This window comes from Mesoplodon densirostris, chromosome 14 (assembly GCF_025265405.1).
Source record: "Mesoplodon densirostris isolate mMesDen1 chromosome 14, mMesDen1 primary haplotype, whole genome shotgun sequence".
Lineage (NCBI taxonomy): Eukaryota > Metazoa > Chordata > Mammalia > Artiodactyla > Ziphiidae > Mesoplodon > Mesoplodon densirostris.
In genome coordinates, this window is record NC_082674.1 from 25,477,417 (window position 1) to 25,612,616 (window position 135,200).

At 39.6% G+C, this 135,200-nt stretch overlaps 1 protein-coding gene across 1 annotated transcript; it reads right to left on the reverse strand.

Moving 5' to 3' along the window:
- Nucleotides 1–46,628: 46,628 nt before the first annotated feature.
- Nucleotides 46,629–100,296, reverse strand: SRD5A2 (steroid 5 alpha-reductase 2). Its single transcript, XM_060117846.1, has 5 exons — nucleotides 100,016–100,296; nucleotides 56,527–56,690; nucleotides 52,209–52,310; nucleotides 49,677–49,827; nucleotides 46,629–46,695 (listed from the first exon to the last, which is right to left on the reverse strand). Exons 1-5 carry the CDS (start codon nucleotides 100,294–100,296, stop codon nucleotides 46,629–46,631), a joined length of 765 nt encoding a protein of 254 aa, XP_059973829.1.
- Nucleotides 100,297–135,200: the final 34,904 nt, after the last annotated feature.

The following is a 135,200-nucleotide window of genomic DNA, read 5'->3' on the forward strand; positions in this document are numbered from 1 at the left end:
GCAATTAGTCCAATTAATGAAAGCTGCTTGGCCACTTGGGCCTGGTAACCCAGAAGATCCTGCGATGATCATAGTGTCTGCAGCAGGTAAGGATACTGAATGGAATTTCTGTCCAGCTCCAGTAGAGGTACAGAAGCCTAAGGTTTTGAAGCAAAGCCATGTCCTCCTCTTCAAATGTCTATTCTCCTTTGAGAAACAGCTTCTGGCTTACTACTGAGCCCTAGTTGAGACTGAATGCCTGACCATGGAGCTCAAGGTACAATTCCATCATGGCTATTCATTATGATCTGGGTATTATCTTTTTTTTTTAACATCTTTATTGGAATATAATTGCTTTACAATGGTGTGTTTGTTTCTGCTGTATAACAAAGTGAATCAGCTATACATATACATACATCCCCATATCTCCTCCTTCTTTCGTCTCCCTCCCACCCTCCCTATCTAACCCCTCTAGGTGGACACAAAGCAACAAGCTGATCTCCCTGTGCTATATGGCTGCTTCCCACTAGCTATTTTACATTAGTAGTGTATATATGTCTATGCCACTCTCTCACTTCGTCCCAGCTTACCCTTCCCCCTCTCTGTGTCCTCAAGTCCATTCTCTATGTCTGCATCTTTATTCCTGTCCTGCCCCCAGGTTCTTCAAACCATTTTTTTTTAGATTCCGTGTGTGTGTGTGTGTGTGTGTGTGTGTGTGTGTGTGTGTGAGCATACAGTATTGGTTTTTCTCTTTCTGACTTACTTCACTCTGTATGACAGACTCTAGGTCCATCCACCTCACTACAAATAACTCAATTTTGTTTCTTCTAATGGCTGAGTAATATTCGATTGTATATATGTGCCACATCTTCTTTATCCATTCATCTGTTAATGGACACTTAGGTTGCTTCCATATCCTGGCTAGTGTAAATAGAGCTGCAATGAACATTGGGGTGCATGTGTCTTTTTGAATTATGGTTTTCTCAGGGTATACACCCAGAAGTCAGATTGCTAGGTCATATGGTAGTTCTATTTTTACTTTTTTTAGGAACCTCCATAGTGGCTGTATCAGTTTACATTCCCACCGCCAGTACAAGAGGGTTCCCTTTTCTCCACACCCGCTCCAGCATTTGTTGTTTGTAGATTTTATGATGAAGCCAATTCTGACTGGTGTGAGGTGATATCTCATTGTAGTTTTGATTTGCATTTCTCTAATGATTAGTGATGTTGAGCAGCTTTTCACGTGCTTCTTGGCCATTGGTAGGTCTTCTTTGGAGAAATGTCTATTTAGGTCTTCTGCCCATTTTTGGATTGGGTTGTTTGTTTTTTTAATATTGAGCTTCATGAGCTGTTTATATATTTTGGAGATTAATCCTTTGTCTGTTGATTAGTTTGCAAATATTTTCTCCCATTCTGTGGGTTGTCTTTTCATCTTCTTTATGGTTTCCTTTGCTGTTCAAAAGCTTTTAAGTTTCATTAGGTCGCATTTGTTTATTTTTGTTTTTATTTCCATTACTCTAGGAGGTGGATCAAAAAAGATCTTGCTGTGATTTATGTCAAAGAGAGCTCTTCCTATGTTTTCCTCCAAGAGTTTTATAGTGTCCAGTCTTACATTTAGGTCTCTAATCCATTTTGAGTTTATTTTTGTGTATGGTGTTAGGGAGTGTTCTAATTTCACTCTTTTACTTTAGCTGTTCAGTTTTCCCAGCACCACTTATTGAAGAGACTGTCTTTTCTCCATTGTATATTCTTGCCTCCTTTGTCATAGATTAGTTGACCATAGGTGCATGGGTTTATCTCTGGGCTTTCTATGTTGTTCCATTGATCTATGTTTCTGTTTTTGTGCCAGTACCATATTGTCTTGATTACTGTAGCTTTGTAGTATAGTCTGAAGTCAGGGAGCCTGATTCCTCCAGCTTCGTTTTTTCCCCTCAGGACTGCTTTGGCTATTCGGGGTCTTTTGTGTCTCCATACAAATTTTAAGATTGTTCTAATTCTGAAAAAAATGCCATTGGTATTTTGATAGGGGTTGCATTGAATCTGTAGATTGCTTTGGGTAGTAGAGTCATTTTCACAATATTGATTCTTCCAATCCAAGAACATGGTATATCTCTCTATCTGTTGGTATTATATTTAATTACTTTCATCAGTGTCTTACAAGTTTTCTGCATACAGGTCTTTTGTCTCCTTAGGTAGGTTTATTCCTAGGTGTTTTATTCTCTTTGTTGCAATGGCAAATGGGGGTGTTTCCTTAATTTCTCTTTCAGATATTTCATCATTAGTGTATAGGAATGGAAGAGACTTCTGTGCATTAATTTTCTATTCTGCTACTTTACCAGATTCATTGATTAGCTCTAGTAGTTTTCTGGTGGCATCTTTAGGACTCTCTGTGTATAGTATCATGTCATCTGCAAACAATGACAGTTTTACTTCTTCTTTTCCAATTTGGATTCCTTTTATTTCTTTTTCTTCTCTTATTGCATGGCTACGACTTCCAAAACTATGTTGAACAATAGCGGTGAGAGTGGACATCCTTGTCTTGTTCCTGATCTTAGAGGAAATGCTTTCAGTTTTTCACCATTGAGAATGATGTTGCCTGTGGGTTTGTCATATATGATCTTTATTACATTGAGGTAGGTTCCCTCTATGCCCACTTTCTGGAGAGTTTTTATCATAAATGCGTGTTGAATTTTGTCAAAAGCTTTTTCTGCATCTATTGAGATGGTCATATGGGTTTTCTTCAATTTTTTAATATGGTGTATCACATTGATTGATTTGTTTATATTGAAGAATCCTTGCATCCCTGGGATAAATCCCACTTGATCATGGTGTATGATCCTTTTAATGTGTTGTTGGATTCTGTTTGCTAGTATTTTGTTGAGGATTTTTGCATCCATATTCATCAGCGATATTGGTCTGTAATTTTCTTTTTTTATAGTATCTTTGTCTGGTTTTGGTGTCAGGGTGATGGTGGCCTCATAGAATGAGTTTGGGAGTATTCCTTCCTCCACAATTTTTTTAAAAGTTTGAGAAGGATGGGTGTTAGCTCTTCTCTAAATGTTTGATAGAATTCACCTGTGAAGCCATCTGGCCCTGGACTTTTGTTTGTTAGAAGATTTTTAATCACAGTTTCAATTTCATTACTTGTGATTGGTCTGTTCATATTTTATATTTCTTCCTGGTTCAGTCTTGGAAGGTTATACCTTTCTAAGAATTTCTCCATTTCTTTTTTTTTTTTTTTTGCGGTATGCAGGCCTCTCACTGTTGTGGCCTCTCCCATTGTGGAGCACAAGCTCCGGACGCGCAGGCTCAGCAGCCATGGCTCAGGGGCCCAGCTGCTCCACGGCATGTGAGATCTTCCCGGACCGGGGCACAAACCCATGTCACCTGCATCAGCAGGCGGACTCTCAACCACTGTGCCACCAGGGAAGCCCAGAATTTCTCCATTTCTTTCAGGTTGTCCATTGTACTGGCATAAACTTGTTTGTAGTAGTCTCTTAGGATGCTTTGTATTTCTGTGGTGTCTGTTGTAACTTCTCCTTTTCATTTCTAATTTTATTGATTTGCGTCCTCTCCCTCTTTTTCTTGATGAGTCTGGCTAATTGTTTATCAATTTTGCTTATTTTCTCAAAGAACCCTTTTAGTTTTATTGATCTTTGCTATTGTTTTCTTTGTTTCTATTTCATTTATTTCTGCTCTGATCTTTATGATTTCTTTCCTTCTGCTAACTTTGGTTTTTGTTTGTTCTTCTTTCTCCAGTTCCTTTAGGTGTGAGGTTAGATTATTTATTTGAGATTTTTCTTGTTTCTTGAGGTAGGCTTGTAGAGCTATGAACTTCCCTTTAGAAGTGCTTTTGCTGCATCCCACAGGTTTTGGACTGTCATGTTTTCATTGTCGTTTGTCTCTAGGTATTTTTTGATTTCCTCTTTGATTTCTGTAGTGATCTCTTGGTTATTTAGTAACGTAGTGTTTACCCTCCATGTGTTTGTGTTTTTTACGTTTTTTCCCCTGTAATTCATTCCTAATCTCATAGTGTTGTGGTCAGAAAAGATGCTTGATATGATTTCAATTTTCTTAAATTTACTGAGGTTTGATTTGTGACCCAAGATGTGATCTATCCTGGAGAATGTTCCATGTGCACTTAGAAGAAAGTGTAATCTGCTGTTTTTGGATAGAATGTCCTATAAATATCAATTAAATCTATCTGGTCTATTGTGTCATTTAAAGCTTCTGTTTCCTTATTTATTTTCATTTTGGATGATCTGTCCATTGGTGTAAGTGAGGTGTTAAAGTCCCCCACTATTATTGTGTTACTGTAGATTTCCTCTTTTACAGCTGTTAGCAGTTGCCTTATGTATTGAGTTGCTCCTATGTTGGGTGCATCTATAATTGTTATATCTTCTCCTTGGATTGATCCCTTGATCATTATGTTGTGTCCTTCCTTGTCTCTTGTAACATTGTTTATTTTAAAGTCTATTTTATCTGATATGAGTATTGCTACCCCAGCTTTCTTTTGATTTGCATTTGCATGGAATATCTTTTTCCATCTCCTCACTTTCAATCTATACATGTTCCTAGGTCTGAAGTGGGTCTTTTGTAGACAGCATATATATGGGTCTTGTTTTTGTATCTATTCAGCAAGCCTATGTCATTTGGTTGGAGCACTATTCCATTCACGTTTAAGGTAATTATCGATATGTATGTTCCTATGACCATTTTCTTAATTGTTTTGGGTTTGTTTTTGTAGGTCCTTTTCTTCTCTTGTGTTTCCCACTTACAGAAGTTCCTTTAGCATTTGTTGTAGAGCAGGTGTGGTGGTGGTGAATTCTCTTAGCTTTTGCTTGTCTGTAAAGCTTTTGATTTCTCCATCGAATCTGAATGAGATCCTTGCCGGGTAGAGTAATCTTGGTTGTAGGTTCTTCCTTTTCATCACTTTAAGTATATCATGCCACTCCCTCTGGCTTGTAGAGTTTCTGCTGAGAAATCAGCTATTAACCTTATGGAAGTTCCCTTGTATGTTAGTTGTCATTTTTCCCTTGCTGCTTTCAATAGTTTTTCTTTGTCTTTACTTTTTGCCAATTTGATTACTATGTGTCTCGGCATGTTTCTTCTTGGGTTTACCCTGTATGGGGCTCGCTGTGCTTCCTGGACTTGGGTGGCTATTTCCTTTCCCATGTTAGGGAAGTTTTCAACTATAATCTCCTCAAATATTTCCTCTGGTCCTTTCTCTCTCTCTTCTCCTTCTGGGACCCTTTAATGTAAATGTTTTTGCATTTAATGTTGTCCCAGCGGTCTCTTAGGCTGTCTTCATTTCTTTTCATTCTTTTTTCGTTATTCTGTTCTGCAGCAGTGAATGCCACCATTCTGTCTTCCAGGTCACTTATCTGTTCTTCTGCCTCAGTTATTCTGCTATTGATTCCTTCTAGTGTAGTTTTCATTTCAGTTATTGTATTGTTCATCTCTGTTTGTTTGTTTTTTAATTCTTCTAGGTCTTTGTTAAACATTTCTTGCATCTTCTCCATCTTTGCTTCTATTGTTTCTCCGAGGTCTTGGATCATCTTCACTATCATTATTCTGATTTCTTTTTCTGAAATGTTGCCTATCTCTGCTTCATTTTGTTGTTTTTCTGAGGTTTTATCTTGTTCCTTCATCTGGTATGTAGCCCTCTGCCTTTTCATCTTGTCTGTCTGTGGATGCTGTTTTTGTTCCACAGGCTGCAGGATTGTAGTTCTTCTTGCTTCTGCTGTCTGTCCTCTGGTGGATGAGGCTATCTAAGAGGCTTGTGCAGGTTTCCTGATGGGAGGGACTGGTGGTGAGTAGAGCTGGGTGTTGCTCTGGTGGGCAGAGCTCAGTAAAACTTTAATTCGCTTGACTGCTGATGGGTTGGGCTGGGTTCCCTCCCTGTTGGTTGTTTGGCCTGAGGCAACCCAACACTGGAGCCTACCTGCTCTCTTTGGTGGGGCTAATGGCAGACTCTGGGAGGGCTCATGCCAAGAGTACTTCCCAGAACTTCTGCTGCCAGTGTCCTTGTCCCCATGGTGAGCCACAGCCACCCCCCTGCCTCTGCAGGAGACCCTCCAACACTAGCAGGTAGGTCTGGTTCAGTCTCCCCTGGGGTCACTGCTCCTTCCATTGGGTCCCGATGTGCACACTACTTTGTTGTGCCCTCCAAGAGTGGAGTCTCTGTTTCCCCCAGTCTTGTCAAAGTCCTCCAATCAAATCTCAGTAGTCTTAAAAGTCTGATTCTCTAGGAATTCCTTCTCCTGTTGCCAGACCCCCAGGTTGGGAAGCCTGACGTGGGGCACAGAACCTTCACTCTAGTGGGTGGACTAGTATAGTATAGTCTGTAGTATAAATGTTCTCCAGTCTGTGAGTCACCCACCCAGCAGTTACGGGATTTGATTTTGCTGTGATTGAACCCCTCCTACCATCTCATTGTGGCTTCTCCTTTGTCTTTGGATGTGGGGTATCTTTTTTGGTGAGTTCCAGTGTCTTTCCGTCAATGACTGTCCAGCAGCTAGTTGTGACTCTGGTGTTCTCACAGAGGGAGTGAAATCACATCCTTCTACTCCACCATCTTGGTTCAACCTCTCAAGAATTGTCTTTTCATCTTGTTTATGATTTCCTTTCATGTGCAAAAGCTTTTAAGTCTCATTAGGTCCCATTTGTTTATTTTTTGCTCTTATTTCCATTTCTCTAGGAGGTGGGTCAAAAAGGATCTTGCTGTTATTTATGTCAAAGAGCGTTCTGCCTATGTTTTCCTCTAAGAGTTTTATAGTTTCTGGCCTTACATTTAGGTCTTTAATCCATTTTGAGTTTATTTTTGTGTATGGTTTTAGGGAGTGTTCTAATTTCATTCTTTTACATGTGAGCTGGGTATTATCTGAATCCCAGTTTATAGCATTGGGCATGCATGACACCAAGCTGTAACTGAGTAGAAATGGTTCTAAAACATAAGCAAGTTTGATGATGGGTGGCTCAGTCTTCCATGGCACCTACTCCAGCTATATCGCTGCTACAACTGGAATTACATCTGATTAACTTTCCAAAAATGTATATTCATTCTCCAAGAAGCATCTGCCTTATGGCCAGACCAACATGCAAATTAAGTAAGCATATGGAAGGAATCACCATTTCTGCATCTTTCCAGCCTTTAATGGTAGTACCAACAATTGCAGTTCACCCAGGGATTAGTAGGGAGAGGAAGCCCCAGCATCTTCTGCTTGGATCTCCCTACTTTAATAACCCTCAGCCCATCAGTGAAGGAACGAACTTGGTGATTCTGCCAGTTACCAGTGTGTCTATTCCAATCATGCATTTGGGAACTTAGGAAATAACCTGAGGTAAATTCAGACTTTCTAGGCCCACTGTGAGGTCAATTTAGACTAAAACTCTGCTTATCACCCAACCTCCACAGGCCCCCACTCTGGAAGACTACGGATGCATTTCAGGTCCCCAGGGATTAACATTCATTCCAACTTATTGTCTACAATTCCTAAAGATATTGTTATTTTTCTTTCCTCAATTCACTATCATCATGCTATATGGATGCAGGTCCTTTGGGGGAAATTTTGGAGGAATATTTACACTCTATAACTCTGGTCATGTCACGGGCTCCTTCCTCAAGGAGACTCAGTCCCTTCTTCATTTAAGAGGCTACAAGTCACTGAACTGGCTTGAGTCTGGGATCAGGGTGAGAGCACACAGTTCTACAAGATCTGTGTCCAGGTCTCAAATGTTTTTGATTAAATTTATTACTTTCGTTGAATGCCCATCTATCAGTCCTAAGGACACAGATCAAATTGTCACAATGGGTCACAATATTCACATTGCTGTCCCATCCTTATTGACCATTTCAGGACCTGGGCCCATGTTGTCTCAGACAGTTAAGTGCTGGCACTTGGTCTCAGCCACTCTGGGGGTGTATTGTAAAGTGGCATCTATCACTTTCATGCCCAGGTAGCAAGAGACAGACAGTAGAGAGCTTTACAAAATTATGGTGTTTCCCTCAACAGTGCGTTTCTCAATGCTTTGGGTCTTCCTCGAGACACAGTGGAATATAGGAGGGTCACACCTGAAAAATGTATTCCAACTTTCTTCTCCCTAAGCTTTAGGATTTCTTCCTTTCTGTTTCACCAAAGAAGTTATAGCACCTCAGATTCATTGAATTAGGCCACTGTTGAGTCCAGGTTTCAGTCAACTAAACAAGCAAGCTGATAGCAATCACTCCAGCTGCTCATGATAACACAGAGTTTTCAAAATCGCTGGCAATTGTGCCTATAACACTAGATGCAGTTTGATCCAATATGAATGCCATCATCCTTGGTAGCAAATACTGTGTCCATCATGATTTATTCAGAAAAAATGGAAATCACCTTAGGTATTTTCAGCTCAAAGTGATTTAAGGCAGGAGATGTTGCTTAAAAGTGTTTAAAAGGACTAGAGAACCAAAGTGGGGAGAGGTGGGGAGAGGTACTGTCACCCAGAGATCAGGCACTACAAAAGTCACTACCATCTGTATTAGTCTGCTCTGGCTGCCATAATAAAGTTAGAAAGCTACTGTAATCATCAAGGGGAGTGATCATGGCAGCTGTGATTGGGGTGATAGCTGTGGCAGTGGTTAGAACATGGATTTGTTGATGAATTGGATGTGGAGTGTATAAGAGAGAAAAGTTCTCGATAGATCCAAGATGGCTCAGTGGCAATTTTTACAACAAAAGCCAGAGTGCCCTTGATCCACAGACCTCTTCTCTGACCCCTCTACACTCACGTCCATAGTGATCACACCCAATCTCATGGATTTAAATGCCATATATTTCTGTATATACCTCCAGCCCTGATATCCAACTCATATACAGTATCTTCAGACGTGTGCATCCAACTGTCTTCCCAATAATTTCACTTGAATAACTACTAGATATATCAAAGTTATTCTACCCTAAACTGGACTCAATTCCTCTTCTACCTTTTTAAAAATGTTTCTCCTCAGATAGTCCCCCATCACGGTTTCAATCAATTGCTCAGGTCAAAAAACCCAAAAATCTTAGCATTATCCTTAACTTCTCTATTTGTCTCACACATTACATCCAACCCATCAGCCATGATATTGGCTCTACCTTTAAAATATAATGTAAATCCAAGCACTCCTCACTCTCTCCATCACTACCACTCTGGTTCTTGCCACCACCCTATCTCACCTAGACAACTGCCCTAACCCCTGGCTGGTTTGCTTTGCTTTATATTTGAGTCCTTATTGTCTATTCTCCAAAAAGCAATCAGAGTCATTCTTTTAACACTTAAGTTTGCTCATGTCTGGCACCTGTCCACTTGAGTGCCTTAATGGATAGAACATACTGTGTTCTCCATTGCTCACCATTCACCTAAGGCTAAGTCAAGGAACCACAAAATTCTTCCAAACACTCCCAGACCATCAAAATGTAAGCCTAGGCATCAGGAGGTTTGCCAAATCTCCCTGTATTTGATTCTCAGCCTTTTAAATAAAATGATACTTCTTAGTCTTTCATCTTCACATTAGCCTTTTGAGCTCCACACCTCTCTTGCACCATCTTCTCAACAAATCCCTTAAGATTTGTTGAGAAGGGTCATAATCCTTCTCACCTTTTATTATTCTCCAGGTAGTAACAGAAAGAATACAGGTTTGGTAGTTAGCCAGTCTTTCAAACCTCATAGCTTTCATCAATATTATGGACATAATACCTACTTATCAGGGTTTTATGACATTAAATAGGATAAAATATACAAAATGCCTGGCTATAGTCAGTTCTCAATAAAGGTTTCCTTTCCCACTCCCTTCCCCCAATATCTACTTACTCTCCCTTTCTTCTTTTTTTATCCTGCTTTCTTCTTGAATCGAGTCAACTTTGTATACACTCAGCCAAAGGAGATCTGCCAAGATAAAAAGGAAATTGAAGCAGATGGCCAAGTTGCTTTGACATTCTCAAACCCTACTTTTAATGATGGGAAGTAAGACTCCCAGGTTAAAGCAGCAAATGGTGCCATTTGAGACTAACTTAATTCTTTAGCTTCACTTGATTTGAGGAGACCAGGTTTTACTCCCCAACCTGTTCAACCTGAATTACTGTAAAAATAACCAGCTTCTTCTGTTGCCAAAAGTAGTAAGGTCTCAGAAATATGGTGGCTCAGAGAGGGGAAGTCAATGTGGAGTTGATTTCATTTGATAGGATACTTAAATCTCAATGCCTGCCGAGAAACTCTATTTTGTTGAAATATGAGTGTATTTGGCTCACACCATATTTTTATTTATATAATATAGCTTAGTATAGTGAAAAAGAGAAAAAGCTATTATATGCACACCCTCTCAAAGAAACCTATTCTTAAAATGTTTCCCCCGTTTTATGACAGGAAATGGGGGAGCAGTATATATACTGCTGCAGGGCCCTGAAAAAATTAGGTTCCTGAAGATCTTTATATGTGGAAAAAATATGATTGTAAATACAACCAGCAAACTGAAGGCAGACAAGATGATTTGTGGCTCAGTTTAGCAGAGCAGAACCCTGATTACACCTGCAAAATGTTATCAGGGGACTGAAACAGATTAAACAGACCATCTATCACTTAGTAGCAGTTTTCTTTGTTTATAATCTATTCCTATATGTTATTTATCCCTGATTTAATAATATAATAAATTATTGTTTGGAGTTTTCAAAAGCATCATTTTCTGTTTCATTTATAAAAAAACAGTTGTTTGGGCTCAAGTGTGGGCCCTGGAAAACCCTGTTACATGGAGCTGAGGTACTAACCCATAACCCAGTGTTTCCAAAGCCTGGCACAAGCTCTTACCTGAAAGCACAGCTCAGGAAGGAGCTAAATCTCCAAAAAGTGTGAGCGACTGCCCCACTTCCTGGGCACTTGACTCCACACCCACTGGAATAAATCTGTGGTGTAAAAAAATGACACAGCTCCTATCAAAACAGATAACCTGGAGAGCTGTATTCAGCAACAACCCAAGCAACTCAAATAAGTGGGTCCAACTAAGACAGCAGAAATCACTGAGCAAACTTGAGTGGCTCATTCATTGAGCTCAGGTGGGATCTTAACTACAGTCTTTGGACTAAGTATGCTCTATCACACAGCTTATTTGCCATGTTTAATGAACAACATAATTAAAAACAGCAGGGGCAGAGAGCAGCTACCACAGATACTAAAAGGAACAAGTCTTCACTCATAGGAAACCTGGATTCATTTTCCGTCATTTAGAGGTTGAGCTGGAGCAATGGTAAATCCCACATTTCCTATACTAGTGCAATAGTATCTATATTCTTTGCACATGCAGTGAATAATTCTGCAAAAGCACCATCATGTTTCCACACAAATCTATGACACAACTTACTACAAGTTCTGTGCCAGTAATAATAATTTTTAAAAAGCAAAACATGTCAGGTATCTTGCTGGAGATCAATAGGCAGTAGTGGGGACCATGACAAACTGTACAGCATATTGGACGGTGTGTACTTAGAATAAAGGGGGTAGCTGCCAATCAGCTCCCACTTATTGTTGTCATGTGGAAATTCAGGTTTAAAGGGTAAATGAAAATCTGGATTTTTGTGATTTTTCATTTATTGTAAACACTATTTAGTTTAAACAAACAAAATATTCCTGAGGCTCCATAATTTGCAACCTCTGATTCAGCCAATCACTCTGACTTTGCAGAGACCCCTGATGTTGGGGAGCAGTTGAGGTCCCAGACCAGTCACTGATGGTGACCACAGGAAGACAAGGTATGAAAGGAAGATTAGGAGTTCAGCTTGGGGCCAGCGAGTTTGGGAGAGGAAATCAGGGACCTGAGGGCATTTTCCTGGGAGCCCACCAAGACTTGGGAAGCAGGAGGAGGAGGCATGGAGACTGAGAATTAACCACCCAAGAAGTGGAAAGAAAACCAAGGCAGGGGACAAACATCAAGAGAGAAGAGGGGGTTAAGGAGGGAATGGTCAGATGAGAGAAATCATACATGGGGTAGAATCCCTTATTTGGTATCTTACTCAGTTTGAGCTTCTGTAACAAAAATGTCATAGTCTTGGTGGCTTAAACAACAGAAATGTATTTCTCACAGTTCTGGAGACTAGGAAGTCCAAGATTAAAATGCCAACCAATTTAGTTCCTTGTGAGAACACTCTTCCTGGTTATGTCCTCATACGGCAGAGAGAGAGGAAGCAAGCTCTCTCTCGTCTCTTCTTATGAGGGCACTAATTCCATCATGAGGGCTCCATCCTCACGATATATTTACCTCCCAAAGGTCCCACCTCCTAATATTATCACAATGGGGATTAGGGCTTCAACATATGAATTTTGGAAGGACGCAAACATGCAGTCCATAGTACTTGAAAAGGACAGTTAAATGTCTGCTGTTTTGGGCCAGTAAGAGGTCCTTAGTGGTGACCTTAGTGAGGGTGGTGAACAGACTGAAAGATGGACCCACTGATTCCACCTGCTGGTATTCACACCCTGTGTGGTCCCTCTCACATTGTGTCAGGTTGGTCTGTGCATCAGATGGAAGGATGAATTTCTGAGTAGATAAATGTATGTTTGGACTGACTGACAGAAAGGAACTCTGGCAATTTTGTCTAACCTTGGAGCACCCCCATAAGCAGAATGTATTCCTTAGGATTATCTTCATTTTTGCATACCTGTGGGGAACACATGAGACAATGGCATTAAAGATCATTTTCAGTTCTGACAGCTAGCTGTCACTCATTGGGAATTAGGTGAAGGTCATCCTGATAATAAGCATCTAATATCTCTGCAGTTCCAGTTCTTGGTTTCAGAGGCCCCCATGGCTGTGTGTTTTCCACTTCAAACCTGCCAAAATGAGAACAAGTCCCACAAATCAACTGCTGCAGAAGAGGCAAGAATCTGTCAGCATTCAGAGGCTTTCCTAGTCATCACAATTCGTTTTCATAGCTACTGTGTGAGATCAGTTAGGCAAGTGTTAATCCCATTACACAACAAAGCTTTGACTAAATTCCTTTCTGCCAAAAATACAGTAAGTCCTCTACATATGAACCTTCAAGTTGCCAGCTTTCAAAGATGCGAACATGCCCTTGTATGCTAGCTGTTGTACTGTACCACTGTACTTTTCAAGGTACTGTACTGTAAGATTAAAAATGTTTTGTTTTTGTTTGTTTTTTATGTATTATTTGTGTGAAAAGTATTATAAATATATTACAGTACAGTACTATATAGCCGATTGTGTTAGTTGGGTACCTAGGCTAACTTTGTTGGACTTAAGAACAAATTGGACTTACGAACATGCTCTCCAAATGGAACTCGTCCGTATGCATGGGACTTACTGTAGGTATATTCATTATGTTAGTAGCCTTTCACTTTTTTCAGGGACACAGTCACATGTGCTTATGGTGTTATTCTTATTTGAGCAGAGTTCCACTTCTCCCTGCTTTAAGGTTGCGGGGGGGGGAAAGCAGGAGGTACATGGAAGGTCTCAGACAAAAAGGAAGGGAATGAAAATCTGCACTAATGTACATGAGCCTACAGTTTATAGAATGTCTACCATGCCAGACACTTGATGCGTATGTCACTTGGACCCTCATAACAACCCTGAAGGGCAAATATTGTGATCCTTGCTTTACAAACATGAAAATTTAACCACATTGCTCAAGGTTACATAGTTTAAAAGCAGCCCAGTTAGGATTTGAACCGGGTGGTCTTTCTCCAAAGGTTTACCATTTGCCACTACATCAAGCTACTGTATTTCCAGTTCATGGGTGTAAATAGAACCCCATTCCCTGTACTTTTATTACTTTGCAATATCTTCACCAAGTCTTTGAAATTTAGTCTTTTCAAAAACTGTCTCACACAATATAGTTTTCTCATTTACTTTTTATGATTAGCGATTTTTAACACAGAGAAAACCATAGAGAATAACGCACAAGATTAATCTATGTACCCAGTGACAACTTTAACAAATTCTAACAATTTGCCACTTTTCCTCCCAATCTGTTTAAGAAAATAAAACGTTAATAATACAGTTGAAGTCTCTAATATAACTCTTCCTAAGCTCATTTTCCTCCTTCCATTCCCAGAGGCAATAATTATTCTGAAATTGGTTTGTATCATTCCTGTGTTTTTATACTTTCACTGTATATGTATATTCATAAACAGCATTTGTTATTTTTCTGTGGAGTTCTTAAAACATTAAATGAATGGTATCACACTTTATATAATATTCTATAACCTGTATTTTTTGCTTAATGTACTCTGCATAATATTCCATAACCCATGTTTCTGAGTTTTCTCCTTGCTTACATATGTAACTCTAATTTATTTATTTTAATTTTGTATAGAATTTCATTTCATGGGGACAAATTATTCATAGCCCTATTGATTAACATAGAGGTTGTTTCTAAATTTGTGACTGCAAACGATGCTGCTATAACCGTTCTTGTACGTGTCTTCTTGAGTAGATGTGTGAGAGTTTCCCTATACCAGTGCTGTCTAGTAGAAATATAATGCAAGACACACATGTAATTTAAAATATTCCAGTAGCCACATTTTAAAAATTAAAACTGGGCCTCCCTGGTGGCGCAGTGGTTGAGAGTCCGCCTGCCGATGCAGGGGATACGGGTTCGTGCCCCGGTCTGGGAGGATCCCATATGCCGCGGAGCGGCTGGGCCCGTGAGCCATGGCCGCTGGGCCTGCGCATCCGGAGCCTGTGCTCCGCAACGGGAGAGGCCACAACAGTGAGAGGCCCACATAACGCAAAAAGGAAAAAAAAAAAAAAAAATTAAAACTAATAGTTTGAATTTTAATTCTAATACTATATTTTATTTAACCAATATATCCAAAGTATTATCATTCCAATAAATAATCAATATAAAATTATGAATCAGATACTACACATTCTTTTTCTTATACTAAGTCTTTTCAGTCTGATGCTTATTTTACACTTATATTACATCTTAATTTTTCAAGTGCTCAAATAGCTACATGTGGCTAGAGATTACTGTAACAGAGAGTGCAGCTATAGGGCACATGCCTAAAAGTAGAATTGTCGAATTGTAATGTAAGCAAAGTGACCTTACCAAGTATTGCAAATTGCTCTTCAAAGCGATTGTCCCAGTTTCACTCTCAACAGGAATGTACGGAAGTTTCCGTTTCTCCACATCCCTGCCAACAATTTAGTATTGAAAGATTTTTTAATTTTGGGAAATCTGATGGGTGCAAAATATCTCATTTCTGTTTGTTTTTCCCTGATCAGTCATGAAGTTGAACTTCTAATCATATGTTAATTGTTAATTCAGAGTTCTTCCTCCATGAATTGCCTATTCAAGTTCTTTGCCATTGGAGGATTATTAATTTGTGAAAGTTTTGTATACATTCTTGATTACTGTTCCTTATTGGATATATTTATTGCTAATATGTTTTTTCAGGCTATGGCTTATCTTTTTACCTTCTCTATGGTATCTTTATTCCACAGAAGTTGCGGAGTTTTTTAAAAAGTTAAGATGTTATCAATTGTTTTCTTTCTTGCACTTTTTTTTTTGGTGATTTTTTTAAATAATTTTTTTTCTATTTCAAATTCATAAATATATCCTTCTATAATTTTTTAAGAAGTACCTTTCACACATTTAGACCTTTAATCTATCTGTAATTTTTTTTGTATGAAGTGAGTTAGGAATCTAATTATTCTCCCAAATGAACAATTAGTCAATTATCCCAGAAAAGTATATATTTTAAAGAGCTCATCTTTCCCCCATTTATAGGAACTGCCATTTCTGATTTTATTTATATATATAAATATATAAAAACACTCATCACCACCACATTCATCTTCATCATCATCACCATCATCATCATAATCATCATTGTGAATTTATTTGTTTCAAGGTCCATATTCTATTCCAGTAGCCTAGTTGGTTCTCCCCAACTCTATTGCATGCTTACCTTAATACCTGTACCTTCAAAATAAGTTTTATTTCTGCTTAGAAAAGGCTCCTAAACTTGTTCTTCAAAATTGTCTTTGCTCATATTGGCCTTTGTTTCCTATGAATTTTAGAATCATCCCATCAAGTTCCATGAAACACCCCGTGTTTTTTACCAAAAATGAACTGAATTTATGAAGCGATATGTGGACATTTGACATGTTCATACTTTTTAGTCTTCTCATCTAGGAACACAGTATATCTTTCTGTCTATTCAGGTATAATTTGGCCTTCAATATGTTTTTTAATATTCTCTATAAAGGGCTAATACATCTTTCATTTTTTTTTTTTTTTTTTTTTTTTGCTGTATGTGGGCCTCTCACTGTTGTGGCCTCTCCCGTTGTGGAGCACAGGCTCTGGACGCACAGGCTCAGCGGCCATGGCTCACAGGCCCAGCCACTCCATGGCATGTGGGATCTTCCCAGACCGGGGCACGAACCCATGTCCCCTGCATTGGCAGGCGGACTCTCAACCACTGCGCCACCAGGGAAGCCCCCCATCTTTCATTTTTAATGAGAGTTATCCCTAAATGCCTTTTGGGTTTTGTTACTACTATGAATGGCATTTTTTTCTATTAAATATTGATTATTCCTAGTGTAAAGGAAGGCTATAAATTTCTGTATGTAAATCTTTTAACCAACAAATTTGCCTAATTCTCTTTATTTCTACTAACTGTATTTAAATTCTTTTAAATTCTATGTAAACAATAATATATCTGTAAATAAAGATGGTTTTGTGCTTTCCATTTCAATTTATACCTTATTTTTTTCCTATCTTATGTTATTGTCTATAACCTCTAATACTATATTGAATTGTAAAAGTAAGCATACTTCCTGAATTTTAGCTCTTAAATGTGATGTTTTCTGTAGTATTTGAAAGGCATTGTTTGTCAAATTAAGAGAGGGGTTTCTTTTTTTTTTTTTTTTTTTTTCTTTTTGCGGTATGTGGGCCTCTCACTGTTGTGGCCTCTCCCGTTGTGGAGCACAGGCTCCGGACGCGCAGGCCCAGCGGCCATGGCTCACGGGCCCAGCCGCTCCGCGGCACATGGGATCCTCCCAGACCGGGGCACGAACCCGCATCCCCTGCACCGGCAGGCGGACTCTCAACCACTTGCACCACCAGGGAGGCCCAAGAGAGGGGTTTCTTTTATTCTTAGTTTGTTAAGAGTTTCTTTTTAATCATGAATGAGTATTGATTTCTCAAATGCCTTTTATGCACTTATTTGAATCATCATATAGCATTTCCTTTTATCTGTTAATGTGAAGAATTAAACTAATAGATTTTTTGATGGTGAACCATCCTTGTATATGTGGAAAAATCCCTTTTATTGTGATGTACAACATATATAAATATATGATATGCAAATATTTTATTTGAGATTTTTGTATCTATACTTATAGATATGATTTATAATTTTGATAGCAAGGTTACTCCAGCTTCATAAAATGAGCTGTGTAGCTTTCCATTTGATACAATTTGCATAAGATAGAAATCACCTGTCCCTTGAAAGTTCAAAAACCTGACTATAATTCTCTCTGGGTACATTTTGATTATGGCAATTTTCAACTAACAATTCATTTTAATAATGGTCACTGCTAGTGTGTGGACCCTGGCTATTACAAGCAATATACCTTTTTAATCACTGAGTCTCAATTTTACCATCTGTACCTACTCCTAAAGCTAGTTATTATTCATTTATTTAATCTTCCTTCTTCTTAAGACAATTCAAGTTTGTAATATTTTTAGAAAAAATCAATTGTTATACTTACTGGCATATAGATTTTGTTATCATTCGTCATACTGATTTTCTATCTGTAATTATGCCTCTCTTGAATTGTATATGTCTTCTTTTCTTCCCCACAGTCTTGCTTAAGGTTTGTCTAGTTTTTCTCTTCAAAGAACTAATTTTTAGTCTGCTGAGCCTATCTAAATTTTGTTTTCATAATTCATTACTTTTTATCTTTGTAATTTCCTTGCTTCTATGTCCACACAAGGACTCATACACAAATTATAGTATCAGCTTTATCTGTAGTAGCCAAAATCTGGAAATAATCCAATTGTCCATCAACAAGTGAATGCACTATGGTGCATTCATTCAATAAAATATTACTCAATTAAGAAAACACTATTGATATACACAGCAGTATGGCTATAACTCAAGAACATCATGCTGATTGAAAAAGAGTAAATACATGATTCTATTCATATGAAATTTTAGAAAAAACAAACTAATCAATAGTGACAAAAACGCTTCTGTGGTTGTCTGAAGTTGAGGTAAGAGTGGGATCATTATTGACTAGAAAGGCGTACGAGAGTGATGGAAACATACATATACATGTATATGTATATCAATATATACACACACACATATATATATCTTGGTTGTGGTGATAGTTATATAGGTGCATAAATTTTCAAAACTCATTGGCTGTATACTTAAAACTATATATTATTGTGTGTAAATATACTGTCATAAGCTTTTTTTTTTTTTAAATACTAGGAGATACCACTTCTAACCCACTGGAATGGCTACTATTAAAAAGATTTGAGAAAGTAGTGCTAAAAACTCATTGTGTGAGTGTAAAATGGTCCAAACTCTTTGGTAGTTTCTAATAAAGATAAACATACACCCACCTTTCCAAACATTCCACTTCTATGTATATAGCTAGGAGAAATGCAAATATATGTCCACAAAAGGTCTTTTCCTAATAGCAGCTTTTTTCACAATAGCCAAAAATGGAAACAACCCCCATGTCCATCAACAAGTGAAATAAGAAAAATAAATTGCAGTATATTCATACCATAAAATAATAGTCATTAAAAAATAATAAATTAATGATACACATAAAACTATAGGTGAATCTGCATATATAGCTGTATCTTATGCGAATCTGTGTCAGCAGGGTGTAAATGGTAGGTCACATGTTCACCAGCCTTGGATATCATCCCTCTATTTCTACCCATCTCTCTTGGGTTTTACTATTCATTGTCTTGTGAGTGGTTTGGGCTGGTAAGATCACTCTGTTGTATCCTCTTGTTTGGAAACCCCTTACTCTGTCCTCTGACCTGCTGGGAAATTTGGACACTAAGTAAGAAGGCACAAATAAATTGACTTAGGTGACCTCTGAACCAGACCTTAGCAGGAAAACCCCTTCCTCCTTTAGCCTTTAATGGGCTTTTCCTTGACTTTACATGTCTTAAACTTTCCTCACTGGGGAGGCTGAGAATAGGGAATGGCCCAGGACAAGGGATCAAAAGACCCCCTTACCTGCTTTTGATGTCAGTGTTAATCCACTCTGAAGCTGAGTAGTCAGCCAGCTCACCACGTATTTGAGGGAAAAACTGCAATAATACAGTGTTATTGCCTGGAGCTTTTCCTCTGTATAGCTCCCTGCAGAACCTGTGCTGGCCATTGTGGCTAATCTTGGGGGATCCTGGGAGTTGGCAAACGGTCAGCTCAGTTGAACAAACAGCTACATAAGAATTAATTCTCATTCCCCAAACTCATGTTCACTTTTACAACAAAGTCACCATGTGGACAAAAACAGCATGGCAAGCATCCTTCTGCAATCCAATCTTCTTTTCCAAAGCACTTTCTTTCTTTTGCCCATCCCAGGAGACATCAGCTTAGGCAGCCTTTTGCCATTCAAAAGGCCCTGAATTGGCCCTTTTAGAAGAGGATCAATTAGCAAACCAGCATTAGACTATTCTCCTTTATTCCAGGCTGCAGCAGTATAAGGCACTCATTAATAAAAGTCACATTTAATATCCATTAATAAAATGGATAGAGTAAAAGGAAAGACCCATAGAATAAATTAGCTGTCATATTGATTATAATTTTTTTGCACAAACTGTGGACTCTGTTTCTGATAATGAAGACTCACTTAATAGAAAGAAGGTTGAGAGGGATTACATCAGATTTCCTTTTACCAGATCTCTTGGTTCCAGAGCACTTTGCTCTGCGTTTAAGCTTCAGATGTTTGTTTACTAGAGAAAAGCTTCAGTGAGCCATGAAGAGGGCTTTAAACATCAATTCCCTCTTTGTTGCAATGTTCTAAGCAGATGCAGCAGGCAAGTTACTTGGTACAGACATAAGCTTGAGGGGCAGGAGACCCAACAAGATTTTAGGTTCTCCTTGAAGGAGAAATAAAACAACTGATAGTTTAAAATAGAGACAACGTGTTAAGAGAACACACACCACCCTCCCCACTACTCCATCAGGTATATCTTTGGTCAGATACCTAAATTTCCAAGGAAGGAAAAGTTCTACTATTCATGCTGGTGGGAGGAAGATTGGGACTTGCTCTACCGCAGGCATTAGATCTACACCTGGTGAGCTGAGAATTGTTTGCAGGAAAGTGTTCATAAACTTGCAAATCCCTTCAGGAAACTCCTTCAAACTCCAAGAGCACAACACATCTAAAGAATTCCAGGCAACAAATAAATTACCCCTAAAGGGCTTGCACATAGGCTCACTCAACAAAAACCAGTGCAAAAATACCAGATTGAAAAGCACATGAACTATAAGTGAAGGGAACCCACTTACTAATCTTGAAGCATCTGCCAAAAAGGCAGGAACCAGTTAGGACATTTTCCAGGGACTGAGTCTCTCCTGGGAGCCATTTATATGATCTCAGGCTACCTTGATAATACCAGCACTGGTGGACACCATTTTGGAATTCTCTATCTAACCTGTTAGCACCAATGGGTCTGCCCCATCAAGAGCCCCATCTACTCCTGCACATTGGCCAGGCCTCACAGCCAACTGAGTAATAGCCTCACTCACCAACACACCATGGCAGTTGCCACTGGGCCCTGCAGCCATTCCAGGAGCCAGCCCCACCCACCAATGTCCCAGTGGCAGCCATGGACCCACCACAACAGAAGGGCACACACAGCCCACATAGGGGACATGCCTTAAACACTTGGGTTTGGTGACGAGGGAGCCCCAGAGGATATCTGAGCCCCAGAGGACATCTCCAAAATAAGGCCACTCCTTCAAGGCTGGGAGAGAGAGCTGACTTACCTAATGCATAGGAACAAACACAGAGGGAAAAGGTAAATATATAATAAAGGTAGTAGATCCAATCACTTATAAAACAAGCATGAAGGTTAAAAGACAAAAGTAGTAAAAAATAATTAAAATTACAATAATTAGTTAAGGGATGCACAAAGTAAAAAGATATAAATGTGTCATCAAAAGAATAAAAGGTGGGGGTGGCATAAAATGATAAAGCATTGGAATGCATTCAAATTTAAGTGCTTACCAACTTAAAACAGACTGCTACATACATAGGATGTCATAGGTGAACCTCATGGTAATCACAAGGGAAAAAATATAGTAAATACACAAAAGAAAAGCAGAGAGGAATCTAAATATAACAATGAAGAAAACCACCATAACACAAGGAATGAGAGAAAGAGAATAAGAAAGGAACAGAGAGGAACTACATAAAAAAACATATGAAATATGACATATCAAAATCTACAGGATGCAGCAACAGTGGTTCTAAGAGGGCAGTTTATAGCAATACAGGCCTACCTCAAGAAACAAGAAAAATCCCCAATAAACAATCTAACTTTACATCTAAAGGAACTAGAAAAAGAAGAACAAATGAAGCCTAAATTAGTAGAAGGAAGGAAATAATAAAGATCAGAGCAAGAATAAATGAGAGACTGAAAAAACTTTTTAAATCAATGAAACTAAGAGCTGGTTCTTTGAAAAGATAAACATAATCAACAAACCTTTGATTAACCAAGAAAAAAAAGAAAGGACTCAAATAAATAAAATCAGGGATGAAAGAGGAGAAGCAGCAATTGATAACACAGAAATACAAAGGATCATAAGAGACTATTATGAACAATTATACATCAAAAAAATGGACAACCTGGAAGAAATGCATAAATTCCTAGAAACACAATCTTCCAAGACTGAATCATGAAGAAACTGAAAATCTGAACAGACCAATTACTAGTAAGGACATTGAAACAGTTACCAAAATCTCCCAATAAACAAAAGCCCAGGACCAAATGGCTTCACTGGCAAATTCCACAAAACATTCAAAGAAGATTTAATACTTATCCTTCTCAAACTTTCCAAAAAAATTGAAAGGAGGGAATCCTTCCAAACACATTTTACAAAGCCAACATTACCCTGGTACCAAAACCAGACAAGGACACCACAAAAAAAGAAAGTTACAGGCCAATATCCTTGATGAACATGGGTACAAAATCTTTTTTTTTTTAACATCTTTATTGGAGTATAATTGCTTAACAATGGTGTGTTAGTTTCTGCTTTATAACAAAATGAATCAGTTATACATATACATATGTTCCCATATCCCCTCCCTCTTGCGTCTCCCTCCCACCCTCCCTATCCCACCCCTCCAGGTGGTCACAAAGCACCGAGCTGATCTCCCTGTGCTATGCGGCTGCTTTCCACTAGCTATCTACCTTACGTTTGGTAGTGTATATATGTCCATGCCTCTCTTTCACTTTAGGTACAAAATCTTCAACAAAATATTAGGAAACAAATAAAACAATGAATTAAAAGGATTATACATCACAATCACATTGGATTTATTTCAGGGATGTAAGGATTGTTCAACCCCCACAAATAAATCAACACAATACATCACATTAACAAAACGAAGGATAAAAATCATATGATCATCTCAATAGATGCAGAAAAGGCTTTTGACAAAATTCAACATCCATGTATGATAAAACTTCTCAAAAAAGTGGGTCTACAGGTACCTCAACATAATAAAGGCTATATATAACAAATCCACAGCTAACATTATACTCAAAGGTGAAAAGCTGAAAGTTTTTTTTTTTTTTTTTTTTTTTTCTTTTTTTGCGGTATGCGGGCCTCTCACTGTTGTGGCCTCCCCCGTTGCGGAGCACAGGCTCCGGATGCGCAGGCCCAGCGGCCATGGCTCACGGGCCCAGCCGCTCCGCGGCATATGGGATCCTCCCAGACCGGGGCACGAACCCGTATCCCCTGCATCGGCAGGCGGACTCTCAACCACTGCGCCACCAGGGAGGCCCAAAAGCTGAAAGTTTTTCCTTAAGATCAGGAAGAAGGCAAGGAAGCCCTCTCTCACCACTTTCATGCAACATAGTATTGGAAGTCCTAGTTAGAGCAATTAGGCAGGAAAAATAATAAAAGGAATCCAAACTGGAAATGAAGAGGTAAAACTGTCACTATTTGCAGATGAGATGAAACTATATATAGAAAACCCTAAAGATTCCACCAAAAAACTCTCAGAACTAATAAATGAGTTCATTAAATTCCAGGATAAAAAATCAATATACAGAAATCTATGGTGTTTTTATACACTAATAATGAACTATCAGAAAGAGAAAACAATCCCGTTTAAAATCACATCAAAAAGAATAAAATATCTATGGATAAAGTTAACCAAGGTGGTGAAAGACCTGTGTACTGAAAACTATAAGACACTGATGAAAAAAATAGAAGATACAAATAAATGGAAAGATATTCTGTGTTCATCAATTGGAATAATTAATATTATTAAAATATCCGTATTACCCAAAGCAACCTACAGATTCAGTGGAATCCCTATCAAAATTCCAATGGCATATTTCACAGAACTAGAACAAATAATTCTAAAATTTTATGGAATCACAAAAGATCACAAATAGCCAAAACAACCTTGAGAAAGAAGAAAAAATCTGGAGGTATCATTCCCTGATTTCAAACTATACTACAAACCTATAGTAATCAAAACAATATTGTACTGGCACAAAAACAGATACAGAGATCAGTGGAACAGAACTGAGAGCCCATAAATAAACCCATACATATATACAATTCATGTATGACAAAGGAGCAAAGAACATACAATGGGGAAAGGATAATCTCTTCAATAAATGGTGTTGAGAAAACTGGACAGCAACATGCAAAAGAATGAAAGAAGACAACTATATTACACTATACACAAAAATTAATTCAAAATGGATAATGAATCTAAGACCCGAAACTACAAATTCTCAAAAGAAAATATAAGCAGTGACATTGGTCCCAGTGATGCTTTTGTGGATCTGACTTTAAAGGCAAGGAAAACAAAGCACAGATAAACAAATGGGACTACATCCAACTAAAAATTTCTGCACAGAGAAGGAAACCATTGTCAAAAAAAGAAAAAGTAACTTACTGAATGGGAGAAGATATTTGCAAATCATATATCCAATAGGGGTTAATATTCAAAATATATAAAGAACTTAAACGACTCAACAAGATAAAAACAAACAACCAGATTAAAAAATGAGCAGAGGATCTGAATAGACATTTTTGCAACGAAGACATACAGATGGCCAACAGGCACATGAAACTATGTTCAACATCACTAATTATTAGGGAAATACAAATCAAAACCACAATGATATGTGACCTCTCACTTGTCAGAGTAGCTATTATCAAAAACACAAGAAATAACAATGTTGGATAGGATACGGAGAAAAGAGAACCCTCATAAACTGTTGGTTGTACTGTAAATTGGTGTAGCCACTATGGAAAACAGTATGGACGTTCCTCAAAAAATTAAGAATAGAGTTACCAGCTATTCCACTTCCAGGTATTTGTCTGAAGAACATGAAACCAGTAATTTGAAGAGATATATGAACCTCTATGTTCATTGCAGCATTATTTACAGTAGTCAAGATATGGAAACAACCTAAGTGTCCACCAATGAATGAATGGATAAAGAAAATGTGGTATACATATACAATGGACTACCACTCAGCCATAAAAAAGAATGAAATTCTGCCATTTGCAACAACATGAATAGACCTTGAAAGTACAATGCTAAGCAAAATAAATCAGACAAAGACAATACTGTATGACTTCGCTCATATGTGGAATCTAAAACAAACAAGTGAACAAACAAAATAAGATAAAAACAAAGATACAGGGCCTCCCTGGTGGCGCAGTGGTTAAGAGTCCGCCTGCCGATGCAGGGGATACGGGTTCGTGCCCCGGTCTGGGAGGATCCCATATGCCGCGGAGCGGCTGGGCCCGTGAGCCATGGCCGCTGGGCCTGCGCATCCGGAGCCTGTGCTCCGCAACGGGAGAGGCCACAACAGTGAGAGGCCCACATACCGCAAAAAGAAAAAAAAACAAAAAAACAAAAAGAAACAAAGATACAGAGAACAGGTTAGTGGTTACCAGGGGGTGAGGGGATTAGAGGGTGGGCAAAATGAGTGAAGGGGGTCAACTGTATGGTGATAGATGGCAGCTAGGCTTGTGGTGGTGACCACTTTGTAGCATACACAGATGTCAAATTATAATGCTGTAACACCTGAAACTTAGAAAAAGAGAAGATCAAAGAGGCAAGGGAAGAAGAGTGAGTTGAGGGAATTCTGAAGCAACCTATCAAATCAGCAGCAGTTACTGAGCCCTGTATGCCTTCACACAATGCTTTGTGCTAAAAGTATATTGAAGTGTGAGACACGTGCTCTAGAACTCAGAGGGGACTAGACATGGATCCATAAAATGATCGAGAAACCATCCTAGGCAGGATGTAAATCATGACCAAGTTGTGTGGGACCACTGGGAAATTCATGAACTACAAATCAGCAGAGGGAGGGAGTCTGGGGAACTTGAAAGAAGAGAGTGACACTTGAGCAGGATTCTGAAGAAGAATTTGAATTAGCTGAGGAGAAGAAATGCAGTGGGGGAGACATTCCTAGTTTGGGTAGAAAAGGAACAAAAACTTGAAGGGGTAATTGAGTGCAGAATGTTCATGTGACAAGAAGGAAGTAAAGTATAGAAAGAGTGGATAAGGGGTTCATAAGAGTCAAGCCATAGAAGATCTTGTAAGCTGATAGGTTTGTTTGATTTCATGTTTGGGGAAATACAAAGCCTTATTAGTAAATCTATCAATTTAGCTGCTATAAGGGCCAGGACTAGAATGAGGCAAGTGAGGTGAAAGAGGCATTTGCCTCTACTGCAAAATTTAAGAAGGCACAAAAAGCTCAGTAATCAAATAATATTCTAATGCAGCATTTAAAAGACAAATCAGGGCTTCCCTGGTGGCGCAGTGGTTGAGAGTCTGCCTGCCGATGCAGGGGACACAGGTTTGTGCCGCGGTCCGGGAAGATCCCACATGCCACGGAGCGGCTGGGCCCGTGAGCCATGGCCACTGAGCCTGCCAGTCCGGAGCCTGCCAGTCCGGAGCCTGCGCGTCCGGAGCCTGTGCTCCGCAACGGGAGAGGCCACAACGGTGAGAGGCCCGTGTACCGCAAAAAAAAAAAAAAAAAAAAAAAAAAAAGACAAATCAATGTACAAAAAGTCCATGATGAGCAAAATATCAAGGGTTTTTTTGTTTTGTTTTGTTTATTTATTTATTTATTTATGGCTGTGTTGGGTCTTCGTTTCTGTGCGAGGGCTTTCTCTAGTTGTGACAAGCAGGGGCCACTCTTCATCGCGGTGTGCAGGCCTCTCACTATCGCGGCCTCTCTTGTTGAGGAGCACAGGCTCCAGACGCGCAGGCTCAGTAATTGTGGCTCACAGGCCCAGGTGCTCCGCGGCAATGTGGGATCCTCCCAGACCAGGGCTCGAACCCATGTCCCCTGCATTGGCAGGCAGATTCTCAACCACTGCGCCACCAGGGAAGCCCTCAAGGTTTTAAATAAAGGCAGAATCAGTAACAGTGGCACACTGAGCCATATTAAAGCCTGAGACAAAAGCAAAAATAAGTAATATCTTGTCCTCTTTTTGGAAACTCAGAACATGTATTAGCATATTAAAGGCTTTGAAAAATACTGCAGAAAAGAACCCTATTAAACTTTGCTTAATCCTACAGATTCTGAACATATTTAACCACCCAACATTTTTGCAAGCAACATCTCTTATCACTGTAGAATATTTTTCAGGGAAGGCCAGTATAGTCTAACTTTTTAAAAAACTGGTAATGAAACAGAGGCATTGAGAATCGGCAAGATCTTTCTAGTTAACTAGGAGTAAATCAATGAAAAATGTTACAGATGTATAAGTTCTTTTCTTCATTAATAAGTGTGGTATAATGAACAGTTTTTAATTTTTCTTTAATTATTTTTTACAGACTTTAAGTCATTATACCTCTTGATTCATTGAGAACCATCTGTGAAATATGGCCGTATAAATCGTGAGTGGTTGGGTTAAACCCATGCTGACTTCAAGGTAAAATATTACCTTTAGTTTCTGCTTACTGTATTGGGAAATGAACACCTAAAAACCTGATCTTGCTGCAAGTAAGAGTTATAAAATCTGGACAAAATATAAAAACAACTACCCGAGACTCTAGAGATGGAACAAAAGCAGGCAGTTTTTGGAGGAGAGTTGAAATCTGCTGTATGGAAAACAGTAACATCCCCTTCTTGTGGCTTTCTTCTGAAAGCAGTAACTTGAAGATGGATCAATAGAAAGTATACAGTCTAAACAACAGGAAAAAAAGTCAACACAACCTCTTGGATATATGGAACAATTTCAAAAGGTCTAACATATGTGTAAATGTAATTAAAGACAAAGAAGAGAGAGAAAAGGGAGCAGAAAAAATATTTGAAGAAATAATGTGCAAAAACTTCCAAAATTTGGTAAAGGATTTAAATTTACAAATTCTGTAGTTTCATGAACCCCAAACAGGATAAATTTGAAGAGGCACATGAGGTTCAAACAGTTGAAAAACAAAGATAAAGAGAAAATCATGAAGTATGATTTCCGAAAAAAATGACACATAACGTTCAACAATTATTTGAATGATCACAACTTCTCATCGGAAACCAAGGAGGCCAGCATACAGTGAAACATCTTTACAGCACTGACAGGTTAAAAAAAAAACTGTTGACTATGAATTTTGTGTCCCACAAAAAATACTTTTCAAGAATGAAGGTGAAATAAAGATACTTTCAAATAGTGGAAAACTAAGGGTACTACCACACTTGCACTATAAGAAATGTTGCAGTGAGTTCTTTAGGCTGAAGGAAAATAATACCACAAGAAAACTCAGGAAAGAGTAAATATAGAGATGTAGGTACAAGACTATTTCTTCTCTTAAGTCCTTTATAATACAGATGGCTATTTAAAGAAAAAATTTTAACATTGCCTTACAGAGTTTACTATGAATGTAGATGTAATACATATGACAACTACAACATAAAGCATGGTCGGGGCATAAATGAATGGACCTTTACAATTGCAAGGAATATAGATAGATAGATGAAGTGATATAAGGTTAACTCTAAGTTACTAAGTCTAAGATTAATTCTAGGACCATAAAAAGCTAAGGAGGGATATGTAATCCCTAAAACATTAACTAAAAATATAACACAAAGAAATATAGCTAAAAATCCAATATATAACATTAAAATGGATTTCTAAAATGTATATAAACAAGGCAAAAAAAGGATAATAGAGGAACAGTGAACAGAGGGAACAAATCAAATAAATAATAAATTGGTAGACCTAAATCCAATCATAATAATAATTTCATTAAATGCTAATGGACTAAACATACCAAAAATTATCAGACTAGATTTTTTTAAAGGCAAGATTAAACCTATGTTGCCTACAAGAGGCATATATATATATATATATATATATATATATATTTTTTTTTTTTTTTTTTTTTTTTTTTTTTTTTTTTGCGGTACACAGGCCTCTCACTGTTGTGGCCTCTCCCGTTGCGGAGCACAGGCTCCAGACGCGCAGGCTCAGCAGCCATGGCTCACAGGCCCAGCCGCTCCAAAGCACGTGGGATCTTCCCGGACCAGGGCACGAACCCATGTCCCCTGCATTGGCAGGCGGACTCTCAACCACTGCGCAAGAGGCATATTTTAAATATAAAGCCACAGAAAGACTGAAAGCAATACATGGGAAAAGATATAGCATGTAAAAGCCAGCTTAAGAAAGCTGGAATGGATATATTTAAATCAGATAAAACAGACTCTCAGATAAAGAGTAGAGTATTGTCAAATATAAAGAGATGCATTTCATAATGTTAATGTTACCTATTAGCTTTTTAGCTTAATTAATTAAGAAGATATAACAATAAAACATACATATGTATACACACACACACACAGACATACACGTGCCTCAAAATACAAGAAGCAGAAACTGATGGACTTAGAAATAAACAACCTCATAATTATAAAGGGAGAATTTAACAACATTCTCTCAGTAATTTATGGAATAACTAGTCCAAAAAATCATTTTAAAAAGTAGAACCTGATATTGATCATTTTCGTTTAATTTGTACTCGTAAAACACTATAGCCAACAATGGCAGAATACACATTCTTTTCAAGTGTACATGATCATTTACAAGCATAGAACATATGTTAGGTCATAACAACAGTTTTAATAAATTTAAAAGGATTCAATCCATACAAAGTATGTTCTTACCACAATGGAAGCAAATTAGAAATCAATAACTAAATAAAACATTTCTAAGCAGTCCAAGGCCAAAGAAGAAAACATAAAGGAAATAAAATATTTGAACTGAATGATAATGGATATACAACATACCAAAATTTGTGGGGATACAGTAAAGCAGTGCTTACAGGGAAATTTATAGCATTAAATACTTAGAAAATAAGAAATCTAAAATTCTACTTTTTAAAATTAGGAAAAGTAAATTAGAGTTCAAAACAGAATCCAGAAGTTATAAAACAGTGCCATTTATAATAGCATCCAAAAATGGACTACTTTGATATAAATTCTACAAAATATGTACAGGATTTGTATGCAGGAAACTACAAAACACTGATAAAAGAAATCAATTAAGATCTAAATAAATATTTATGGATTGAAAGCCTCAATCTTATTAAGATATCAATTCTCTCCAGATTGAGCTCTAGTTACAGTGAAATACAAATAAAAATATAAAAAAGGGTTTTTTGTAGAGAATAATAAGCTGATGCTAAAATTTATATGGAAAGGCAAGTGATTTACAATAGCCAGAATAATTTTGAAAAAGAAAACAAAGTTGGAGTATCCCACTGCTTGATATTGAAACTTATAAATCTAAAGTTATCAAGACAGTGTGGTATTAGTAAAAAGATAGACACACAGAACAGTGAAACAGAATAGAAAGTGCAGAAATAGAACCCACAAATACAGTCAACAGGTTCTTGGCAAATATACAAAACAAATCAATGGAGAAGAGAGCCTTTTCAACAAATGGTGTCTGAGCGATTTGATATTAATATGTGAAATAGTTCACCTCAACTCATATCTCACATCTTACAAAAAATTAACTCAAAATGGATTATAGACCTACATGAAAAACATAAAACTACTAAATGTCTAGAAAAAAGTAATGATGCAGCCACTCTGGAAAAACAGTTTGGCAGTTTCTTCTTTTTCTAAAAAATAAAACCGTTTAAACTAAAAAAACAAAAACAAAGACCGTTCAGTTTGGCAGTTTCCTGTAAACATATGCATACCATAATCCAACAATCCCTCTCCTATGCAGTTACCCAAGAGAAATTAAATTTGTGTTTGTACAAAAATCTATACATAAATGTTTATAACAGCTTTATTTATAGTCACCAAAAACTAGCAACCGTTCAAATATCCATCAACGTGTGAAAGGATAAATAAAATGTATATATTTTGGCAAACTTAATGCAATATTACTTCGCAGTAATAGGGAATGAACTACTAATCCACACGGTAACACAGATGAGTCTCATGACTGCTGTGTTATGCCCAGTGAAGGAATCAACACATACTAGAGTATACACTGTATGATTCCATTTAGGTAAAATACAAACTAACCTGTAGTGAGAAAAATCACATCAGTGGTTGTCTGTGACTAGTGGTGAAGGGAAGAATGGACTGCAAAGAAGCATAAGGAATCCTTTATGAGGATGAGGAAATATTCTGTATCTTGATTACAGTTGTAGTTTCACTGATGTATATGACTGTCAAACTCATCAGATATACACTTGAAACAGATGCAATTTGTTGTAAATAAATTATTTCTTATCAAGTTGATAAGGAAAAGACATCTTTACTATCATTTTGCTTTCTTATGTTCTTCTTTCTCCTAAAAATGAATGAAAAAGAAAAGAGGTTGTCTAATAAAGTGATTTACATAATCAAGTCACTGATATATCATCTTTCTAGAGCCTCTTCTCCTCTATCACAGTTTCTCCATCTTTTTTCCTTCACTAGTTCCCTTGAATGCAAGTAGTACAGGTGTTTTGGAGCACTAACCCCACTTCTGTAGACAGAAGTTCTGTAGCTGTTGTCCAGAATCTGGTGCTCCAGGAGGTACAACTTTCCCTGGAACTGAGCTAAACTTCTTGAGTCCTGCATTTTTCCATCCACACACATCCAGGTGTTACTGGCTCAGACCCAGAACCCGATGCAACTGAATTACTGATGCCTTGAGAGATCCTAGGCAGGGCTGGATTCATTTCCATAAACCAATTGGAACTGTAGGCCAGGTTGGCCCAGGAAAACTTGTCAACCAGGAATTTTGTCAGTGCCTAGGACTTAGAGTCAGAAGCTTTGAAGGGCTTAGAGAACACGAGTCTAAACCCTGGCTTCCATTCAACCTGACCTTCCCCAAGTCATCTTCCAGCCTCTTCTTTTTCTTTTTTTAATTTTTATTTATTTAACAACTTTATTGGAGTATAATTGCTTTACAATGGTGTGTTAGTTTCTGCTTTATAACAAAGTGAATCAGCGATACATATACATATATCCCCATATCCCCTCCCTCTTGTGTCTCCCTCCCACCTTCCCTATCCTATCCCTCTAGGTGGTCACAAAGCACCGAGCTGATCTCCCTGTGTTATGCAGCTGCTTCCCACTAGTTATCTATTTACATTTGGTAGTGTATATATGTCCATGCTACTCTCTCACTTTCCCAGCTTACCCTTCCCCCTCCCCGTGTCCTCAACTCCATTCTCTACGTCAGCATCTTTATTCCTGTCCTGCCCCTAGGTTCTTCAGAACCATTTTTTTTTAGATTCCATGTATATGTGTTAGCATATGGTATTTATTTTTCTCTTTCTGACTTACTTCACTCTGTATGACAGTCTCTAGGTCCATCCACCTCAGTACAAATAACTCAATTTCGTTTCTTTTTATGGCTGAGTAATATTCCATTGTATATATGTGCCACATCTTCTTTATCCATTCATCTGTCGATGGACACTTAGGTTGCTTCCATGTCCTGGCTATTGTAAATAGAGCTGCAATGAACATTGTGGTACTTGACTCTTTTTGAATTATGGCTTTCTCAGGGTATATGCCCAGTAGTGGGATTGCTGGTCGTATGGTAGTTCTATTTTTAGTTTTCTAAGGAACCTCCATACCATTCTCCATAGTCCAGCCTCTTCTTTAACGTTCCAGTGATGGGTAATTCACAGCCAGGTTCTTTGTCTTCCTTATAGTTAATCAAATCTCTCTCCCTTGAGGTTTACCCCTTGTTTCATTTCTGGCCTCTCTCCCCCAGTCCATGGGGTGCCCATAATTCTCATCCCAACCCCCAGTTGTCCACAATCCCTGCTGCACGTCTAAACAATTCCCACCAGAGGGCACTCCAAGCACTGCCCAGTCTCTCCCCTCTGTCGGCTCCTCCTCTGCTTCCAATTCTTTGCCCTGCTGCAGGCCGACCCTGTGACAAAGGGTCAACCAAAGTAACCCCTGCCAAGAGATATTTAACCGAGTATCATTTCAGGTCACTTGGTGCTTTAACCCAACTAGAAGAAGGTAAATACCTAGACTCGCTGGGTTATAGGGTAACCTAAGTTTAATATTTTCAGGAACATTTCAGGAACTGCCAAACTGTTTTCCAAAGATGCTGCACCATTTTGTATCCCTACCAGCAATGTATAAGGGTTCTGATTTCTTCACATCCTCATCAACCCTCATTATTATCTGTCTTTTTGATTATAGCCATTCTAGTGTGTGCGAAATGGCATCTAATTGTGGTTTTGATCTGCATTTCCCTAATGACTAATAATGTTGAGCATCTTTTTATATCCTTATTGGACATTTGTATATCTTTTTTAAAGAAATGTTTATTCATACCCTTTGTCCATTTTTAATTGGGTTATCTGTCTTTTTATTATTGAGTTGTAAGAGTTCTTTATATATTCTGGATATAGGTCCATTATCAGGTATGATTGGCAAATATTTTATCCCACTCTGTGGGTTGCCTTTTTACTTCCTTGGTGGTGCCCTTTGAGGTACAAAAGGTTTTAATTTGGGGGCTTCCCTGTTGGCGCAGTGGTTTAGAGACTGCCTGCCGATGCAGGGGACACGGGTTCATGCCCCGGTCCAGGAAGATCCCACATGCCGCAGAGCGGCTGGGCCCGTGAGCCATGGCTTCTGAGCCTGCGTGTCTGGAGCCTATGCTCCGCAACGGGAGAGGCCACAACAGTGAGAGGCCTGCGTACCGCAAAAAAAAAAAAAAAAAAAGGTTTTAATTTTGATAAAGTTCAACTTGCCAATCTTCTCTTCTATTGCTTGTGCTTTTGGCATCATGTCTAAGAAATCATTGCCTAATCCAACATCATAAAGATTTATTCCTATGTTTGCTTCATTGGGTTTTATAATTTAAGCTCTTACATTTAGCTTTATGACTCACTGTGAGTTAATTTTTGTTCATTGTGTAAGATAGGGACTCAAATCCATTCTCCTGCATGTGGATATCCAATTATCTCAATATAAATTAGCTTAATGAATGAAAAATTTGATATGACATTTCTTCAGCAATCACCAGACATCTGGGTTTTTCTTACAGTTCTTATAGGCTAAAGGAAAATGATGAATCTATCAAACTAGTACAGGGCAGAACAAATCTGCTTTTACCTAACATATTTCTATGGCTTTTAGGGTGGGGGAGAGTGCATTAGAACTGTTGATAAAGTGTGGTGGTGTTTCAGCTACATGAGGCTCTGCTTATAATTCTGCTAGTGGCCAAGTGGGGGATGGAGAGGGTTAGAGCATTCCTAGCACCTATAAATTTGGGAAGAGTAATGCCTCATATGTCAGGGAAGAGTAGACTTCAGTTGCATTGAGAAGACCAGATAAGGATTAGATAGAGCCCCCAGAGTCCAAATGACTACTGTATAGAAGGCTACAGGGCTCATTTTCATCCCTTAAATTTTTCTATCTCAAATTTTCAATAAAATATATTGAGAGTTTTGTCCATATTTAAAATTCATCTCTAGTTTCATAATGGACATAATGAGGGCCCAGTTTATGTGGCTGCCCCTGTGAACCCTTCCCAGACTCCTCACAAATACCATCTCACTATTTTCTATTCTCCCCTTCTGGGTTTTTGGCTTTTTTTTTTTTTAATTTCTTCTGCTTTTACTGCACTATTTTGGGATTGAGTAGTTTTTTGTGATTGTTTTTCTTTTCCACTATTAGTTAATTATTTATATCTCTTTTTAAAATTGTTGCCCTAGAGTTTGTACAATATATATCTTTACCTTAACACGATTTACATTTATATTTATACCTCTCTCTGTATAGTGTAAGAATCTTACATTATTGAAAATGAATTAATGCATTAATGAATTGATTAACAAAATTTAATGGATTTTTATGGTATTTGCTTTCTAGTCAGTGCTGAAAAATGCACCCCAAAAGGATCCTCTTCTCTGAGGCCTCTGGAGTAACGGAAAACAAAGACCATGACAAGGGAAAACCCTGATGGATGCTGACTCCTCCGGCTGCTCTCCCTCCCCACTGGCCTCACGGAACTTGGATGCTGCCATACGCTTCTCAGAACAATTCCTTCACCTCTTTTTCACAAGTGTCACTTCTGCACAGACTTAAAACCATCTTTATGAGGTGAGTCGACAGAAATACAATTAAATTATTTATCGTGAGACACAGCCATATGGCTTGTGTTTAAAGAAACTCAGCTTCTTCCCTTATAAAAAAGGAGCTCCAAGAAGAGCTTATTTTCTCTCTCAGAGGGATTTTTTTTCCCTGCGAGGATAAGGAAAGGATCTGGCTTATGCAGACCTGGACACAAGGGAAAGAGAAGAAACCACTCTGTCACGAGAGGCCACCCTCTCCCAAGGCCCTTTGCCTCACTTCACTGCAGACCTTCCGCCACCGCAGCCCATTCCTCCCACGTAAGTCCCCACCTTCCTCCACTTTCTCTCTCTGTTCCCCTCCTCCTCCCAGCCAGGCTGCCACGTGGGAGAGGATACCGTATATCCTTCACTTAGACTCTGACTACAGTGAGCAAAGCCAAGCCCTGCACCCACAAAGGTTAGAACAAAAGGAACTAACACAGCTTAGTACATACTTTAACCTTCCCCAAAAACATATTTCACTCATCCAAATCCCAAGCTATGGTTAGTGGGAAGAAATAAGACACAAGTAACACAGAACCTCTTAAGATCAAGCCTCAGTGGACTTATAGAGAGAAAAAGCAAATCTCTTACTTAGAAATTAAATCCATTCAATGGCTATTAAATCATCCAAGCACCCACATTACCAGGTGGCACCATGCCTCTTTCTTTTATCATGAGATAGTATAGATGCTATAAAACAATCAGCAGCCTTCTCTAGAAGGTTTTGCCTTACATTTATTGTTACCCTGCTTATTTGCCATGCCTGGACCTCAGCCCACAGCCTATTAGAGAATCAAAAAGGCAGGCAAGAACGGAAACGACTCTTCACAAGTCCATTCTTTCACATGCCAAGAGCTTTCTCTTGGTGAGATTGCCATGAGGTTACCACAAGAAGTCAAGATGGCTATTGCAAAACTATAGGACAGTAAAATCATAGGTTTATTTACTGGCTTTTGAAAGAGTTTAAAGCACCTAAGTCACTATTTAATTGCAAATTTCTCATTAGCAGTCTTTCCTCCTTCTGAACATGATAGAACCAACGTTGCTCTGTATGAAGATAAGTGTTTGGGATGAGGGGAAGTCGTGACTTAACATCTTTTCCATGCTGAACAAAAATGTCGTCTCTACTACACCTTCATTTTATCAAATAGGCTCAAGATAAGGGTATCAGCCAGATCCTCCCCCACAGAGTGAAAAAAAAGTTTCCACCCAATGCCCAGGATAATCAGTGTGCATCTGAATTGTGACACAGCACTTAAGCTCTGGCTATTTTTCTCCTGCATGAGTTCTTCAGAAACCCAAATGGCAGCCCCTAAATGGCAAAAGTCATGTCTAATTCAACAATATCCTCCCACCCCTTACCAGTTTTCATATCATAAATACTCAAAAATGATTGCTGAGTGAATGATCATGTGCAGGCCTTAAATTCACACCTATCTGGGTAGGCTCTGCTGGGTCTCTCTTGTAAAAGTCTGCTGTGTGAGACAGGGGGAAGATGGCGGAAGAGTACGACGTGGAGATCACCTTCCTCCCCACAGATACATCAGAAATACATCTACACGTGGAACAACTCCTACAGAACACCCACTGAACGCTGGCAAAAGACCTCAGACCTCCCAAAAGGCAAGAAACTCCCCACGTACCTGGGTAGGACAAAAGAAACAAGAATAAACAGAGACAAAAGAATAGGGACAGTACCTGCACCAGTGGGAGGGAGCCGCGAAGGAGGAAAGGTTTCCACACACTAGAAGCTCCTTCGCGGGCGGAGACTGCGGGTGGCGGAGGAGGGGAGCTTCGGAGCCGCGGAGGAGAGCGCAGCAACAGGAGTGTGGAGGGCAAAGCAGAGAGATTCCCGCACAGAGGACCCGTGCCGACCAGCACTCACCAGCCCGAGAGGCTTCTCTGCTCACCCCCCGGGGCGGGCAGGGGCTGGGAGCTGAGGCTTGGGCTTCGGTTGGAGCGCAGGGAGAGGACTGGCGTCGTGAACACAGCCTGAAGGGGCTAGTGCGCCAGGGCTAGCCAGGAGGGAGTCCGGGAAAACATCTGGAGCTGCCGAAGAGGCAAGAGACTTTTTCTTCCCTCTTTGTTTCCCGGTGCACGAGGAGAGGGGATGAAGAGCGCTGCTTAAAGGAGCTCCAGAGACGGGCGCGAGGCTAACAGCGCAGACACCAGAGACGGGCATGAGACGCTAAGGCTGCTGCTGCCGCCACCAAGAAGCCTGTGTGCGAGCACAAGTCACTCTCCACACCTCCCTTCCAGGGAGCCTGCGCAGCCCGCCACTGCCAGGGTCCCGAGATCCAGAGACAACTTCTCCGGGAGAACGCACGGCGCGTCTCAGGCTCGTGCAACGTCACGCCGGCCTCTGCCGCCGCAAGCTCGCCCCGCCTCCGTGCCCCTCCCTCCCCCCGGGCTGAGTGAGCCACAGCCCCTGAATCAGCGGCTCCTTTAACCCCGTCCTGTCTGAGTGGGGAACAGATGCCCTCCAGCGACCTACACGCAGAGGCGGGGCCAAACCCAAAGCTGAACCCCGGGAGTTGTGAGGACAAAGGAGAGAAAGGGAAATCTCTCCCAGCAGCCTCAGGAGCAGCGAAGTAAATCTCCACAATCAACTTGATGTACCCTGCATCTGTGGAATAACTGAATAGACAACGAATCATCCCAAATTGAGGAGGTGGACTTTGAGAGCAAGATAATATTATTTTTTCCCCTTTTCCTCTTTTTGTGAGTGTGTATGTGTATGCTTCTGTGGGAGATTTTGTCTGTATAGCTTTGCTTTCACCATTTGTCCTAGCGTTCTATCCATCCTTTTTTTTTTAACTTAAAAAAATTTTTTTAATAATTATTTTTTTATTTTAATAACTTTATTTTATTTTACCTTACTTTATTTTATTTTATTTTGTCCTCTTTCTTTCTTTCTTTCTACTTTTTCTCCCTTTTATTCTGAGCCGTGTGGATGAAAGGCTCTTGGTGCTGCAGCCAGGAGTCAGTGCTGTGCCTCTGAGGTGGGAGAGCCAACTTCAGGACACTGGTCCACAAGGGACCTCCCAGCTCCATGTAATATCAAACAGCGAAAATTTCCCAGAGATCTCCATCTCAACACCAACACCCAGCTTCATTCAACGACCAGCAAGCTACAGTGCTGGACACCCTATGCCAAACAACTAGCAAGACAGGAACACAAACCCATCCATTAGCAGAGAGGCTGCCTAAAATCATAATAAGTCCACAGACACACCAAAACACACCACCACACGTGGACCTACCCACCAGAAAGACAAGATCCAGCCTCATCCACCAGAACACAGGCACTAGTCCCCTCCACCAGGAAGCTTACACAACCCACTGAACTAACTTTAGCCACTGGGGACAGACACCAAAAACAACGGGAAGCTGCAGCTTGCAAAAAGGAGACCCCAAACACAGTAAGATAAGCAAAATGAGAAGACAAAAAAACACCCAGCAGATGAAGGAGCAAGATAAAAACCCACCAGACCTAACAAATGAAGAGGAAATAGGGAGTCTACCTGAAAAAGAATTCAGAATAATGATAGTAAAGATGATCCAAAATCTTGGAAATAGAATAGAGAAAATGCAAAAAACATTTAACAAGGACCTAGAAGAACTAAAGATAAAACAAGCAATGATGAACAACACAATAAATGAAATGAAAAATACTCTAGAAGGGATCAATAGCAGAATAACTGAGGCAGAAGAACGGATAAGTTACCTGGAAGATAAAGTGGTGGAAATAACTACTGCAGAGCAGAATAAAGACAAAAGAATGAAAAGAACTGAGGACAGACTCAGAGACCTCTGGGACAACATTAAATGCACCAACATTCGAACTATAGGGGTCCCAGAAGAAGAAGAGAAAAAGAAAGGGACTGAGAAAATATCTGAAGAGATTATAGTTGAAAACTTACCTAATATGGGAAAGGAAATAGTTAATCAAGTCCAGGAAGCACAGAGAGTACGATACAGGATAAATCCAAGGAGAAACACGCCAAGACACATATTAATCAACCTGTCAAAAATTAAATACAAAGAAAATATATTAAAAGCAGCAAGGGAAAAACAACAAATAACACACAAGGGAATCCCCATCAGGTTAACAGCTGATCTTTCAGCAGAAACTCTACAAGCCAGGAAGGAGTGGCAGGACATATTTACAGTGATGAAGGAGAAAAACCTACAACCTAGATTACCCAGCAAGGATCTCATTCAGATTTCATGGAGAAATTAAAACCTTTACAGACAAGGAAAAGCTGAGAGAGTTCAGCACCACCAAACCAGCTTTACAACAAATGATAAAGGATCTTCTCTAGGCAAGAAACACAAGAGAAGGAAAAGAACTATAATAACAAACCCAAAACAATTAAGAAAATGGGAATAGGAGCATACATATGGATAATTACCTTAAATGTAAATGGATTAAATGCTCCCACCAAAAGATACACACTGGCTGAATGGATACAAAAACAAGACCCATATATATGCTGTCTACAAGAGACCCACTTCAGACCTAGAGACACATACAGACTAAAAGTGGGGGGATGGAAAAAGATATTCCATGCAAATGGAAATCAAAACAAAGCTGGAGTAGCAATTCTCATACCACACAAAATAGACTTTAAAATAAAGACTATTAGAAGAGACAAAGAAGGACACTACATAATGATCAAGGGATCGATCCAAGAAGAAGATATAACAATTGTAAATATTTATGCACCCAACATAGGAGCACCTCAATACATAAGGCAAATACTAACAGCCATAAAAGGGGAAATCGACAGCAACACATTCATAGTAGGGGACTTTAACACCCCACTTTCACCAATGGACAGATTATCCAAAATGAAAATAAATTAGGAAACACAAGCTTTGATACATTAAACAATATGGACTTAATTGATATTTATAGGACATTCCATCCAAAAACAACAGAATACACATTTTTCTCAAGTGCTCATGGAACATTCTCCAGGATAGATCATATCTTGGGTCACAAATCAAGCCTTGGTATATTTAAGAAAATTCAAATTGTATCAAGTATCTTTTCCGACAACAATGCTATGAGACTAGATATCAATTACAGGAAAAGATCTTTAAAAAATACAAGCACATGGAGGCTAAATAATACACTACCGAAGAATGAAGTGATCACTGTAGAAATCAAGAGGAAATCAAAAAATACCTAGGAACAAATGACAATGGAGACACGATGACCCAAAACCTATGGGATGCAGCAAAAGCAGTTCTAAGAGGGATGTTTATAGCAATACAATTCCACCTTAAGAAACAGGAACCATCTCGAATAAACAACTTAACCTTGCACCTAAAGCAATTAAAGAAAGAAGAACAAAAAAAACCTCAAAGTTAGCAGAAGGAAAGAAATCATAAAGATCAGAACAGAAATAAATGAAAAAGAAATGAAGGAATCGATAGAAAAGATCAATAAAACTAAAAGCTGGTTCTTTGAGAAGATAAACAAAGTTGATAAACCATTAGCTAGACTCATCAAGAAAAAAAGGGAGAAGACTGAAATCAATAGAATTAGAAATGAAAAAGGAGAAGTAACAACTGGTACTGCAGAAATACAAAGTATCATGAGAGATTACTACAAGCAACTATATGCCAAAAAAATGGAAAACCTGGAAGAAATGGACAAATTCTTAGAAATGCACAACCTTCCGAGACTGAAGCAGGAAGAAATAGAAAATATGAACAGACCAATCACAAGCACTGAAATTGAAACTGATTAAAAATCTTCCAACAAACAAAAGCCCAGGACCAGATGGCTTCACAGGCGAATTCTATCAAACATTTAGAGAAGAGCTAACACCTATCCTTCTCAAACTCTGCCAAAATATAGCAGAGGGAGGAACACTCCCAAACTCATTCTACGAGGCCACCATCACCCTGATACCAAAACCAGACAAGGATGTCACAAAGAAACAAAACTACAGGCCAATATCACTGATGAACATAGATGCAAAAATCCTCAACAAAATATAGCAAACAGAATCCAATAGCACATTAAAAGGATCATACACCATCATCAAGTGGGGTTTATCTCAGGAATACAAGGATTCTTCAATATATGCAAATCAATCAATGTGATACACCATATTAACAAATTGAAGGAGAAAAACCATATGGTCATCTCAATAGATGCAGAGAAAGCTTTCGATAAAATTCAACACCCATTTATGATAAAAACCCTCCAGTAAGTAGGCATAGAGGGAACTTTCCTCAACATAATAAAGGCCATATATGACAAACCCACAGCCAACATCTTCCTCAATGGTGAAAAACTGAAACCATTTCCACTAAGATCAGGAACAAGACAAGGTTGCCCACTCTCATCACTCTTATTCAACATAGTTTTGGAAGCTTTAGCCACAGCAATCAGAGAAGAAAAGGGAAAAAAAGGAATCCAAATCAGAAAAGAAGAAGTAAAGCTGTCATTGTTTGCAGATGACATGATACTATAAATAGAGAATCCTAAAGATGCTACCAGAAAACTACTAGAGCTAATAAATGAATTTGGTAATGTAGCAGGATACAAAATTAATGCACAGAAATCTCTGGCATTCCTATACACTAATGATAAAAATCTGAAAGCGAAATCAAGAAAACACTCCCATTTACCATTGCAACAAAAAGAATAAAATATCTAGGAATAAGCCTACCTAAGGAGACAAAAGACATGTATGCAGAAAATTATGACACTGATGAAATAAATTGAGGATGATACAGATACATGGAGAGATATACCATGTTCTTGGATTGGAAGAATCAACATTGTGAAAATGACTCTACTACCCAAAGCAATCTACAGATTCACTGCAATCCCTATCAAACTACCACTGGCATTTTTCACAGAACTAGAACAAAAAATTTCACAATTTGTATGGAAACACAAAAGACCCCGAATAGCCAAAGCAAGCTTGAGAACGAAAAACGGAGCTCCCTGACTTCAGACTATACTACAAAGCTACAGTAATGAAGACAGTATGGTACTGGCACAAAAACAGAAATATAGATCAATGTAACAGGATAGAAAGCCCAGAGATAACCCACGCACATATGGTCCCCTTATCTTTGATAAAAGAGGCAGGAATGTACAGTGGAGAAAGGACAGTCTCTTCAATAAGTGGTGCTGGGAAAACTGGACAGGTACATGTAAAAGTATGAGATTAGATCACTCCCTAACACCATACACAAAAATAAGCTCAAAATGGATTAAAGACCTAAATATAAGGCCAGAAACTATCAAACTCTTAGAGGAAAACATAGGCAGAACACTCCATGACATAAATCACAGCAAGATCCTTTTTGACCCACCTCCTAGAGAAATGGAAATAAAAACAAAAATAAACAAATGCAACCTAATGAAACTTCAAAGCTTTTGCACAGCAAAGGAAACCAAAAAACAAGACCAAAAGACAACACTCAGAATGGGAGAAAATTTTGCAAATGAAGCAACTGACAAAGGATTAATCTCCAAAATTTACAAGCAGCTCATGCAGCTCAATAACAAAAAAACAAACAACCCAATCCAAAAATGGGCAGAAGACCTAAATAGACATTCCTCCAAAGAAGATATACAGACTGCCAACAAACACATGAAAGAATGCTCAACATCATTAATCATTAGAGAAATGCAAATCAAAACTACAATGAGATATCATCTCACACCTGTCAGAATGGCCATCATCAAAAAATCTAGAAACAATAAATGCTGGAGAGGGTGTGGAGAAAAGGGAACACTCTTGCACTGCTGGTGGGAATGTGAATTGGTACAGCCACTATGGAGAACAGTATGGAGGTTCCTTAAAAAACTACAAATAGAACTACCATAGGACCCAGCAATCCCACTACTGGGCATATACCCTGAGAAAACCATAATTCAAAAAGAGTCATGTACCACAATGTTCATTGCAGCTCTATTTACAATAGCCAGGAGATGGAAACAACCTAAGTGCCCATCATCGGATGAATGGATAAACAAGATGTGGCACATATATACAGTGGAATATTACTCAGCCATAAAAAGAAACGAAATTGAGCTATTTGTAATGAGGTGGATGGACCTAGAGTCTGTCATACAGAGTGAAGTAAGTCAGAAAGAGAAAGACAAATACCATATACTAACACATATATATGGAATTTATGTAAAAAATGTCAAGAAGAACCTACGGGTTAAACAGGAATAAAGACACAGACCTACTAGAGAATGGACTTGAGGATATGGGGAAGGGGAAGGGGAAGTTGTGACAAAGTGAGAGTGGCATGGACATATATACACTACCAAACGTAAGGTAGATAGCTAGTGGGAAGCAGCTGCATAGCACAGGGAGATCAGCTCGGTGCTTTGTGACCACCTAGAGGGGTGGGATAGGGAGGGTGGGAGGGAGGGAGATGCAAGAGGGAAGAGATATGGGAACATATGTATATGTATAACTGATTCAGTTTGTTATAAAGCAGAAACTAACACACCATTGTAAAGCAATTATACTCCAATAAAGATGTAAAAAAAAAAAAGTCTGCTGTGCTTTACAAAGAAAAAAGGACTTCTGATCCTGAAAGGGACAAGTTAAGACCAGCTATGCAACACCTTGAAAGGCATTTAACACGGGGTCTTAGTGTCTGCATCTGTGATACAAAGGGGTGGACCTACCTGATGTCTTTTTGTTTAACTATTTTGTTTTGTTTAGATTGTTTTATTTTACATTTTTTGCTTGTTTTCATCTTTCATTTTATTTAATTACTTTTTTTAAAATTTTTATTGGAGTATAGTTGATTTACAATGTTGTGTTAGTTTCAGGCGTACAGCAAAGTCAGTCAGTTATACATGTACATATATCCACTCTTTTTTAGATTCTTTTCCCATATAGGCCATTACAGAGTATTGAGTAGAGTTCCCTGTGTTATACAGTAGGTCCTTATTAATTATCTATTTTATATGTAGTAGTGTGTATATGTCAATCCCAATCTTAGCTGATGTCTTAAATGTGCTTTGGCTCTTTAATTCTGAAAACAAAACATTACAGCACCTCCTACAGGCCAGTAGGAAAACATTCCCACCAGGAAAAGCCACTGTCATATTTTAGCCCCTAAATTCAAAACCACACCACAGAAGCCTAAATTAACCATATTTTTGTTGCACTCCAGTTTTAGGAGAAAGGGGAAATACGTTTAGGGATGAGCAAGGCTCCAGACCTTTACTGTATCCCTTCTGCATACATATTCTAGACCTAAACAGAGAAATCGAGTTGAATAGCCCTACAGCAGAGAATACCTCAGTTATCAAGAAAATATTTAAAATTACATAAAAGTTATTCTACCCTATTTTTAAATTAAGGAGGTCCACGATCATGTTAACTTGAAATGACAGTAGAATTTCTTAAATTTCCAGACATGCATTTCCTAAGTACATCAGGGTTGGCCCAAATAAAATTCTAGAGAGCACCCTCTAGTGGCAAAAAAATGCAATTGCTGAATAGCAGTTTCGTCCTGAGATTGCACACACTGGGCAAATAGTAGCTATCATTTGTTGAGCACTTATTACATTTCAAGTACTGGCCTGGATGTTTTACATGGTAATAAGATAAAGGATTTAATAAAGGCAGTTTTCAATGTCATGGAGAGAACAGGGAGTCTTTTATTTCACAGAGGCCAAGCTACACTTTAAGATTTATTTCACTGTGTTTCTCCCACTCCCCCGTGTATGCCTGAACTAGGAGGGGCATCCAGCCTTAGCACATTCTCCTGCGCCTTTATTGCACCTGCTTGGAGTTCTTAGCTGTGTGACAAGCTCTATAAGTCATATTTCTCTTTTATTTTCATCTCAGAGCCCTGAATTTCAAGTTGGCAAAATGAAGAGAGAAGAGAAAAAAAAGGAAGCAACACTTGGAGGAAAAAAAAAAGAATAAAGGGGGAACAAACACAGCTCAACACTTTAGGAAAATCTTCATGAGTCTGGGGATCTTTTAATTCAAAAAAGTTACTTTACATGATTTGAGAGGTATTTAAACAGCAAAACATGTATCTATATGATTACAAGTTATATTTTTCAGTCATCTACATCATCTTCAGATCTTTTAAGTGTCCTGTGTGATTTATCCTAGTGAATTTCTGCACTTAGCACTACATCTGATAAAACTGGTGCTCAAAGGGGTTTGCTAAATATTACCAATGCTGACTACAAACCTAGACCTACATAGACAAATATCATCATACATTCTAATTATGAATGTTCAGCCCCTTCCTTAAAGAGCCCAAAGTCTCAGCACCAATGCAAGGGTGACCTCTCCACCGAGGTTGCAAACTCTGATGTCTACCAGTTGATCAGTCCCAGCTCTTAGCTGGATCCATGGGTCCAGATCCTCCAACTTTTTAAAGGACACTAGAGAATGCAGAAACCTCCTAATTTTTAAAATTTTGGAAACTTTGAATGTAAACAAAAAAAGAAAACCAGACTATGTGAGAAACACTGTCGGAGCCAAACAAAGCAGGTTTTCTGCCTAGAGGCATCCTTCCAGTTGCAATTTTCAGCCTCTGCTCCCAGGACTGTTGAGAACTGATGTTCAAGGCACCCCTAGGGAACGCCTTCTTGATCAGATCCTACTGACTGTGATGCAGAAACTCCAGAAGGGAAGAGTTGTTGGGTGCTTCTGAGATGCTTTACCATCATTGTACATGTCTTGTCCTGGCAAACAACATGTGCTCTTATTCGGTGACTTCCTTATCTGACACTCATTATTTGGATATTCCCACCAGTTTATAAGAATATAAGAATTTGCGGTCTATTGTAAAACACTTTTTTGCTCTTTGTAGTCAACCAGAGTCATCTCTTCTTCTTTGTGGTCATTAACATCTGACCTTCAGTAAAACCCACACCAGTTTTCTGGATTAGTCTATGATATCTCTAACAGGGATTGTGGACTCTTCAGGAAGACCAGAGGCACTAAGACAATGCACAAATTTGAAATGGGGTCAATGCGTTGTTGCATTTTCAGCAATATGAAGGCAGAGCTCCCCTATTAAAAGTCTAATCATTTCACATTTTTCACAGTTAACTAAGTAAAACCCACATTGAGTGGGTTTTCATTTGGAAGAAAAATTGCTCTGGGTCCGTGAAGCTTCAGAATTTAAATTGCTGCGGATCTGTATACGTGTCAAATGTGCACCTTTAATAAATTCTATAAGCACTGCCCTCAACTCAAAATTTTCTCAACTACCGAGCTGTCTTACACTGATACAGAGCAGGTATAAAGCCACCTGTACTTGGGTCTTTCAAAGAAAAAAATACATAGAGAACCTTGCACTTTCTAGGAGGAATAGCTAAGTAGATGTCTTTGCGTTAAAAAAAAAGGGCCTTGGGCCTCCCTGGTGGCGCAAGTGGTTGAGAGTCCGCCTGCCGATGCAGGGGATACGGGTTCGTGCCCCGGTCTGGGAGGATCCCATATGCCGCGGAGCGGCTGGGCCCGTGAGCCATGGCCGCTGGGCCTGCGCGTCCGGAGCCTGAGCGTCCGGAGCCTGTGCTCCGCAACGGGGGAGGCCACAGCAGTGAGAGGCCCGCATACCGCAAAAAAAAAAAAAAAAAAAAAAAAAAAAAGGGCCTTGTTGAAGCTTCAGTAGGAGATCAGGACAGGGAGGATGGGAGGAAACACTAAGGGGGCCCATGCAGAATCCTCAGGCCAGCTGCCAGAACACCAGAGGCCTACTATTACATATACACGATGGGACTTTAAAAAGTTATAGGTTCAGCAGCTTGATGGTTTTCAACAGGATTGTGGGAGCTTTGTTCCCTTTTTATTTGGTTTCTTTAAAAGATGACTGGAATGAGGGCTTTCCGAGACTTGGGGTAGTCCTCAAACATCTTGAGGTAGAATCTAAAAGACAAGAGAGGAATAATTATAAATACAACCAAGCAGTGGTCAACGACTGAGGTTTGATCTGTTTGGAATCCCTGTTACAAATCGACCTGCAGTTGTTCAGGGCCTGACTCTTTCAGATAGCCATCTATCTATCTTCTTCCTCCCTCCTGCATCCTATCTCTTGTAGATGTTGAAGCTTCTCATGTTGAGAAATAAAAAGTAATAGCCAGGGCTTCCCTGGTGGCACAGCGGTTGGGAGTCCGCCTGCCGATGCAGGGGACATGGGTTCGTGCCCCGGTCCGGGAGGATCCCACGTGCCGCGGAGCAGCTGGGCCCGTGAGCCATGGCTGCTGAGCCTGCGCGTCCAGAGCCTGTGCTCCGCAACGGGAGAGGCCACAACAGTGAGAGGCCCGCATACTGCAAAAAAAAAAAAAAAAAAAAGTAATAGCCAGAGGACAGCAGTGGTGGCTGCACAATATGATGAGTGTACCTGATGCCACTGGATTATACACTTAAAATTGTTAAAATGGTAAATTTCATGTTACGTATAGTTTACCCAATAAAAAATACATCATAGCCAGAAAGAAGTACTCAGTAGATTCAACTGAGAAATACAGGGAACCAGAGACCCCAAAGAGCATGGGCAACGTTAACCCTAGAGAACTGGTCATGTTCCCAGGAAAAATATCCCTTCATGAGGCCTGGGAACGCCAAGAAAATGTCACCTTGTATTATGGGTTGAATTGTGTTCCCCCCAAATATATGCTGAAGTTCTAACCCCCAGTTCCTGAGAATGTGACCTTATTTTGGAAATAGAGTCACCGCAAATATAATTTATTAAGATGAGGTCATACTGGAGCAGGGTGGGCCCTTAATTCAATATGACTGGTGTCCTCATGAGAAGGGGAAGAAGAGACACAGAGACACACACACATGGGAGAAGGCCACGTGAAGACAGAGGCAGGGATTAGAGTGACGCCGCTATAAGCCATGAACACCAAAAACTGCCGGCCACTGCCAGAAGCTAGGAAGAGACAAGGAAGGATTCTTCCCTTGAGCCTTCAGAGAGAGCCTGGCCCTGCCCACACCTTGATTTCAGACTTCTGCCTTCAGAACTGTGAGAGAATAAATTTCTGTTCTTTAAGCCACTCGGTTTGTGGTCATCTGTTTCGGCAGCCCAGGGAGACTAATACATCTTGTAAAAAGGCTTTCCCTTTAAGTGACCAGGCTGTTCTCTTACCCAGGTGAAGCTGGCAGCTCTCAAGTTATAATTAAGATGATACACTCTGTGCAAGTCCCATAGTTTGAACTGAGGGACAAATAGTATTAATATGTTACAGGAGGTGGCTCGTTTTCCGTGCTGTGATTTGAGGTCTGCTGAGCTGCCTCCCACAAACCCCAGTGAGCCCTATGAAAAGATGCCCTCCGCCCTTCCCTCTGAAGCAGGCTGACATAATAGGACAGGGCCTCAGTTTGGATTCTGCTGTTGTACTAGCTTGAACCCTCTGGTGGGATTGCTATCCCTCCCCTGACCAAGCCCAGCGCAGGCCACCCTTCTCAGGGCCCCTCCAACTGCTGGCTGATGCCCTGTCCTCTCCCCCACCCCTCTGACTCTGGTGGGCAACAGGCCTACCTGAATGGGGGAGAACTATTACACTGACCCCCTTCCAGGCTGGGGACCCTCTGGCGCCCTTCCCCACCAAGCAAAGGAGGGGGGAAGAATAGGTCATGAGGAGTTGCTGTTTCATTCATTTCTCACAGGTCTCTGCATAAATTCCACTCCAAGGAAAAGAACACATTCTTAATTAAACCTTCAAAACTGTGAAATTAATCATTAGCGGGACTAAAACACCTATGCAGGAGTATAAGGGGTTCCTTCAGGGTCCTGGTTCCAAGTCCATTCTCTCTTTGGGCATCCATCCCCTCTGTTACCAGTAACCACAGGCTTTCTCTTTCCTCCAGCCCCATTTCAGTGAAGGGATCTGACATTTGCCTTTACAGCCTGATAGCAACTTAGTATGTAACCCTTTCCCTTCCAGTGATACTTTTCCTTAACTCTTTTGTCCCTACCCCATCCCAGGCTCAGGGATTGGGAGGGAGGGAGGAGTTAGTAAAGCTTTAGGCTAGACCTACAGGGGAATGGGTCTAAACCCCTGCAATTCCCAGCATTCCCCAACAGATGGCACAGTCCTGAAACTGCACCACACAAGTACATAATTGTTGACCCTATCTTCCCAGGAAGCCAGCAATGACCTTGGTAATGATTTATGGAGGGTGGAGGTAGAGGAAGGAGGAGAGTACCAAAATAAGCCCTGGTATTACACAGATTCCAAGAAAATAATCCTAGAGTTTCCAGGGCTCTGTGATTACCTGAACAGTTAGCACCAAACCCAGAATTAAAAATAGTAGGCACACTAGGTACAGGGCTAGTACTTTTCCCCAGTGGTTATCCATCCTGGCTGTACCTCAGAATTACCTGTGAAGCTTTGGAAAGTGCAACCTGGGCTCCCACCTATGGAACACACTTGAAGAGATGTGGCGGAAGTGAATCGAAGCACGGAAATGGAATCTACGTCTTGTACCTCCTCTTACCTGTTGTCCACTGCCAAACAGCAGCCATTGCCAGATAAGCCTGATAGGAGGGCACAGAGCCTGGGTCAACTAACTCATGTGGACACTGAGTGCTTCTCTCTGGGAAGCCTTCTTCAACAAGGAGGCATGTGGCTTCCCAAGTCACTTTGGTGCTCCTGTCTACCTGGGTTTGTTTTTGCTCATAGGAAGAAAAAAAATTGTTACTGTTACAGTCATCCAGCTAAATTTTAACTTCAGTGAAAATCCAAACAGTCAGAATTTATCCGTCTGGATAATTGTATCAACCTTACCTTGTAAAAAAAAAAAAAATCTCTTCGGTGTCTATATCTGACTCCGTGTGTTAATAAAAGCCTATTTGGAGAAGAAAGCTATGTGGATGCTGCCGCCTTGATTGAAAAGTTTACCTATGGTGGTGAAAAGCTCGCAGCCCAAGGAAACAAAGTGAGAAAAATGCAAATGCAAGTGCTGGGAGGGACCAAGTGGCCAGGGCATAGCCGATCCATTCAATGATCTCGCCAAGGAAATTGGCTCCAGAAACGTACGTGAACAAGCCACCTGCGTGCAGAAGAATCAACAAGTCAACCATCAGTGCTAGATCATTGCCGCATTAAAACCCCTGTGTTTTGTTCCAAAATACATAAGGGAACCTAGGATGAATGTGGGGCTGGAGACTGCCTTCAGAGTAATGGGAGTTTGGTGGAATCCTCCTGGGGAGAAGGGAAAACAGCATCAGCATCCTGTAGCCCTCAGAACATCCTGGAATTGTGAGGAGTGGCCCCAACTGCTGGATGGGCTCCATCTAAATCTCCAACAACTGCTGGACTACTGGCTCTGGACAGGACAAGGATGCAGTGCAGGAGGTTGGGGATGGTTTCGTTCTATTAAGTAACATTTCCAGCTACCACTCACCTTCTCACTCCTTCCCTGGACACCCACACAGCACGTCCACCACATACAAGTTAAAACAACACACCACGTGAAAACAATAAAAACTTGAACTGATGTGAGAATTAGTCAGATTCTCCTTTGGCATTTGCCCTCCCACTTCTGCAAAGCAGTACACTCCGTTCGAGTTTAAAGTACAGAGTGGGAGCTGCAAGGGTTTTGACCTACTGGAGGCTGGTGAAGTCTGTTTCTATTGATTTTAAAGATTTCCTTTTCTACCCAACCTCTATTTCTGACCTCAAAACTGTATCTAGAAATCAACACATTTATAATGTTAGGAAATATATCCACACTCAATATTTCTGCCCCACACTAAACTGGGCAAGTTTCACCCCAAACAATTTTTTCTTTCCATACTTATACAAAGAATATTTTGTTTTTAAGTCATTATCTAACATAACTTAATAGTTGAAGACTAACCTTGGCAATTTCACTTTTAAGAGCTTTCTCTGCTCTTCTCTATTTGTCTAGTTACTGAATGAAGACTTAAAAAATCAAAGCCCCTTAAAGCTATCTTCCTGAAGGATGATATTGCATCAGCAGTTCCTGACCTGTAACTCCCCAGGAGTTAACACTGGCCTACCGCAAAGGGTCTATAAATAGTCTGTGAATAGAGCAAATGGTGTATCTCAACCTACAGTATTATTTTTGTTTGATGTAGGTACTGAAAGGATGTTAGCAACATTCAAATTCATTTAAGTGTTACCGAATTCAAAGTAGCTTTGTCATTATTTTTTTTAATCAGTGGATCTTAGCCTGTGCTAACATCACGTCATAATTCAGTAATTTTTAAATGTAAATAAAGAGTTGTATTTACATCAAAAAGGGTGAGAGCCATTGACCTACACAAATACCCACCTAAAAATGTTGAAGGGTGACTTGGACGAATTCACTCCCACCTGCTTATACTTGTCAACCTCACACCTTGGTTACTTGGGAACAGTTAGGACTTCAAATATTCTGCACCTTTATCTCTGAAAATGCACTTGTACTTGTTAGACTTCCCATCCTAATTTTTGATTAAGTAAATATGGTTCTCTACACCTTTTAGAACATACGAGTGGCAGGAAATAAACAAATACTACCCCCTGACTACTCACTAGGTAAGTCTAGTGAGACTTACTGAAGAGGACACATTTGTTGGTCATGCATGATTAGGCTTCATTTGCTAACCTAGGAAGGATCGACACTCCGTACATATGATTAATTTTTTGTGTCAAGTTGACTGGCCATGGGGTGCCCAGATATTTGGTTGACCGTTAGTTCTGGGTGTGCCCGTGAGGGTGTTTCTGGATAAGATTAACATTTGAATCAACAGACTGAGTAAAGCAGATTGTCCTCCCCAGGGCTGATGGTTATCCAATCCACTGGAGGCCTGAATAGAACAAAAAACAGGGTAAGGGAGAATTCACTCTCTGTTTTTGAGCTGGGACATTGGTCTTCTCCTGCATTCAGACTGGAACTTACACGGAAGCTCTCCCAGTTCTCAGGCCTTGGGACTCAGACTGGAAATTACACTGCCTACTCTCTGCGGGCTCCACCCTGTAGATGGAAGATCATGGGATTTCTCAGCCTCCATAGTCATGTGAGCCAATTCCTCATAATAAATCCCTTTATTTATCAATGTCTAAATCTATATTCTATTGGTTCTATTTCTCTGGAGAACCCCAGTACAGCACATAATAATCTTACCTACTGCAACTAAGAGGAAGCCTACTTTCACCCTACCCCAAACCCCTCCCTCCCCCCACCTGCAGGGTATTGTGATCAGGAACCTTCCTGGGGGCTCTTCTCTTGAACTTCCAGGTTCAGATGAGGACTGCAAATGTGCTGTGGGGTAGGATGGGATGTGGAGGAGAAGTCAGGGACATATTGGGATATATTGTGTCATCTGGGCCCTCTCTGCCCCCGTCCCTTTGTTACTCATAGTGTAATTCCTGAGACAGGCTCTCAAGGAGGAGTGGGAATCTGGAGGGCAGGGGAGACATTACCTTGTGGAATCCTATAGATGATTTCTCCAGGCTTCCTGAGCTGGCGCAATATATAGTCACTGTGAATGTTGATTCCCATTCCCAAAATAAATAAGAAGACACCTTGGCAAAGAAGAGAGGGAGAAGTTAAAAATATATCCTGTTTTTGGTGTTTTTCTCACAATCTAAAGTTTTTGTTGTTGCTGTTGTTTTTCTAAAAATGAAGGGAAGGGCATTTGACTTCGAATTTTAAGAATGAAACTAAGGCAAAAAAGTGGGGGAGGGGGCAACTAACCCTGGTCCTAAACTTGAATGAAGGGGCTGTGCTCTTTCATAAACCAAAGGGCTGAAAATGCACAGTGTCACGTGATAGAGACAAGTGGGAAAGGAGAGAGGGAGGCCCTACCATCATGCAATACTTAAATAAGTAAATAAACAAATAAATGAATGAATAAACAGCAAGCTTTCGGCCCATTCACAGATAATCAAACCATGGTCGGCAAACTCAACAGCCAACTCTAATCCCTTCTCCTTTGCCACCCCCACTACAGAGGCTGAGAGACGTTCTTGTGACCTAATTCTGCCAAGAGGATGTAAAGGGAAGTCTTCTGGAGGTTTCCTTGGAAATCTTTTGCTTTTCTGATAAAGGGGGCTAAATGGGACCAGTGCCTCTATGGCCTCCCTCTTCCTTTGTTGCCAGATGCGATGCCTTGAGCTACAGGAAATGTCTTGCAACCATGAAGTGACTGTGATGAGGACTAGAAGTAAATATTCTCACAACAGTAGAGCAGAAAGTGCCTGGGGTCTTAATGACACCAGCAAGCAGCTGAAGGAATGCAGAAGCCACCTACCTTTGGACAATCTTGTTATGTAAGAAATATAAATTCTTAATTATTTAAGTCACTAAGAGTTGGGTTTCTGTGACTTATTGCTGAGAGCACTACTGATTGATATACCCACGTTCATGGAAGTAATCGGAGAGCTTGGCACCTAGCAAACTGGTTTCCACCATGGCCAGTTCACACACACACTCCCCTTCCCCATTCACAGGTACAGAAAGGGCCCTGGTCTGAGATGAGCTCAGGTCAGGGATGCTATGTATCACATCCCAGTGGGCCCAGAATCACTCACTGCACCACATAGACGCCCAACCCCAGCTCTCAGCCAAGTGTATTTGTGCTGATCAAAATACATCAGGCAGGGGACTTCCCTGGTGGTGCAGTGGTTAAGAATCTGCCTGCTAGTGCAGGGGACATGGGTTCGATCCCTGGTCCGGGAAGATCCAACATGCTGTGGAGCAACTAAGCCCACAAGCCACAACTACTGAGCCCGCTCACCACAACTACTGAAGTCTGTGTGCCCCAGAGCCCATGCGCTGCAACTACTGAGCCCACATGCTGCAACTACTGAAGCCTGCACACCTAGAGCCCGTGCTCTGCAACAAGAGAAGCCACCACAATGAGAAGCCCATGCACCGCAACAAAGAGTAGCCCCCGTTTGCCGCAACTAGAGAAAGCACACACGCAGCAAAAGAGACCCAACGCAGCCAAAACTAAAAATATAATAAAATAAATTTAAAAGAACAAACATCAGGCAAAAAGCAAGAACAGCTGAATTAAAAACAGTCACATCTACTCTCACCTCATTTGCTATGATATGAAACAATGATTGTTAATGTTGTCTTGTCAAAAGATTATTAGCCTGGAAGAAAGGAAACCTGGGAAGGGACACCAGTGGAGGGAGGACAAGGGGGTGGGAAAGGGAGGGGAGATAGCATGCACAACAGTGGAAAAGCAGGCACCTTAGATTCGATGTCTGTGTGTCCTTGGACAAGTCACTTAACCTCTCTCAGCCTCAGTGTTCTTATCTGTAAAATGTAGATTCTAACAGTACCTATCTTACAAGGATGGTATGAGACTCATTCATGTGTTGATTCTTTCATTAATTTATTCAGATAACATGTGTTGAGGTCTTACTATGTACCAAGCACTGTCCTAAACACCAGGGATATAGTAGTGAGAAAAACAGTCAAGGTGTCTGTTCTCATAGAGCTTACATTTCAGTGGAGAAACACAGAAATGAATTAAAATAATGAAAAATTTTAAATCACATAATATCACTACAAAGCAGAAAATCAAAGTAGGATAAGGAGATAAAGAGTGAATTGGGGTGGGGAGGAAGTGTCTCTACTTTAGATGAGGTCAATAGGGAAAGCTTTTCTGAAGATCTGGCATCTGTCTTATGATTTGAATAATGAGAATACAAAGATCTGAGGAAGAGCATTCTGGTAGAGGGACTAACAGATGCAAAGGTCCTGAGGCTAGTATAGGTTTAGCATGTCTAAGAAACAGAAGGAAGGTGCTACAGTTAATGCTTTAAGATAGATGGTGGGGGGCGGGGGGTGGTGGTAATGAGGAGATGAGAAGAGGATGGAACTTTCAAAATCTCATCAAGCTCTACAGGATATGGTGAGGAGTGTGGATTTTTAAATGCAACAGGAAGCCGATGGCAGGTTTTAAGCTGGGGAGAATAGGATCTGATGTCAGTTTATTATCATTATAAAAGAAGTATATATGTTTTGTGGAAGATGAAATGCTAATTAGCAGAAATAAGAAAACCAAGACACTTCGTTCCTACCACCCAGGAACTACCACCATTAAACACTTTGGTGCATGTCCTTCCAGATCTTCATCTTATGTAACATCTAGGCATATTCCAATTTCCTCAAATGTCCCCAGAATACCACTTCTAGCTGGTTCGTGTAAACCAAAGTCCAATATAGGACCACACCTGACATCTGGTCATTACATCCTTTAAGGACATTTTCATCTAGCCCAGACCCCTGTCTTTTTTTTTTTTTCAGGACACTGACTTCTTAAAAAGACCAGACAGTGGTCCCTCAGAAAGCCCCCCTTTCTAGATAAGACTGGCTTACTTCCTCATGGTGGCATCTAACTTATTTTATTCTTTGTATTTCCTGTAAACTGGCATAAATCATTTTCTTGTGTGGTTATGGGATCAGTTTAATAACTATACAGTTAGGTACATTTATTTATCTCTTCTCAGCATTGAGCAACTTTCATTTGGATTTTTAATTAAGTTATGAAGTTTCATGACTCAAAGGACAAAACTGTATTAAAAGAAAATTTCTGCCTGCTATCCCATTCTCTTTTCCCCAAACTCTACAGATAACCTTTTTAAAAAGTTTCTTTTTTATCAATCCAATAGTTCCTCCTTCAATTTTTTACACAAAAAGCAGCACACTATACACATTGTGCACACTTTATTTAAGCACATGTTCTAGAGATGTCGCCAAATGAGCACAGAGACATTTCTTGCTTTTGTTTTGCTTTGTTTGGTTGCTTTTGTGGCTCCAGAATACTCCATTGGGTGCATGTATCAGCATTCGTACAACTAATCCTCTGGCCATTCGTGTGTTCAAATGTTCCCTCTGACCTCTCTGTGGAGAAGGAGCTACTGAAGGTCAGGACTGGAAGTAGGACATTTAGCTTGAAGGTCACCATGGCAGTCCAGGCAAGAGGTCATCCTGGCTCAGACCAGGATGAAGTTAGTGCAGTCATGGAGAGCTGAGCTCAGTCGGCACAAGTTTTAGAACTAGAGGCAGCTGTACTAAGCTGATGGAGAGAACGTGATATGTGATGTAAAGAGAGGGATTAAGGATAACCTCTGCCTTTTTCCTTTGAGCCAAAAGAATGTACAAACAGTTGAACCTTTACTTTAGTAAAGAACTTTAGTTCCTCTTGCAGATAATGAAAAAAATTCAATGATCAGTGTTTTCTACTATTCTGGATAGGTGGTCAGGAAAAGTCTCTCTGAGGAGGTGTGAATTAATAGAGACCTAAATAAAGGGAGGGAGCAAGCTCCCCGAGTATACAGGGACTGAGCATTCTACACAGAGGCTGTAGTCTGTACGACAGCTCTGGAGCAGGACAAACTTGAGTATTCCAGGTCCAGCAGGAAAGCCACTGAGGCTACAGCGCAGTGAGATGGATGGAGATAGGTAATGAAGTCAGGAAATGGGGCAGGACCAAGAACATTTCTGTTTCATAGGCAGTGGTAAGAAATTTGTATTTTATCCTGAGAGTAACAGAAATGCATTGGAGGGTTTTGAGATGGGTAATGACACAATGTTTTTCAAAGATCTCTCACGCTGCTATACAGAGAAAAGACCAGGGTGGAGGTGGTCGTGGGGTGGGGGGTGGGGGGAATGGAATCCTTGGAAGGTTATTGCAGTAGGATAGGGAGAGGTAATGGTGATTTAGCCTGTGGGAAGGGGTGTTAACTGGGGTATGGGTGAGAAGCAGTCAGATTCACTTACCCAAGCTAAACCGTATGTCTGTGTACCACTCAGCAGGGTATTCAGCACAGTAAACCAGATAGTAGCCTTGGAGGAGTCCATTTCCCATGCAGAAGACAAAGCCTCTGAAAAGGAATACAACTGGAAACGGCCTCCCTCTAGTGAGCAGTGAGTAAACAAATGTCCTAGGGTATATGGGGGAGAAAGGTCAGGATCCATTGTTTAAAAAAAAAAAAAATCAATCAATGAGGTGAAGCAACAGGCAATCACATCAAACCCATTTTTAAAAACCATTTCCCTTAAATGTATGCAATGAAAGAACATTATTATCTGGTTCTAGAGCAATCATTTAGGCTATTATTTGTCTTGTTTCATTAAAATAAATAGTAGCCACCATGCATTTCAAGCCACAACAGCCTTGAAAGGTAAATTTCATCCTTATAAATTAAGTTAATAAATTCAATCCTATAAACACAGGACTGGAGATCAGCTTTACATGGATCCAGAAGTGAAATCCAGATTATACTGGAAGAAAGATAAAGCCAGGCTTATCCCACGTAGCAGTGGAATGGAATTGTGATAGGAGTCGTTCAGACATATGTGGCTTTCCATATGTCTCTCTAATATGATTTCATTACTGATATTGTAGCATTCCCTAGAAAGTGGGCTGCAGAACCCCTTGAGAAAAGTGAGAGATTCCTTTAAATGCTAGGAACTATGAATCTAGAGGAATCTAGGAAGACGTTAAAAAATATAAATAATGTCAAAATTAAAATTTGCCCAAGATATAATGCTAAATACTAGACAGCAAACTATGTCCTGTTTTTGATTTTTCTTCTTTTATGGTGCAATATAACCATCATACAGGAAAGTTCATAAACCTATGTGAATAGTTTAATGAATTACTATCAAATAAACACCCATAAAGTCACTAACCCAAGTCAAGAAATGGAATATTGCCATCACCTGGAAGCCTCCTATGGGTCCCTCCTGTTCATAGTACCACCATTACCCCAGAGGTAACCACCATTCTGATTCCTGTAATAATCATTTCCTTTTGCTTCTTTACAATTTTACCTCATTTGTATGCATCCCTAAAAATATAGTTTATTTTGCTCATATTTAATTCCATATGAAAGGAAACTCATCATTATGTTTCTAAGACTTAATCATGTTGTTGTGGATGGCTATAGTTCATTTATTTTCATTGTTGTATATTATTGTCATGTATGAATATACTACATGTGCTTATGTATTTTACTTTGATGAATATTTGAGTTCCTTCCATAGTGTTCTACTTACTCAAAGATAATTTTCCCAACCCACACACATATGGTCGCCTTATTTTTGATAAAGGAGGCAAGAATATACAATGGAGAAAAGACAGTCTCTTCAATAAGTGGTGCTGGGAAAACTGGACAGCTACATGTAAAAGAATGGAATTAGAACACTCTCTAACACCACACACAAAAATAAATTCAAAATGGATTAAAGACCTAAATGTAAGGCCAGACACTATCAAATTCTTAGAGGAAAACATAGGCAGAACATTCTATGACATAAATCACAGAAAGATCCTTTTTGACCCACCTCCTAGAGAAATGGAAATAAAAAATAAATAAACAAATGCGACCTAATGAAACTTCAAAGCTTTTGCACAGCAAAGGAAACCATAAACAAGACCAAAAGACAACACTCAGAATGGAAATGAAGCAACTGACAAAGGATTAATCTCCAAATTTTACAAGCAGCTCATGCAGCTCAATATCAAAAAACAAACAACCCAATCCAAAAATGGGCAGAAGACCTAAACAGACATTTCTCCAAAGAAGATATACAGATTGCCAACAAACACATGAAAGGATGTTCAACATCACTAATCATTAGAGAAATGCAAGTCAAAACTACAATGAGGTATCACCTCACACCAGTTAGAATGGGCATGATCAGAAAATCTATAAACAACAAATGCTGGACTGGGTGTGGACAAAAGGGAACCCTCTTGCACTGTTGGTGGGAATGTAAATTGCTAAAGCCACTATGGAGAACAGTATGGAGGTTCCTTAAAGAACTAAAAATTGAACTACCATACGACCCAGCAATCCCACTACTCGGCATATACCCTGAGAAAACCATAATTCAAAGAGTCATGTACCACAATGTTCATTGCAGCACTATTTACAATAGCCCGGACATGGAATCAACCTAAGTGTCCATCGACAGATAAGTGGATAAAGGAGATGTGGCACATATGTACAATGGAATATTACTCAGCCATAAAAAGAAATGAAACTGAGTTATTTGTAGTGAGGTGGATGGACCTAGAGTCTGCCATACAGAGTGAAGTAGGTCAGAAAGAAAGAAATAAATACCATATGCTAACACACATATATGGAATCTAAAAAAAAAAAAAAAAAAAAAAAAAAGGTCATGGAGAACCTAGGGGCAAGATGGGAATAAAGACACAGACGTACTAGAGAATGGACTTGAGGATATGGGGAGGGGGAAGGGTAAGCTGGGACAAAGTGAACATATATACACTACCAAATGTAAAATAGATAGCTAGTGGGAAGCAGCCACATAGCACAGGGAGATCAGCTCCGTGCTTTGTGAACACCTAGAGGGGTGGGATAGGGAGGTGGGGGGAGGCACAAGAGGGAAGAGATACGGGGACATATGTATATGTATAACTGCTTCACTTTGTTATAAAGCAGAAACTAACACACCATTGTAAAGCAATTATACTACAATAAAGATGTTAAAAAACAAAAGCTAAGGAAGATTATAAACAGCTCATGCAGCTCAGTATTACAAAAACAAACAACCCAATCCAAACATGGTCCGAAGACCTAAATAGACATTTCTCCAAAGAAGACATACAGATGGCAAGAGGCATACGAAAAGCTGCTCAACGTCACTAATTATTAGAGAAATGCAAATCAAAATGACTATGAGGTATCACCTCACACCAGTTAGAATGGGCATCATCAGAAAATCTAAAAACACCCAATTCTAGAGAGGGTGTGGAGAAAAGGGAACCCTCTTGCACTGTTGGTGGGAATGTAAATTGATACAGCCACTATGGAGAACAGTATGAAGGTTCCTTAAAAAACTAAAAATAGGACTAACATATGATCCAGCAATCCCACTACTCGGCATATACCCACAGAAAACCATAATTCAAAAAGACACATGCACCCCAATGTTCATTGCAGCACTCTTTACAATAGCCAGGTCATGGAAACCACCTAAATGCCCATCGACCAACAAACAGATAAAGAAGACGTGGTAAATATATACAATGGAATATTACTCAGCCATAAACAGGAACGAAATTGGGTCATTTGTAGAGACATGGATGGACCTGAGACTGTCATACGGAGTGAAGTAAGTCAGAAAGAGAAAAACAAATACCGTATGCTAACTCATATATGTGTAATCCAGAAAAGTGGAACAGTTGAACTCGTTTGCAAGGCAGAAATAAAGACACAGATGCAGAGAACAAATGTATGGACACCACTGGGGAAAACGGGTGTGTGTGGGGGGTGTGTGGGATGAATTGGAAGTTTGGGATTGATACATATATACTAATATGGATAAAATAGATAACTAATAAGAACCTGCTGTGTAAAAAAAATAAATAAAATAAAATTCAAAAAAAGCTAAGGAGAAAAAAATAGATATATTGGACTTCATCAAAATTAAGAGCTTTTGTTCAGCAAAGAACCTTATTAAGAAAGTAAATTGACAACCTACAGAATGGGAGAAAATGTTTCCAAAGCAATATCTGATTATACTTTTATATCCAGATATATAAAGAACTACAACACAACAACAAAGACAAACAACTCAATTAAAAGGGCAACGGATTTGAATAGACATTACTCCGAAAAAGATAAACAAATGTTCAATAAGCACATGAAAGGATGCTCAACACCTTTAGAGATTAGGAAAATGTCAACCAAAACCATAATGATATACCACTTTAAGGCAACTAGGAGGGCTACAATTTAAACAAAAAAGAAAAGAACAAGTGTTGGTGAGGAGAAATTAGAACTATTATACATTGTTGGTGGGAATGTAAAATGGTGTAGCCACTTCAAAAAAAACAGCCTGACAGTGCCTCAGAAAGTTAAACAGAGTTACCATATGACCTAGAATTTCCACTCCTAGGTATCTACCCTAAATAAATGAAAATGTATGTTAACACATAACTTGTACACAAATGTTCATAGCAGCATTATTCATAGGAGCCAAAAAATAGAAACAATGTCCATCAACTGATGAATAAACAAAAATGTTATAAATCCATACTGATGGCATATTATTAAACTATAAACCACATGGATGAACCTTGAAAACAGTATCTTAGGTGAAAGAAGCTAGCACAAAAGCAACATATTTTATGATTCCATTTATATGAAATATCCAGAATAGGCAAGTCCTTAGAGACAGAAAGTAGATTGAAGGTTGGCAGGAGATGGGGAATTAAGGAACGGGGAGTGACTGTTACCAGGTACAGGACTTCCTTTTGGGGTGATGAAAATATTCTGGAATTAGATAGTGGTAATTATTGCACAATATTTTGGATATACTAAAAACCAGTGAATTGTACATTTAACATGGTGCATTTTATGATACGTGAGTTACATCTCCATTTTTTAGGTTAAGTAAGAGAAAATTCTGGCAGTGGAGCCCAGAGGTTAAATTGTAGGGCCTCTTCCACTTACCAGATGGATGACCCTGTCACTTAACTTCACTATGTCTGTTTCTTCCTCTGCTCATTTCATAGCATTGTAAAGATTAAGTGAATTAATATACTCAAAGTGCTTAGAACAGGATAAATAATAAAAGCTGATTAAATATGTTGTTTTTGTAAACATTATCTTTATTAGGTTGTTGTTGACATTACTCTTCTATTCAGGTACAGGATGTTCCTTTCCACATATTTGGGTCTTTTTTTGTGCATCCCTCAGTAGGTTTTACAGTTTTTTCATATATATTTTGCATATTTTTAATGTTTAAATCCAAGGATTTTTTAAAAGGGTTTTAAAAAGGTTTTATTCTTTTTTAAATTGTGTTACTGTAAATAGGATTTTCCATTTACATCTGTAATTGTTTTACATATACAAGAAGGCCTTTGATTTTTTAACATTAATTTTGTTCCCAGCCACATCCTGAACTCCCTTATTATTTATAATAGTTTTTCAGTATATTTTCCAGGTCTATCAGCATTTGCAAATAATGTTACACTCCTCTCTTTAAAAATAATCTGGAAGCATTTGTTCTTTGACCATGCTCTGGAATGACATAAATAGCACCAGAATTACCCATATTTAAATATTTGGCAGAAGCCCTTTGTGAAATCTACCTTGGACTGTATTATTGGGAGGAGGAGTTGTTAATATTATTGATCACATTTCTATTTCTCTCATGGTAATCGGTTTGTTTAGATTATCTATGCCTTCTGGGGCATCCTAACAAATTCTGGAAAATTTATATTTTCATGGAAAATCATGCATATTATTCAAGTTTTTGAATGCATCTGTAAAAAACTAAGATAGTATTTTATGACACTTTTAAACTTCAGTATATTTGCTTATTACTCCATCACCACAAGGATTCTACATACTGTCTTTTCATCGCCACAGATGTATGCCTACCCTCTTCCAACCCCTGGTAACCACTAATCTGTTATCCCTTTCCATAGTTTTATCATTTCAAGAATATTATGTAAATGGACTCATACACATGTAACCTTTGAAATCAGCTTTCTTCACTCAGGATATCTCTCTCGAGATTCATCCAAGCCCTAAGACATATTTGTTAGTGAAAAAAGAAAGCTGTAAAATAGTATCGAAAATTTGCCACCTTTTCATAATCAAGAAAGGGAAATAAGAATATATATACATATTTGCTTATTTTTATAAAAGCTTTATTGAGATAAAATTAACATACCTAAAATTCACCCTTTTAAAGTGCACAATTCAGTGTTTTTTAGTATATTCACAAAGGTGTGCAGCCATCACCACTATCTAATTCCAGAACATCTTCATTACCACAAAAAGAGACTCCATACCTAGTGGCAGTCAATCCCAATTTCCCCCACTCCCTAGCCCCTGGAAACCAGCAATCTATTGCTAATATCTGTCTGAAAGGATTAGCCTGTTCTGAATATTTCATATAAATGGAATCATATAATATGTGGTCTTTTGTGACTGACTTCTTTCATTTAGCATAATGTTTTCAAGGGTCACCCATGCTGTATCACTACTTAATTTCATTTTTATAGCCAAATAATAGTTAATTGTATGGATATATGACATTTTGTTTACCCATTTGTCAGCTGATAGAAATTTGGGTTGTTTCCACTTTTTTTTTTTAACATCTTTATCGGAGTATAATTGCTTTACAATGTTGTGTTACTTTCTGCTGTATAACAAAGTGAATCAGCTATATGTATACATATACCCCCATATCCCCTCCCTCTTGCATCTCCCTCCTACCCTCCCTATCCCACCCCTCTAGATGGTCACAAAGCACAGAGCTGATCTCCCTGTGCGATGCAGCAGCTTCCCACTAGCTATCTATTTTACATTTGGTAGTGGATATATGTCAGTGCTACTCTCTCACTTCGTCCCAGCTTACCTTTAGCCCTCCCGGTGTCCTCAAGTGCATTCTCTACATCTGCTTCTTTATTCCTGTCCTGCCCCTAAGTTCATCAGAATCTTTTTCTTTTTTTTTTTAGATTCCATATATATATGTGTTAGCATACAGTATTTGTTTTCTCTTTCTGACTTACTTCACTGTGTATGACACACTCTAGGTCCATCCACCTCACTACAAATAACTCAATTTCATTTCTTTTTTTTTTTTCTTTTTTGCGGTATGCGGGCCTCTCACTGTTGTGGCCTCTCCCGTTGCGGAGCACAGGCTCCGGACGCGCAGGCCCAGCGGCCATGGCTCACAGGCCCAGCCGCTCCGCGGCATATGGGATCCTCCCAGACCGGGGCACGAACCCGTATCCCCTGCATTGGCAGGCGGACTCTCAACCACTGCGCCACCAGGGAGGCCCCTCAATTTCATTTCTTTTTATGGTTGAGTAATATTCCATTGTATATATATATGTCACATCTTCTTTATCCATTCACTTGTCAATGGACACTTAGGTTGATTCCATGTCCTGGCTATTGTAAATAGTGCTGCAGTGAACATTGTGGTACATGTCTCTTTTTGAATTATGGTTTTCTCAGGGTATATGCCTAGTAGTGGAAATTTTTGATGATGGCCATTCTGACTGCTGTGAGGTGATACCTCATTGTAGTTGGGCTTATTTATTTTGGGTTTTTTTTTTTTTTTTTGCGGTACAAGGGCCTCTCACTGTTGTGGCCTCTTCCGTTGCATAGCACAGCCTCCGGACGTGCAGGCTCAGTGGCCATGGCTCACGGGCCCAGCCGCTCTGCAGCATGTGGGATCTTCCTGGACCAGGGCACGAACCCGTGTCTGCTGCATCGGCAGGCGGACTCTCAACCAATGCGCCACCAGGGAAGCCCCTCATTGTAGTTTTGATTTGCATTTCTCTAATGATTACTGATGTTGAGCATCCTTTCATGTGTTTCTTGGCAATCTGTATATCTTCTTTGGAGAAATTACTTTTTAGGTCTTCTGCCCATTTTCAGATTGTGTTGTCTGTTTTTTTGATATTAGGCTGCATGAGCTGCTTGTATATTTTGGAGATTAATCCTCTGTCAGTTGCTCCATTTGGAAATATCTTCTCCCATTCTGAGCGTTGTCGTTTCATCTTGTTTATGGTTTTCTTTGCTGTGCAAAAGCTTTGAAGTTTCATTAGGCCCCATTTGTTTATTTTTATTTCCATTTCTCTAGGAGGTGGGTCCAAAAGTATCTTGCTGTGATTTATGTCATAGAGTGTTATGCCTATGTTTACCTCTAAGAGTTTTATAGTGTCTGGCCTTACATTAAAGGTCTTTAATCCATTTTGAGTTTATTTTTGTCTATGGTGTTAGGAAGCGTTCTAATTTCATTCTTTTACATGTAGCTGTCCACTTTTCCCAGCACCACTTATTGAAGAGGCTGTCTTTTCTCCATTGTATATTCTTGCCTCCTTTATCAAAGATAAGGTGACCATATGTGCATGGGTTTATCTCTGGGCTTTCTATCCTGTTCCATTGATCTCTATTTCTATTGTTGTGCCAGGACCATACTGTCATGAATACTGTTGCTTTGTAGTATATTCTGAAGTCAGGGAGCCTGATTCTTCCAGCTCCGTTTTTTTCCCTCAAGACTGCTTTGGCTATTTGGGGACTTTTGTGTTTCCATACGAATTGTGAAATTTTTTGTTCTACTTCTGTGAAAAATGCCAGTGGTAGTTTGATAGGGATTGCATTGTATCTGTAGATTGCTTTGGGTAGTAATTTTCAAAATATTGATTCTTCTTCCAATCCAAGAACATGGTATATATCTCCATCAGTTTGTATCATTTTTAATTTCTTTCATCAGTGTCTTATAGTTTTCTGCATACATGTCTTTTGTCTCCTTAGGTAGGTTTATTCCTAGGTATTTTATTCTTTTGTTGCAATGATAAATGGGAATCTTTCCTTAATTTCTCTTTCAGATTTTTCGTCATTAGTGTATAGGAATGCAAGAGATTTCTGTGCATTAATTTTGTATCCTGCTACTTTACCAAATTCATTGACTAGCTCAAGTAGTTATCTGGTAGCATTTTTAGGATTCTCTATGTATAGTATCATGTCATCTGCAAACAGGGACAGTTTTACTTCTTTTCTGTTTTTTGTTTTTTTGTTTTTTTGTTTTTGCAGTATGTGGGCCTCTCACTGTTGTGGCCTCTCCCATTGTGGAGCACAGGTTCCAGACGCGCAGGCTCAGCAGCCATGGCTCATGGGCCTAGCCGCTCCGTGGCATGCGGGATCCTCCCGGACCGGGGCACGAACCCATGTCCCCTGCATCGACAGGCGGACTCTCAACCACTGCGCCACCAGGAAAGCCCAGTTTTACTTCTTTTCTGATTTGGATTCCTTTGATTTCTTTTTCTTCTCTGATTGCTGTGGCTAAAACTTCCAGAATTATGCTGAATAATAGTAGTGAGAGTGCGCAACCTTGTCTCGTTCCTGTTCTTAGAGGAAATGGTTTCAGTTTTTCACTGCTGAGAATGACATTGGCTGTGAGTTTGTCATATATGGCCTTTATGATGTTGAGGTATGTTCCCCCTATGCCTACTTTCTAGAGAGTTTTTATCATAAATGGGTGTTGAATTTTGTCGAAAACTTTTTCTGCATCTATTGAGATTATCATATGGTTTTTATCCTTCAATATGTCAATATGGTGTATCACATTGATGATTTGTGTATACTGAAGAATCCTTGCATTCCTGGGATAAACCCCACTTGATCATGGTGTATGATCCTTTTAACATGCTGTTGGATTCTGTTTGCTAATATTTTGTTGAGAATTGTTGCATCTATGTTCATCAGTGATATTAGCCTGTACTTTTCCTTTTTGGGACATCTTTGTCTGGTTTTGGTATCAGGGTGATGGTGGCCTCGTAGAATGAGTTTGGGAGTGTTCCTCCGTCTGCTAATTTTGCAAGAGTTTGAGAAGGATAGGTGTTAGCTCTTCTCTAAATGTTTGATAGAATTCTCCCATGAAGTCATCTCGTCCTGGGCTTTTGTTTTTTGAAAGATTTTTAATTACAGTTTCAATTTCAGTGCTTGTGATTGGTCTGTTTATATTTTGTATTTCTTCCTGGTTCAGTCTTGGAAGGTTGTGCTTTTCTAAGAATTTGTCCATTTCTTCCAGGTTGTCCATTTTATTGGCATATAGTTGCTTGTAGTCATCTCTCATGATCCTTTTATTTCTGCAGTGTCAGTTGTTACTCCTCCTTTTTCCTTTCTAATTCTATTGATTTGAGTCTTTTTTTTTTTGATGAGTCTGGCTAATGGTTTATCAATTTTGTTTATCTTCTCAAAGAACCAGCTTTTAGTTTTATTGATCTTTGTTACTGTTTCCTTCATTTCTTTTTCATTTATTTCTGATCTGATGTTTATGATTTCTTTCCTTCTGCTTATTTTGGGGTTTTTTTGTTCTTCTTCTCTAATCTCTTTAGGTGTAAGATTAGGTTGTTTATTTGAGATGTTTCTTGTTCCTTGAGGTAGGATTGTATTGCTATAAAGTTCCCACTTAGAATTCCTTTTGCTACATCCCATTGGTTTTGGGCCATTGTGCTTTCATTGTCATTTGTTTCTAGGTATTTTTTGATTTCCTCTTTGATTTTTTCAGTGATTTCTTAGTTATTTAGTAGTGTATTGTTTAGGCTTCATGTGTGTGTGTGTGGGGGGGGTTTTTTTACAGTTTTTTTCCTGTAATTGATATCTAGTGTCAAAGCGTTGTGGTCGGAAAAGATACTTGATATGATTTCAATTTTCTTAAATTTACCAAGGCTTGATTTGTGACCCTAGACATGACCTATCCTGGAGAATGTTCCATAAGCACCTGAGAAGAAAGTGTATTCTGTTGTTTTGGGGTGGAATGTCCTATAAATAACAATTAAGTCCATCTTGTCTAATGTGTCATTTAAAGCTTGTGTTTCCTTATGTATTTTCACTGTGGATGATCTGTTCATTGGTAAAAGTGGGGTATTAAAGCTCCCTACTATTATTGTGTTACTGTCGATTTGCCTTTTATGGCTGTTAGCGTTTGCCTTATGTATTGAGGTGCTCTATGTTGGGTACATAAATGTTTACAATTGTTATATCTTCTTGGATTGGTCCCTTTATCATTATGTAGTGTCCTTTCTTGTTTCTTGTAACATTCTTTATTTTAAAGTCTATTTTATCTGATATGAGAATTACTACTCCAGCTTTTTTTAATTTCCATTTGCATGGAATATCTTTTTTCCATCCCCTCACTTTCAGTCTGTATGTGTCCCTAAGTCTGAAGTGGGTCTCTTGTAGACAGAGACAGCATACATACAGTCTTGTTTTTGTATCCATTCAGCCAGTCTATGTCTCTTGGCAGGAGCATTTAATCCATTTATATTTAAGGTAACTATCGATCGATATATATGTTCCTATTATCATTTTCTTAATTGTTTTGGGTTCGTTTCTGTATGTCTTCTGTATGTCTCTTGTGTTTCGTGCCTAGAGAAGTTCCTTTAGCATTTGTTGTAAAACAGGTTTGGTGGTGCTGATTTCTCTTAACTTTTGCTTGTCTGTAAAGTTTTTAATTTCTGCATTGAATCTGAATGAGATCCATGCTGGGTAATCTTGGTTGAAGGTTTTTCCCTTTCCTCACTTTAAATACGTCCTGCCACTCCCTTCTGGCTTGCAGAGTTTCTGCTGAAAGATCAGTTGTTAATCTTATGGGGTTCTTTTGTATGTTATTTGTTGCTTTCCCCTTGCTGATTTTATTTTTTTTTCTTTGTATTTAATTTTTGATAGTTTGATTAATATGTGTCTTGGCATGTTTCTCCTTGAATTTATTCTGTACGGGAGTCTCTGAACTTCCTGGACTTGATTGACTATTTCCTTTCCCATGTTAGGGGAGTTTTCAAGTATAATCTCTTCCAATATTTTCTCAGACCCTTTCTTTTCCTCTTCTTCTGGGACCCCTATAATTCGAATGTTGCTGCATTTAATGTTGTCCCAGAAGTCTCTGAGACCTTCCTAAATTACTTTCATTCTTTTTTCTTTATTCTGCTCTATGGTAGTTATTTCCACTCTTTTATCTTCAAGGTCACTTATCCATTCTTCTGCCTCAGTTATTTTGTTATTGATTCCTTTCAGATAATTTTTAATTTCATTTATTTTGTTGTTCATTATTGTTTGTTTGCTCTTTAGTCCTTTTAGGTCCTTGTTAAATGTTTCTTGTATTTTCTCCATTCTGTTTCCGAGATTTTGGATCATCTTTACTATCATTATGCTGAATTGTTTTTCGGGTAGACTGCCTACTTCCTCTTCATTTGTTTGCTCTGGTGGGTTTTTATTTTGCTCCTTCATCTGCTGCATATTTCTCTGTCTTCTCATTTTCTTTAACTTACTGTTTGGGGTCTCCTTTTTGCAGGCTGCAGGTTCATAGTTCCTGTTGTTTTTTTGTGCCTACCCCCAGTGGGTAAGGTTGGTTCAGTGGCTTGTGTAGGCTTCCTGGTGGAAGGGATTGGTGCCTGTGGTCTGGTGGGTGGGGCTGGATCTTGTCTTTCTGTTGGGCAGGGCCACATCCAGTGGTGTGTTTTGGGATGTCTGTGAACTTAGTATGATTTTAGGAAGCCTCTCTGCTAATGGGTGAGGTTGTGTTTCTGTCTTGTTAGTTGTTTGGCATGGGGCATCCAGCACTGGAGCTTGCTGGCTGTTGGGCGAAGCCGGGTCTTAGTGTTTAGGTGGAGATCTCTGGGAGAGCGCTTGCCAACTGATATTACATGGGACTGGGAGGTCTCTGGTCGTCCAATGTCCTGAACTCAGATCTCCCACCTTGGAGGCTCAGGCCTGACACCAGGCCAGAGCACCAAGACTCTGTCAGCCACATGGCTCAGAGGAAAGGGAGAAAAAAAAAAAGGAAAAAAATAAAATTAAAATTAAATAATTATTAAAATAAAAAAATTAAATTAAAAAAAATGGGAACCAAACCAATAAACAAATCCACCAATGATAACAAGTTCTAAAAAGTAAACTAAGAGGGCTTTCCTGGTGGTGCAGTGGTTGAGAGTCTGCCTGCCGATGCAGGGGACACGGGTTCGTGCCCCGGTCTGGGAAGATCCCACATGCCGTGGAGCGGCTGGGCTCGTGAGCCATGGCCACTGAGCCTGTGCGTCCGGAGCCTGTGCTCCACAACGGGAGAGGCCACAACAGAGAGAGGCCTGCGTACAGCAAAAAAAAAAAAAAAAAAAAAAAAAAAGAGTAAACTAAGATAAGCATAAAAATCAGAAACAAATCAGTAGCAGTTGCTCCCAAAGTCCACCACCTCAATTTTGGGGCAATTCTTTGTCTATTCAGGTATTCCACAGATGCAGGGCTCAAGTTGACTGTGGGGATTTAATCCCTGCTCCTGAGGCTGCACGGAGAAATTTCCCTTTCTCTTCTTTGTTCGCACAGCTCCTGGTGTTCAGTTTTGGTTTTGGTCCCACCTCTGCGTGTAGGTCTCCCTCAGGCATCTGTTCCCCACCCAGACAGGAGGGGGTTAAAGCAGCAGCTGATTATGGTGCTCTTGCTCACTCAGGCCATGGAGAGGGAGGGGTATGGTAGTCTTAATTGGAATGTGGGGCAAGCCTGCAGCATCAGAGGCTGGCATGACGTTGCAACCGCCTGAGGCATGCCGTGTGTTCTCCCAGGGTAGTTGTCTCTAGATCGTGGGATCCTGGGAGTGGCGGGCTGCATGGGCTCCAGGGGGGTGTGGATAGTGACCTGTGCTTGCACACAGGATTCTTGGTGGCAGCAGCAGAAGCGTTAGCATTTCATGCCCGTCTCTGGGGTCCAAGCTGATAGCCACGGCTCACGCCCATCTCTGGAGCTTGCTTAGGCAGTGCTCTGCCTTCTGTGGGCACATGGAGAAGGAATCCTCTCTCCTCGTGCACCCCAAAACCATGGTCTCTTGTCTCTTTGGCAGGTCCAGACTCCCTCCTGGCTAGCTGTGGTGCACTAGCCCCCTCAGGCTGTCTTCACACAGCCAACCCCAGTCCTCTCCCTGGAGTCTGATCTCCGAAGCCCAAGCCTCAGCTCCCAGCCTGCACCCATCCCGAAGGGTGAGCAGACAAGCCTCTCGGGCTGGTGAGTGCTGGTTGGCACTGATCCTCTGTGCGGGAATCTCTCCGCTTTGCCCTCTGCATCCCTGTTGTTGTGCTCTCTTCTGTGGCTCCAAAGCTTCTCCCACCCACCCACCCCCCATCTCTGCCCGTGAAGGGGCTTCCTAGTGTGTGGAAACTTTTCCTCCTTCACAGCTCCCTCCCCGAGGTGCAGGTCCCTTCCCTATTCTTTTGTCTCTGTTTTTTCTTTTTTCTTTTGCCCTACCCAGGTACATGGGACGTTTCTTGCCTTTTGGGAAGTCTGAGGTCTTCTGACATTGTTCAGTAGGTGTTCTGTAGGAGTTGTTCCACATGTAAATGTATTTTTGATTTATTTGTGGGGAGGAAGGTGATCTCCATGTCTTACTCCTCCGCTATCTTGAAGGTCCCTCCCTGTTTCCACTTTTTAACTGCTATGAATAATGCTGCTATGAATATTCCATCTAAGTTTTATGTGTATGTATGTTTTCATTTTTCTCAGATAGGTACCTAGGAGTGGAATTTTGGGGTCTTATGGTTAACATTTTGAGGAATTGACAGAATGTTTACCAAAGTGACCATATTTGCTTACTTCCCCCCCCAAAAAAAACCCTAAAAGGATAAATGAGAAAGTAATTTTAAAAGATACTTACCTATAAAGGGCAGAAGGATGGGAGGGGATAAAGAGTGGAAGGGATTGACATGAAGTGAAACATTGCTGAATTTACCTTCTTCATATAGTTTTGAACTTTTGACCATGTAAATGCCTTTAAATACAAAAAAATGATATCAAATATCAAAAAGTGAAGAAAGCAAATTGTAAAACTGAAAACAAACCAAAATATCGATATGAACCCAATTGTATATAAAACCAGTAACACACACACAAAAAAGAATAATCTCAAGTGACATTTGAACATAGTGCTCTGACCATATAGCCTTAGCAGGCTACATTCATTCTAAGCACAGAAAGAATGGCAAATATATAATAAATTTTAATTTATTCTATTTTTACCAATAATAATGGTATTGTAGCTTATAAATTATTTTATGAATATTGTCAGATAGAGAAAAAAAGGAAATATGCTATGTAACTAAGAACTAAGATTTTCAGTGTAGAAGACACAAATATAAAATTAAATGAAAAATTGTAATGTTAAATTTGAATTGAAAATATCAGTATGGATCCATGGCTTTTAAAACTGGCCCACTCAAAGATCTAGGAGAAATGGCACACCAGCAACAAAAACACACTAAGCAACTGGGTCTTCATTTGTAAATACCATTACTTAAAGGAAGCAGGGCACCACGGAGAAGTAGCTCATTCTAGATCAAAGTCAGGAAAAGTACAAGGTTGAGTCAGAAATTTTCTTTGTGTTGGAAAATAAGGAAACAATTGAAGATTAAACGGGAGACAGGAGTTGTCAAAATTACATAGATGCCAACTGGAAAGGAATTCCACTGGCCAAATTTGTGACCAACTGGGTATCAAAAAGAATAATGACCATAGTTGATTATAAACATCTGTAAATGGAGGTTAATCATTATTACCTCACTGGATTCTTATAAAAATTAAATAAGATGGTGTAAGAAAAATTGCCTGACACAGGATAATTGCTAAACAATTTGTTTCTCCTCCTATTTATATAGGTTATGAAGCTTTGAGGGTGTGAGGGTGGCTTAAGTTCCTAGAGGGAAAGGGTTTTAGAAGGCTAAAGAAAGCCTATTAAAAGATAGCTGTTGGCCTCCCAATGTGGCCCTGTCAGTGCCAACAATACCCTCAAAACAAGTCCAAAGGCAAAGTCCTTGCCTTTTGAAAACCCAGGACATAGTGCATGTAGTCATTTTCCAAATTAAATCATGTATTCAGCCAACCTCTACCTTCTGGACCTTATAAGTTGTTTTTGGTTTTTTCTTTTGGTAATTCTTTTTAATTAATTAATTAATTATTTTAATAGAACTTTAGTTGTGGCATGTGGGATCTAGTTCTCTGACCAGGGATCAAACCCTGGCCCCCTGCATTTGTAGCGCAGAGCCTTAGCCACTGGATCACGAGGAAAGTCCCCAGACTGTCTAAGTTTGAATGCAAAGTCAGTACTCAATCACTTCTCATCCAAAGAGTATGTTCATCAAGACAGGCTCGCTACTATAATAAACAACTCCAGAGAGTTTCCATGTAATAAAAGCTCATTTCTTGCTTGTGTCAAGAACAGCACAATGCTGTTCAGGGGTGATGCTCTGCTCTATAATCATTGAGGATCCAGGCTCTTTCAGTGCATCTTCCTTCTCTGGCCAACAGACAAAGACAGCGTGGAGGATTGTGTAAAGGTTTTCTTAAGGGCCAGGCTGCGGACTAGAAGTAGCACATATAACTCCTACTTTCATTCCTTTGGCGCCACCCAACTGCAACAGCGACTGGGAAATGCAGCCTAGCTGCACAGGCAAAAGACTCTGGAAAGCCAGGAGTCCTGGAGAACAAATAAGATTCTTCTGTTCGGAAAAATTTTGCTATTGGAAAACTTGGAGCCATTTAAAATAAGTGTTTCCGTGTAGAAAGTGATAAAAACAATGGAGAGGAAGGGGAGGAGAGTCCACCCAAGAGGCTAATAACCATTAGTGTTGTGGGGTTTTGCAGGTGAGCTTCACCTTCAGATCCCAATATGGCCTGAGACTCAGTTTCCCTGGGGTTTGGGTTTGGAACCACTTCCCTTTAATTCCCTCCTACACGTCTAATGTACATTTTCATTCTTTTGTGTTTGTTCTGATACAGAGCCTGATAAGCACTATGTAAATATAAAGTTTTCTATCACAGCTAAGTAAATATTCATTTGGGGGGATGTTTATTGGAAAGGGTTAACTGAAATTGCAAATCCAAATTAAACTAAAGGAAAAACCTTTAAAATTACACATCTTGTGTAGACTATCTCATATTTAACTAAGTCTTCTTCAAATATAAATGCTATTGCTGAGATTATCAAGCCTATTGAAGACTTCTCACTATATTAAATTTTAGACTTCATTGTCAATCAAAATAAATTCAAGTTCTATATATAAATACAAGGCTTCCATGTATACATTTACTTGTTATGTACAGTAATAACTCCTTCCTCAACCCCATCTCCCCCTTCATCCACTACCTCATTTTTCTGCTTTCCTTTACAGCAGAACTCCTCCAAAGAGTTGTCTATACTTTCCATCTGTGTCTTTTCCTCCTTATTTCCTCCCTCCCCCCCAATAGACACTGATCTTGGCAAGACCACCACAGACCTCCACATTTCCAAATCCAAGAGCCAATTTTCAGCCCTCTTATTTGATAAGTTAATCACTCCATCCTTCTGGAAACACTGTCTTTACTCAGCTTCCAGCACACCACTTTCTCTTGATTCTTCTCCTTCCTCACTGATTTCTCTTCATTTTTGATTGCTGGTTTCTCTTCATCTCCTTGACCTCTAAATATGGGAGTACCCCAGGGCTCAGGATTCTTTCTTTCTTATTTACAGCCATTGTAGATGTGATCACATCTAGTCTCATACCTTTTAATATCATCTGTAGAATGACAACTCCCAAATTTATGCCTCCAGGCATGATGTCTGCTGTCCTTGAACTCAGACTCATGTAGCCAACTTCCTACTAGACATCTAATTGAAAGGACATCTCAGACTTAATACATCCAAACCCAAACCCCTGATTCCCTACTCTTCCCAAAACCTGCACCTCTCTGAGTCTGCCCCATCTCAGTTCATTCTTCTGCTTGCTCAGACTGAGGACTTGAACCCTCACTGACTTCTCCCTCTTCTCTCTTCTTCTTCTTCTCCTTCTCCTTCTCCTTCTTCTCCTTCTCCTTCTCTCTCTCCCTCCCTCCCTCTCTCTCCCTCCCTCCCTCCTTCCCTCCCTCTCTCTCTCTCTCTCTCCCATAATCCACATAGAATCTGTTAGCAAATCCTGTCAGCTCTACCTTCAAAATATTTCCAGAATCTGGCCACTTCTCACTATATCAATCAGACAGAAAGATGATAAGAAAATCTGCAAAACTTGGAAACTTAACATCACACTTCCAAATAATTTACGTTTCAAAGAGGAAGCCTCAAGGGAAATTTTAAAACTATATTGAACTCAATGAAAATGAAAAATACAATATATCAAAATTCGTGGGACACAGCTAAATCAGTGCTCATAGAAAATTTTGTAGCACTAAATACATATACTAGAAAATAGGAAGGGTCTCAAAACCTTTACCTTAAGAACCTAGAAAAAAAAAGAGAATAATAAATCCAAAGGAGGCAATAAAAAAGATAAGAGCAAAAAATCAATAAAATTCAAAATAGTAAAACAATAATAAAACTAATTCTTTGACAAGATGAATAAAATTTACCTTTAATGAGACTAATAAAGAAAAAAGAGAAAACATAATCAGGAAAGAAACAGGGGATAACATTACAGAACCTGCAAATAACAGAAGGATATTAATGAAATACTATGAACAACTATACATGCATAAATTTGACAGTTTAGATGAAATGGACTAATTCCTTGAAAAGCACAAGCAATCATAACTCATCCTAATGAAACAGATCATTTGACTAGCCTTATAACTATTAAGGAAATTTAATTCATAATTTTAAAACTCCTCAAAAATGAAATCTCCAGGTCCAGGTGGTTTCACTGGAGAATTCTACCTAACATTTAAAGAAGAATTAACACTAATTCTGCACAATCTCTTCACTTTATAAAGCTAATATTACTCTGACACAAAAACCAGACAAACACAGTACAAAGAAAAAAAACTACAAGCCACTAACGCCAATGATTATAGACACAAAAATTTTTAACAAACTGTTAACAAATAGAATTCAGCAATATATAAAAAGAATTATACAGCATGACCAAGTGAGGTTTATTCCAGGGCTGCAAGACTGGTTCAATATTCAAAAATCAATCAATGCAACCCAACATTTTAACAGAATAAAAAAAGAAATATTATGATCATATCAATCATTGTAAAAAAAATATGATGACATTCAACCCTATTAATGATAAAAGCTCTGAGAAAACAGGAATAAAGGAAAACTTTCTGAACTTGATAAAGCACATCTACAGCTAACATTATACTTAATGGTCAATGACTGAATGTTTTCCCTCTAAGATCATGAGCAAGACAAGATGTCTTTTCTCACCACTCTCACTTAACAAAGTGCTGGAAATTCTAGTCAGTGCAACAAGGTAAGAAAAAAATTAAAAGCATACAGATAAGAAATAAGAAATAAAACTGTTCCTGTTTGAAAACGACATGATTATCTCTATAGAAAATCCCAAAGAACCATCCATAAAAGGAAAAATTCATAAATTGGACTTAACCAACATTTTTTAAACTTTTGCTTTTTGTCAGACCCTGTTAAGAGAATGAAAAGACAAGCTACACATTGGGGAAAATATCTGGAAACCACATATCTTACAAAGAACTAGAAGTTTAGAATGCATAAAGGTCTCTTTTAACTCTCTCTTAGGTACCATCTTTTCAAGGAAATCATATCAAAAAATATATTTTTTTAACTATCACAATGACCTTGGCAACTTAACTCCTCTGAACCTCAGTTTTCCATTGGTAAAAGGAGGAGAATAATAACCAACCTCAGAAGGTTGTTGAAAGAATTAAATGGCATTATTAATGTAACTGGCACATATTAAAACTTAATGACTAAGTGTTTCTTTCCCCAACCAAGGAAATATATCATTAGAGTTTCTCTGTATAAAGCAGAGGGTCAGCCTAAGACCAATGGTGAAAATGGTCTTTGTGCCCTAGTCTTTGGGTCTGCTCAGATCATATCCCCAGTGGGGCTCTCTCCCACTGCTTCCCTCTTTTTCCTAGGTTCTCAGGATCCCAGACATGCCTGACACAGACATGCATGACCGTTCCCCAAAATGTTTATTTTTCCTGGAAATTTCCCAGTCTTCAAATCTTTTCTTTCCAGTTCCTTTATTGAAACCTACCATTCCTTTGTCCTAATCCCTCAGGATGCTCTACTTCCTATTATCTTCTAAGCAACACCTAAAACCTATGGACAATAATCTCCCAGAAGTGGAGTTAGCACCTGCTATAAGCACATTTGTAAGTGACCTTTGGTGACTAGGAAAGAGACCTAAGTATTCTTCTCAAAAACTCTTACACCAGGGCTTCCCTGGTGGCGCAGTGGTTAAGAATCTGCCTGCCAATGCAGGGGACATGGGTTCGAGCCCTGGTCCGGGAAGATCCCACATGCTGCGGAGCAACTAAGCCCATGCACCACAACTACTGAGCCTGCACTCTAGAGCCTGTGAGCCACAACTCCTGAAGCCCGCGCACCTGGAGCCCATGCTCTGCAACAAGAGAAGCCAGCACAATGAGAAGCTCGCTCGCTGCAACAAAGAGTAGCCCCCGCTCACCGCAACTAGAAAAAGCCCGCGCACAACAACGAAGACCCAACGCAGCCAAAAATAAATAAAATTAATTAATTTTAAAAAACCCTCTTATGCCAAAATAGAAGATTGAAGATATTGTTTATCCCCTGAAAGAAAGTTGAGCCTGTCCCTCATTCATGCTTTGCATAAATACTTTAATCAAATAGTAATCAGATGGCACTCACCCTACCTAACATCAGTTCCAGTGTGAAAATTAGAATTGTGATTATGGAGAAGAGAGTCATTTCACAACTAGAGATACTTGGGGAAAGGAGAACACTAGACAGAGTTTTTCCTTGTGGAGGTTCCCTATGGCTTTGGGTATCGCTAGGGAACATGAAGGCCCTGCCTGAGTGAAAGGAGAAACAGTGAGAGAAGAATCCTAAAATAGATGAGGAAGGAAGAGAAAGCATTTTTCTCCAGGTCTTAATTGTTGCCTTGCATGTGGCGATAAAAATCATCTCACAAGGTGACTTTCTCTGGCTCATCCCCTCCAAGACGGCAGATAAAGAGTAGTCAGTGATGCAAGATTTCCCGTTACCTCTCCTTGCGGTTTTTTTGCATTTTTTACCTGGCTCCCTGGAGACACGTTGCTTTAAACCAAAGAAAACACTTGAGTGGTAGGAATTTCAGACATGTTTCAGGGCCACAGAAAAGAGTTGTAGGGGCAGATGGTTTTTTGGTATTGATCAGATTGTGTTCAGGTAGGCTTATTCTGTTTATGCACCCTGCTGTCCTACTAAGAAGGCATCTATCCTGAGTGTGTGTGTGCGTGTGCGTGTGCGTGTGTGTTACTACTACTGGGCCAGTGAAGAATATGAAACTCACAGAGGTGTGGTAATATTCCTAGGGCCACACAGCTACAAAGGGGCAGCAGAGATGAGATTTAAATGAGGGTCTTCTGCTTCAAAACAACTCACTCATTTCCAGTTGGAAAGGAAAATTCACATCAAAACATACAATTGGAAAAAAAAATCTCACATGCCCTTCAAAAGAATCCATGTTTGGTTTTCAGTCATTTTAGTCTAAGGATCTTGTTGCATCTCTGGTAGTCATTTGTTGTATTTGCTACCCAGCATTCTTTCTTCCTTTTTATGGTAACTACCCTGGTTCTCCACTCCCTTTCCATCTTAGCCCATAAGAGGGTTCATCCTCAGTCAATCAGAACAGTGACAGCCCTATTACACTGGTTGTTTCAGAGATGGGCATATGACCCAACAAACCCCTTATGTTTTTATCTAGAACTGTTTTTTGCCACATGCCTTGGATCTGAGAGTACATATACTCTTAGATGTTACAGCTGTCTTGCCACCACCAAAGGACAGCCTTTCTGAAAACAGAGCCAGTAAAAGAAGTAGGGCCAAGAGCTGGAGAGAGAAACCAGGTCTTATGGTATCTTTGGAACCACTACATCAATCTAGACCTTAAGTTAGAATTTTCCAGTCATGAGAGTTAATAAATTCAGGTTTTACTTAAACCTACTTGAACTTTCTGTCACTTGGAACTGAAAGAGTCCTGATTAATGCACCACCACACTGTTCTCTTTTGAAATACACATCAAACTTTTCCAAGTTTGAAACCAGATTTGGTGAAGGTTTTGAGTTGCATTTAATCATAAAACAGAGTTTCCCCAAAATTATTTTCTTGGAGCAGAGCTCACCAAGAGGTCTTTCCCTGTTGGAGCCTCTATGTATGCCAAAGGGCATTAGGCCAACCCGTCCTCTGAGCCCTTGGCCCACTTCCCCAAGTCCTTCCCAAGAAATAACACACAGTGACAATGAACAGTCATTTGTCTATATACTCAGATGATACCTGTCATTGTAAATAACGGTTTTGGACATATTAGAAAGCGAGAAGTGCAGGCCAAATGCAAAGGTGACTAAATACAGAATGAGTCAGTGGTGCATCCCATCCAAGTTTATGTTTTACTATGGACCTGTGTTGTTGTTTGAATGGTGGCCCCCAGAATATGTTTATGTCCTAATCCCCAGAACTTGTGAATACTACTTCATTATAGCAAAAGAGTGAATATTCTTACATGGCAAAAGATGAGTTTAAATGAAGGATCTTGAGAAGATGGTGCTATCCTGGATAATCTGGATAGACCTTAAATGCAATCACACATATCCTTATACAAGAAAGGAGCAGAAGAAAAGAAAGATACACAGAGAAAAAGGCAATGTGAAGACAGAGCATAGAGATGTAACCACAAGCTAAGGAATGCAGACAGCTACCAGAAGCTGGATGAGGCAAGGAACAGATCTTCCTTTAGAGCTTCCACAGGGAGCCCTGCTGGCACCTTCTGGCCTCCAGAATGATGAGAGAAAAAATTTCAGACTTCTGGTCTCCAGCATGATGAGAGAAAAAATTTCTGTAGTTTTAAGCCACCCCATTTGTGGTAATTTATTATAGCAGCTACAGGGAACTAATACACCTTGTTAGAGTAATATTAGGTCATTGAAATTAATTTCAGTTCAGACATCCGGTAAGGGAACTGCCAGCAAAGGACCACATACAGCTAATATTTACACGTTGCTTACTATGCTCCAGGTAATGTTCTAAGTACTTTGCATGTATTAACTCATTTAATCTTTATAGTAACCCTAGGAGATAGGTAATATCGTTATTATCCCCATTATACAGATAAGGAAACTGAGGCACAGTGAGATTAAATTGGCCCAAGTTGACACAGCTATGAAATGTCACAGCTGGAATCCAAGTCCAGGTGGAGCTGTTTCCAGAGTTTATGCTCTTGAGCACTTTGCTCTATTGCAGTCACTGTGTGAAAAACATCAGTTTCATGAGCATTTGTTTAAATCAGAGGTTCTCACCTCTGGTTCCATATTCAAATCACCTAAGGGGCTTTAGGAACGCTAAAGGGGAAGAGGCACACTGAGGACAAATTAATCAGAATCTTAGGCATAGGATCCTGAGCATCAGTAGCACTTACGAGTCCCCCCAGATGACTCTAATGTGCAGACAGGGTTAAAAACCACTAACAGCATAAACTTCAATGGCAAATTTAACTTTTTCAAATTGGAAGTGACCAGATGTTTTGGTTTCTCCAAAGACTATGTACACACAGAGAAATTAGACTGCCAAATCTAGTTTTTTTATAAGGGACCTAATTCAATAAAACTACATTTCTTTTTCTTGCAATAGAGTGGTTGATCATTTTCTACTAAGGGTGATACCATGGGAAAAATTAAATACAAAGTTATCCCCAAAGCTCCTGAGACATCTTCTTATCTTGCTCTGATGCCCTGGAAGTGAGGACAGACAGGCCCCATTGTCAACCCCTTGCAGATGTCATCCAGTGTGAATTAGCTGGTGGTCATGATCCAGTAGATATATTAAAATTATGAAAAGCATTGAGATGATTAGCACATGAAGACCTAAAATACAGTACACCATTTTTAAGTTTCCTGTTTATATTATTTCTTAATATTTGTGTCCTGGTAGTATTGGGAGACCCTGGGACTGCTCACTCACTCAATTTTCCTCTTTCTTCCCACTTCTACATCAAAGCAGAAGTTCAGTCTGAACATCCAATGAATTACTAAGGTTTTAAGAAATTTTGAGGATCTTCTGAATGATGGAGAGAGTAATCATTGAGGTTACAACCTCCTACAAGAGACAGGCTACAGACCACTGACCCTATTTATTTATTTGTTTGTTTGCTTGCTTCCTTATTTATTTATACCCTAGAAGATAAAAATCTTAGTGTACAAATAGAACCAGATCAATCTCTTGGTCTGAGTAACTAATCAATTAATTTGAATAACTAGTTTACCTTTTCTTTTTCTTTAAGTTGATTGATTTGGTGTGGGTTTTGGCATTGTGTAGACACATCTCCTCAGCCACTCATGCGAACTGGTCATGACCAAGTTAATAAATTATAAATTGTGACATGGGGTGGTCTTCAGCTTGAAGTACAAAGTTCAGCAAGGCTACTAAGGTAAGATAAGGACAAGACACATTCACTGTTGGACACAAATACATCATTTCTCTAAGCTGTAATTTTGTCTCCTTTATTTTTCATTATTTGCAAAAATTATGCTGTGGTTTTCTAATTCTAGTTGTTTGGTTTATACTGCAGCCAAGCTTTATAGGGATTCTGATGTCATTTGGAATGGGCCAGGAATAGAACTCATTCCCACCAGCCGGACTGAAAAACTCACAATACATGGGACATTGGGTAGAGTACTCAGAAAGCTTAGCTCAGAGGAGGGGATTAATTAGCCCTTGCACTAGCACTCTTCTAGAACCACCTAATAAATCACATTAAGACCTGAAAGGGCCAAATTACTTCCAAGTAATTTAACTGCACCCCAGAACAAAGCTCAAGAATATTTATAGGAATACAAAAATATTCAACAGCCAGCAAAGTACAATGTCTGACCATCCAATCAAAGATTACCAGGCATGCAAAGAAGCAAGAAAACATTGCCCATAATGAGAAGAATAATCAATCAAAATAACACAGAAATGACACAGATGTTAGAATTAGCAGACAATAACATTAAAACAGCTATTATAATTGTATTTCGTATATATGTAAACTTAAGTAGAGACACAGAAGATAGCAGAAATACCAAAATCAAACTTCTAGAAATGAAAACTAAAATGTCTGAGATGAAAACACCCCAGATAGCATTAACAATACATTAGACATCACAGAAGAAAAGACTGTAAACTTGAAGACTCAGCAATAGAAACTATCCAAAAGAAACACACTGAATAAAAGAGAATTTTAAAAAATGAAAAAAGCATCAGTGATCTGCAAGACAGTTTCATATATACATGGGCCTCAAAGGTATGTAATTGAAGATCCTGAATAAGGGGGGAGTGAAAGGGGGAAAATTAAGTATAATGTACAAAAGATGCCCAAATTTAATGAAAACCTTAAGCCCACAGATCCAAGAAGTTTAAATAATCTTGGCATAAAAAACATGAAGAAAACTACACCAAGGAATATAATGATGAAATTGCTCAAAACCAGTGACAAGAAGAAAGTATTAAAAGCAGCCAGAGATCAAAGACATATGTACAGAGGAACAAAGGTAAGGAGAACGACAGGTTTCTTTTTGGAAACAATGCAAGCTAGATAACAGTGGAGCGACACCTTTAAAGTACTGAAAGAAAATAACTGTCAATCTGAATGCTATATCTAGAATTATATACCTTCAGAAACAAAGGAGACATAAAGACATTTTCAGATATTCAAAATACGAAAAAACTGTTCTAAAAAAATTAAATTCTTCAGACAAAAGCAAAAATAATATCAGATTGAAGTATAGATCAACCTCCAAAAGTAAAGAGCATCAGAAATGGCAAATACATGGGCAAATACATGTTTTTTATTATTTGAATCTCTTTAAAAGATAATTGTTTAAACAAAAATAACAGCAGTATGTTGAAGCTTCTTATGGCATGTGTATAAGTAAAACAAATAACAACAATAGCATAAAGGTCAAGAGGGAAGAAAGGGAAGTATATTATTCAACATTCTTACACTACACATGAAGTGGTATGATATCACTTGAAAATAAATAGTGATAAATTTAAGATACGTGCTTTAAAGCTTTAATCAAACTAACAAAAGAAAGAATTATAGCTAATAATCCAACAAAAGCTATAAAATGGAATAAAATAACACAATTCCAATGATGGAAGATAAAGGGAAAATGAAAACAAATAACAGAGAGACAAAAAGACACAAACAGCAATGTGATAGATTTAAACCAAACTACATAAATAATCCCATTAGCTATAAACATTCTAAAAGTCCCAATTAAAAAGCAGAGATTGTCAGTATTGAGCAAAAAGCAAGACTTGACCATATACTGCCTTCAAGAAACATACAGTGAATTTAAACACAGAGACAGATTGAAAGTAAAATGTTGAAAAAATACGCCATGCCAACCCTCATAAAAAGAAAGCCATAGTGACTACATTAATATTAGATAAAAGTAGATTTCAGAGCAAAGAATATTATCAGGAATAAGGGTAATGATAATGAAGTAGTGATAATAAAGGAATAATGATAAAAAGGATCAATTCATCAAGGACATAGCAATCCTAAATGCTCATGCATCTAATAACAGAGCTTCAAAATATATGAAAAAAAAAACTGATAGAACTTTGAGGAGAAATAGGGAAGTCCTATTTTAATCAGACATAAATCAATACTCCTCTCTCAGTACTTATTGAAAAAGTAGACAGAAAATCAGCAGGATATAGAAGATCTGAAAAGCACTTTCAATCAAATTAACCTATGGACATTTTTAGAACACTCCTCCTTACAGCAGAATACCTATTCTTTTCAAGTTTAAAGAGCACATTTACCAAGACAGACCAAATTCTGGGCCATAAAACAAGTTTTAATTCAACAAGTAAAAGGCTTTAAGTCATATAAAGTATGTTCTCTGTCCATGATGAAATTATATTAGAAATTGATAACAGAATATATCTGGAAAATCCCTAAACATTTGGAAACTAAATAGTACCGTTCCAAATAACCCATGGATCAGAGAAGAAATCAAAAGAGAAATATCAGTATTTTGAAATGAATTAAACCAAAAACAACATATTAGAATTTATGAGGTGCCATAAGCAGTATTTTGTGATTTTCATAGCAATATATGCCAAATTAGAAAAAGGAGGTCTCAAAGTATAACCTCAGCTTCTGCCTTAAAAAACTAGAAAAAGGAGAGCAAACTAAACCCAGAAGAAGGAAGGAAATAATAAAGATCAAATCAGAAAACAAATAGGAAACATAAAAATCAATAGAGAAACTCAACGAAACCAAAATCTGGTTCCTTGAAAATATCAATAAAGTTGATAAAACTCTAGCTAGACAGAGTAGGGGAAAAAGTGAGAAGACATATATTACCATTATCAAGAATCAGACAGGTGACATCCCCATGTATTCTATACATATTAAAAGGATATTTGTGTATTGATACTTTACCAGGTAACATGACTGCCTTTTAAGGGATCTTCAACATCCTAACTCAAAGGATCAATATGAAAGATGACAATTTCAGAAGTTAGTGATGTCATAGTGGCTTAGTGGGAGAGATCTTACACATTAATGGTGACTTTTCCCTCAAGGCAATGCTTATTTGTAGAAATGTCTTGATCTCTATTGGCATTTAATTGCATGCTCAGTTTGCGAGGTAATTCTTAAAATCTTGTAATGTCAGTATTATTTCTTCTATTAGGTATAGTGAGAGTTATGCCATTAAACACTTTGAAAATATTACATAAAAATCTAGAAACCAGGGATTTCCCTGGTGGCACAGTGGTTAAGAATCCGCCTGCCAATGCAGGGGACACGGGTTCGAGCCCTGGTCCTGGAAGATCCCACATGTTGCAGAGCAACTAAGCCCGTGTGCCACAACTACTGAGCCTGCGCTCTAGAGCCCATGAGCCACACTACTGAGCCCACGAGCCGCAACAGCTGAAGCCCGCATGCCTAGAGCCCGTGCTCTGCAACAAGAGAAGCCACTGCAATGAGAAGCAGCACGTGCACCACAGCGAAGAGTAGTCCCTGCTTGCTGCAATAAGAGAAAGCTCGCTCGCAGCAATGAAGACCCAATGCAGACAAAAAAAATTTTTTTAATTTATTTTAAAAAATCTATAAACCAAAAGTATCAGCTATTCACATCACTTTATATTCTAATAATTATCTATATTAATTCATATGCATTGATGTGGACTTATTTAGAGCATACTCATTGTGTGTTATTTTTTCACTAAATGACTTTATATTCTTATTTCCATCACAGATATAGATCCAAGAAGGTAATATTTTTGAATTATATGTAATATTCAATCATACTGATTACAATGAGCCCTTAATAGTAGAGCATTTAAGTAACTACCAGTGTTCTACAGCTGTGAATAGTAACACTATAACTTTGTGTAAATTGATTTCTTTCTTTTGGACTATTGCCCTTGAGTATTCTCCCTAAGTGAATTCCTGGGGGAAAAAAGTGAACTGCTTTTCAGCTATTGTTAAACATTGCCAGATTAGCTTCACAGAAAGTTTGAACAATTCTCAGTGACACAGGGCCACACATACAACAATTTTTTCAAAGGCCTACCTATAGTTTTTTTTTTTTAAATCTTTACTGAGGTATAATTAACAATCAACTGCATGTATTTAAAGTATGCAATTTGATAAATTTTAAAACCATCATATCAAAATAATGAACATATCCATCTCCACCAAAATTTTGCTCGTACTCTTCATGATCTCATCCTTCTGTCTCTCCCTTTGTCCCCAGGAAACTACTGATGTACTTCATGTACCATAGGTTAGTTTGAATTTCATAGAATTTTATACAAATGGAGTCATAAAGCATGTACTGGGCTTCCCTGGTGGTGCAGTGGTTAAGAATCCACCTGTCAATGCAGGGGACACCTGTTCGAGCCCTGGTCCAGGAAGATCCCAAATGCCGCAGAGCAACTAAGCCCATGTGCCACAACTACTGAGCCTGTGCTCTAGAGCCCACAAGCCACAACAACTGAGGCTGCGTGCCAAAACTACTGAAGCCCACATGCCTAGAGCCTGTGCTCTGCAACAAGAGAAGCCACCACAATGAGAAGACTACACACTGCAACGAAGAGTAGCCCCTGCTTGCTGCAACTAGAGAAAGCCCGTGTGCAGCAATGAAGACGCAATGCAGCCAAAAATAAATAAATTTATTTTTAAAAAATGCATGCACTATTTTTTTTGCTTGGCTTCTTTACCCAGAATAATTATTTTGACTTTCATCTTAGTGTAGTTCACATCAGTAGTTCACTCATTTTTATTGCTGAGTAGTATTCTATTATATGGTTATACCACAATTTGTTTACTCATTCACTTTTTGATGGACATTTGGGTTGTTTCTGGTTTTTGGCTGCTACAAATAAACCTGCTAAAAACATCTGTATAGAAGTCTTTGTGTCGACATGTGCTTTTATTTTGCTTGGAAAAGAGCTAGCAATGGAATGGGTAGCTCACATGGTATGTTTATGTTTAACTTTTTAAGAGACTTCAAAATGTTTTCCAAAGTGGTCATCATTTTACATTCCTATCAACAATGTATAAGAATTCTAGTCTTCCACATCCTCAGTAGCACTTGGTATGTTCAGTCTTTTTATTCTAGCCATTCTAATGGAGGCATAGTAGTATCCCACTGTGGTTTAATTAGCATTTCCCTAATGACTAATGATGTTGAGCATCTTTCCCCGTTTTTATTTGCCATTCATATGTTTTCTTTAGCAAAGTATCTGTTCATATCATGAGGTGCAGGAGCAATTTCATTAGAGAAAGAAAAGTATTTTCAACAAATAGTACTGGAAAAATTGGCTATCTATAAGCAAAAGAAAGAACTTTGATTCATATTTCTAACCCTATATAAGAATTAACTCAAAATAGATCATAGACATAAATGTAAAACCTAAAATAATAAACCTTTTATAAGAAAACATAAGAAAAAAACCCATGTGACTTTAGACTAGGCAAAGATTTCTTAGATTTAATTGCATGAGAACAAATAGAAAAACTGGACTTCATCAAAATTAAAAACCTCTGCTCTTCAAAAGATATGGTTAAAAGAATAAAAAAGACAAGCCATACAGAGTAGGAGAAATCATTTGCAAAGTATATATCTGGTAAAGAATTTGTATCTAGAATATACAAAGAACTTTCAAAACTCAATAATAAGAAAACAAAGGACCCAAAACACTAGTATTTAGATTTGTTTATCAGATAGGTAACTTTGGGTAAGTAAAGAATATTCACCGGGAGACTGAAGTGAGACCAAGTACTGCTGTTGAAAGAGGACAGATAGAGGCAGAAGAGAGAAACAGAGACCGTACACAGAAAGGGAGCTGGGGATTTTTCATGGTCAAATAGGAAAATTATCAAAAGCAAATTGCCTTATTTTCTTCACAGTAACTTTTAGGATCAGCCTTGACAACACAAAGCAAGTAAATGGAAGAATTTTGAAAATGGCCCAGACCTGATTTAAGGCTTGGATAGTAGGATCCGATATTATGGCATAGATACAAAAGATAATTGGTATTGTGGGAAGCAGCTGCCTAGCACAGGGAGATCAGCTCCGTGCTTTGTAACCATCTAGAGGGGTGGGATAGGGAGGGTGAGAGGGAGGAGATATGGGGACATATGTATATGTATAGCTGATTCACTTTGTTATAAAGCAGAAACTAACACACAATTGTAAAGCAATTTTACTCCAATAAAGATGTTAAAAGAAACAAAAGATATTTGGTATTAAAAAGGTATTCTAAGACAGAGTACATATGGCGCACAGGGCAATTTTAAGTCATAGGTCACCAAACAGACCCCTTTTCCTGACTGAACATCTCATTCCCACCCACACAGACCATCTTTCGAGGACCAGCTGAGTGCTTACTCATCACTCCCACCAATCACTGCAATCAGAGTGCAGTTATTTGTGAAATTGCATTAATAACAGCGATTGTCTCAAGGATAAAATGAGATAACTGATGTAAAACACGTAACATAATTCCTGGAACACCCGGAGCTCCATAACCAAATGGAAGGCAAATTGCACTGTTGGCCCTGGTTCAGAGGGTTTTAAAATTTAGAGCTCCTATGATGAGTCTCCTTAAAGGCTGCTGGGTTGAGCACAGCAACTTTTTAAACATCTTGAGTCCAGCCTTTAATGTCTCCATTGCCATATGTGGCAAGGAGTCAAAAAGCAGAAAGGGAAGTGCCCCAGGTTCCAGAACCAAGTTGCCAGGCTCTGGCAAAAATCAACATGTAGACAACTTTCATATTCTATCTTGTAACAGAAAACATTAATGTCCTCCCTCCTGCTGGCCGAGGACCTTTCATTTGAGTATACCTCCTTGCCTTTCCACTCTCCCTCACTCACTGCTCCTCAGGAAAGGAGAAGTAAATTACCCAATTGGTAAATTTGAAAGCAGGACCTCTCAAGGGGTGTGTGCAGCTCAGCCCTTCTTCCGTTCTGCTGTCTTTCCAGAACAGGCACCACTGGGTAAGGCCCGTGGTAGTCAGCCATCATTGTTGCTGAGTTTTTCTGAGGGACAGTGTTAGGATACAAAATGGAAGCCATGTTGCCCCAAACCAGCTTTACCACTAATAAGGGTAGTAATTTGTCTCTAGTTGCCTAATTCCTGGATCTGTCTCTCAGTTGATTATGAACTTGGGTGGGGAAAAAGGGTGCCATTTATTGGGTTCCCTCAAAACCCACCCACCCATCTGCCCACTATTCCATGCACACTCAAACACAGACAGGCACCAGAGACCTCAGCATGTTCAGTGGCATGACCATGGTCCCCCTTGTGGACCATGGTCCACATGTCCCTCAATTTGCATTTTCCCACCTGTCCTGAGCCTCTCACACTGACATTACCACCACCAAACTTTCACACCAGAAAGAGTGTCAGACACACTATGATGCGTTTTCCTGCCTTTCTCCTGGAGGGCAAGCACCAGCTTTGTGTTTCTTTTGTGTGCTCCCCTAGGACCCAGCACAGATCTGAGCATGTGGAACTCGGATAAAGAATTAGGACTCCTAAGTTCAAGCTCCACTCTGCCCCTTCCTCACCATGTAACTTCATACACGTCACTCAACCAGCTTGGATCACTGTTTCCTTATCTTGTTTGTTAAGTGACATTAAATTAGATTTAAAATGAGCAAGAAGTTGGACCTTTCTTCAGTGTGGTAAAAGTGGTCAAGATCTCTAAATCTTGTTTACATTTTTGGCAAACATAGCAGTACATGTTTTAGATGTGCTTATGATGTCATCCCATTTAGAATGTAAACTACAAGAGTCCTACTATTTCCCACAAAGGTTCAAATAAAGGACTTGCAACCCAGGAATTCATAGAAAATGAGATTTACTACCAAATTCCTATTTAAATGTACCAGAAATTTTCTAGACTATGCCCAATACTTTGCTATAGGATTTAGCAAGATTTTATAATAGAATTACCAGGGCACTGAATGTAAAGCTATGCCACACATGGTTTTCTTAAGGAGAGGCTAGCAAACTATGACCCACAGGCCAAATACAGCCCACTACCTGTTTTTGTAAATAAAGTTTTATTGGAACATTACCTCACTCATTTGTCTACATATTGTCTGTGCTGTTTTCATGCTACAAGAGCAGAGTTGAGTAGTTGTGATAGAGATTGTATTACTGCAAAGCCTAAAACAGCTACTATCTGGCTTTTCTACAGAAAAAGTTTGCTGACCCCCATTTTAATTGATCCAAATTATGCCTCATGAATGTCCTTAACACATGAATAAGTGACCACAAGAATTCAGTTTATTCTGCCTGGGACTTCCTTCTCAGTGTGTAAGAGGAGAGATTTTTCTAAGTGGTTTCCAATGTCCGTATTAATCATCACCCTGATTCTCAGCCAATGAGTAATTTCCTTCATGAGGTTTGATTACTTCTGAATATTTGACACATCTGCAGGTCTTATGAGATTGGAGAAACGTTGACAGGGCACATGATGAGACTCAGGTTCCAGTGCCCTCTTTGCCCCTAATTGCCTTAACTTTGTGGTGCTCTGCTTCTATAAAATGAGGAGGCTACACAGATGTGACGTTTCCTTAAAATAGAGAATTATGACCCAGTGTATGAAGTGCCTCATGGAAGGCCACACTGGCTGCTACGAAAACCACACCTTGACTTACAAAAGGAGAAAGGACACAGAGAATCCTTCTTGGAGGAAGTGATGCCCGATCTGAGTCTTGAAGGATGGGGAAGAATTCATGCTGCTGGAGAATGAACTGAGCAATCGAGCAAAAAGGCCTCTTATTGAGAGACGGGTTCAAGATGGCGGAGTAGAAGGACGAACATGCACTCGCTCTTGGAAGAGCACTGGAATCACAACTAACTTCTGAACAATCATCGACAGGAAGACACTGGAAATCACCAAAAAAGATAACCCACATCCAAAGACAAAGGAGAAGCCACAATGAGACGGTAGGAGGGGTGCAATCACAATAAAATCAAATCCCATAACAGCTGAGTGGGTGACTCACAAACTTAAGAACACTTATACCACAGAAGTCCACCCACTGGAGTAAAGGTTCTGAGCCCCACCTCAGGCATCGCAACCTGGGGGTCCAGCAATGGGAGGAGGAATTCCTAGAGAATCAGACTTTGAAGGCTAGTGGGATTTGATTGCAGGACTTTGACAGGACTGGGGGAAACAGAGACTCCACTCATGGAGGACACACACAAAGTAGTGTGTACACCGGGACCCAGGGGAAGGAGCAGTGACCCCATAGGAGACTGAACCAGACCTACCTGCGAGTGTTGGAGGGTCTCCTGCAGAGGTGGGGGGTGGCTGTGGCTCACCGTGGGGACAAGGACACTGGCAGCAGAAGTTCTGGGAAGTACTCCTTGGCATGAGCCCTCCCAGAGTCTGCCATTAGCCCCACCAAAGAGCACAGGTAGGCTCCAGTGTTGGGTTGCCTCAGGCCAAACAACCAAGAGGGAGGGAAGCCAGCCCCACCCATCAGCAGTCAAGAAGATTAAAGTTTTCCTGAGCTCTGCCCACCAGAGCAACACCCAGCTCTACCCACCACCAGTCCCTCCCATCAGGAAACCTGCACAAGCCTCTTAGATAGCCTCATCCACCAGAGGACAGACAGCAGAAGCAAGAAGAACTACAATCCTACAGCCTGTGGAACAAAAACCACATTCACAGAAAGATAGACAAGATGAAAAGGCAGAGGGCTATGCACCACATGAAGGAACAAGATAAAACCCCAGAAAAACAATGAAATGAAGTAGAGATAGGCAACCTTCCAGAAAAAAAATTCAGAATGATAGTGAAGATGATCCAGGACCTCGGAAAAACAATAGAGGCAAAGATGGAGAAGATGCAAGAAATGTTTAACAAAGACCAAGAAGAATTAAAGAACAAACAAACAGAGATGAACAATACAATAACTGAAATGAAAACTACACTAGAAGGAATCAATAGCAGAATAACTGAGGCAGAAGAACGGATAAGTGACCTGGAAGACAGAATGGTGGAATTCACTGCTGCAGAACAGAATAACGAAAAAAGAATGAAAAGAAATGAAGACAGCCTAAGAGACCTCTGGGACAACATTAAATGCAAAAACATTCGCATTATAGGGGTCCCAGAAGGAGAAGAGAGAGAGAAAGGGCCTGAGAAAAAATATGAAGAGATTATAGTCGAAAACTTCCCTAACATGGGAAAGGAAATAGCCACCCAAGCCCAGGAAGCGCAGTGAGTCCCATACAGGATAAACCCAAGGAGAAACAGAGCAAGACACATAGTAACCAAATTGGCAAAAATTAAAGACAAAGAAAAATTATTGAAAGCAGCAAGGGAAAAATGAAAAATAACATACAAGGGAACTCCCATAAGGTTAAAAGCTGATTTCTCAGCAGAAACTCTACAAGCCAGAAGGGAGTGGCATGATACGCTTAAAGTGATAAAGGGAAGAACCTACAACCAAGATTACTCTACCCGGCAAGGATCTCATTCAGATTCGATGGAGAAATCAAAAGCTTTACAGACAAGCAAAAGTTAAGAGAAATCACCACCACCAAACCAGCTCTACAACAAAGGCTAAAGGAACTTCTCTAAGTGGGAAACACAAGGGGAGAAAAGGACCTACAAAAACAAACCCAAAACAATTAAGAAAATGGTCATAGGGGGGCTTCCCTGGTGGCACAGTGGTTGAGAATCTGCCTGCTAATGCAGGGGACACGGGTTCGAGCCCTGGTCTGGGAGGATCCCACATGCCGCGGAGCAACTAGGCCCGTGAGCCACGACTACTGAGCCTGCGTGTCTGGAGCCTGTGCTCCACAACAAGAGGCCGCGATAGTGAGAGGCCCGCGCACCGCGATGAAGAGTGGCCCCCGCTTGCCACAACTAGAGAAAGCCCTCCACAGAAACGAAGATGCAACACAGCAAAAATAAATAAATAAATAAATAAGAAAATGGTCATAGGAACATACATATTGATAATTACCTTAAACATGAATGGAACAATGCTCCAACCCAATGACACAGGCTTGCTGAATGGATACAAAAACAAGACCCATATATATGCTATCTACAAGAGACCCACTTCAGATCTAGGGACACATACAGACTGAAAGTGAGGGGATAGAAAAAGATATTCCATGCAAATGGAAATCAAAAGAAAGCTGGAGTAGCAATACTCATATCAGATAAAATAGACTTTAAAATAAAGAATGTTACAACAGACAAGGAAGGACACTACATAATGATCAAGGGATCAATCCAAGAAGAAGGTATAACAATTGTAAATATATGTGTACCCAACATAGGAGCAACTCAATACATAAGGCAACTGCTAACAGCTGTAAAAGAAGAAACTGACAGTAACACAATAATAGTGGGGGACTTTAACACCTCACTTACACCAATGGACAGATCATCCAAAATGAAAATAAATAAGGAAACAGAAGCTTTAAATGACACAATAGGACAGATAGATTTGATATTTATAGGACATTCCATCCAAAAACAGCAGATTACACTTTCTTCTCAAGTGTGCACAGAACATTCTCCAGGATTGATCACATCTTGGTTCACAAATCAAGCCTCAGTAAATTGAAGAAAATTGAAATCATATCAAGCATCTTTTCTGACCACAATGCTATGAGATTAGAAATGAATGACAGGGGAAAAAATGTAAAAAACACAAACACATGGAGGCTAAACACTACGTTACTAAATAACCAAGAGATCACTACAGAAATCAAAGAGGAAATCAAAAAATACCTAAAGACAAACGACCATGAAAACACAACAATCCAAAATCTATGGGATGCAGCAAAAGCAGTTCTAAAGGGAATTTTATAGCTCTACAAGCCTACCTCAAGAAACAAGAAAAATCTCAAATAAATAATCTAAACTTACACTTAAAGGAACTAGAGAAAGAAGAACAATGAAAACCCAAAGTTAGCAGAAAGAAAGAAATCATAAAGATCAGAGCAGAAATAAATGAAATATAAATGATGAAAACAATAGCAAAGATCAATAAAACTAAAAGCTGGTTCTTTGAGAAGATAAAGAAAATGGATAAACCATTAGCCAGACTCATCAAGAAAAAGAGGGAGAGGACTCAAATCAATAAAATTAGAAATGAGAAAGGAGAAGTTACAACAGACACCGCAGAAATACAAAGCATCCTAAGAGACTACTACCAGCAACTCTATGCCAATAAAATGGCCAACCTGGAAGAAAGGGACAAATTCTTAGAAAGGTATAACCTTCCAAGACTGAACCAGGAAGAAATACAATTTATGAACAGACCAATCACGAGTAATGAAATTCAAACTGTGATTAAGAATCTGCCAAAAAACAAAAGTCCAGGACCAGATGGCTTCACAGGTGAATTCTATCAAACATTTAGAGAAGAGCTAACACCCATCCTTCTCAAACTCTTCCAAAAAATTGCAGAGGAAGGAACACTCCCAAACTCATTCTACGAGACCACCATCACCCTGGTACCAAAACCAGACAAAGATACTACAAAAAAAGAAAATTACAAACCAATATCACTGACTGATGAATATAGATGCAAAAATCCTCAATGAAATACTAGCAAACAGAATCCAACAACACGTTAAAAGGATCATACACCATGATTAAGTGAGATTTATGCTGGGGATGCAAGGATTCTGCAATATACTCAAATCAATCAATGTGATACACCATATTAACAAATTGAAAAATAAAAACCATATGATCACCTCAATAGATGCAGAAAAAGCTTTTGACAAAATTCAACACCCATTTATGATAAAAACTCTCCAGAGAGTGGGCATAGAGGGAAAGTACCTCAACATAATAAAGGCCATATATGACAAATCCACAACAAAAATTATTCTCAATGGTGAAAAACTGAAAGCATTTCCTCTAAGATCAGGAACAAGACAAGGATGTGCACTCTTGCCACTATTATTCAACATAGTTTTGGAAGTCCTAGCCATGGCAATCAGAGAAGAAAAAGAAATAAAAGTAATACAAATTGAAAAAGAAGTAAAACTGTCAATGTTTGCAGATGACATGATACTATACATAGAGAATCCTAATGATGCTATCAGAAAACTACTAGAGCTAATCAATGAATTTGGTAAAGTTGCAGGATACAAAATTAATGCACAGAAATCCCTTGCATTCCTATACACTAATAATGAAAAATCTGAAAGAGATATTAAGGAAACACTCCCATTTACCATTGCAACAAAAAGAATAAAATACCTAGGAACAAACCTACCTAGGGAGACAGAATACCTGTATGCAGAAAACTATAAGACACTGTTGAGGGCTTCCCTGGTGGCGCAGTGGTTGAGAGTCCGCCTGCCGATGCAGGGGACACGGGTTTGTGCCCCGGTCCCGGAGGATCCCACATGCCGCGGAGCGGCTGGGCCCGCGAGCCATGGCCGCGGAGCCTGTGTGTCCGGAGCCTGTGCTCCGCAACGGGAGAGGCCACAGCAGTGAGAGGCCCGCGTACAGCAAAAAAAAAAAGACACTGTTGAAAGAAATTAAAGATAATAGAAACAGATGGAGAGATATACCATGTTCTTGGATTGGAAGAATCAATATTATGAAAATGACTATACTACCCAAAGCAATCTACAGAGTCAATGCAATCCCTATCAAATTACCAATGGCATTTTTTACAGAACCAGAACAAAAAAATCTTAAAATTTGTATGTAGACACAAAAGACCCCGAATAGCCAATGCAGTCTTGAGAGAAAAAAAAAAACGGAGCTGGAGGAATCAGACTCCCTGACTTCTGACTATACTACAAAGCTACAGTAATCAAGACAATATGGTACACAACACAAAAAACAGAAATATAGATCAATGGAACAGGATAGAAAGCCCAGAGATAAACCCACGCACCTATGGTCAACTAATCTATGACAAAGGAGGAAAGGATATACAATGGACAAAAGACAGTCTCTTCAATAAGTGGTGCAGGGAAAACTGGACAGCTACATGTAAAAGAATGAAATTCGAACACTCCCTAACACCATACACAGAAATAAACTCAAAATGGATTAGAGACCTAAATGTAAGACCAGACACTATAAAACTCTTAGAGGAAAATACAGGAAGAACACTCTGACATAAATCACAGCAAGATCTTTTTTGATCCACCTCCTACAGTAATGGAAATAAAAACAAAAATAAACAAATGGGACCTAATGAAACTTAAAAGCTTTTGTAAAGCAAAGGAAACTACAAACAAGACGAAAAGACAACCCTCAGAAAGGGAGAAAATATTTGCCAATGAATCTTCGGACAAAGGATTAATCTCCAAAATATATAAACAGCTCATGCAGCTCAATATTAAGAAAACAAACAACCCAATCAAAAAATGGGCAGAAGACCTAAATAGACATTTCTCCAAAGAAGACATACAGATGGTCAAGAAGCACATGAAACGCTGCTCAATATCACTAATTATTAGAGAAATGCAAATCAAAACTACGAGTTTTCACCTCACACCAGTTAGAATGGGTGTCATCAGAAAGTTTACAAACAACAAATGCTGGAGAGGATGTGGAGAAAAGAGAACCCTCTTGTACTGTTGGCAGGCATGTAAAATTGATACAGCCAGTATGTAGAACAGTATGGATGTTCCTTAAATAACTAAAAATAGAAGTACCATATCACCCAGCAAACCCACTACTGGGCATATACTCAGAGAAAACCATAATTCAAAAAGACACATGCACACCAATATTCACTGCAGCACCATGTACAATAGCGAGGTCATGGAAGCAACCTAAATGTTCATCAACGGACAAATGGATAAAGAAGATGTGGTACATATATACAATGGAATATTACTCAGCCATAAAAAGGAACGAAATTGGCTCATTTGTAGAGATGTGGATGGATCTAGAGACTGTCATACAGAGTGAAGTATGTCAGAAAGAGAAAAACAAATATCGTATATTAACGCATATATGCGGAACCTAGAAAAATGGTACAGGTGAACCTGTTTCCAGGGCAGAAAGAGAGACACATATGTAGAGAACAAACGTATGGACTCAAAGGGGGGAAAGTGGTGGGGGGCAGGTTGTGGTGTGATGAACTGGGAGATTGCGATTGACATATATACACTGATATGTATAAAATGGATAACTAATAATAACCTGCTGTATAAAAAAATAAATAAAATAAAATTCAAAATTCAAAGAAAGAAAAAAAAGGCCGCCCATTTAAGCCATCATTTTATTTGGCTGAATAGAAAATGTCATTGTTTTCAGCATCTAAACCCCAGGAAAGTTCTTTCCAAATTCAAACAGACTCTAATGTGTGCACTGCCCTCTGCTTCTGCATGTGCATCAAGGAAGGTCACACTGCCAGCAACTTTTTACAGAATAGTCACCTTTATTTGAAAACAGTTTTCTTTTCCATCTAAATACCAAGGTCACACCCAAGTCTTGAAAAAACATAAGCTTCCACAGGCATAGGTGTTGTGATGACCATTGCGTGAGACACCAAGGCATCTTGAGAAAATGATGAATCAGAGAGTGGAGGCAAAGGATCATTCCAGGCCGCTGTCAAGGTCAACAAGAGGTGAGATGACTCTGACTTCAAACAACTCTAGATGTGGGATTAGGCAACATGCTTACACAGCAGTCATTTTCATGTAGCTAAACCAACCAAATATCCACAACAATAGATTCTGAAGGGAAGAGAATGATCTGAGTTGACCTAGCCATGCAATCTCAGCAATGATTCCTAAGTAATTGCTAGCCCTCCCACAATTCTGACTGCCTGTACTGATGTCAGAGGTAGAGTTCATTCATGCATTCAACAAATTTTAGTGAGTACCAAATATGTACTGGCACTTTTCTATACACTGAGGACACAGCCATGAACAAATGAGATAAAAATCCTTGCCCTGGGCCTCCCTGGTGGCGCAAGTGGTTGAGAGTCCGCCTGCCGATGCAGGGGATACGGGTTCGTGCCCCGGTCTGGGAGGATCCCATATGCCGCGGAGCGGCTGGGCCCGTGAGCCATGGCCGCTGAGCCTGCGCGTCCGGAGCCTGTGCTCCGCAATGGGGGAGGCCACAACAGTGAGAGGCCCGCATACCGCAAAAAAAAAAAAAAAAAAAAAAAAAAAAAAAAAAATCCTTGCCCTTGTGGGACTCACATTCTAGCATATCACCCTTGTATGGAGAAAAGTGCAAAGAGTTTCACCTTCTATCCAATGGGACATATTGCTTTTCTGAATAGCCCCCAAGGGACATTTTGCAAAAGAGTCTAAACCACAGCTGAACCAGCTTTCTCCTGAATCCCTGTTCCTCCATCGTATTCTCTGTGTCATAGCTACGCACAGCACAGGGTAAAGCCAAGGCAGCCTGGAGCTTTTTCCTTAATGTGCCCTCACTATCAAGCCTAATGACTCCTAAAACCTCAAGGCAAAAATGCTCATAACTTTGAACCACTTCTGGGAATCCTGGCTAAGAGAATAGTGATGACTTCTGAAAAAAATGTAGGTGCAAAAATGTACATCACAACCTTATTTAGCCAAAATAAAAAGACAAATTAAATGTCCAATTTAAATTATATTTTTAAAATATTAGAATTATCAAAAAACTATAGATTAATGGATAAATTATTGTTTTTAGATGAAATAACAAGCAGTCACTAAGATGACATTTACAAAGATTCTATGATAATGTGGGAAAATATTTATTATACACAGTAATCAAGCAGAACTAAAACCTACATATATTCAATATAGCAAGCATGTATAAAAATTGACCAAGAAAAATTAGAATCTTGATGGAAATGTTCCAAAACATTAACAATTAATGTACTTAAGTGTTGAAATTATGGGAATTTTTCTACTTTTGTACTTTTCATTTTTTTCTTTAGTAAACATTCATTATTTTTATAATTAAAAAATAATTTTAAGCCTAAATATAGTTTTTAAAAGGCAAGAACAAGGCAGCAAGAACAAATATAAAACAGTTTATCATGGTAGCTAAGAGCCTGAGATCTGGATTCAGATTCCCTGGGTCTGAACTCTGGCTCCCTGGTTACTTTGTGACCTTGGGCAAGTTATTTAAGCTTTTCTCGCCCCAGTTTCCCACCTGCAAAACGGGGGTGATAACAGTGCTTCCTCAATGGGCTGGTATGAGGATTAGTAGATAACTCACATAGTGTTTAGCACAGTGCGTAACCCCTTGTAAGCACTCAAAATGATAAAAGATTCAACAGTCCAGTGGCCACAAAGAAACAGTTCACACAAAGGGAATGGTGGACAAACATAACATCTTCATTCCTTAGGGACAACCCACTCACCCTGAGTTGTGTTTTCTGTGGGGAATTTTCCCTCAGGCAGAATCAATCCCCAAATCCTCTAAATTTTACATTTTAAATTTTCCCCTGAAGAAGGTGAACAGTGTGTTGATAATCATTTTATGAGTAATAACTTCCTTGGTTTTTTAAATGTACTTGTCATAATTTATTAAGGCAAAGTACCTTTTGGCTTTAAAAACAAGTCTAAAACTTATGTTAATAGGATTGTCAGAAAGCACTAATCAATACTGTAAGATGAAATGAACTCATAAAAATATTGTTTATGGTGCTAACAGACAGTAGTTAATTAGAAGTTAAAAGTAATTGCCTGATAAAATCACATTTTTCTGTCAAATGTCTTTTCCAAAAACAGTGAAATCAGAAGCTGGTCTCTTATCTCCTACATCCAACATCCTTCTTTCTGTGCAAATTAAACCACCTAAATCTAGATAAAATAAAATGGTTAGTAAATATCTCCAGAAAGGACACCCATTTATGAAATGGTTGCTTGGCAATAATTATTAAAAGAGTGAGAATCCAGTTAAAATTGCATAAATATTAAATCTTGACCAATTAAAAAAGATCCAGAGGATAAGAAGGGATTATATGGAAAGAGGTTAAAACTTGTTTCTCTACACTCCTTTTCCCAAAATGAGGCATCACTTTTCCCTTATGATCTTTATGAGAGAGGATCATGCCTTTCAGCTTCCAGAGTAATTCTTTACCCTAATTTCTAATCTAGATTTCCTTGATTTTTTTTACCCCATAATTCTCTACGCAAAATAAGGCTGTGCCTCTGTTCCAGTTCTTGATTTGGTTTGGCAACTTTTCTCTGTCCATGGATTCTGTTTTCTCCCTGCAGAGTATCCGCCTGCTTAACATGGTGAAAAGGTCTTAAACCATGGAGTTTCACAGGCTTAGATTTGAATTTGGCTGGGCACTAGCTGTATCATCTTCATTCAGTCACTTAACCTTACACAGCCTCAGTTCCTTTGTCTATAAAGTGGGCACAGTAAATACATATCTCACAAGGTTACAATGGGGCTACATGGGACGACAGAAGGTAAATGACTAGGCATGGTAGGCAACTGAATCTTGAGCTCTTCTCTTCCCCTATGAGTCTCTTTTGAACATCTATTCTCCGAATCCTGAAAGCCCTTGGTTTCTTTCCTGTCTTTCCTTCTCAGAGCAGAAGGTAAAGTTCTCCTGAATTTGGGATTTTTAATTCAGAAGAACATTTGAGCTCTAAGTTAACTTCAACCCATCCACACTTTAGTGCCAGGGGAACTTGAAACGAGTTGGTGGTGAGCGCAGTCCCTTTTCGGTGGGTCCTGAGAAGTGGGACTCTTGCTCAGGTTAGTGGGTTTCCATCACGTTCTCTTTCTCACCGTTAAGTCCAGGGTCTGGGTCTGCACATCTCCCTGCGGAGATACGTTGATCCAGTCCCTCTGAGCCGAGTTTCCTTCGGGAGATGCCAATACTTAGACTCCCTCAAAATCTCAGAACCAGCCCGCCCCCACCCTGCAAAGGAAAGGTGAAGGAAGAACGAGAAGGGGTGGTGGGCAAGACGCCACAGGTGACGCGGGACGGCGCGGAGTTGGAGAGGTAACTGTCTGAGCCAAGAGCTCTGCCCAGCTTGAGCTTTCCAGCTTGCCTCCCGCCCCGCTCCACCGCTTTCCCCGGAGCAGTGCGGACCCGAGACGCGCGCGGCGCCGTGGAGAGTGAAGGCGGCGTCTGCCCGCGATCGCTCCTCCACTAGCCCGCGTCTGGCCCGCAGCCCCGGCCCAGCCAGGTGCTCCCCTCGCGCCGCACTCCGCGTTCCTTGCAGCGGCTCGCGCCGCGCGCTGCGCTCCTGGACGCCGGGAGCCTGGCAGTGCGCTGCGCTGCACACCCTCAAGGGAAAACGCTACGCTACCTGTGGAAGTAATGTGCGCAGAAGAGGCCCAGAAGCACAGTCGCAGGCTGGCCGAAGAGAGAGCGGGGCTGCCCGGCGAGGATCCCCGCGGGCACCGCGAAGGAGGGCAGCTCCTGCAGGAACCAGGCGGCGCGGGCGGACAGGCAGGTAGCCACGGGCATCCGGCTCTCCGTGTACTTCCCGTAGCCGGCGGGCTCCGCAAGGCACAGAACCAGTGCCCCCAGGACGGCCAAAGTGGCGCTGCCTGCCAGCACCGGACTCTCCTGGCATCGAACGGACATTGCGCCCTGTTCCCCGCTGGTGGCCGCTGCCAGCGCAGAAGAGAGCGCGCCCCCCGCCGCCCCTTTATGGAAAGCTAGACGCCACCCCGTGTCCGCCCCTTCGGCCTTGGCTCCCGCCCCTCCATCCTACCTCCCATCTCAGAGCGGCCAGCCCTGGCTAGGCTCAGCAGCGATGCCCCTTTCGCAGGACTGGCACTTCGGAAAGCAGCCAGGCGGAGAGTGGATGAAGGATTTCGCGGAGCCAACTTCGTGTCCTGCGCCCTTCCTTTAGCCCATATTCGCGCCTTCGCCCGCGCGCCCGCCCTCTCCACATCCTGCCACTGTTCTCTCCTTCTAACTACCCTTCGAAGATTTGTTTTTCACCCATCAACCTCTGATGCTGCAATTTCTGGGACTAGGAAATAGAAAACTACAGGTACGACTTAGCCAGGGTAGTTCTCCCGCCCTAACACACACCCTCTGTGTGGTCGCCACGCGGTCCCCACCCTCTGACCATCCGCAGCCAGAATCTCCCCAACCCCTCCGGTTCCCTGTGCTCCTTCACTCTCCGCCAGCTTCCACTCAACCCTGAATCCTTCCTTCGACTCTGGGCCCAGCCTCCAGCCACTTCCCGCGTCCCCCAGGCCTTCTGCGCTGGGGCGCCGCTCTCCTTGGCCACTTCCGGCATTAGTGGCCCCTCCGCACCACCTCGCCCCCAGGCAGGTACCAGCCTCTCCCCATCCTTATTTCCTCTGCTTTCTCTCTGCTTTGAAGAGACGAGTCGACTGAGCGTGGGCGTGGAAGCACGGATTTCGACCCTGAGTAGTGATCCTGTGTGTCTGCTCTAGCCTCTCCTCTTCCCCGGGACTTCCCGAGCTGGTCCAGATTCAGGCTCATGTCTAGGGCTTCAGCCGCGGGACGCCCTCTCCCATCTCCTGGAGCGGATGAATCGAGTTCCATATGATGTTGCCCTTCGAAGTGCAGCTGGGATCTAGAACACCTAAGACGCGGTTCTTTCTCTCTCCCTTCTATTTGCTGCCCTCCTGTCATTCTTCACCCCCTCGTTCATTATCTGTTTCCTCTTCCCTTCTCTGATTCAGTATCCAGACTTCCTTAACTGCCTCCTTCATATATTTTGTACCCCTTTTTTCCTCTTCTTTCTTTAATCCAGTTTCCTCCTCCCAGGTTGGCCTCCTCTTCCCACCTGCTGTTTGCCTCCTCGTCTTCTTGTCCCACCTCCCTTGATTGCTTCATCCCTGTTAATTTTCTTCTCTTGTCCCTACTTCAGGCTCCACCCATCTTTCCCTTGCTCTCCCTCCCCTTTCTTGGGCGCTTTCTTCATCCTTCGCCCTTTGCTCCCACTAACTGCCGCTCAGGAGCCCCACTCAGTATTACTCCATCCACTCCTGCCCTGTCCTACCTGCTGTTCCAATGAAAGGTACATAGTGTTTCATCTGCCCAGTTTGAGGTTGTTTCCTGATTCCTGGGACACCGTGGTGTATGGTGATACCCTCTGCTTGCTGAAGAGGTATTCACCACTTTCCTGTTGGGTTAAAAATTAAATTGTAAATAGGCTTCAGTTTTCAGTTGACCACCCTGTAGGAACCACCCATATTGGCTGAAGCACTCTCCATGGAGTGGCCAGGCTCAGCTCTCACAGCTACCTAGAGCTGTATTTGCACTGGCTTTCCAGATCCAGTCCCAGATTCCTTATTTACTACTTGCTAGTTGAGAACATCCAAATCTAGACCTCCAGCAAAGACTGGAGCTTCTCATCTGTGTTTCCTCCCTGCTGGACAACTCTACTTGGATGTCCTTCAGAGACCTCAAATTCAACCCTACCCAAAACTAAACCCATTTATCTTCCCCTCCACTCTCCTCCACCCACACCCAGATCCTCCCTGTGTGTTCTTGGTTACCTCTTCTCTGTCCGAAATAGCCATAGCCTCCCTGGGAGGCTGGCTTGCAGACTCAGGAAATTCTAGATTTCTTTTTTTTTTTAAGATTTTTTTGATGTGGACCATTTCTAAAGTTTTTACTGAATTTGTTACAATATTGCTTCTTCTATTTTATGTTTTGGTTTTTGGCCATGAGGCATGTGGGATCTTAGCTCCCAGACCAGGGATCGAACCCTCACTCCCTGTAGGTGAAGGAAGGTGAAGTCTTAACCACTGGATTGCCAGGGAAGTCCCTATATTTCTTGATAACATACAGTATCAGGATAATAGGCAATGTGACATTTCAAACCCAACTTGATGGAATACTTTTTTTTTTAATGAAATTTCTCCTGTCCCAATTCTCTCCTCTCTTATCTTACAACTTTGCCCAATTTTAGTCCTCATCATCTTTTTTCCACTATTGTATCAGTTAGCTTTTGCTGCATAACAAACTACCCTAAAAGTCAGTTATCTTCAGATTATGCATCTGTGAGTCAGCTGGAGGTCAGCTGTCCTAGGCTAGGCTTGGCTGATCTTGCCTATGCTCACTCATTCATCTGTTGAGCAACTGAGAGGCCTGCTCCAGGCTGGGTTTGGATGGAGAACCTTAGCTGAGACAGCTCTGTTCCACATTGCTCTGGTCCTAGCATAAGTGAGCTAGCCCCACCATATCTATACAGTCTCAATAACAGAAGTACAAGAGGACAAGAAACACAAAAGACCTCTTGAGGCTCAGGCCAAGAACTAGTACACTCTTATTTTGTACTTTTTCCGTTGTCCAAATCAAGTCACATCGTGGATTCCAGAGTCAGAATAGGAAAGTATTGCCAAGTTACATGGCAAAGGACAGGGATACAGGGAGAGGTGGAGAATTGGAACCAGTAATGCAACTGCTCTGAGTTACATGCATAAAGAAAGTGCTCAGATTGGAAATATACAACTTGATTGATTTGCACAACCTGAACACATTCTTGCAACCAGCACCTAAGTCAAGAAACTGATTGCTAGCATACCAGAAGCTCCCCTCAGGCCTCCTTACATCCTCCCCTCAGGCCTCCTTACATCTCCTCCCAGAATAACCACCACCCTGACTTCTGACATCATAATTAGTTATGCCAGCTTTTGGACGTTACATAATATAATCATACAGTATTTACTTTTTGTGTGTGTTTTAATGGTACTGGAAATTTATTTTAATCAGTATGGTGAGGCATGCAGACATGGAAATGACCATGATGAAGGAAGTTTATACTCACAGAACCCCAGAAACAGGAGACACAGCAAGCCACACAAGACCACACAGGGAAGAATCAGGATCAGTCAGTAGGCAGAGGGAGTGACAGGAAATCATGGACAAGAGCTTTATTGTGGTTTCTGCAGGAAGGAATGGACAAGGTAAGGTAAGCAGACTTAGGATTGGCTAGTTTGAATATTTTCAGTGGGCTGTTGGTTGTAGGGGCTATTTCTAGTTGGCTGGTACCTGGCACTGGGGTGATTAAGTCAGGCGAATGGTGGTCCAGAGTATAAGAGCTTGATGTAAGAGATGATTGGGGTATGGCTGGTGTGTGCATGTGTGTGTGTGTGTGTGTGTGTGTGTGTGTGTGTGTGTGTCAGAGAGAGAAAGAGATCACCTGGGAAATTCAGTAGTGATCCCAGAAGGTCATGCTTTAGTGGTAGGAAGAATTTATTTTTAGAGTGAAGACTACCTTCCTAAGAAAATGTTCAATCAATCTCCCCAAAAGATCAAGATGATTCACAAGTAATTGAACAATGTCCAACCCTCTTTAAAAGAAGACAATTACATACAGACAAGTAACAATGTAGCCTTCACAATATCCAACATCCCCCAAGTTACTAGACATGTTGTGTTGACTTCTGACACCAACTACTCAAGTTGAGCCAAACTTCAGAGGTTTAGGACACAGTCCTCCACAAGACTGCCCTCACTTCAGATACAAGTAACTTCAGGGGTCTCCAGGCCACACATACTTCTGAACAGCTCACTACAAATATGAGGGTTCCCACTAAACCTTCAGGTTCAATAATTCTCTAGAGCAACTCACAGAACTCAGGAAAGTAATATATTGATGATTACAGCTTTACTATAGCAAAAAGACATAAATCAGAGCTAGCCAAAAGAAGAGATTAGGTCGGGGGGGTGTGTCCCAAACATGAAGTTTTCCTGTCCTCTCCCCATGGAGTCAGGATCCACTACCTTCTCAGCACATCAATGTGTGACAATTGCAGTGGCCTGCCTACCAGGAAAGCTCATCCAAGCTTCAGTGTCCATATTTTTTATTAAGGTTTCGTTCACAATTGACTGATCACTGGCTATGTGACTGAACTCAATCTCCAGCCCTGCTCTGCTCCTCAGAGGTCAGGCTGATATCATGTGGCTCAAATCCCAACCCTCTAATCACATAGTTGGTCATTCTGGCATGGCCAGCCCCCATTCTGAGCCATCTACTTAGTATAAATTATCAGGGCCCCCATGAACAGCAAAGATACTCCTATCACTAAGGAAATTCCAAGGATTTAGGGGCTACTTCCCAGAAGTGGGGAAAGGGCCAACCAAATTCTTTATCCCAAGGGTTTAGAGGCTATCCCCAAGGAACTGGCACAAAGACCAGACCTCTCTTTGGATAAATTTAATTCTGCACTATACACGTCAAGAAGCAAAAAAATGTGTCACATAACCAAGAGGAAAATCGGTCAATAGAAACAGACCTAGAAATGACAGAGATGCTGGATTAACAGACAAATACTCTAAAATACCTATTTTAAGTATACTCAATATACTTAAGGATTTTTTAAAATTAACATAATGAGATAAATGGAAAATATAAGAATGGAACTTACAACAATGAAAAAGTTTGAAGTGAAAAATTCCCTGGATGTGATTAATAATAGGCTAGACATTTCACAAGAAAAGATTAGTAAATTTGAAGACATCATAATAAAAATAATCTAAAAGAATTATGAGATTTCTCACAGAGAAAAATGAGATTGGGGTTGTAGGGGGAGGAGGAAATGAATGGAGACTCAGTGACCTGTTGGACAATATCAGAAAGTCTAACAATAGATAGAATCCCAGAAAAAAAGGAAGAGTGACAGAAAAAAAATGAGAAATAATATTTGAAGACTTTCCAGATTTGATGAGAACCCCATCTTACAAATTCAAGAACCCTGATAAACCTCAAGCAAGATAAACACACACACTCAAATCACACCAAGGTATTTCATAACCAAATTGCTGAGAACCAGTGATAAAAGGGAAAATCTTAAGTAGCCAGAAAAAAAAGACGTAGAGGAACAAAGGCAATAAGTACAACAGATTTCTCAGAAAATATGTAAGCCAGAGGATGATGAAATGTTTAAAATGCTGAAAGAAAAAGTTTTTTCAACCAAGAATTTCATATCCATTGAAAATATCCTTCATTTTTATGAAGGTAAGGAAATTTGCTACCAGGTATCATGATGGACTAATATTCTACCAGACACACAAACACACACACATGCCAGAAAGCAATGATAAAACCTAAGAGCAGGATTTCCCTGGTGGCGCAGTGGTTGGGAATCTGCCTGCCAACGCAGGGGACATGGGTTCGAGCCCTGGTCCGGGAAGATCCCACATGCCATGGAGCAACTAAGCCTGTGTGCCACAATTACTGAGCCTGCACTCTAGAGCCTGCAAGCCACAACTACTGAAGCCCACACACCTAGAGCCCATGCTCCTCAACAAGAGAAGCCACTGCAGTGAGAAGCCCACGCACGGCAACAGAGAGTAGCCCCCACTCGCCGCAACTAGAGAAAGCCCACGTGCAGCAATGAAGACCCAACGCAGCCAAAAAATAAATAAAATAAATAAATAAGTAAATAAAAGAAAAAAAAAACTAAGAGGAAGAAAACCTACCTAAAGGTACTGGAGAATAAGCAGCAGCAGACAGATACTGATGGGGAGTTTATGTTCACATGGAAAGGGGATGTGGACAGCTATAGGCATAAGTTCCTCTTTTCTGAGACTCTTAGTCTGGCCTAAGTGCAGTCTGAATCGTCTACACAGCAGCAACATAGACACATGGGAAAAAACCTATCATATTCCTGGAAAGGAAAGAGCCAGAGAGGGAATCCCCAAATTCTGTCTACCCGCATCTGCACACATGCAGAACAGACTCAAAGCAATTCAGCTTAAGACAAAAGTTCTGAACAAAACAAAAGAAAGTTTGAAGTTCAAGACCAGCCAGGGAAATTACCATCTAAAACAAAGGAAATAATATTCATGAGAGAAAAATAATACAACCCATAATCTATACAACTTAACAGACAAGAATAAGAGACACAGATTGAGGCATTAAAAGTATGCAAAGCAATAATGGCTGAAATATTCCCAAAATTGATAAAAAGACAGAAATTGACAGATTCAAGGTATTCAATAAGCAACAAGCAGAAAAACACAAAGAAGCCCATGCTGAAGCAAATCATATTTAACTTATTAAGGTCAAAAATAAAGAACAAATAATGAAAGCAGCAATATAAAAACAACATTATAGAGAGGAGAGCAACAATCTGATTAACAGCTAACTTCTCATCAGAAAACATGTAAATCAGAAGAGATCTTTAAAATGCTGAAAGAAAATAATATCTGCCCAGAATACTATATCCAGCAAAAATATTATTCAATAATGAGGGTAAAATATTTTCAGATAAACAAAAACTATGAAGATTTATAACTTCACTACAATAAATGGTAAAGAAAGTTCTTTTGGCTGAAGGGAAAACATACTTGATTAAAATATGGATCTTCAGAAAAAAAATGTAGAGCATCAGAAATGGACATCTATACAACATTGTAAATCAACTATACTCCAATAAAAATTAATTTAAAAAAAAGAAACTGAATGAAAACAAAGACATCTGTGATGAATACATGATTGTGTGTTAATCAGGAGGGTAAATGTAATTTTCTGAAATGCATGTTTGGGAAACCATATTTCCTCCAATGTTTGAACCAGTGAACCATTTATCACTGCTTCCTTGACTAACACAACCTGATTTCTAGCTGTGGATTCCAGAGAGATTCATTCTGGACAAATAAAAGTGCCTTTCTTATGTGAACTGATACTTGCCCTGGTGATAAATTCCTGTTCTCTTTGCCCAACCTGAGCTTTATTTTTCCACAGCAATAAACACATCACTGATGAAAAAAAAAAGAAAGAAAGAAATGGACATCTGGATAAATGTAACAAAAAAAAACTATTTTTGCCTTTTTCTTCTTAGTATTCTTTAATCCATATAACTGTTTAAAAGCTAAAAGTATTACACTATTTTATGAAGTTTTAATGTATGTTGTTATACCACATATAACAATCATAACATAAAGGGTAAAGAGATATGAGTTTATACGTTTGCAAGATTTCTTTTTTTAATTTTTTTATTGAAGTATATAGTTGATTTACAATGTTGTGTTAGTTTCTGGTGTATAGCAAAGTGATTCAGTTTTATATATATATATATATATATATATATATATATATATATATATATATTCTTTTTCATATTCTTCTCCATTATGGTTTATTACAGGATATTAAATATAGTTCCCTGTGCAGCACAGGGAACTATATTCAATAAGTTATCTATAATATTTCTATCTTTTAAGTGAAGCATATAACTATAACTGAACTATAGTTCTATATAACCATATGTAGTTCTAGAACTATAACTATACTGTGAAAATTATGAATGTAATTGAAGTCCACAGGGCAACCCTATAAAAATGCAATAAAGATTAACTACTATATATGGGCATGGATGTTAACTAGACTTATTGTGGTGATCATTTCACAATATATACAAATATCAAATCACTATGTTGTATACCTGAGACTAATATAATGTTATATGTCAACTATACCTCAATTTTAAAAAAGCTATAAATTCAACAGGAAAATTAAAATAAAATCTTTAAAAAATCAAATAATTCTAAAGGAAGGGAATAGGAAAGGAATGACAAGAACAAAACACAGAAGAGTTAGATGGTGGGAACAATTTGGAAAGAAAGAAGTAAAACTATATTCACAAATGACATGATCTTATATATAAAAATGATAAGCAATCTACTAAAAACTATTAGAACAAATAAGTGAGTTCAGCAAGGTTGCAGGATACAGGATCAGTATACAAAAATCAATTATATTTCTATAAACTAGCAATGAAAACCTGAAATGAAATTACTAAAACAATTCTTTTACAATAGCACCAAAAAAAATACTAAGGTAAAATTTTAACAAAAGGACTTGTACACTGAAAACTACAAACACTGTTGAAAGATATTAAAGAATATTTAAATAAATGGAAAGATATTCCAAGTTCATGGATTGAAAGACTTAACATTATTTAGATGTCATGCTCTCTGCTATAGAGTAAATTGTGCTTTCACAAAATTCATATGTTGAAACCCTAACCCCCGATGTGATTGTATCTGAAGATAGGGTCTTTAGGAGGTGATAAGGTTAAATGAGGTCATAAGTATGGAGCTCTCATCAGATATAGAACTGTGACCTTTTGAGAAGAAGAAGATCTCTCAGTCTCTCCCTCTCTATCTCTCCCCACTACAACCCTATGTGAGGACACATTGAGAAGGCAGTCATCTGCAACCCAGGGAGAGATGTCTTGCCAGATACCAACGCTGCTAGTACCTTCATCTTTGCTGTATAATCTTCATAACTGTGAAAACAAATTCCTGTTGAAGACACCCAGTCAATGATATTTTGTTATGGCAACCTGAGCAGACTAATACACTCTCTAAACTGATCTACATATTTAGCTCAATTCCTATCAAAATCTTAACTGATTTTTTCAGAAATGGTAAAGTTAAGCCTAAAATCCACGTGGAAATGCAAGGGACCCAGAATAGACAAAACAATCTTTAAAAAGAAGAAAAAAATGGAAGAACTAGTATTTCCCAACTTCAAAACTTACTACCAAGAAACAATTATCAAGACAATGTGGTACCAGCATAATAACATATAGACCAATGGAATAGAACTGAGAGTCCAAATATCAGTTCGTACCCTCTATGGTCAATTGATTTTCAACAAGAGTGCCAAGATCATTCAATGGGAAAGGAGTAGCCTTTTCAACTGGTCTTGGTGTAAATGGATATCTACGTGCAAAAGAATGAAATTGGACCCCTACCTCACACCATATACAAAACTTAACTCAAAATTGATCAAACACATAAAATGAGAGTTAAAACTATAAAACTCTTAGAAGAAAACAGAGGTGTAAATCTTCATTTCCTTATATTAGACAATGATTTCTTAGCTATGACACAAAGTACAAGTGACAAAAGAAAAATAGATAAACTGGCTTCATTGAGACTAAAACCTTTTCTGTAAGTAATACCATCAAGAAAGGGAAAAGATAAGTCACTGTGTTGTGCATTAGATCTCCAGAACTTATTTATTTACTAGTTGTACATTTGTACCCTTTAACACCTTCTCCCCAATTCCCCCACACACCAGGCCCTGGTAACCACCATTCTACTCTCCATTCCTATGAGTTCAGCTTTTTACATTTCACATATAAGTGATATCATGCAACATTTGTCTTTCTCTGTCTCAGTTATCTTAGCATAATACCCTCAAGGTCCATCCATGTTGTCACAAGTGGCAGAATAGTATTCTATTGTATATGTATATTACAGCTTCCTAATCTATTCATCCACTGATAGAAAGTTAGGTTGTTTTCATATCTTGGCTACTGTAAAATAATGCTGCAATAAACACAGGAGTGCAGATATCTTTTTGATATCCTGTTTCCATACTCTTTGGATATATATCCAAAAGCTGGATCTTATAGTAGCTCTATTTTTAATATTTTGAGGAACCTTTATACAGTTTTCCATAGTGGCTAAACTAATTTACATTCCCACCAACAGTGTACAAGTGTTCCCTTTCCTCCACATCTTTGCCAACACTTATTATCTCTTCTTTTCTTTCTTTTTTTTAACATCTTTATTAGAGTATAATTGCTTTACAATGGTGTGTTAGTTTCTGCTTTATAACAAAGTGAATCATTTATACACATACATATGTCCCCATATTTCTTCCCTCTTGCATCTCCCTACCTCCCACCCTCCCTATCCCACTCCTCTAGGTGGTCACAAAGCACCGAGCTGATCTCCCTCTTCTATGCAGCTGCTTCCCACTAGCTATCTATTTTACATTTGGCAGTATATATATGTCCATGCCACTCTCTCACTTTGTCCCAGCTTACTCCTCCCCCTCCCTGTATCCTCAAGTCCATTCTCTAGTAGGTCTGCATCTTTATTCCTGTCTTGCCCCTAGGTTCTTCTGACCTTTTTTTTTTTTTTTTTAGATTCCATATACGGTATTTGTTTTTCTCTTTCTGACTTACTTCACTCTGTATGACAGTCTCTAGGTCCACCCACCTCACTACAAATAACTCAGTTTCGTTCCTTTTTATGGCTGAGTAATATTCCATTGTATATATGTGCCACATCTTGTTTATCCATTCATCTGTTGATGGACATTTAGGTTGCTTCCATGTCCTGGCTATTGTAAACAGAGCTGCAGTGAACATTTTGGTACATGACTCTTTTTGAATTATGGTTTTCTCAGGGTTCTTCTTTTCTTGATGATAGCCATTCTAGCAGATGTGAGGTGATATCTCATCATGGTTTTGATTTGCATTTCCCTGATGATTAGTGATGTTGAGCATTTTCTCATGTACCTATTGGCCATTTGTATTTCTTCTTTGGAAAAATATCTATCCAGTTCCTCTGCCCATTCTTTATTTGGGTTGTTTGTTGGTGTTGTTATTGTTAAGTTGTATGAGTTCTTCATATATTTTTGATATTAATCTCTTATCCAATATATGATTTGCAAATATTTTCTCCATTCCATATATTGCATTCATTTTGTTGCTTGTTCCTTTTGCTGTGCAGAAGCTTTATAGTTTGATGTAATCTCACTTGCTAATTTTTTCCTTTGTTGCTTGTGCTTTGGATGTCATACCAAAAAAATAATTGCCAATACTGATATCAAGAAGTTTCCTCGGGCTTCCCTGGTGGCGCAGTGGTTGAGAGTCCGCCTGCCGATGCAGGGGATACGGGTTCGTGCCCCGGTCTGGGAGGATCCCATATGCCGCGGAGCGGCTGGGCCCGTGAGCCATGGCCGCTGAGCCTGCGCATCCGGAGCCTGTGCTCCGCAACGGGAGAGGCCACAACAGTGAGAGGCCCGCGTACGGCAAAAAAAAAAAAAAAAAAGAAGTTTCCTCGCTATTTTCTTTTAGGAATTATGGTATCAGGTCTTATGTTAAAGTCTTTAATCCACTGCGAGTTAATTTTTGTGAGCAGTATAAGGTAGGGGTCCAATATTATTTTTCTGCATACCCAGCTTTACCAGCAAGGTTTATTAAAGAGACTGTCCTTTCCCAATTGAGTGTCCTGGCACACTTGTCAAATATTAGTTGACTGTATATGCAGGGGATTATTTCTGGGTTCTCTGTTCCATTTGATTGGTCTATTTGTCTATTCTAATGCCAGTACCATACTTTTTGAATTACTGTAGATTTGTAGTATGTTTGATTTTCAACAGAAGTTGCCAAAGCTATCCAATAGAGAAAAAAAAATGGTGCTGGAAAAATTAGATTTCTCTATGGAAAAAAATAAACCCCAACTCTTCCATTACATACAAAATCAACTTTAAAAATAGATCATAGATCTAAATGTATGAGTTAAAACTATTAAAATTATAGAAGAGAACATAGCATAAAATCTTTGTGACATTGAGTTAGATAAAGATTTCTTAAACAAGACATTCTAAAGAACAAAGTATAAAAGAAAAAATGATAAATATCAACTTCATCAAGATTAAAAACTTTTTTCTTTTTCCAAAGACACACTTAAGAAGACTAAATGGTGGGCTTCCCTGGTGGTGCAGTGGTTAAGAATCCGCCTGCCAATGCAGGGGACATGGGTTCAAGCCCTGGTCCAGGAAGATCCCACATGCATGGAGCAACTAAGCCTGTGCACCACAATTACTGAGCCTGCACTCTAGAGCCCATGAGCCACAACTACTGAGCCCATGCACCACAACTACTAAAGCCCATGTGACTACAGCCTGTGCTCTGCAACTGCAACAACAGTAGACATCACAATGAGAAGACCACGCACCGCAATGACAAGTAGCCCCTGCTCACTGCAACTAGAGAAAGTCCAGGCAGAGCAACAAAGACCCAACACAGCCAAAAATTAATTAAATAAATAAATTAAAAAAATTTTAAAAAGACTAAATGGCAATCCATACATTTGGAAAACATTTTTGCCACACATATATTCAACAAAGGAATTGTATCCAGAATATGTAAATAACTTTTACAATTCAATAATTAGATGACCTACAACCAAATCAAAATGGGCAAAATATTTTAACAGACATTTCACAAAGAAGATTTACAAATAGCCAATAAGCACATAAAAATATTCTCCACATTATTAGTCATCAGAAAAATGTAAGCTAAAACACAATGTGATACTACTACATACCCAAAAGAGTGGTTAAAATTTTAAAAAGTGAAAATTCTAGATGTTGACAAGGATGTGTAACAACTTGAAATTTTGTAACTTGAGATGTAAAATAGTACAACCAATTTGGAAAACAGTATGCAGTACCTTATAAACCCACATTTACCATGTGATCCAGTAATTCTTCTCATCTGAGTATTTACCCAAGAAGAAAGGAAGCGTGTGTGCACACAAAACAGGAAATTGAATGTTCAAAGCAACATTATTCATAATAGCCCAAAACTGGAAGCAACCCAAATGTTCACCAAGAGGTGAGTGGGTAAAAAAATTGTGGTATAACTATACCATGGACCACTACTCATCAATACAAACAAACAAAATACATAAAATAACATGGGTGAATCTCAAAAACATTATGATAAGAAGTCAAGCACAAAATATTAGGTAACACATATCAGTAGCATACACACATCCAGTTGTGACAACCAAAAATATGTCCAGATATTACCAGATGTCCCCTGAGGAGACAAAATTGCTCCCAGTTGAGAATCAGTAGTTTAGACATATTTGAGTTTTTTGTACTTAACATATATATATAAACACTTAATATTGTCTCTATAAGCTTGCTCCATTTAATTAAGGAGATATTATAATCTGAATATTTGATCCCCTTTGGTGAAAGATAAGTTACACCAATTTATTTGCTGATGGATGGATGGATGGATAGATGATTGACTGATATGTAGGTAGATCGATCGATAGATTTTATCAACTCTTATGCAAACCAGAAGAGCAAGTTGTGATAAAACAGCAGTGTCTAAAGTAGAAATAGAGGGGCAGTATCTATAAAGAATATTAATCAGTTAAAGAAACAAAACATATTTTAAGCAACTCTAGGTCTCTCAAAGGAGAATCATTATAAAATCTGAGTTTTTAAAATTTTCCTTCTGAATTTAGCAGGAAAATCAGTTTTGTTTTTTCAGTGCCCAAATCCCTTACAATAATGACAACCTTCTTTCTTTAGCCTTAATTAGAAATTTCTAAAGAAACATTAATCTGGAATTATTCATATTAGTAGCTTCACCAATAAAATTTTTAGTCAGTTTCTGTTGCTTGCATCCAAAGATCCCTAAATGACAATGTATCATATTGAAAACAACTGTTCATGAGTTCCCCTCAGAACAACATCTTATTCACCTTTCAAACTCTCAAATTTAGAATAACTTCTGGCCCATAAGACATGCTGTATAGAAGTTTCCTAGACAGAGACATGTATATAGCACAGATTCGATTTTGTTCTCTCTGGGTCTTCCCTGCTACTTCATTTCTCATGAAACTTTAGAAACATTACTCATACCCCTCATTAACTAATCTCTATTTTTGAACATTCCAGGCTAGGAAGAAAAATTTTCTTTCTCTCCCTAAATTTCTATTTTAGTCCATAAAATAGAAAGTTTTAGGAAGTATAGAGAAGAGAGCTTCTTTCCTCTGCCTTCACTCATTCTCCCTACAGGGTAGGTGCATAAAGTGTGTGTGTGTCGGGGGGTGATATGTCTGATGGGGAGATTTGGAGAAGGATAAATGCATATGCAGCCTGGGTCCCCTCTCTTGTTTTCAGAGCAGCCCTCACAGTGATGCTAGCTGTCTTCTCTCTTCTAAGTGTTGCTTATAGAAATAGGCTCTGGCACTGTAGTTGAACGAGGGGAAGACTTGAGGTATTTTAGCTCCTCCATCTTAGTTTGTGTAAGCCAATTCAATTCAAGAGAAAAGTATTAGTCTAATAGGTCAAGGTTGTGTTCTCCAAGGAAACTTCACCAATGAAACTAATGTTTTGATTTTTTGTTGTTATTATTGTTATTTGGGTATTTATGAGAGAGGGATTTTTTAAAGGCAGATTACACCAATAGATGAATGGCATAAATATCTAAATTTTTAGATTCAGGGATTCTTATTTATATAACACCAAAATTCATCTTATCTGCTTGGAAAACTCCTAAGCATTCTTTAAAACTTGGCTCACATTGACCTCTCCTATGAATCTTTCCCATAAGGAATTGATTACTCTATGTTCCATGTGTTCATGGTACTTTCTGCATCCTTGTACTATATCACTTGCCACAGTTCTCACAAGTTTCTGTTCACATAGCCATTTCTTCTGTTAGAATGTGAGCTCCTTAAAAGCTGTATAGAATAACTATTAAGATAATAGGCGGTGGAGAGGGGGAAGATTGCGAAAGAGTAAGACGCAGAGATCACCTTCCTCCCCACAGATACATCAGAAATACATCTACACGTGGAACAACTCCTACAGAACACCTACTGAACGCTGGCAGAAGACCTCAGACCTCCCAAAAGGCAAGAAACTCCCCATGTCCCTGGGTAGGGCAAAAGAAAAAAGAATAAACAGAGACAAAAAATAGGGACGGGACCTGCACCAGTGGGAGGGAGCTGTGAAAGAGGAAAGGTTTCCACACACTAGGAAGCTCCTTCGCGGGCGGAGTCTGCGGGTGGCAGAGGGGAGAAGCTTCGGAGCCACGGAGGAGAGCGCAGCAACAGGGGTGCGGAGGGCAAAGCGGAGAGGTTCCCGCACAGAGGATCCGTGCCGACCGGTACTCACTAGCCCGAGAGGCTTGTCTGCTCGCCCGCTGGGGTGGGCGGGGCTGGGAGCTGAGGCTCAGGCTTTGGTCGGAGTGCAGGGAGAAGACTGGGATTGGCAGCGTGAACACAGCCTGAAGGGGTTAGTGCACCACAACTAGCCGGGAGGGAGTCCGGGGAAAAGTCTGGATCTACCGAAGAGGCAAGACACTTTTTCTTCCCTCTTTGTTTACTGCTGCATGAGGAGAGGGGATTAAGAGCGCTGCTTAAAGGAGCTCCAGAGATGGGCGCGAGCCGCGGCTAACAGCGCGGACCCCAGAGACGGGCATGGGATGCTAAGGCTGCTGCTGCCGCCACCAAGAAGCCTGTGTGCGAGCACAGGTCACTATCCACACCTCCCCTCCCGGGAGCCTGTGCAGCCCGCCACTGCCAGGGTCCCGGGATCCAGGGACAACTTCCCTGGGAGAACAGGCGGTGCGCCTCAGGCTGGTGCAACGTCACGCCGGCCTCTGCCGACGCAGGCTCGCCCCACATCCGTACGCCTCCCTCCCCCTGGCCTGAGTGAGCCAGAGCCACCGAATCAGCGGCTCCTTTAACCCCGTCCTGGCTGAGCGAAGAACACCCACCCTCTGGTGACTACACGCAGAGGCGGGGCCAAATCCAAAGCTGAACCCCGGGAGATGTGCGAACAAAGAAGAGAAAGGGAAATTTCTCCCGGCAGCCTCAGTAGCAGCGGATTAAATCTCCACAATCAACTTGATGTATCCTGCATCGGTGGAATACCTGAATAGACAACGAATCATCCCAAATTGAGGAGGTGGACTTTGAGAGCAAGATATATTATTTTCTCAACTTTTCCTCTTTTTGTGAGTGTGTATGTGTATGCTTCTGTGTGAGATACTGTCTGTATAGCTTTGCTTTCACCACTAGGGTTCTGTCAGTCCATTTTGTTTGTCTGTTGGTGGGGGGTTTTATTTTGGCTTTTTTTTTCACTTAAAAAATTTTTTTTCTTAATAATTATTTATTATTTTAATAACTTTATTTTATTTTATTTTGTCCTCTTTGTTTCTTTCTTTCTATTTTTTCTCCCTTTTATTCTGAGCCGTGTGGATGAAAGGCTCTTGGTGCTGCAGCCAGGAGTCAGTGCTGTGCCTCTGAGGTGGGAGAGCCAACTTCAGGACACTGGTCCACAAGGGACCTCCCAGCTCCACGTAATATCAAACAGCATAAATCACCCAGAGATCTCCATCTCAACACCAACATCCAGCTTCACTCAACAACCAGCAAGCTACAGTACAGGACACCCTATGCCAAACAACTAGCAAAAGAGGAACACAACCCCTCCCCATTAGAGAGGCTGCCTAAAATCATAATAAGGCCACAGACACCCCAAAACACACCACCAGACGTGGACCTGCCCACCAGAAAGACAAGATCCAGCCTCATCCACCAGAACACAGGCACTAGTCCGCTCCACCAGGAAGCCTACACAACCAATTGAACCAACTTTAGCCACTGGGGACAGACACCAAAAACAACGTGAACCTGCAGCCTGCAAAAAGGAGACCCCAAACACAGTTCGATAAGCAAAATGAGAAGACAGAGAAACACACAGCAGATGAAGGGGCAAGATAAAAACCCACCAGACCTAACAAATGAAGAGGAAATAGGCAGTCTACCTGAAAAAGAGTTCAGAATAATGATAGCAAAGATGATCCAAAACCTTGGAAATAGAATAGAGAAAATGCAAGAAACATTTAACAAAGACCTAGAAGAAATAAAGAGGAAACAAGCAACGATGAACAACAAAATAAATGAAATTTAAAATACAAGGGATCAATAGCAGAATAACTGAGGCAGAAGAACGGATAAGTGACCAGGAAGATAAAATAGTGGAAATAATTACTTTATTCTGCAGAGCAGAATAAAGAAAAAAGAATGAAAAGAACTGAGGACAGTCTCAGAGACCTCTGGGACAACATTAAATGCACCAACATTCAAATTATACGGGTCCCGGAAGAAGAGAAAAAGAAAGGGATTGAGAAAATATTTGAAGAGATTATAGTTGAAAACTTCCCTAATATGGGAAAGGAAATAGTTAATCAAGTCCAGGAAGCACAGAGAGTCCCATACAGGATAAATCCAAGGAGAAACACACCAAGACACATATTAATCAAACTATCAAAAATTAAATACAAAGAAAACATATTAAAAGCAGCAAGGGAAAAACAACAAATAACACACAAGGGAATCCCCATCAGGTTAACAGCTTATCTTTCAGCAGAAACTCTACAAGCCAGAAGGGAGTGGCAGGACATATTTAAAGTGATGAAGGAGAAGAACCTGCAACCAGGATTACTCTACCCAGCAAGGATCTCTTTCAGATTTGATGGAGAAATTAAAACGTTTACAGACCAGGAAAAGCTGAGAGAGTTCAGCACCACCAAACCAGCTTTACAACAAATGCTAAAGGAACATCTCTAGGCAAGAAACACAACAGAAGGAAAAGACCTACAATAACGAACCCAAAACAATTAAGAAAATGGGAATAGGAACATACATATCGATAATTACCTTAAATGTAAATGGACTAAATGCTCCCACCAAAAGACACAGAGTGGCTGAATGGATACAAAAACATGACCCATATATATGCTGTCTACAAGAGACCCACTTCAGACCTAGAGACACATACAGACTGAAAGTAAGGGGATGGAAAAAGATATTCCATGCAAATGGAAATCAAAAGAAAGCTGGAGTAGCAATTCTCATATCTGACAAAATAGACTTTAAAATAAAGACTATTAGAAGAGACAAAGAAGGACACTACATAATGATCAAGGGATCGATCCAAGAAGAAGATATAACAATTATAAATATTTATGCACCCAACATAGGAGCACCTCAATACATAAGGTAAATACTAACAGCCATAAAAGGGGAAATTGACAGTAACACACTCATAGTAGGGGACTTCAACACCCCACTTTCACCAATGGACAGATCATCCAAAATGAAAATAAATTAGGAAACACAAGCTTTAATTGATACATTAAACAAGATGGACTTACTTGATATTTATAGGACATTCCATCCAAAAACAACAGAATACACATTTTTCTCAAGTGCTCATGGAACATTCTCCAGGATAGATCATATCTTGGGTCACAAATCAAGCCTTGGTAAATTTAAGAAAATTGAAATTGTATCAAGTATCTTTTCTGACCACAATGCTATGAGACTAGATATCAATTACAGGAAAAGATCTGTAAAAATACAAACACATGGAGGCTAAACAATACACTACTTAAACACGAAGTGATCACTGAAGAAATCAAAGAGGAAATCAAAAAATACCTAGAAACAAATGACAATGGAGACACGAGGACCCAAAACCTATGGGATGCAGCAAAAGCAGTTCTAAGAGAGAAGTTTATAGCAATACAATCCTACCTTAAGAAACAGGAAACATCTCGAGTAAACAACCTGACCATGCACCTAAAGCAATTAGAGAAAGAAGAACAAAAAAACCCCAAAGTTAGCAGAAGGAAAGAAATCATAAAGATCAGATCAGAAATAAATGAAAAAGAAATGAAGGAAACGATAGCAAAGATGAATAAAACTAAAAGCTGGTTTTTTGAGAAAATAAACAAAATTGATAACCATTAGCCAGACTCATCAAGAAAAAAAGGGAGAAGACTCAAATCAATAGAATTAGAAATGAAAAAGGAGAAGTAACAACTGACTCTGCAGAAATACAAAAGATCATGAGAGATTACTACAAGCAACTCTATGCCAATAAAATGGACAACCTGGAAGAAATGGACAAATTCTTAGAAATGCATGACCTTCCAAGACTGAAGCAGGAAGAAATAGAAAATATGAACAGACCAATCACAAGCACTGAAATTGAAACTGTGATTAAAAATCTTCCAACAAACAAAAGCCCAGGACCAGATGGCTTCACAGGCGAATTCTATCAAACATTTAGAGAAGAGCTAACACCCATCCTTCTCAAACTCTTCCAAAATGTAGCAGAGGGAGGAACACTCCCAAACTCATTCAACAAGGCCACCATCACCCTGATACCAAAACCAGACAAGGATGTCACAAAGAAAGAAAACTACAGGCCAATCACTGATGAACATAGATGCAAAAATCCTCAACAAAATACTAGCAAACAGAATCCAACAGCACATTAAAAGGATCATACACCATGATCAAGTGGGGTTTATTCCAAGAATGTAAGGATTCTTCAATATATGCAAATCAATCAATGTGATACACCATATTAACAAATTGAAGGAGAAAAACCATATGATCATCTCAATAGATGCAGAGAAAGCTTTCGACAAAATTCAACACCCATTTATGATAAAAACCCTGCAGGAAGTAGGCATAGAGGGAACTTTCCTCAGCATAATAAAGGCCATATATGACAAACCCACAGCGAACATTGCCCTCAATGGTAAAAAACTGAAACCATTTCCACTAAGATCAGGAACAAGACATGCTGCCCACTCTCACTACTCTTTTTTTTTTTTTTTTTTTCTTTTTGCGGTATGCGGGCCTCTCACTGTTGTGGCCTCCCCCGTTGCGGAGCACAGGCTCCGGATGCGCAGGCCCAGCGGCCATGGCTCACGGGCCCAGCCGCTCCGCGGCATATGGGATCCTCCCAGACCGGGGCACGAACCCGCATCCCCTGCATCGGCAGGCGGACTCTCAACCACTGCGCCACCAGGGAGGCCCCCTCACTACTCTTATTCAACATAGTTTTGGAAGTTTTAGCCACAGCAATCAGAGAAGAAAAGAAAATAAAAGGAATCCAAATAGGAAAAGAAGAAGTAAAGCTGTCACTGTTTGCAGATGACATGATACTATAAATAGAGAATCCTAAAGATGCTACCAGAAAACTACTAGAGCTAATCAATGAATTTGGTAAAGTAGCAGGATACAAAATTAATGCACAGAAATCTCTGGCATTCCTGTACAGTAATGATAAAAATCTGAAAGTGAAATCAAGAAAACACTCCCATTTACCACTGCAACAAACAGAATAAAATATCTAGGAATAAACCTACCTAAGGAGACAAAAGACATGTATGCAGAAAATTATAAGACACTGATGAAAGAAATTAAAGATGATACAAATAGATGGAGAGATATACCATGTTCCTGGATTGGAAGAACCAATATTGTGAAAATGGCTCTACTACTCAAAGCAATCTACAGATTCAATGCAATCCCTATCAAACTACCACTGGCATTTTTCACAGAACTAGAACAAAAAATTTCACAATTTGTTTGGAAACACAAAAGACCCCAAATAGCCAAAGCAATCTTGAGAATGAAAAACAGAGCTGGAGGAATCAGGCCCCCTGACTTCAGACTATACTACAAAGCTACAGTAATCAAGACAGCACGGTAGTGGCACAAAAACAGAAAGATATATCAATGGAACAGGATAGAAAGCTCAGAGATAAACCCACGCACATATGGTCACCTTATCTTTGATAAAGGAGGCAGGAATGTACAGTGGAGAAAGGACAGCCTCTTCATTAAGTGGTGCTGGGAACACTGGACAGGTACATGTAAAAGTATGAGATTAGATCACTCCCTAACACCATACACAAAAATAAGCTCAAAATGGATTAAAGACCTAAATGTAAGGCCAGACACTATCAAACTCTTAGAGGAAAACATAGGCAGAACACTCCATGACATAAATCACAGCAAGATCCTTTTTGACCCACCTCCTAGAGAAATGGAAATAAAAACAAAAATAAACAAATGCGACCTAATGAAACTTCAAAGCTTTTGCACAGCAAAGGAAACCATAAATAAGACCAAAAGACAACCCTCAGAATGGGAGAAAATATTTGCAAATGAAGCAACTGACAAAGGATTCATCTCCAAAATTAATAAGCAGCTCATGCAGCTCAATAGCAAAAAAACAAACAACCCAATCCAAAAATGGGCAGAAGACCTAAATAGACATTTCTCCACAGAAGATATACAGACAGCCAACAAACACATGAAAGGATGCTCAACATCTTTACTCATTAGAGAAATGCAAATCAAAACTACAATGAGATATCATCTCACACCAGTCAGAATGGCCACCATCAAAAAATCTAGAAACAATAAATGCTGGAGAGGGTGTGGAGAAAAGGGAACACTCTTGCACTTCTGGTGGGAATGTGAATTGGTACAGCCACTATGGAGAACAGTATGGAGGTTCCTTAAAAAACTACAAATAGAACTACCATAGGACCCAGCAATCCCACTACTGGGCATATACCCTGAGAAAACCATAATTCAAAAAGAGACATGTACCAAAATGTTCATTGCAGCTCTATTTACAATAGCCCGGAGATGGAAACAACCTAAGTGCCCATCATCGGATGAATGGATAAACAAGATGTGGCACATATATACAATGGAATATTACTCAGCCATAAAAAGAAACAAAATTGAGCTATTTGTAATGAGGTGGATAGACCTAGAGTCTGTCATACAGAGTGAAGTAAGTCAGAAAGAGAAAGACAAATACCGTATGCTAACACATATATATGGAATTTAAGAAAAAAAAATCTCATGAAGAACCTAGGGGTAAAACAGGAATAAAGACACAGACCTACTTGAGAATGGACTTGAGGATATGGGGAGGGGGAAGGGTAAGCTGTGACAAAGAGACAGAGAGGCATGGACATATATACACTACCAAACATAAGGTAGATAGCTAGTGGGAAGCAGCCACATAGCACAGGGAGATCAGCTCGGCGCTTTGTGACCACCTGGAGGGGTGGGATACGGAGGGTGGGAGGGAGGGAGACGCAAGAGGGAAGGGATATGGGAACAGATGTATATGTATAATTGCTTCACTCTGTTATAAAGCAGAAACTAATAAAAAAAAGAAAAAGAAAAAAGAATTCTCCTGCCAATGCACGACACAGTTTCGAGCCCTGGTCTGGGAAGATCCCACATGCCATGGAGCAACTAAGCCCATGTGCCACAACTACTGAGCCTGCACTCTAGAGCCTACGAGCCACAACTACTGAGTCCATGTGCTACAACTACTGAAGCCCGCACACCCTAAAGCCTGTGCTCCACAACGAAGAGTAGCCCCCACTTGCCACAACTAGAGAAAGCCCTTGCATAGCAATGAAGGCCCAATGCAGCCAAAAAAAAAAAAAAAAAAAGAATGGCCATCATCAAAAAATCTACAAACAATAAATGCTGGAGAGGGTGTGGAAAAAAGGGAACCCTCCCACAGTGATGATGGGAATGTAAATTGCTACACTCACTATGGAGAACAGTATGTAAGTTACTTAAGAAACTAAAAATAGAGCTACCATATGATCCAGCAATTTCACTCTTGCGCATATAGCCAGAGAAAAACGTGGTTGGAAAGGATACACACACTCCAGTGTTCATTGCAGCACTGTTAACAATAGCCAAGACATGGAAGCAACCTAAATGTCCATCGATAGAGGAATGGGTAGAGAAGATATGGTACATATATACAATGGAATATTACTCAGCCATTAAAAAGGATGAAATAATGTCATTTGTGGCACCATGGATGGACCTGGAGATTATCATACTAAGTGAAGTAAGTCAGAGAAAGACAAATATCGTATGATATCACTTATATGCAGAATCTAAAAAAATTGGTACAAATGAACATATTTACAAAACAGAAGCAGACTCACTGACTTACAGAATGAACTAACGGTTTGCACGGGGAAAGGTGGAGGGGAGGGATAGATTAGGAGTTTGGGATTATGTACACAATGCTATATTTAAAATAGATAACCAACAAGAACCTATCGTATAACACAGGGAGTGCTGCTCAATATTCTGCAGTAACCTAAACAGGAAAAGAATTTGAAAGAAAATAGATACATATATATGTATAAATGAATCACTTTGCTGTGCACCTGAAACTTGCACAATATTGTTAATCAACTATGCTCCAATATAAAATTAAATTTTTTAAATAAAAATAAAAGAATTTAAAATACAAATAGGTTAAAAATTAAAAGATGAAAAAGATATACCATGGAAACACAAATCAAAAGAAAAGCTGGATTGACTATATTGATATCCAACAAAGTAGACATCTTAACAAGGAATATTATCATTGATATAGAGGGATATAATACAATTACAAAAAGTTCAATCCACAAAGAAAGTTTAATAATCCAAAATGTATACTCACCTAACAACAGCACTTCAAAATACATGAAGCAAAAACTGAAAGAACTGAAAGGAAAAATAGACAAATCCACAATTATAGTTGGGTAATTCAACATTTCTCTCTTAATAATCAGTAGAATAACTTGACAGAAAGTCAGTAATGATACAGAAGACTGAACATCATCAATCAACTTGACCTAATTGACATTTACAGAACACCCCACTAACAGGAGACGAGTACTCCTTCTTTTCAATGTATCTGGAACATTCAATAAAATAGAACATATTCTGAACCTTACACCAAATCTCAAGAAAATCAAAAGAACTGAAATCATACATAGTATGTTTCCTGACCAAATTAGAATTAAATTAAAATCAATAATAAAAAGGTATTGAAAAATTCCTATTTAAAATTAAAATCACAGTTCTAAAAACTGATAGATCAAAGAGGAAATCACAAGATAAAATAGAAAATATTTTTAATTAAAAGAAAATTTAAACATATCAAATTTTGTAGACAGATGCAGTAAAGCATCTAGACGCATCACACTTCCTGATTTCAAACTATGTTACAAAGCTATGGTATCAGCATAAAAACAGACACACAGGTCAGTGGAACAGAACAGGAGGCCCAGAAGTAAACCCACACATATATGGTCAGTTAATTTATGACAAAGGAGCAAAGAACATACAATAGGGGAAAAGACAGTTTCTTCAATAAATGGTGTTGGGAAAACTGGACAGCCACATGGAAAAGAATGAAACTGGTCCACTCTCTCACACCATACCCAAAACTAACTCAAAATGAGTTTAAGACTTGATCTAAGATCTGAAACCATTAAACTCCTAGAATTAAACATAGCCAATAAGCTCCTTGACAGTCTTGCTGGTGATGACTTTTTGGGTTTGACACCAAAGCAAAGGCAACAAAAGCAAAAATAACCAAGTGGGACTACATCAAACTAAAAAGCTTCTGCACAGCAAAGGAAATCATCAACAAAATGAAAAGGTAACCAACCAAGTGGGAGAAAATATTTGCAAATCATATAACTGATAAGGGGCTAATATCCAAAATACATAAAGAACTCATACAACTTAAGGGCAAAAACAAAACAAAACAAAAAATGGGCAGAGGATCTGAACAGAGATATTTCTGAAGAAGACATACAGATGGTCAGCAGTTACGTGAAAATCTACTCAACATCACTAATCATCCGGAAAATGCAAATTAAAACCACAATGAAATTATCATCTCACATCAGTTAGAACAATTATTTTTTTAAAAAAAGAAAGAGCTTCCCTGGTGGCGCAGTGGTTGAGAGTCTGCCTGCTGATTCTGGGGACGCGGGTTCGTGGCCCCGTCCGGGAGGATCCCACGTGCCGCGGAGCTGCTGAGCCCGTGAGCCATGGCCGCTGGGCCTGAGCGTCCAGAACCCGTGCTCCGCAAAGGGGGAGGGGCTGCAGCGGTGAGAGGCCCGCGTACCGCAAAAAAAAAAAAAAAAAAAAAAAGAAAGACAAGAAGTAACAAGTGCTAGAGAGATGTAGAAAAAAGGGAACGCTTGTGCACTGTTGGTGGGAATGTAAACTGTGCAGCCACTATGGAAAACAGTACAAAGGTTCCTCAAAAAATCAAAAATAGAACTACCATATGATCCAGCAATTCTCCTTCTGGGTATTTATCTGAAGAAAACTAAAGCACTAACTTGAAAAGATATGAGCACCAGATGTTCACTGCAGTATTATTTAAAACAGCCAAGATATGGAAACAACCTAAATGCCCACTGATGGATGAATGGGTAAAGAAAATGTGGTATACATATACAATGGAATATTATTCAGCCATAAAAAGAAGGAAATCTTGCAATAACATGGACGGACCTTGAAAGCATAATGCTAAGTGAAATAAGTCAAACAGAGAAAGACAAATACCATATAATCTCATTATATATGGAATTTAAAAAAAAAAGAATTCATGGATACAGAGAATAGACTGGTGATTGCCAAAAGCTAGGGGTATGGGGTTGGCAAAATGGGTGAAGGGGTCAAAAGGCCCAAACTTCCAGTTATAAATAAATCCTGAGAATGTAATGTTCAGCATGGTGACTATAGTTAATACCATATTATATATTTGAAAGTTGCTAAGAGAGTAGAACTCAAAATCTCTCATCTCAAGAAAAAAATTGTAACTATATGTGGTGATGAATATTAACTAGACTTACTGCGGTGATCATTTCACAATACAAACAAATATATTGAATCCTTATGTTGTACATCTGAAATTGTTTCATATAATAAATCGTTGCATAACAATTATACCTCAATTTTTTTTAAAAGAAGGTAGAGTGTTACCTTATTCAACCTCAGCTGGGAACATGCACTTTGGGCAACTTGAATTTTTCACCACTATGTACATATTTGTGAATAACTATGACAGTGCTACAAGTACAGATTTTGGTGTTACAAATAAATTTTAGTGAAAAGGCAAATTTGAAAATACAGAATCCACAAATAATGAGGATCAAGTGTATATTAGTCAGGTTAGAAAGATAGAACATATTTTATTTAATACTTCATTGGCTTGATTTTATAACTTTTAAATATTTAGACATATGGAATTGGGGCTTCAATTTGACTCTTACCCAGCCCCATAAATGTTTGGGGTAGACCTGCTCCACATCCTAAGAGCTAGACCTGGACAGAACTGTGAAGCAGGCAGATTTTGTAGCTAATGCCTTTAATACATACATTTTGGCACGCATAATATCTTATGTTAGCTCCTGTCCTTTTATTCATAAATCATCATTATCTTCCTGTGCTTAGACACACACACACACACACACACACATACACACGCACACCATGTTTTTTTCAGCAACCTCCTCTACCCAGAATGGAAACCTAAGCTAGCTAGAAAAGAACACTGCAATGCACATTCCATCTCATTCCTACATCAAAAACTACCTGCCCCTGTCCCATTCCCTCAGGATCCTGTGATATGCTTGATGAGATAAGAAAGATATGAGCAAATAAATTCTTTTATGATAGTGGGCTATTCAGCTCTATTAAACTATGCCAGTGCACTACCATTCCCAGGTGATACCAAGCCTTGACTAAATTTTTTTCCAGAAAACCCCTTAATAATGACTTACTGAGGATTTTTAAAGGATAGTTGTAGGTCCTTCTGAAAGATATCTGAGTGTTGCACAGTGTTGTCGAATCACATCACCAAATTAGAATCTGTTCCACGGGACACTTTATGTATTAATGTGATCCTTTTCCCTACTACTCAGCCAAAAATATCATTAGGAAGAACAGGAGATATCCCTTCTGTGTCTTGAAGGAGAATGGACAGGCCATTAGTCTGGAGGAAGTGCAAACATCAAAGGGCATAAGTATGAGGATGGACACAGACCACAGCTCTGCTGGGCCAAGTTCACTGTGTTCTTGGAGAAGCAGGTCCACATAAGGAGAAAACTGGGCCAATCTAAGGGCAGATGAGGTCTAAAAAGGAACAGTGCATGTGGGGAGTAGGAGCTGAATGAATCTAGAAGCAAGGAGCTTTAAACACACCTATTCTAAAAAAATACTCCTTCCCAGTCCCATGCCTCTGGGAAACCTATTTTTCCTTGGAACACCGAAAACAGTGGTTCCTACACTTTGAAATTTCACAGACTACACTTAATTTCTAAAAACTGGGACCCAAGAACTGCCAACGTTTTACTTTTCTGATTGAATACAATGTTTTAAACTAGTATGTGCCATTATATTAATTTCATACAAGAAAATATTTTGATATCAAAATAGTAGAAAAATATAATTACAGAATAAAAGCAAGTCTTTTCCATTCTGTAAACAACAGTTGATGACCTCACACTGACACCGCATGAACCCCAGTGAAAACACTGCCATGGGCTGGCAGCACAGTCCTGGGAGTAAGCGGCTGGAACCTCTGTTCCAGAACCAAGTTCAACTCTGGGCTCACTGCCCCAGGGCCGTGTTAGACATAAGAAATCTGGATGAGCTTTCTCATCAGATGAGGTCTTTATGACTCCTCAACAAAAGCCTTTGGCTATTTTGGACCTCAACAGTGAGCCTCATTGTTTCTCTAATAAACCTTTCCTTAAACCTCCCTCCTACCTTTGATGTTAATCAGAACTTGTGGTGCCAAGGTGAGTTCAAACCTCAAGCAGAACCTGACAGAGAAGGGCTTGACATCAGATGGTTCTTACCTATAAAGTAACTCACACTCTCCTCCTATCCCCAAAGACAGATTCTGGCTTAGACCCAGGGGAAATGTATGTACAAAGCACAAAGGCAGCTACTGTTTCATAGTGTGAGTATTTCTCTCAGGAAACAAGATTTCAAACTGTAGCCAGTGGACTGGTGGGAGAGACAAGTCAGGGAGAGCATCTATGGAGGCCACAAGCTGTTGCTGGGTTTCAAACACACTTAGGCATCTCATTGTACCTGCTTGAGAGCCGGTCAGGCCAACAGAGGTTTCAGCATACCTCTGAGAGGCCAGGTGGACCATGGTACTGGGTACCAGGATGGGAAAGACAAGGGGGACCCATTGTAGAGCCACAGTCAAGGTGTTTTACCTCTTCCCCAGGTGTTTATTTAGTTGAGTTCACATGGGTCTCCTCTGGCCCTCAACTTGGTTGTCCTGAATATAACATAACCACAAGAAGTTCTAACCTATTTCCAGCTTCTGGGAATGTGATTTGGAGCTGAAAACCTGCTAGCATATGTTTCTAAATTCTAGTGTAAGCTCTTCCACTGATTTCTGATATATTTGGGTATTGTCACCTCCCATCATCTCACCTCACCTCACATCATGTGCCTCAAGTTTGCTGTCTGGAAGATAGGAGTAATAACCCTAGAAGCCCACTTGTGGTGTAGCCATTGCTCCAAGTGTGCATGCCATTATATGTGCCTTTTATGGATGTTTTACTCCACATAGTTTCCTAGAAAGAAGACAACACCAAGATGATGGGTGACATAGGAATCCTATTCAAAATGGTCTTTCAGAGATAGAGGCACTGGCAATGCTATGGGGAAATGACTGACAGAGCTAACATAGCCTTAAGCAGAGCTTCCTATGTGACTTCTGACCAGGGAAAACTTTCTTACAGTTATAGCTCCAGTTGTGTTCCCTGTCTAGGAACCACTGGCCTAGAGCCCTTCCCATTTGTTTGGCTCCCAGCTGGTAACTACAGTGGAATGCCCTTGGGACTTTGAACAAAGTTACCATCTAGAAGTTGAACTAGGAAAAGTCTCATGAAATGAATGATATCTTTACCTAAAGGGGCATGATGATTGCTTGATTGAAGTAGGAAGAATGACCTAGGAATCAAATCAAGGTATGAATAAACTTAAGGGGGAGAAAAACCTGTTATCTAATTGATTGTAATAACATATGTGAACAAAAGGAATCAAAGAATAAGCTTTGGCAAATGTTAATCCCACCTGGTCCAAAGAAGATAGAGTGAAGACACTGAAATGGATGGGTTGATGCTTTGGTCACGTTAAGGTAATCTTCCCTCCCATACCCAACATCCTTTGCTCTGATTCAAAATTCACCAGGCAAAATGCTGGGATGGTTTTGATTCTCTGTCCCTCGGGAAGAGCATGCCCTCAATACAGACACAAATATTTAGGCCTCTGGACAAGCATGTCCTCCTCTAAAACTAAAAAAATTGGCTTTCTGGTTTACATAGAAATCTCTTGTGAATTTCACTTGGGTGGATTGGGCCTAGGAAGTCTTGTGCTCTCTGGAAACACAGACAAAACCAGTTTCTTGCACCAAAATACTGACTACAATTTGAGGATCCCACCAAAATACTACCTGAAGGCTCAACCAGCCTCGTCTTTTTCCAGAAGCATCCTCTCATATCAGCAGTCATGACCATTTGCTCTCTGCATATGCTGCCCTGTGTTACTGCTTAATGCTGTAACAACCCTGACTTTCCAAGTAAAGAACAAACTGGTCCTTTAATTGAAGTAGGTTGCACAGTGCATAGAGTATGCATAGAGTAGGGACATCTAAAAAATTTATCGTTGCACCAGGGAAGGGTCTGGATAGAGGCAAAGAATTTGTAGCAACTGAATAGGAAGTATGATAGGTTAAAATAGAGTTTATGAAATAGATCAAAGACTTAAACATAAGACTCGATACCATAAAATTCCTAGAAAGAAACAGAGGGAAGAAGCTAATTGATATTGGTCTTGGCAAGGATTTTTTGGACATGGTGCTAAAAGCACAAACAACAAAAGCAAAAATCAACAAGTGGAACTATATCAAACACAAAAGCTCTGCATAGCAAAAGAAGCAATCAGCAAAACAAAATGGCAGCCTACAGAATGAAAGAACATTTTTGCAAATCATATATTAGATAAAGGGTTAATATCCAACATATACAAAGAACACAACAACAAAAAACAAGCAATCCAATTAAAAAGTGGGCAGAAGAACTAAATAGACATTTCTCCAAAGAGGACATCAAAATGGCCAACAGGCACATGAAAAGATGCTCAACATCACTAATCGTCATGAAAATGCAAATCAAAACCACAATGAGGTATCACCTCACACCTATTAGAATGGCTATCAGCCAGAAAATAAGAGACAACAAGTGCTGGTGAGGATGTGGTGAAAAGGGAACACTTATACACTGTTGATGGGAATATAAATTAGTTCAACCACTATGGAAAACAATACAGAGATTCCTCAAAAAATTAAAAATAGATGTAACACACAATCCAGCAATTCCACTTCTGGGTATACATCCAAAGGAAATGAAAACAGGATTTCAACGAGATATGTATACACATCCATGTTCATAGCAGCATTATTCACAATAGCCAAGATACGGAAACAACCCAAATGTCCATCAATGGATGATCAGATAAAATAGATTATAGATTATATATGTAATGAAATATTATTCAGCCACCGCAAAGGAGAATATTCTGCCATATGCAACAACATACATGGACTTGAGCACATTATGCTAAGTGAGATAAGTCAGACAGAGAGAGACAAGTACTGTTTGATATCACTATCAAACCTGTCAAAAAAAAAAAACTGAGTAAAATGGTGGTTACCTGGGGATTGGGGTGTGGGGGATAGTACTGATGGTGTTTAAGGGTACAAACCTGTAACAAATAGTAAATAAACCATAGCACAGTATAATGAATATAGACAATAACATTATTCTATAATGATGTGATATTGCTTCAATGGCAATCATAATATCTAAATATATCAAAGTAACACACTGTACACCTTAAATGTACAAAATATGTCAAATTTATCAAATTAAAAAATAAATTAAATTAAATAACAAAAGTAAAAAGAAAAGAATATGAGCTCGGAATGATGAGACCTGGGCTCTAGTCCCAGCTCTACCACTAACAAACTGTAGGGTGTTAGGAAAACTCAGTACTTTGCCTGAACCTCATTAGAATCACCTAGAATTTTTAGGTATATACTACAGTGAATCTGTATTTAATCCACTGAGGTTAAAAACTAGAATATCGGGACTTCCCTGGTGGCGCAGTCATTGGGAGTCTGCCTGCCAGTGCAGGGGACACGGGTTCAAGCCCTGGTCTGGGAAGATCCCACATGCCACGGAGCAACTAGGCCTGTGTGCCACAGCTACCGAGCCTGCGCTCTGGAGCCTGCGAGACACAACTACTGAGCCCGCGCGCCTAGAGCCCATGCTCCGCAACAGGGGAGGCCACCACAGCGAGAAGACCGCACACCGCAACGAGGAGTGGCCCCGCTCGCCCAACTAGAGAAGGCCCGTGCAGCAGCGGAGACCCAACGCAGCCAAAAATAAATAATAAAATGAATGAATAAATTTAAAAAAACTAGAATATCAACTATTTAAATACCAAAGACTCTATTTCCCTGAAATCTGGTGTTTTCAGGAAAAGATAGAATGACTTAGGTCTGAGAGGAGCTTCATGCTTTCTCCTTAGCCCCAAGTTTCTACTGGGCCAGAGGCACAAGTATGTGTGGATAAATGATTCTCAGACGTGAAGGTAACAGACAAATAATTGAGCCCAGCTGAACCTCCCTAATGGGTCATAGGGGTGGCCACAAGGTCATAGTAAGTCCATCTGAATGACTGCTCCACTGCTTAAAGGACTGTCCACAACAGTTTGACCCCAAGTAAGACAGAACTCAAAGCCTCAGGGCAGGATAGAACTGAGGAAGAAGTCCCCAGACACATAGTCACACCCTGTGATCTGTGTCCTGGCCAGTTGTCCTGTTGGCCAGTTTCCAACCTTGTGATTAAGGGCCTCAAAGCACACAACCAGTGATGGAACAATCCTATCACTCTAGCCAATAACTTCCAGCTCCCTCAAAGATTAACCAGCAGCACACTCAGGCAGCCAGATGTTTCATTTGTCAGACATCTTTAGAACGTTTTCAAATTTTTTACTATTGAGCCTCCCTCCCACCCTCCCTATCCCACCCCTCTAGGTAGTCAAAGAGCACCGAGCTGATCTCCCTGTTCTATGCAGCTGCTTCCCACTAGATATCTATCTTACATTTGGTAGTGTGTATATATCAATGCTACTCTCTCACTTCGTCCCAGCTTACCCTTCCCCCTCCCCGTGTCCTCAAGGAGGCACAGGAGGGAGGGGATATGAGGATATATGTATACATATAGCTGATTCACTTTGTTATACAGCAGAAACTAACACAACATTGTAAAGCAATTATACTCCAATAAAGATGTTTAAAAAAAATAATATGGTAAAAAAATAAAATTTTTTATTATTGAAACTTTCAAACCTATAGAAGAGCAGGAAAAATGGTATCATGAACACTCATATCCATCACCTAGGTTTTAAAATTGTTAATATTTTGCCATATTTGCTTTAGTTTTCTTCTGCTAAAGTATTCTAGAGTAAATATCAGACTTTACAATATCTCACCCCTATATATTTTAGTTTGCACTTCTGAAAAGTAAGGACCTGTTTCTACATGATCACAATAGCATTTTTCACACCTAACAAAATTCATAATAATCTTCTAATATCACCTACTACCTAGTCTATATTCAAATTTCCTAGTTATCCCCTTCCCCAAGATACCTTTTATAACTGGTTTATTCAAACCAATGTCTGATTGAGTACCATACCCTACATTTGACAAATGTGTCTCTGAGGTCTCTTTTAAGTGAGAACAGCCACACCCTCCTTTTTTTTTCCCCCTCCTACTGAAGAGACCAAAGTAACTGTCTTAGAGAACAGCCACACCCTCCTTTTTTTCCCCCCTCCTACTGAAGAGACCAAAGTAACTGTCTTAGAGAACAGCCACACCCTCCTTTTTTTTCCCCCTCTTACTGAAGAGACCAAAGTAACTGTCTTAGAGAACAGCCACATTCTGGGTATGTCTATTTGTTTCCTTGTGGTTTTAATTTTTTCCTGTGTCCTCTGTATTTCTTACAAACTGAGTGACAGGTGCTCAGTGACCAATCATTCACAGACTTTGAAAAAAGTGATGTAATTGGTCAGTGCTCCTGATGTGAATTTGCTTTTTATGAAATGATTTGTGGACTGTAGACTTAGCCCGAAGTTTGTATTTTATATAATTATTCTCAATGGTTATACGTGGTAACTGAAATTTGAACTCATGTTTAGAGGCTGCTGTTATTTAACTAAATCATGTTCATGGAAATTCATGCATACCGGAACCATGCACGGTGAGAAGTGCCTGTATATTATAATTGTACTGAAAAGAAGAAAGGAGAAAACTCCACAGAGGGCGCCATGCTATACTAGCACACCCAGGTCAGTTAAGTTTCCTTAGATTATACAGGCCCAATTAGTCCTTCTTTTCACTACATTCTCCAGGATGCTAAGAAAGGCACTATGAAATCACTGGGGAGTCTGGCTACCAGTCTAAAACTACGAGTTACATTCATCATCAGATGCATAGGTTTTGACTTCCAATTATCGATAGCTTATCAAAACATATTTTCCCGGAACTTCCCTGGTGGCGCAGGGGTTGGGAATCAGTCTGCCAGTGCAGAGGACACGGGTTCGAGCCCTGGTCTGGGAAGGTCCCATATGTCACGGAGCAGCTGGGCCCGTGCACCACAACTACTGAGCCCGTGAGCCACAACTACTGAGGCCCACTCGCCTACAGTCCATGCTCTGCAGGAGAAGCCACCGCAGTGAGGAGCCCACGCACCGCAGCGAGGAGTGGTCCCCACTTGCCACAACTAGAGAAAGTCCGCCCGCAGCAACGAAGACCCAACGCAGACAAAAATTAATTAATTAATTTTTAAAAAGAAAACATATTTTCCCTTCTTATGTCTGACTTTTTTAAGGGGTTACTTTTAGAAAATGCAATTTGAACCATTTTAGGATAAAATTTTCCTGTTAAAAATTTTTTTCCATTTAATTATGAAAATTAACAGGAAAATATTTCCAATTCCAAAAGTTTGCTTTAGGGCTAACTTTTCATAAGCACACCTATCAGCATTCCAACACATGAAAAAGACAATCTCATCTACGCCCCACCTCCACCATTACCTCTAGTTTTCACTCCTCACTCACAGGGGTAACTGTGCTTCCCTCTTTCCTCCTTCCAGAAGGCTGTGGAAGGCCACGGGTCTAATCTGACTGTAACCTGGGCTGAGGGGTCCCACACAGAGCACCCATGGGGTCCCAGACAAGTGCTGGGCTCAATCAGGTGCTGCTGGGGAAAGAAAGCACAGGTGGGGCCCATCCACTAAAAACCATGGAAAAAGCTCTAATAAATACCTTTATCCTGATCTTCAAACTCCATTGCCAATTTCAGGTGATTTTCAGGGACAAAGGTGGGAAAGAGGATGGTGCAGGCCGCAACACAACTAGATGGTTCTGTCACCGGCAAAGCCCATTAACAATTCATGGGAAATAAAAATAGATTCTGGGTAATAAAATAAAGCCTAACCTTTTTTTTTCCTTTTCCTTTGTGCTTAGTCTAGCATCACTTGCTCACAGGGAACCGTGTGCAGAGGCCTCGCACCCGCACTTCAGACCAGTCCTCCTAGTGCAAAATTGCAGCACCGACACCTGAGCTCCGCGGGACAGAAGCGCCCCGAACGACACCTCCTTTCAAGATGGCGGCGGCCGGCCGTGTACAGAGACTATACGCCAGGCTCTGGGATCTGGAGCTGTGAGCAGTGCGTCTGCGCCCACCCCCAGCCCCGCCCACCTCAGCCCCTCCCCCGTCCCCCCCGCCCCCGCCAAAGAGCCTGTACTCCAGAGCATCTGCTGGCACCTCTCCATTCTTTGATTGAAGAATAAAACTCCTTTGCTTCCGAAAACTCGTCTCTTTCTTTTGGCTCCAACGACACTGGGCAGAAGGACCCTTAATGGGGAAGGTCGGTGACAGTTCCATTTCAGATCCTCAAGAGCTCATCTCATTCCAGCACAGCCGGCTCTGGCCCTGACGCTGCCCACCCAGAGACAAGGTGCAGATAGCCCTGAAGTCACTTCACCTCCTGTGTGGGTGACATTCTGTCTGCATCAGTGAGAGCTGCAGGGTGTTTGTCTCCCTCAGTTCTACCTTCATCATGCTCTTTCCAGCAATCAACTGTGCGGTCTACAAGTTACTTTACAGCTTTGTTAGG

Excerpts from the sequence above, each read along its gene's own strand:
- SRD5A2 (XM_060117846.1), bottom strand. The coding sequence starts at position 100,296 with ATGTCCGTTCGATGCCAGGAGAGTCCGGTGCTGGCAGGCAGCGCCACT. Across the intron at positions 52,311-56,526 it reads AGACATACGGTTTAGCTTGG|GTGTCTTCTTATTTATTTTG; the intron begins GTAAGTGAATCT and ends TTCTTTGCCAAG. Across the intron at positions 46,696-49,676 it reads CGAGCTTTTCACCACCATAG|ATTCTACCTCAAGATGTTTG; the intron begins GTAAACTTTTCA and ends CTTGTCTTTTAG.